General features: G+C 49.9%; 8 protein-coding genes and 1 long non-coding RNA gene across 20 annotated transcripts in view; 3 read left to right on the forward strand and 6 right to left on the reverse strand.

Moving 5' to 3' along the window:
• The window catches only part of LOC122391152 (solute carrier family 12 member 8-like), a 13,200-nt gene extending 4,779 nt beyond the window's left edge, over nucleotides 1-8,421 (reverse strand). Inside the window, exons 1-9 of the mRNA XM_043384827.1 lie at nucleotides 8,207-8,421; nucleotides 5,741-5,974; nucleotides 4,259-4,439; nucleotides 3,476-3,621; nucleotides 2,584-2,821; nucleotides 1,349-1,550; nucleotides 675-775; nucleotides 389-522; nucleotides 1-22 (exon numbers count right to left, since the gene is read on the reverse strand). The exon at nucleotides 1-22 is cut by the window's left edge and continues 178 nt beyond it. Coding sequence (XP_043240762.1) covers nucleotides 1-22; nucleotides 389-522; nucleotides 675-775; nucleotides 1,349-1,550; nucleotides 2,584-2,821; nucleotides 3,476-3,621; nucleotides 4,259-4,439; nucleotides 5,741-5,875 — 1,159 coding nt within the window. The 5' untranslated portion in view covers nucleotides 5,876-5,974; nucleotides 8,207-8,421. The remainder of the gene's footprint in view (nucleotides 23-388; nucleotides 523-674; nucleotides 776-1,348; nucleotides 1,551-2,583; nucleotides 2,822-3,475; nucleotides 3,622-4,258; nucleotides 4,440-5,740; nucleotides 5,975-8,206) is intronic.
• Nucleotides 8,422-14,588: 6,167 nt separating this feature from the next.
• Nucleotides 14,589-21,768, reverse strand: LOC122391153 (endoplasmic reticulum chaperone BiP-like). The gene is made up of 4 exons (XM_043384828.1): nucleotides 21,546-21,768; nucleotides 17,855-17,990; nucleotides 17,200-17,428; nucleotides 14,589-16,716 (listed from the first exon to the last, which is right to left on the reverse strand). The coding sequence occupies exons 2-4, from the start codon at nucleotides 17,968-17,970 to the stop codon at nucleotides 15,100-15,102; spliced, it is 1,962 nt and encodes a 653-aa protein (XP_043240763.1). The 5' UTR covers nucleotides 17,971-17,990; nucleotides 21,546-21,768; the 3' UTR covers nucleotides 14,589-15,099.
• A 12,792-nt stretch (nucleotides 21,769-34,560) lies between these two features.
• LOC122391154 (post-GPI attachment to proteins factor 2-like) lies at nucleotides 34,561-52,224 on the reverse strand. 2 transcript variants are annotated; one of them, XM_043384829.1, is made up of 5 exons: nucleotides 51,941-52,224; nucleotides 42,220-42,326; nucleotides 37,248-39,416; nucleotides 35,527-35,881; nucleotides 34,561-35,050 (listed from the first exon to the last, which is right to left on the reverse strand). In XM_043384829.1, the coding sequence occupies exons 2-3, from the start codon at nucleotides 42,235-42,237 to the stop codon at nucleotides 38,667-38,669; spliced, it is 768 nt and encodes a 255-aa protein (XP_043240764.1). In that variant the 5' UTR covers nucleotides 42,238-42,326; nucleotides 51,941-52,224; the 3' UTR covers nucleotides 34,561-35,050; nucleotides 35,527-35,881; nucleotides 37,248-38,666. The 2 variants fall into 2 exon arrangements, 1 of the variants encoding a protein (XP_043240764.1); XR_006258292.1 differs by lacking the exon at nucleotides 37,248-39,416 and having other exon boundaries at nucleotides 51,941-52,219.
• On the forward strand, nucleotides 42,630-47,858 carry LOC122391156 (acylpyruvase FAHD1, mitochondrial-like). Of its 5 annotated transcripts, none has more exons than XM_043384833.1 (6): nucleotides 42,630-42,842; nucleotides 44,479-44,560; nucleotides 45,247-45,340; nucleotides 46,269-46,415; nucleotides 47,010-47,215; nucleotides 47,393-47,858. In XM_043384833.1, the coding sequence occupies exons 2-6, from the start codon at nucleotides 44,496-44,498 to the stop codon at nucleotides 47,550-47,552; spliced, it is 672 nt and encodes a 223-aa protein (XP_043240768.1). In that variant the 5' UTR covers nucleotides 42,630-42,842; nucleotides 44,479-44,495; the 3' UTR covers nucleotides 47,553-47,858. The 5 variants fall into 5 exon arrangements, with proteins under 5 accessions (XP_043240768.1, XP_043240765.1, XP_043240767.1 ...); XM_043384830.1 differs by having other exon boundaries at nucleotides 42,637-42,681; XM_043384832.1 differs by having other exon boundaries at nucleotides 42,681-42,779.
• Nucleotides 52,225-52,527: 303 nt separating the features above from the next.
• LOC122391128 (peroxisomal membrane protein 11B-like) lies at nucleotides 52,528-63,662 on the forward strand. 5 transcript variants are annotated; one of them, XM_043384790.1, is made up of 5 exons: nucleotides 52,528-52,569; nucleotides 55,439-55,534; nucleotides 58,668-58,783; nucleotides 58,994-59,207; nucleotides 62,449-63,662. In XM_043384790.1, exons 2-5 carry the CDS (start codon nucleotides 55,479-55,481, stop codon nucleotides 62,762-62,764), a joined length of 702 nt encoding a protein of 233 aa, XP_043240725.1. In that variant the 5' UTR covers nucleotides 52,528-52,569; nucleotides 55,439-55,478; the 3' UTR covers nucleotides 62,765-63,662. The 5 variants fall into 5 exon arrangements, with proteins under 5 accessions (XP_043240725.1, XP_043240727.1, XP_043240729.1 ...); XM_043384792.1 differs by lacking the exon at nucleotides 52,528-52,569 and adding an exon at nucleotides 55,035-55,156 and having other exon boundaries at nucleotides 62,449-63,661; XM_043384794.1 differs by lacking the exon at nucleotides 52,528-52,569 and adding an exon at nucleotides 55,160-55,244.
• A 4,279-nt stretch (nucleotides 63,663-67,941) lies between these two features.
• Nucleotides 67,942-74,027, reverse strand: LOC122391129 (putative vacuolar protein sorting-associated protein TDA6). Its single transcript, XM_043384796.1, has 6 exons — nucleotides 73,357-74,027; nucleotides 71,522-71,649; nucleotides 70,656-70,865; nucleotides 69,916-70,157; nucleotides 69,447-69,587; nucleotides 67,942-69,063 (listed from the first exon to the last, which is right to left on the reverse strand). Exons 2-6 carry the CDS (start codon nucleotides 71,625-71,627, stop codon nucleotides 68,677-68,679), a joined length of 1,086 nt encoding a protein of 361 aa, XP_043240731.1. The 5' UTR covers nucleotides 71,628-71,649; nucleotides 73,357-74,027; the 3' UTR covers nucleotides 67,942-68,676.
• Nucleotides 74,028-81,218: 7,191 nt separating this feature from the next.
• Nucleotides 81,219-120,358, reverse strand: LOC122391130 (serine/arginine repetitive matrix protein 2-like). Its single transcript, XM_043384797.1, has 9 exons — nucleotides 120,288-120,358; nucleotides 113,878-115,903; nucleotides 113,430-113,533; nucleotides 94,010-97,071; nucleotides 90,410-90,568; nucleotides 87,623-87,751; nucleotides 86,178-86,334; nucleotides 84,139-84,282; nucleotides 81,219-82,061 (listed from the first exon to the last, which is right to left on the reverse strand). The coding sequence occupies exons 2-9, from the start codon at nucleotides 115,704-115,706 to the stop codon at nucleotides 81,670-81,672; spliced, it is 5,976 nt and encodes a 1,991-aa protein (XP_043240732.1). The 5' UTR covers nucleotides 115,707-115,903; nucleotides 120,288-120,358; the 3' UTR covers nucleotides 81,219-81,669.
• On the forward strand, nucleotides 108,166-111,794 carry LOC122391131. Of its 2 annotated transcripts, XR_006258282.1 has the most exons (3): nucleotides 108,166-108,460; nucleotides 108,893-109,024; nucleotides 111,364-111,794. It is a non-coding gene; the product is annotated as an uncharacterized LOC122391131 (long non-coding RNA). The 2 variants fall into 2 exon arrangements; XR_006258283.1 differs by lacking the exon at nucleotides 108,893-109,024.
• Nucleotides 120,359-132,111: 11,753 nt separating the features above from the next.
• Nucleotides 132,112-136,661, reverse strand: LOC122391157 (basigin-like). Of its 2 annotated transcripts, none has more exons than XM_043384837.1 (7): nucleotides 136,372-136,661; nucleotides 135,467-135,599; nucleotides 134,947-135,125; nucleotides 134,187-134,300; nucleotides 133,622-133,813; nucleotides 133,082-133,220; nucleotides 132,112-132,804 (listed from the first exon to the last, which is right to left on the reverse strand). In XM_043384837.1, exons 1-7 carry the CDS (start codon nucleotides 136,427-136,429, stop codon nucleotides 132,756-132,758), a joined length of 864 nt encoding a protein of 287 aa, XP_043240772.1. In that variant the 5' UTR covers nucleotides 136,430-136,661; the 3' UTR covers nucleotides 132,112-132,755. The 2 variants fall into 2 exon arrangements, with proteins under 2 accessions (XP_043240772.1, XP_043240771.1); XM_043384836.1 differs by having other exon boundaries at nucleotides 133,019-133,220; nucleotides 136,372-136,655.
• Nucleotides 136,662-137,176: the final 515 nt, after the last annotated feature.

Consider the following 137,176-nt stretch of genomic DNA (forward strand, 5'->3'; position numbering starts at 1 on the left):
CCGGCACCTGGTTCGCACCGCTCTGCGGAAACCGGACAGAGAGAGAGAGAGAGAGTGGTCAATGTGGATTCGGCTTTGGCTAATTATGCATGAGATGCTAAATGCAACGGCAATTTGGTGGCGTTCGCGTGTGGTATGAGGATTCCATGAAGATGAATGATGAACGAAAGTGGCGGCTAGAATACCTACAATGACATGGTAGCTAGATTGAAATGATAAAGGCTTCACTTGTAAAGCCTGAATTGGCCTGAAAATTATTTATATTAACCAAGGCCATATATAGATATTAACTGCATTCAGCCGGCGTGTGAACAAAATTGAAATTCGTAATCCTTCCATTATTCGCATCCGTTATATTTGAATGAAATGCCTGGTTAGCGCTCCTTACCACTTTGCTCAACGGCTTCAGGCAGCGAATGATGTTCTCGTTTGCAATGCTCTGGAGAACCCGTGGAGTGCCGTAAAGTGTTGAAAGACATGAAGAGGAAGACGAAATGTAGAGGCCCAACAACAGGAGCACACCTGTAACCAGCCAACCAGAGTGAGTAACTTTGGCAGAGATTACATGATACCTCAGCAAATGTACAAAAAAAACAACTAATTGTAAGGTCAAAAAGCAAAATCTTGCAAGTTATTCATGGCATTGATAAGGTATTTTATCAGCTAGTCCTCACCTGTGGCCGCTACGCGCTCAGCAATAATGTAGTCGGTTAGAAGGGCCTCCCTGGTACACGTAGCAGCCAACACAAAGGCAAATAGCATGTACAGCACGGTGCTGAAAAACGTTCAGGGTCGGTCAATACCTCACGGAAAGTCGTAATATTGATCGATTGCCATCGTGATCGGGTGAAACACGTTCCATTGTGATTCTACTTCTTCAAATTGGTTCTACTTGTATTAATATCGACCGATCAAGTCCTTTTGCGTAATGGCGAAGCTATTCAACGTCGTAGAATATGTCCGGCTAAAATATCTGTGCCTGTGTACCTTTTGTGTTTGTATGCATCTTTACCTATGTTTGAACTATGTATACGAATAACACGGAATAAATATTGGAGACTTTTATTTCTCTGAAAGTCAAGTAGACTAGGCAGTCAGTTGGTTGCCACCTGTAGAGGAATATATTATTTGGACATTGTGACCAATAAATGATAGAAAAACATCTAATGACGTTCCTTTATTGACTATCTCACAAGGCTGGCTTGATCGTCATTCTACAAACGCGTTCGTAGAACATACGTCGCGAACATGCGTCGTGACGCATGTTCCTTATTCACACATATCTATGTAGGTGAGTAAGTTAAAGAAGGACTATACGGACCGTTCATTTTCCTTCCCCCTGACCGACCTTGCTCCCAGAGCAGCCAGCGTGCCGCGGGGGATGTCCTGGCGCGGGTTGCGCAGGTCACCCGACATGTTGATGCCGGCCATGATACCCGTCAGGCTGGGGAAGAAGACGCCGAACGCGCTGAACCAGTTGTTGCCCTCGGTGTAGCGCGGAGACGTGTTGTTCCGCAGGTTCTCCATGCTCCAGCCGACGTACCCCTCACCTGGAACGCACCCGAAGTGCTTGGTTAACTAGGGGCCGAAACATAGGTATGTACATGTAGTGTAGGTTCAGGCGTGGGATCGTGACAGCTTTCTCAAATCGTTGGGAAACTTGGTCAGGTATGGGGACAGATAACTTGCTCACGACCTCCCAAATTTTATCTGGTCATCCGAAAACCGAGGCGAAGTATAGAGCAGACATGGGTGCAGAGCAGCCCCTCATGGGATGGATCAGCTATGAGGTCACGCCGCACAGCCATAGAGCCGCCTGACACGCGAACCGCTGACATCTCGACAAACGGGATGGTCCGCTACACTTCGTGCTGGCATTTTGTCTGGTTAGAGACCGGCTCGGGCACGCCAAAGGGCTTGCGGTACGGGAAAAGGTCAACAGAGAGTGCATCAGCAGCAATGGTAGTTACCGCTCCACTTTGGAGATGTATTGGCGAGAAGCCCGAACTCTCCTTGACCTTTATGCATGTGTGTACTGAAATATTGATAGAGTTTGTCGGAAACGCGCGGCGGCCGTGGCATTTGCAGCAGTGTTAGGAAAGTGTGCCCAGTACTTCCGTCGGAACGGCTCAACTCGCACAAACGGTCTTCTAGGAATGTTGCAACTCTGGCGCCGCTTCAATGAGACAATATCAGTTCATAGAAACACGAATGGTATCGCCGTGCTATGAAGCAGAACAATGAGTTGATTTCAGACGAACGTTTGCTGAGGATCTTGGGACCCTGGCTTAGCAGAATACACAGTCCTCTGCCGCTATTTGACCAAGCCAAAATCATCTGGTTAATTAAAGCGTTGTTGAAATAGATCACAAATTGTATGAACTCCGAATGTGGTCCATTTCCGGAAACGAAATTTTTGAGTCATCTATATTACTTTCGTCAAGACTGTGATAACAAATGGGCCTACATTTGCATATTCTCATATTCACCCGCGTCTTTCAACCAATGACAATAATACACAACTACCACGTCACATAGCACAGCCAAACCTCCTCCCCCCCCCACCGGGCGAGGAAGTCTCACCTGCCAGGGGGTCGCCGACCAGCGAGCCAAACAGAAAGTCGAGCACGGCCAGCGCCAGCAGGGCCAGCAGCACAAACTGCACCTTGATGACCCACTTGACGCCGGCGATGTTGATGGCGGTCAACAGGGCGATCAGGGTGACGCCCACAGAACGCTCGACCCACGGGTTTTGCGGCGTGTTCACCAGCTCGGACATGGACTCACCGAAGGCTGCGGCGCATAACGCGCACCCCACCGCCTGCCGGATGGACACGGTACTGTGGGCAATTACAGATAATGCAGCCGCTAAAAGCAAATGGGGACGTGTAATGTTTCATTCCCGTAGTGGGATCGGAGCTGGTTGCAGGGTTAGCGTTTGGAAACAGTTTGCAACGGGCCATAGTCCGTTCCGTTCACCGACTTCGATGGGCTGGTTGGTATAATCTTGGCTTGGTCTAGAATTAGACAGTTGCCTACCACTCAGCCCCGGGCCATCCCCGTCGGGAGGCGGGAGCGTTTTGTAGCTGCTGGAAAGCTACAAACGTTTTTATGGTGCCTTCCCTGCGAGCCAATCTACTATTGACGCGGGGCATTCGGTAACATAGTTCCTAGCGCTGTCACTAGATGGCAGCAGTGGTAGACGCCTAAATGTAGACTGTGCCGCACAACGCGTTATCGGACGGAGGCTAGATCCGCGCGGTATCAAAGCGCTCCAGTCGTATCGATTCCGACCCCGCATTCAGCAGCGTCAAACATACGACTGTTTGGCACAGCATGCCAAACATTCGACTTCCATCAAATTGTGTCCTTTCAACAACTCCCATTCCAATAAGTATGGTACGACAACGGCACTACTAGCCAGAAGACGCACTACTGGAAAATACCTCTCCGAAGACGCCTCACTAAAACCCACCTGCCCGAAGCAGTAGACCAGGCCGATGGCGGTTCCGAGGTGGGATCCGAGCACCTGCGAGACGAGCGAGTACACCCCACCGGTGGCCATGGGGCACCTCTCACAGATGCCGATCGCAGAAAGTACGGACGTCAGTACCACGCACACTGTGGACATTGTGAGAGTGGCGCAATAATGACTGGAAGGTCAGATGCATCCTGTGCTATGGAAAGCCTAATGAATGTTATTCAGCGTATAGGAGCATGCTCGATGCTCTTGTGTAATATGAACGCATAACAATTAACCGGTGATAGGTAAAGTGACACCGTAAGTTTTGATGAACCTTTCGTGTTATGTGCATTTTGTATATGTATGCATATTTTGTTATGGGGCATTTTCAACTAAATGTTTTATAGGAAAAAAGAATAATTATCTTATCTAATGAACGTGATTACCTGCATACGTTACATGTGCATTGTGCAACGGACCCAAAGCAATATTGGCGTTTCTTTTTCTTATAATGCTGTTATGATCCACATTCAATCCACAAAATTACGACAACCACAATGGTAACCTGCCAATTATTTTCCTACTAATCCAGCTAATCTGATTTTGATCCTGGCACCATGGAATTGTAAAATGCCTAGATAAAAAGCAGATGTTGACAAAATCGGCGCTCCGTCATTGTCTCTCACAGCTTCTGTCAGAACCTGTCAGCTCACTCCGTCAGAGTCTGTCACACACTCTAGCATTGTCTGTCACAGTTCCGTCGGAGTCTGTCACCCCCACAGCCGGACCACTGACCGCAGGCGATGATGATGAGGAAGGTGAAGCCGATGCCGGCCTGCGCCACCATCCAGCCGGAGCGCAGCAGCACGATCACGCCGAAGATGTTGACGATGACGGTGGTGAACACGCCGTCCCAGGTGCCGAAGAGCACCGGCGACGACACGAAGAAGTTGGACCGCCACCACGGCTGGTGGCGCTGTGTGCGCGGAGGGAGGCGATCAGAGAGATGGGCTGACGATGGCGCCGCGCGGGGAACGAGGCAATGAAGGAAGTGGTTCAGTTAGAAACGTGGCGCACACTTACTTACATAGGATCAGGCTGTTCCTGGATAGATCAGACAGAAATCAGCCAGTCGATTATGATTATGTCGAGGCAAGAAAATGTCTTCTCTGGTGTAATGAATGGCGGGACCAAAGGACAGTGTCGTATTCCCATAAAGGTCTAACGAAGCATGTTTGTTACACCGAATAAAAAAGGCCGTGTCCCTTGGGGTACTCAACAACTTTTCTGACTGTCAGCAACTCCCGGACAATCTTTGTCTCCTCCCTTCCCAAAAAAGCTGCAAGTTCCGCCTGTTGATACAGCAAAGTTCTTTGAGGCTTTGACAGGGAAATGGATTTCGTGCAAGTCACACTGATATCGGGCTGGCTAGATTGCTATTTGATAGAGTCAGTGGCAATTTTCAGTTGGAATGGCGGTTTGTTTTTCATCATCATCCACTAGCTCACCGTCGCACCAATCACGTTTTTGTTGGAGCTAGATCAATGTTGACTTGTTTTCTCAGAAAATAGAGCGCTTTCTGAAACCCAGATGGCCCGGGGAATCAATTACGTTCGCATCAAGGAAAAGCAAATACGTGAGAGACATATGGTATCGTGTTCCCTAACAACGCATCAGTTATTAACATTGCATGGGAAAGAAGGCGGCATTCACGTCCTTTTCCTTGCGTGAAATAATTTTGAAGTTGACAAATCCTTTCAGGCTCCAAAATATAAATGGTAAAATGTCATATCATTTTTAAAACAAAGGCACCAAATCGCTCTGTCGGCTATGCTTGGCTCAAAAATATAAGCTTCATAGACACAGTGAAACAGTAGGCGTAATTACGAAACATAAAAAGCACACTCAGCACGAATGATATGAACAAAGTCTAATTACGTAAAACAGTGAAGCGTATATACTTGTTTGATTTGTAGGCTGATCAAATCAGTTTTAGCCTGGGCTAAATGTATACTCAGTTAACATAATAATAAAAAACTGGTCCTTGATGTATTTATGCTCTTGATGTTATGGTGTCAACTTGTTCGGCTCGGTGATTCCCTTGGCGATTTATTACGTATCCGTAGGTATATCCAGTTCGCCAAACTCGATAAGCAGAGACCACATAGGTAACGCACGGTTGTCGGCTAGTGCTTCCTAACGACTTACGAAACGATTTATGCATGCAATATGACACATCTCATCACATCTCATCAGAGTATCTGCAGTGTGCCTCACCTGTTCCTCAGCGAACAGCTCGTCATCTCGCTGGGCGGCGCCGGCCAGCGGGTCGCCGGCGGACGGCTCGGCAGCTGCCGGTCGGCCGGCCGGCTCCGAGCTCAGGCCGAACCGACTCCAGTCCACGCTCACCATGGCGGCGGCGCCGTGTCGCGGCCGTGACCGCGCCGGTCACGGAGCTCGTGACACTCGGAGAAACGTCACGGCACGGCTGGGCGGTGACCAGAGCTGCACCTGGGGTGACCCGACGGTCACGTAATACCTGAGTAGTGCTACTGTCTACACTCTATCCATGTTGTCATACAGCACACGACACATCAGGATAAAGATTATTCGTTCAGGACACCCATTGGAATGTAAATCTTTTTAATCCCTTGCAGGAATTCAGAAAGTGGAATGTCGTGTCATTTCATTTCACGCATTGATTGTCACGTGAAGATTGTATATTAACGTTGATTGTCACGTGAAGATTGTGCGTGACGTGTCGTATAACTCAGCTTTAGTTAGCGCTTTTGTACTAACGAGGATGTAATGACGTCTGTTACGATCCGTGATGCTGTCCATGAACGGTGAAGTGACCACGGGCACAGCAGGTTAGCTGTCGGGTCATTTGATGCGGCTAGTGTTCCACAAACTGCAGATTGAATGTAGTAGGTGTGGCTGTAATAACTGACGCCAGCGAGGCCCAATCAATGTTTGTAGCCGTGTACCCAATTCCAGGAGAAGTCACTTGAGGATCCATTCCGACTGTCTTCCCACACCAACCCATAAAAACCGTCCACAGCAGGAAAGAACGGTGAAGCTATTAGCTAGCACTTTCGCTAGTTTCTGGTATTTAATGGGATTACTTTAGAGCTCTTCCAGACCACTTTTTTTCAGGTTGCCGAGCGATGCTTCGAAAACATTGTGTATTACTCTGTCTGTTGACATGACTACGACAGAATTATAGGACTGATCGCGCAAGACGTTCACAGTTCATAAAATAAATAGCAAGTAGGGGAAGCCGGGGGAAGCCCGGGCGCGGGGGAAGCCCGGCCACCCCGTTTCCGGCTAAATTATTCACAATAAAATGCTCAACTGTTTGTCCTTTCAGCGTGGCAGCTAAGGTAACGCCAGCAAACAAGTTAAGGCTAACCAAAATTGCATATTGTTAAAGTTATAGCGCAAAAATGATATTTTAAGGGTTTTTAGCTAAAAAGTGAGATATGTTGCACTGTTAATGTTATACCATACAGTACTAATATTTATACGAATGTTATGTAAGGACCGTTTAAGTGTTTGTAGTGAGGGGTGACGAGGCAGGCTGGCTTAAGTATGACATTTTTTTCGAATATCGCTGTTCTAAAATAAAAATTAGCACATTGGGGTAACCCCGGGCGAGTGGCCAAGCTTACCCCCAACCGAGAGCAATGCCACTAAACCACTGTTTTCGATGAGATAATAGGTACTGAGCAGGTTTGGTTTACACCTAGATCAAAGATAAATTTCGAAAATAAACAAGTTGTCATAGACAAAGCCAGTCATGTCACTTAAGGTCAACTAGGGTCAAACTACGTTTTTGCAGATAACGCGACAGACAATGAAGCTAGAGCTTCAAAAATGGTGTCGTTGTGTTCTTCTTCATCAGCCGAGTCGAGTGATATGCAATATGATGCATTAAGGTAAAAAGAAAAATAAATTTTAAGGAATTTTGAAAAAACACATTTTTTGTCAATTTTGCATCACGATTTTCATCGACCTGTACTGTAGGATGTGGTAGACGCTAGCTAAAATACCAGTAGGGACATAAACTCTAAGATGTCCAGAGCTAATCAGTACCTTAATATTTCACTTTCCGTTAATATTTGGAAGACACATAATGGTTTCATCAACTCGTTGTAAAGCGCTGGGGAGGTGGCCGGCGTTACCCCTATGCCGGGCTTACCCCAGAAAAATCAACACTTTTTTAAAACTCGATTTTCTCAACCTTATACTTATTCCACGAAACCGAATTTTTGGGAAAACACGGCCAATGAACTTAGCTAGCTAATAGGATATCAACATTTTATGCAGCACGTATGGTATGTAATAAAAATGAAAAAGAGCTTACTATGCCGGGCTTCCCCCGGCTTCCCCTATTGTCCGCCTAGTTAATGTAAACAAAAGAAACTATAAGACCGACAAAGTAAAGCTAAAAAGCAGGGCGGAGCACCATTACTGGAGCATGAACTATACCAGGCTATTAGCCCAGTTCCAATAAATGACAGTTTTTGTGGCAACTCAGGCAAGCACATCACCCCGATAGCATGTGGGCCGCCCACCACCCCGCCCATTTCGCAGCATATGGTACCGTTTACGAGCGCGCCCACCAGCGGGTCACACGCACCCGCTGCCCCTCCCACCCCTCCCGTCCCCTCAGTGACCACCCCGACCCCCTCCGGTCCCCTTGGGTTCCACTGAGCCGGCCCCGGTGGGCGGGGGTCTCACCTGTGCTGGAGCGGGCGCGGGTGGTGCGGCCGGCGGCGGCAGCGGCGGCGGTGTGCCGACCGGCGGCCGGCCAGCACCGGCCCGTATCGACCAGAGCAACATCGACGGCGACGCCGGCCGACGAGCAGGCGCGTCGCTGCCGCGCCGTGTGATGTCCGCGCTGTTTGGAGAGACTGCCGACGGCAGGTGACGGGAAATTGGCCTTGGCAGAGAAGCTGGGAATAGGAGAGAAGTGTTCCCCAAATCATGTATACTGAAATTACTTATCTCAGGCATCTTTTGCAAAATTGTCAGGAACTTTGATTTGTTTTTCAATAGTGCACTATTCTAACGAATAGTGTTTTGACTATTGACAACAAACCTTCGGTTACCTAAATGTATCGTTTTGTGTTTTCGTGGGGCACGCTTGATACATTTGCCCCTGATCAGGCTAGAGCTTCGCAAAAAAAAAAACGAGCGTGTTGCTCGTGACGAGAGGAAGGCGACAATATCCAATTTTAATCCGCACCGGGCCGGTGCTCCGAGATTCCGCGCCGGGCCGGGGGGTGTCTGAACACCCCCCTCCCCCTTCTAACTCGGCTCCTGGGCCACGTAGCGACACGCGGTAAGCGACACTCGAAAGAGTAAGTGTTTTCATCCAAAATAAGGATGAAAACACTTCGGTCATTTTTTGGGTCAGGTCAAAGGTCAGGTCACCAGAGGTCACCAAAGGTAACATATTGACTATTTCAACATTTTGGAAACTGCCGACGGCTATCTCGGGAACCGATAGAGCTACAGCGCCGCGGAAAAGCACATTCGATAGCCCTTTTACAGAACTTTCTTAATAATGGTCTCAGATTTGACCTCAGGTCAACGGTCTAGCCTCCAGAGGGCAAAAAATCCAAAAATAGCCGTTTTTACGAAAAACGTTTTTTCGGCAATAACTTTTCACCCAAAAGAGTCATGACATTACTTTTGCCAGCATCGTGTTTCTCTCGTCGAGACGCGTCGAATGAACTATACTTTGACCTTGAAAGGTCAACTTTAAAATTTGACCTCAGGTCAAGGTCATGACCTGACCGGAAAAGGTCATCTTCCATATCAGTCGATCCGCAACGTCGAGCCGAACACATCTAAGGCATTTTCAGCGCTCTAGCACGCCTCTAGCAGAAGTTGTTAGCGAAAACTGTTAGATTCTGTTCGTGACCTGAGATGACGTCGGGGACATAACGAGGGGTCACAGATGCCATTTTCCGGTTGTGTGTCAATTTTACCTACATCTCGATGTTTTGAGAGTGTCAAGAATAGCGTTCGTGCAAAACAGACGCTGTTCAATTTTCTCCCATTCATTGACTTATACCTACTGGAGAGGCCGCAAAATTGACCTGACCTTAGGTCACCGATATCAAAATTTCGAGATAAACATTTTATAGATAATGTTACTCTTATCAATCGCTGAAGTTTCAACGGCAGTCATGCAGTCGGTGAAGCTATGACGAGCATTCTTATTTTTTTCTGAGGTGAGACGGTCTTTGAGCTCGTGTCGCAGACAGATGTCACAGATGTCACGCAAGTGACGGCAGAGCTCACTGATTCAAACGTTGAAGACGGTAGAGTGGAGCCCTCCCAGTCAGTGATTCTGCCCTTTAAGCGACTTTAGAGCATATTCTGAGAGACATTAATGATGAAAGCGGAACCGGAAGAAGGTGAATTGACCAAGCGGCGTCTTGAAAATATTGTGAAATAGAGAGCTGGGGCATTCCACGATAGATCGTACCAGGCCTGTCACCCTCATCTCTCAGATTTTAATGAAAATCGGTTCTAGGGGTAATCATAGGCCCCAAAGACGCCTGGCAAAATATCAGAATTCGAGTGATATTGCATTACATTTTTTTAACTTCGGTTTATAACGGTGAGTTTGATGGCCTTTAACTCAAGAACGGGTTACGCAACCAACAAACGGTGAACAGCACTAAGCTTGCGATGAATCAATGATAAATATTACTTTTTAAAAATTCCAAAGAAAAATTTTATTGGTTCAACAAAACTCTAAATCTTTTTTCATTTGCCTGTAATGACTTTTGGGACCAAAATTTTTCACATTTTTATTTTTTCAAAATAAACTTCATGTCATTGCAAATCGACATGCAAAAAAATAGAAAGGTGTTCTTTCTATAAGTTCCTCATTTTCCCGCAAACAAAATGGGTTTCGAGGGGGTTAATACGACCCCAGCACGCCGTTTCGCTTCTAATAGAGCTAGAGCCTCGCGGAAAAAACGAGCGTGTGTGCCGTTACAAGTCGCAGCGATTGGTACCCGATTTTAAGGTCGCAGGTTAACCGGTAGCGTCTGAGGTCAGGTCAAGTGACTGAAGTTACGGGTTCGGTTTTTAGTAAATAACTTCGCAAAAAATGGCCGCAGAGCCACGATTTTGGCATCATTGTGATCGCCTAGCTCAGGTGCGTCGAATGATATGCTTTTTGTTTGGGTGAGATTAACTTGAGTAGTTGACCTCGGGTCAAGGTCAGGTCAGAGCCCCTCAGGTCACGAAGCTGGGCAAAGGATGTCATATGACATATCATTCGATTCGGAAGGTCTTTCCGGGTCTATTGGTGGCTTTCCCGACTCTCTAGCTCAATTTGATCGGGAGTTATTGACGAAAAACTCGTACGACCCTAGTGACGTCATAAATGACGTCACGCAAGGCTAGCAATGCAAAAGTGAAGCCATGGACTTTGCAAGGAGTGCATGAAATCACGATACCATGTACGTGAGATAGTTTTAGATCATTCTTGGCGCCAAAATAACAGTTTTTATATTTCCCCATTGACTTATAACAGTGATGTCACGTGACCGACCTGACCTTATGTGACCTATGAAAATTCCCAGATATACAAGTTGTGAGACCTCTGGAGGACACCATATATGCGTCCTGTAACTTTTATCTCGGACAGCTATGGTCATTGGAGTCCAAAACAATGACAGAACCAAACAGCCTTTTTCACTCCCGCGCTTATAGGAAAGAGGGTTGGATGAACCCTCTTTTCATTTTTTTCAGATGAATCGGACCTCAATTGAAATATCAGTAACCCGTGATGTCACTAGGCACTAGGCAGCTTTACCACGCCATTTGTAAGCTCCCCTCCCGAAATCACTATTCGAGACCGTTATCGTGACGCAAAATAAATACATTTATAGAAAGAACACCTTCCTAATTTTTTGCATGCTTCTTAACAATGAGCCAAATATTTTTTAAAGGAAATAAAAATTCAAAAAAATTTGGTCCCAAAGTCCAAAAAATACAAATGAAGGAAAACTCGATATGTCATATAGGTATCAAAAATAGCGTATTTTTCAAAATTTCAAAAATACATATTAATCTCTGTTTCATTGCAAGTTCAATGCTATATAACATTTGGCATTCGAATAATCCGTCTTCGAGTTACAGCCCGCCATGAACTTAGCGTTGCAAAGCAAGATAAAAAAATGTTATGCACCATAACTCAACAAATACTTATCTGATAAGCCTGAAAGTGTTACAGGTGGATTCAGAGCGCCTGATTACCCCTGAGACCGATTCTCGTCAAAATCCGAGAGATGAGGGTGTCAAATTGAAAAAGTGGTACGATCTATCGTGGAATGCCCCAGCTGCCAAATTTGGCGTACCTGCACTGATCGCGAGTTTTAAAATAGAGAGACCTACCAGCAGTGGCTTAAAACTGTCGCGCTAACTACGAGTAGCATATACGAAGAGGTAGTGAGGCCTGGATGTGCTGGAACCCGTCTTTATGACGAGATAGTAAACGCACTGGTCGACGTACGGTTTTATTAATACCAATTGGGAATAAATGCTAATCAAATCGTAACGTTTCCTTCGCAAATTCAATCGGTTTTAATGCAAATGAACATGGTCTAAGGATGGCTTTTGGTTGTCACTTTGTTTGTGGTAAGCTAAAAGACGCAAAATATGTCAGTAGGAAATCATTCTAACGATAATGTTGGCAAGCGCTTTTTTGAGGCTCATTGTAAATAAAACCAGTATAACGCCTTTTGGGGCGACTAACGGAGCGAGCGAGAGGGTGAGCTTGCACGTGCGAAATTGCGAGGGGGTACCTCCAACTGACTTGTGCACGGCACCCTACTAACCGGTCTCTAGCGATGTGCCAAATTTGAGCACAATCGGCCCAGCCGTTCTCGAGATCTGGAAGCGGCACCCTGCACGTGCGCACGTGCAAAATGGGGCCCAACTGACTTTTGCACGGCACCCTACTAACCGGTCCCTAACCATGTGCCAAATTTGAGCGCCATCGGTCCAGCCGTTCTCGAGATCTGGAATCGACCCCTGCACGTGCGCACGTGCAGCAGCGCCCCAACTCTGGCACATGGATATGCAGTGCCTAGTGGGTGCCTACCTACATGCCAACTTTCAGCGCAATCGGCCAAGTAGTTACCGAGATATTGCAACAATTACAAAACGGACACCTCTTCGTTTTGCACGTGGCACGTGCATAAGGGGTCACCCACATGCATCGGGAATAGTCCAATACTTGGTAGAAGGAATGAAGCTATCCTACAAAAATTACCGCATGTAAATCGGTCAAGTGGTTGCTGAGATATAAGCCTCGCAAAAGCGTGACCACGGCCGGCCGCTCATACTCAGAAATTTCCGTTAATCTAAGGAAAGACTACGCTCGCTTCGCTCGCTCCGTAATGATAATAAGAAACCGTAGCCTCATAATAAGGTTCAATATATTGCCGAATATAATTATAACAAAGTGAGACGACAGTTTCGGGCGTAGCCCATTATCAAGTCTGACATATTTTTTTGAAATTTCAAAATGTCTAGCACACTCGCAAACACAAACATTCATTGAAGCGCATCTTCCTTTTTCTGGGATATCAAGCCTGATATATCTCTCAAACACAGCTACCATACATCAATGCATAAATACACGAAACATACAATGATGCACACATGCAAGATCAGATCGATTCGGGATATTCGTGCAGTTGTGTTACAATACACAGGTGCCAGGTGGTACTGAAATGATGAATGTGTCGGTGAATGAATAGGCAACTGAGTGAATGAGTGAATGAAACTTTATACAGTGTCTGTCTGACAGCCTATATATGGCCATATATAGGCTGTCAGACACTTTATACTTTACACAGAAACTTTATACAGTGTCTGTCTGACAGCCTATATATGGCCATATATAGGCTGTCAGACACTGTATAAAGTTTCATTCACTCATTCACTCAGTTGCCTATTCATTCACCGACACATTCATCATTTCAGTAGTCAGTACCACCTGGCACCTGTGTATTGTAACACAACTGCACGAATATCCCGAATCGATCTGATCTTGCATGTGTGCATCATTGTATGTTTCGTGTATTTATGCATTGATGTATGGTAGCTGTGTTTGAGAGATATATCAGGCTTGATATCCCAGAAAAAGGAAGCTGCGCTTCAATGAATGTTTGTGTTTGCGAGTGTGCTAGACATTTTGAAATTTCAAAAAATATGTCAGACTTGATAATGGGCTACGCCCGAAACTGTCGTCTCACTTTGTTATAATTATATTCGGCAATATATTGAACCTTATTATGAGGCTACGGTTTCTTATTATCATTTTATCATTCTAACGACCTTTAATGACAAGACCGGGATCCCGAAATAAAAACTTTCGGGATCCCGGGATTGGCAAAGCGTTCCGGGATTGTTATCTTGACCTGCAGCCCGACCAGAGCTACCCAGTAACGACGGCACCATAGGGCCTCACCCTGCAGTGCCCGCACACGTGCCCGACTGCCCTTGACTGACCCAGGCGGCGCGACTGCCAGCCGAGTGCACGCCCGGATCAAGGTCATTGCCCAGGAGCCAGAAGCGCAGCCCATCGCTGGCGAGAGGAAGCTGGTGATCATACGCTGCACCCTAACTCTGAGGATCATCGCCAGTATCAAACCCAAAATACATAGCCCACCAATGCACCAAACCTTCAGTGAAACGGTCACGGCGGGAGTTCGCCGACCGGAACACCCCTCACTGCGGCCGGGAGCCGAGCGGATCCCGCCGCGCCGTCCGGTCGTTGCCCCCGCCCCGCCGCCGCCGCTGGCACACGAGCATACCGAAACGTTGCGCAACGCCGCGACTGCCACGCTGGACGGACGCTGGAGACCGCTCCGCCTCCGGCTGTGCCGCGTGTCGTATAGCGAACGTGGTGGCGGGCTGGTGGCGAGCGCTGTAGAACTCCCGTGCTGGCTCCGTTTGAGCTTCAAAGAACTGGGTAGTCAGTAATATCGTCCGCTGAATAACTGATTGTACCCAAATGTCATAAGCTCGCTGCTTCGATTAGTCTATTCCTGTCTACTTGTGGATTGAAGTCGCAAACAGTTTCAACAATGTTCCATATTTTTTTATTAGAAACACCTTTTGAAACACCGCAGTTTCCACCAAGTGTACAACCGTGACGCAGCAACAGCCACCATTTCGGGCATTTTGTCCAGGGTTCATAACGATTAAATATAAACAAGTTGTCAAGCAACGAAATTAAACATGACACCGTAATCTGTGAACAGAACAAATGCCACTAGTCGACTCAACAAAAATCTGGTCTGTAAAGTCATGTCCTAGCCCCGTCCCCACATAACACATTCCCGTCCCTTACGAGGTCCAACCCAGGAATGATCACTCGCACCAGCTCATGCGTCGGCACTGGAGATTCTCACGCTCTCTCCCAAACGCACACAGTCACACGCACACACGCACGCTGGAGAAAACGCAATACCACGTCCAGTGCACGGCAAGCCAATTCACAGATGGAGAAGATGATGGCCTTCTACCAGACATGTGCGCACACAAAATAAATATCACCGGTTTTGCAGTGTCCCCCTGCCGGCGCCGCTAGTCTACAACTCGTCCTTGTCCGAGCTGGAGTCGTCGTCACCGGTCGGGGGTGGCGCACCGCCCGCGCCCTGGTACAGCTTGGAGATGATGGGCTGAATGATGTCCTCCATCTCCTTCTTCTGGGCCTTGAACTCGGCGGCGTCGGCCTCCTGGTTGGCATCGAGCCACTTAATCTTCTCCTCGATCACCTCCTCGATCTTGGACTTGTCGTCGTCGGACAGCTTGGCGCCCAGCTTCTCCTTATCGTTCAGCTGGTTCTTCAGGCTGTAGGCGTACGACTCGAGCTCGTTGCGCGCCTCCACGCGCTCCTTGAGCTTCTTGTCCTCGTCCGCGTACTTCTCAGAGTCCTGGATCATACGCTCGATGTCCTCCGGGGTTAGCCGGTTCTGGTCGTTGGTGATCACAATCTTCTCCTTGGATCCGGTGCCCTTGTCCTCGGCAGACACCTGCAGGATGCCGTTGGCGTCAATCTCGAACGTCACCTCGATCTGAGGCACGCCACGAGGCGCCGGCGGGATGCCAGTCAGATCGAACTTGCCCAGCTCGTGGTTGTCCTTGGTCATCGGCCGCTCGCCCTCGAACACGGAGATGGTGACCGTGTGCTGGTTGTCAGAGGCCGTGGAGAACACCTGGGACTTCTTGGTGGGGATGACAGTGTTGCGGGTGATCAGCTTGGTCATGACTCCACCCACGGTCTCAATACCGAGCGTAAGCGGGTTCACATCGAGCAGCACGATGTTGCTGGTGTCACTGTCGCCGCTCAGCACGCCAGCCTGCACGGCGGCACCGTAAGCCACAGCCTCGTCCGGGTTGATGCCACGGCTCGGCTCCTTGCCGTTGAAGAACTCCTTCACCAGCTGCTGAATCTTGGGGATACGGGTCGAGCCTCCGACCAGCACGATCTCGTCAACATCCTTCTTCTGCAGATCGGCGTCATCCAGCACCTTCTGCACTGGCTTCATGGTGCCACGGAACAGGTCCATGTTAAGCTCCTCGAACTTGGCACGGGTCAGCGTCTCAGAGAAGTCGTTGCCCTCGAAGAAGTTCTCGATCTCGATCTTGACCTGATGCTGGGAGCTGAGCGCACGCTTGGCCTTCTCGACCTCACGACGCAGCCGCTGGATGGCGCGGTTGTTGCCGCGGATGTCCTTGCCGTGCTTCTTCTTGTACATCTTGATGAAGTGTTCCATGACGCGCTGGTCGAAGTCCTCTCCGCCGAGATGAGTGTCTCCGTTGGTGGCCACCACCTCGAACACGCCGTTGTCGATGGTCAGCAGCGAGACGTCGAAGGTACCGCCGCCCAAATCGAACACCAGCACGTTCTTCTCGCCCTCCTTCTTGTCCATGCCGTAGGCGATGGCGGCCGCCGTCGGCTCGTTGATGATACGCATCACGGTCAGGCCGGCGATCGAGCCGGCGTCCTTGGTCGCCTGGCGCTGGGCGTCGTTGAAGTAGGCCGGCACCGTGACCACGGCGTGCGTCACCTTCTTGCCCAGGTAGGACTCGGCCGTCTCCTTCATCTTGGAGAGCACCATGGCCGAGATCTCCTCGGGCGTGAACACCTTGTCCTTGCCGTCCACCTCCACGCGCACGTGCGGCTTGCTGTTCTTCTCAATAAGCTGAGGAAGGAGAGAATACAATATAAGACTTTTCACAAGGAAATCTCAAATGCACGCGGAAGTCCGTGGCCGTGTACCTATCAGCAACGAGATAATTCAAATATTATCTAAACAGAAGATAGGCACCATTGAAATTACGGTACCTGTTCCTTCTAGAAAGACTATTGGTAAAGTACCAAAACTTGTATGCACGATTTATGAGCTTTAGTCACGCATATTTTCATTTTGCAAGATACTACGATGGTTAAATCAGGCAAAGGCAAATGGCCCATAAACGGGATAAAAACTGCCTTCATTACAGTCTTATTAGACCTTCACCCACTGAACTACATCCTTTGAGCCATCCTGCTCTTTTTGTTAGTACTTAGTCACATCACATCCTTTCATAGTTTAGCTAAATGCAGTGTTATTCCTCATCGACTACTGCGTTCACATTGCACTCATTATCTCCAGCCAGTTTCACCACCTCAGACATCAGCTCACCTTGAAGGGGAAGTACTTCAGGTCGCTCTGCACGCTCTTGTCGGTCCATTCGCGTCCGATGAGACGCTTCACGTCGAATACCGTGTTCTCGGGGTTCGACGTGAGCTGGTTCTTTGCGGCGTCACCGATCAGACGCTCGTCCTTGGTGAAGGCCACATACGAGGGGGTGATACGGTTTCCCTGGTCGTTGGCGATGATTTCCACGCGGCCATTCTTGAAAACGCCGACACTGAAAGAGAACATCTTTCAGAAAAAGTGCACTTCCCAATAGATTTTAGAATGGACTGCAAGCTGATGGCAAAACTGCATCAAAACACACTGCCACAAAAAAAATGGAACATGCAGTAAATGAAGTCAGTGACACAGCACTTCATTGTCACTGATCACAAGCGTTTGCAAGAAACACCAGAAAGGTCATGAGTTCACACTAAGTAAATGGTGCAGACCTGTGGCAATGATAGTGATTGTCACTACCTACATGCTAAGATTCCAATCTGAGCAAAAAAGAAAACAATGTGAGGTATAGTTATAAATTACAGGGATCAAGCGATTGTGAAAAAAAAACACTATGAAACTACAAAAAAAAACTATAATACACAATAGTCTACACAACAGAAACAGACAAGGGCCATGTGAACTAAGAGCCCAAACTTACCAGGAATATGTGGTACCAAGATCAATGCCAATGACTGTTCCCACATCAGGCTTGTCATCTTTTTCAGCAGCAAACACAGCAATGGCCAGAAGGCCCAGCAACAGTAGCCTGGTCATTTTGCTTTCTCAATTTAAACCTGCAAAGAAAGAAGGAACATTGAGTTGTCATCTGAAGAAAATTATTTTCAAAAACTGGTTCTGTTTAACAGCATGGGAACATTGATGTGGACAACTAATCAGAGCACACATGGTGGATAACTGTCTCTATTAACCCTCGCCCGTAAACGGCGATCTGCCACTTTCGCCCATGCAGGGGGGGGGGGTTGGTGCGACCCCCCCCCCCCTTGGCGTTTGAAAACGGAGCGTCGTAGAGCTTAGCGGAAAAGACCAACGGATTGCTCTCGCCGAGATCTCGCGATTGGTGGTATATTTTTTGGTCCTAGGTCAACATTTGACCTACTTTTGACCGGTCAAAGGTCAAATTTTCGGAAAAATAGACTTTTTTCCACTTTCGGCGGCGGTTGCGGCAAAACGGTGGGAGATATCGACTTGAAACCTTCACTATCGTGTTCCTTGATCAATTCTCTATCGTTTGGTATGTATTTCGTTTCCCTAGCTCTAAAAATGGCGCGTTGGGAGCGCCGGAAGTCGGCAAGGTCACAGTCGGCGGCAGAAATTCAAAAAATCAAAATTTAAATTTTTGAAATCTGATTGTATTTTTGGATTTGGGAGGTCCATTTGCTCCCTATAGAAGCTAATATTGCTGCATATTCCCATTGAGGTGACAACAATTAGCAAAATAGTGGTTCGGGCGCTTTTCAAAAATAGTACCGGACGCTGTTCCTCTTGTGACGTCATAGCTCCGTGACCTGACCTGACCCGGTCAAGTTTCTTACACCATATGATAACCAATACTTGCCCCAACATGCATGGGAAGTTTCATCACGATCCATCAACCGATCTCCGTACCACCGGCAGGAAACCTCGGGCGTTGGCACTCAGTTTGTGAAAATCCGGCCGCAGGCTGTTCCCTTTGTGACGTCATAACTCCGTGACCTGACATGACCCGGTCAAATTTTTTTATCAAAAGATGCGCAAGGTTTGCCCCATAAGGTACCCAAAATTTGGCGGCGCTGCGCGCCGCCGTTTTTGCACTATTTCCGAAAAGCCTCAGGGGGGGGGGGGTTGCACCAACCCCCCCTACATGGGCGAGGGTTAAATATAAATATAGCTTATATCCAAGCATCTCTGTCAATTCAAATGGACAATTTCTAATTAGGTAGCATTTTTGCTGTCAGTAATATGACTGTATTACCAATCAAGCAACATTGTGACCAGGATTTCCTTGAGCACCTGATCTAATGAAGAATTAGTGCAAATGAATGAACATATTGCACTTTCTCATTAGTGATACTTTTCATTGCAAATAGCACTGCTTGAGGCTGAGCATGAAATGGTACTGATATACAAGAGCAAACAGTTATGTTATAGCAAAACAAATGAAATAGTTAGCATAACTTTTAGGTATAGAAAGGACCTTCCAAAGGCAAAGGCCTATATATGAGGACACAAATTTGGGCAGCAAAAAAAAAACATGGAAATTTGACACATTTGCAGCAGAAATGTAGCATAGAAGTGAAGATAATACACACATAAAACAGTCAAACAACACAATATTTGGCAACAGCAGGTCAAGTAGTTTGGTGCATCTAGTCTGTCAAATGAACAAATCTTGGTGTGTTTTAGTGTGGCATAGGTTTGAAGGCAACAATTAGGCATGTAACTTGTTTCAACCCTTTATCCTTACACAAATATGCATCCTGCTAGATTGTCTTTTATTTAAGTCAATTGCCATCTTTGGAGCTACAGTTCTGCTCCTGGCATTAGGATATCTCCCATACAAGCCCTGGGAAGACACATTTGGAGCAGTCCCTTTTGAAACAAGGGAGCAAAACCAACTAACTTATCAATACAATTTTGCTTTCACTTCTTTTTAGAAGGTAAATATGCACACAGTATGTAGGTAGTTTGGTTGAACAGATCAACTAATAAAAAACCTTGCATCAATATTACTGAGCAATTCTAGCTCTCAGTTGAGCACCTCAGAGCTCAGTGGGGGAAACTGTGGTCAAATCTTCTATTTTTGGAAGCCTTCCATTTTTGGAAGGACCTTCCATAAATGGGTATGCATTTTCCAAAAATGGAAGGCTTCCAAAATTGGAAGGTCTAATCTCAGTGTTCCCAACTGTGATTCACATTCTTTGATTTAAGTTACGGCCTTTTTAAATGTGTAACATTAATAGTTGATTTTGCCATTTATGATCATTGATATAAGGAGAAGCAGCAGTGCTAGTGTTGGTAATACAGGCATGCTATGTCAATGTACATAGTGATATAATAGCATGGTGTCCTGGCGCACTGCTCTCTTTTTCTACTTCTAGAGGACACATAGAAATTCAGAAGAGAAAACAGCTGGTCAATAACCAACCAGGAGGAACACAGCTATAGCCCTGACAAAAAATGGTTTAAATTAAACTTACTATTCCTCATATAAATTGAAGATTCATGCTCCTTCGATAGAAAGTAACACGAAAAACGGCGCAGCAACGCCTATTTAATTCGTCCCATATTCCGGAAAAAAACATTGAAAAATGACGAGACCTCCACCCAAATGTTTGGCAAAAGCCTTAAAAAATTGAAATCAACCACACAATATGCTAATAAATGCAGAAAACGGCAACAAATACAAGTTTTACTCGCCACTACACTCCCGAAACCGCCGCACTCTGTCCAGACAATTCCGCACTGTAAATAAAGTCGGCGGTATTGAACAAGCATGGCCCGTCACTAAAGTACTTTTAAGGATATTTACTTTTCGTTTTTGATGCTTTTTGCTTACAAAATGTTTGATAAAGTCTTATAAAACCATCGTTTGTCGGTAAATTTTTGTCAATTTTCCACGACTCATTACTTTGAAAAATTACCTAAAATACATCCACGCTAGGATTTAGGCATCCACGCTAGATTATGGACACTTCACTGTGGCGAATAGAAAGCGACCAGAGGCGATAGTCGCATTTGCCTCATGTTCGGCGGAAATCGGTAAGTTCCAACATATGCGCAACATTTTCTATATTTGGGTACGATGACGTCGTCAGCGTACCCATTTTTGGAAGGTGCGTACCCATATATAGAAAATCCTTCCAAAAATGGAAGGCTTTCTAAAAATGGAAGATTTGACCACAGTTTCCCCGACTGAGCTAGAACAGCTCAACCTCAAACTTGAACAGCTGGCAGAATTGGCAGTCTTTAGAATTATAATACCTTCATTCTATCCCATAGAAAAATATATTTGATAAATAGGTACCTACCTACCAACTAAAATGGCATTCCAATTCAATCTGAAATAAACATCATCTACACTGCGGAAACAAACCAGATAAATATATCATACATAATGTAGGAATAGAAATTTGTACAGGTTTATATTACAACAAAACCTGGCAAAATGATGAGCCCCTAGCATATGCATGCCGGACGTCCACGCCGACAAGCATAAGCCCATAAAAAAAGAGAAAATGAAAAAGGAAATCAATAATTGAGCGTGGACGATTGTGTCGACGTCGTACTCCCTGGCCTCCTAGACCTTAGTCCCTAAATGATGGCAATCCATTTTCATTTCAGTATCTCACCTTGGTGTAGTCCGAGGAAGAAAGAAACCGAGCCCTCACACACAACCAAACCGGAGACAAGTCTGAGAGAAACGCCGGCCCGCTACACGAACGTCGGCCGCCACACAATCAGCAGCTGACGGGGAACTCGGTCGACGATCTTGGCGTGGCCTCACGCTATTGGCCAACAGCGGTGACGTCGAGTCCCTTCCGGCATTCCTATTGGTCCGAGTACGCCAATTTGGTAACAAAACTCTTACCATATGGCCACGTAGCCTTCAATGAGTGAAGGGATCCCACCAACCTGTAAAGGTATTCACGAAAATTCTACTGTGTTCTGGCAATTGCTGGCAATGGCTTATACTCGGCTATGCCAGGAGCAGAACTGTAGCTCCAAAGATGGCCATCAGGGCCTGGCCCCCCCCCAAAGGCAAATCAGGGGGGGCCATCATATCATTTGCCCCCCCCCCAAACAACCGATGGGCCCCCATGGCCGTATGGGGCCCTGGCCCGTATTCGATTGTCACGAGGCTCGAGAAACCCACGCCAGCTATTAACAGCTCCCATACCAGTCTTTGAGGGTCCTACACTGACCTCTGAGGGCCCTTCAGTGGCGGTCAAGCGTCCACATTGACCGCTGAGGACCCGTATTGACCTCTGAGGGCCCTCCCCTCCACTGGCCTTTGGGGGTCCCTAAACCGGCCTCAGGGGCCCAACTGGCGTCTGAGAGCCTCACACCGGCCTCTGGTGGCCTCATTTCTGTCTCTCGAGTCCCAAGACTAGCCTCTGAGTGTCTCTGAGGGCCCCGCACTGGATTCTGAAGACCCGATGTCGAGCCAGCATCGGCCTCTGGGGCCCATCTTGGCCTTTGAGGGCCCTCCGCTGGTCTCTGGGGTCCAACGCCGGCCCATGCCGGCCTTTTAGGGCCCGGGCCCTGACCTCTTAGGGCCCATGCTGGCCTGTAAGGACCCACATTAGCCTCTAAGGGCCCCCCGCACTGGATTCTGATGACCCAATGCCGGCCGCTCAGGGCCCGCATCGGCGTCTGAGGGCCCATCTTGGCCTTTGAGGGCCCTCTGCTGGCCTCTGGGGTCCAACGCCGGCGCATGCCGGTCTTTTAGGGCCCCACACTGACCTCTGAGGGCCCATGCTGGCCTGTAAGGATACACATTACCCTCAATGGGCCCCACACTGGATTCTGAAGACCCGATGCCGGCCTCTAAGGGTCCGCATCGGCCTCTGAAGGCCCATCTTGGCCTTTGAGGGCCCTCTGCTGGCCTCTGGGGTCCAACGCCGGCCAATGCTAGTCTTTTAGGGTCCCATTCTGATCTTTGAGGGCCCCATGCTGGCCTGTAAGGGCCCATATTAGGTTCCGAGAGCCCCCCGCACTGGATTCTGAAGACCCGATGCCGGCCTCTAAGGGTCAGCATCGGCTTCTGCGGGCCCATCTTGGCCTTTGAGGGCCTTCTGTTGGCCTCTGGGGTCCAACGCCGGCCCATGCTGGTCTTTAGGGCCCCACACTGACCTCTGAGGGCCCGTGCTGGCCTGTAAGGACCCACCTTAGCCTCTGAGGGCCCCGCACGGGCTTCTGAAGACCTGATGCCGGCCTCTAGGGGCCCGCATCGGCCTAGTCTGAGGGCCCATCTTGGCCTTTGAGGGCCCTCCTCTGGCCTCTGGGGTCCAACGCCGGCCCATGTCGGTCTTTTAGGGCCCCACCCTTACATCTGAGGGCTCCATGCTGGCCTGTTGCAAGGACCCATATTAGCCTCTGAGTGCCCTATTCGGTCTCTGATGGTCTCAAACTGCCCTTTGCAGGCCCTGTACTGGTCTCTGAGGGCTCTAAACTGGCCCCTAAGAGCCCAAACCAGCCTCTAAAGGTCCCACGACCCACACCGGCCTCTGATGGTCCCATTTCTGTCTCTGGGACCGAAACTGCCCTTATGTGCCTCTGAGTGCCCCGTACTGGCTTCTGAAGGCCATCGATGCCGGCTTCTGAGGACCCATACCGGTCTTTAAGTGCCTCATAGCGACACCTGAGGCCCCACACTAGCCTCTGAGGGGCCCGCAAACTGGCCTATGAGGTCTCTACACCGGCCACTGATGGCCCTATTATGTTCTCTGGGGGGCTCAAACCTTACCTTTGGGCGTCACGCACTTGCTTATGAAGGCTCACATCAGCCTCTGGGGCCCTACCTGGGGCCTTTGAGGCCCTTCGCTGACCCTTGGGTCCAACGCCGGCCTCTGGGGGTCTGACACCGTACTCTAAGGGCCCCATTGCAGCCTCTAGGCGATAGGTATCGCCGAAGCGCTATCGATGGGCCCATAAGTGTAGGAACCATGGGTGCAGTGGGCGCAGTTGCACCAACAATAATTCTGCAGTGAGTGCAGACAATGTATTCTGCATCCACAATAATCTGGAAAAAACCCCTTTCCTCAGCAACACTACTTTCCATGCAGCACGACAAATTTAGGATATTTTGCCCACTATCCGTCTTTCGAAGCATTTGCTACTGTACCTAATCGTCTTCAAAATTTGCATTTGTGCTCAAGTGAAAAAAGATTAAACGGAAGTCGGAACACATGTGTGAACAGATACCGATGAGCCACTGTTAAAAGTTTTAGCACGATGATCTTAAAAAACGGCAAGGTTTTTTTTTGCAAAGAAAATTGCAAAGTTAGCCGCCTTTACTTTTGCGGTAGTCCATTCACAGTTGCGTGAATTATTGACATAATCAATGCTTCAAAATGCACTTTTCGGTACCTTTTCGACATGGTGCACCCTCAAAGCTCTCAATGAGCCTCCGCTCGGGTGCCGCTCCCTAACCCCCCCCCCCCCGCTTCACCGGCCATGGCCTAGATTTCTGCACCCGTACACTACGCCCGTGGGCCCCTTTAAGCTAGCACCGGGCCCCCCGGGTCAGCGCAGGGGCCCCTTTGCCAAGTTGGCCCCCCCAAACTCCAAGTCTGCGACCGCCCCTGTATATCAGCGCTTTAGTAAGCGAGAAATGCCTCTGGCACATCAAAAATTTGGCACCGGTAACCACTTTTGAACCATTTGGCAGGCTTAGAAAGTTAAAAGCGTTCATGGATACGCTCTTGCATGAACGGTACGGCTGTATGACTTACCTACTGAGCGGCCTGATCCTATGGGCTATGGAATAGATCGTGGGTCATCGACTCATGAGTCATACTCATGACAATAATTAAAATCCTGATACTGCCATGCCTTTTTCAAGCCATACACAGAAACCACAGACTGCTCTAGACACCAAAGGTTTAAAACTGAGGCATTATACGTAGTTCGTGGGGCTGCTCTTTTCGGTGGGACTCTTTGTGTGCGAGGCCGAGTTTCAAAACGAGTCAAGGCCTCAATCTTGGCTGAATCTATAGGCTAGGGTCTAGTAGGACTAGGAACGCTGATTTTTTTACATTTCATGCTGCTCAGGCCAAGAGAAGGTGCGCCACATATTTTCACTGGCGGTTTGCTGGGAAAGTTATTAGGTGACACGCCATATATGGGTGTTCAAATGTTGTGCTTTGGATAGCAATTACAACTATTCATGTATTCAAGAACTGTTGTGCAGTGCTTTTTTCGAGCCGACCCGTAAATGACCTAAGGCTATCGCGTGACCTCTAGAAGTAAAATTCATGGCGGGAAAAAGTTTCAGGTCATGGACCATGGTGAGCTATTTTAGCCACTTTAAAGGGACCCTCCCACCTTCAAAAAAGTTAATGAATTGGCATGAAAGTGATGTCGCTCGGTTCAGAAAGAGCAAAAACGAATATCTACCAAATTTCATCGAAAAATATTCACCGGTTTTCAAGATATTAGACTTTTACTTTTGTTTACTTTTTGGGATCTCCGCTGTTCCTAGCGACTTTATTTGAAAGTGCGGCATTGGTTGCGCGCAAAGCACCATATACCACCGCGTGCTACAAAACGTTTTAGTCAAACATTTAACGGACGTTCGAAAGCCTGATGACGTCATCAGATTCCCGTAATGGTTAAGAGATAGGGACCACGCTGGTCCCACCCTGCAAGTAAAGGGAAGAAATTTATTGAACACCATAAAGCTGCGGGGCTTGCGACCAGGATAAATGATGGTTTCTGAGCCTGGCCGCAAACTTGGCTATCTCAACTCAAAACTAATGTTAAGGTGGGAGGGTCCCTTTAAAGGGACCCTCCCACCTTCAAAAAAGTTTATGAATTGGCATGAAAGTGATGTCGCTCGGTTCAGAAAGAGCGAAAACGAATATCTACCAAATTTCACCGAAAAATATTCACCGGTTTTCAAGATATTAGACTTTTACTTTTGTTTACTTTTTTGGGATCTCCGCTGTTTCTAGCGACTTTATTTTAGAAGTGCGGCGTTTGCGGCAGATGTTGCGCGCAAATAGCATATACCACCGCGTGCTACAAAACGTTTTAGTCAAACTTAATGACGGACGTTCGAAAGCCTGATGACGTCATCAGATTCCCGTAATGGTTAAGAGATAGGGACCACGCTGGTCCCACCCTGCAAGTAAAGGGAAGAAATTTCTTGAACACCATAAAGCTGCGGGGGTTGCGACCAGGATAAATAGTGGTTTCTGAGCCTGGCCGCAAACTTGGCTATCTCAACTCAAAACTAATGTTAAGGTGGGAGGGTCCCTTTAACGCTCTAACTCCACTTGGTGGGCTACAATCTGCTGTGGGAATTTTGAGACCGCGACCACGGCGACCTGCATCCTTATCTATATTGTACCAAAAGTTATTTGTCAAACAGCCGGAAGTGCTACCGAATAATTTGAGCCGCAAATTCCCTTCCACAAGGATTCCGGTGTCTGCACTTTCAAATCGATCCGCGAAGCGACCCGACTCTGGCTGAATCTGGTCTGAATCTGGGCTGAATAAATACGGGCCCAGATTCAAACATTTCTTTCCTTTGATCCGTCCCCTTACGCAACTCTCCGGCTACCAGCTCCATCGCTTATCCGCACTCCAGTTAAGACGCTGTCAAAGGTGATGGTGGCACGATTTAGTTTTTAATCATCTGCTAGAAACATTTACCCATACACGAGATTGTTGTGTAACACTGCTTACAAGCTGAAGCTAGCCGAATTATTGACCTTGACGTCATTTCTTCCGGAGGGAAAGGCTTGGCATCATATGCAGTGACTGGACACGGCATGGTTCGTGTAGGACTGACCCCGTTAGGTACATGTTATACCCGCCGCCTGGTATGCGCCAATGCATCAGCCGTTGAAGTGGTCTCACCTTGAAAGAGAGGGGAGGTAAGATCAATTTGTTTGGACCAAAGTAGCGGAACGCCACGTCGCCCTTTGCCGTTTTCAAGTGAATTCAAGAAAAGTGCTAAATTTCCCCTTCCGTCCCATGCAGCCCACGCTCTCTCTACGCGCGCTACCGTTTTGCAACACGCCCTAGCCAGGACCACCCTACCTAGCATGCATCATTTTTGCATATATGTGAAAAATCCGACCCAGATCATTTAACCCTCGCCGGACCTATTGGTTTTCTACATACGCCTCCGCCGAGGGGAGTAGGACACCCGGCGCCGTTACACCACTAAGGGAGCTAGAACCTCGCGGGAAAACGAGCGTGTGCACCGTTACGAGACACAGCGATTGGTACCCGCTTTTAAGGTTTCAGTCAAACGGTGACCTCTGAGGTCAGGTCAAATGGCCCAAGCCACGGGTTCGGTTTTTGGTAAATAACTTCGCAAAAATAGCCGCAGAGCCACAATTTTGGCATCATCGTGCTCGTCTAGCTCAGGCGCGTCGAGTGGTATACTTTTTGTTCGGGTGAAGTCAACTTATTGTCTTGACCTCGGGTCAAAGTCAAATCAGAGCCCCTCAGGTCACGAAGATGGTCGAAATAGGTCATGTCGCATATCATTCAATTCGGCAGGCCTACCCGAGTCCAGTGGTGGCTTTTCCCAATCGTTAGCTCAATTTGATCGGGGGTTATTGGCAAAAAAACTACTATGACCCTAGTGACATCATAAATGACGTCACGCCATGCAAAAGTAAAGCATCGGATCTTACAAGGAGCGCATGAAGTAACTTGCTTGTGCTTGAGATAGTTTAACCCGCGCATGACTAGGGGGCTCTACAGAGCCCCCCCTCCCGTTTTTCGGCAATATCTTCTCAACCGTTTCACGGATCAACACGAAACTTGCAGTGCCCTCAGCGGTATCAATTTGACACCTTGTGTTGAAATTTCAACTTTCTAGCTACCATAGTTTGGCCGTAAATGACGTCAGAGTGACGTCATGTCGGCCGATTTTGATGCAAAATATTGAACTACGGCAAACGCTCTCAAGAGCTCAGTTTTAAAGCTAGATCCAATTTCTTTGCATCAGTGGACTACAAATACAAGTAGCTATCAAACTGCTATCTCGAATTTTCGAAAGTTGGATTTTTTTGAAAAATATATTTTTATAATAACAAAAAATATATTTTTTGATTTTTTCAAGAAGTTTTTTTGTTTTTCGAAAAAAACAGATTATATATGTGATAGAACACACACTGATAAACTGCTCTAGCAAGTTTTAGCCCAATGCCTTCAAAAATAGCCAAGTTATTTCATATTTACATTATTGTCAAAATTTACAATTATATATTTTTCAAAATCATTTTCAGTGCGTTTTTGACATCATACAGCAATATAAATGACATCATCGTGTTTCTGAGCTCAAACTGCATCTGATAGGCACTTTTTTTTGTTAAAAGATTTCATTTTCAAAATTTGACCTTTTCTGACCTGAAATTGACCTGACCCCCGGTAAATTCAGCTGAAAATGACCTCAAATAACCCTGACGACATTATTTTTTAAATCTCCGTGTAAAATGAGCCATAAAACATGCGTCACTTGACCGATACATGATATACAATTTTCGTGACCTAGGATGAACTAACCTTGACCTGAAAAATTCGAAGTAAAAGTTCGGTACCCTCAGGGTATCTAAGTCATATACCAAGAAGCTCGTAAACCAAAAATGAGCCTGATCGGACTTGTCAGTCGGCGGTCAGAGCCTAAATTGTAAACAAGCAAAAAATGCCGATATTTTTACTTTGACCTGACCTGTGACGTCATCGGTGACCTCGAGGTCAATGAAAATAGGATCCGCTCGACAGTTTTTCCGGGGCTATCAGACGCCGTATGAGTTTTGTCGATCGGCCTAGTAGTTTCGGAGATAGGAGGGGGGGGGGCTCTGGAGAGCCCCCCTCAGTCACTCGCGTTATGGAAAATAAAAAAGAAAAAAAAGTAGGTACCTTATGCGCGAGTTAACCCGCGCCCCGCTGGGGGGGGGGGGCAGATTAATCCGCCCCCTCCCGTTTTTCGTCAATTACTTCCAAACGCGTTACGCCAGCGACGTTAACTCTCAGTACCTTATCATACATCAATTTAACCCTCGCCCTGGCAGGGCATTTTTCATAACACGGCCTGGCAGGGGGGGTCGATGCGACCCCCCCCCCCCTCGCGATTGGCTCCTATGGCACCTAGAAACACCAAATTTGGTAGGTAGGTGGGCCCCCTGGAGTTCTCGCCCCTGTGCAAATTTAATTGCTCTAGGTCAATATTTAGGGGGGTTTGGGGGGGTATAAATGTAAAAATTTCGCTAAAAACAGGTCAAAAGTTTTTCGCTTATAACTTTTGATCTAATTAAAATAGAGCAAAAAGAAAAGCACCAGTGAACTCAGCACGTCAAGGCGCGTCGAATGATATACTTTTTAGCTTGCTGAAGTGTACTTAAAGTTTTTCTTAAATTTTAAGTAAACTTAAATTAATAAATTAAGTTAAAGTTAACCAAATTGCATCATATGGCATATCATTCGATTCGGCTGATCACCAGGAACACAATGATACCATTTTTGAAGCTGTAGCGTCATTATGTGCCAAGTTATTGGCAAAAACGTCATTTGACCTCAGTTGACCTCATTTGACCTGACCCATGGATAAGTACACCAAACAAAGAAGCACCAAGTGACCTGCTGTTAAGTACTGTGGTTTCAAAGCACAAAAGTGATAGAACGAAGGGGATATCTCCAGTATTTTCCGAATTTAGTATTTTCCCATAGGCTTAACATTACGACGTAATGACCTCTAACTGACCTCAGGTCAGTGACCTCAAAAAATCCGAACTATATGTTATACAACTCGGTGAACTTAGCACATCCTGAAAGTTTGAAGGAAATCAGTGCAAAACTGTGAGTTGGACAGGTGCAAAAAGAAAATTGAAATTTGACCATGACCTTGTACCGGTTTTTCTGACCTGGTGACCTGACCCAAGGTCACCCGGACCTGAAATTTTCAGGTCATATGTAAAAAGGTTGCCCCATAGGCTGTGCCAAATTTGGCGGCGCTGCACGCCGCCGTTTTTACGCTATCTTCGAAAAACCTTAGGGGGGGGTCGCATCGACCCCCCCCCCCTGCCAGGGCGAGGGTTAAGACGTTTCCTGAAAACTTGAGCGAAATCTGTTGGAAAATTTTGAGGAAATGACGTTTAAGTGACGTCATGTCCGCCATTTTCGCCTAAAAAACGGAAAAATTTCAAACGTCGCTAACATATTCATTTTTAAAGGAATTAAGACGCAATAAAAAGCTTAAGCATGATTTTACTTTGTCTATCAAATAGCTATCACGTTTTTTGAAAATCCTGGATTTTGGCCCATTTTTTTTTCAAAAAACTGACTTTTTTGGAAAAATAATTATAAAATCAAAAATTTTGAGTGTATCGAAAAACCGGAATACATGTCAGAGAAGTGGTCTATGTGCACCTTCATACCAATTTTTAGACGAACCGGTTGAAAAATGTGGGAGTTATTCAAAATGTTATGACGTCACGAGTACGACACACAAAATTTTTGAAAAAAAAAATGAATTTTTGGAAGTTCTAGACCTCGTAGGAAACAAAATAGCACCATTCGATTCACCGTGAAAAACTGCATCAGATAAACACCTTTTTAGGCCTTAACAACCAACTTCAAAGTTGACCTCACTTGACCTGACCTTGACCTGACCTCGACCTGAAATTCATCCAGATGTGGTACATATCGCTTATTGAGTGTGTCTATTGAATTCTATGAATAAAATGACCCATAAAACATGTGTCGCACATGCCCTTTTCTATATTTCGTTTTTGGTGACCTGACCTGACCTTGACCTTGACCTTTGCATGACATTGTATGCAACGAATATTGTCTTGGTAGCCTTTTTGGTAGCCTAAGAACACGTTTTGGGCAATCAGTCTCAGTCCATTCTTCGGCAACTACGGTGCAAGGCCGATACTGTAGAAACTTGCATTTTGTACCCTTGACCTGACCTTGACCTGACCTCTAACCTACTTAAGCAAAAAAATGGCTCTTTAGATCCGCCTTGTTGAGAGCTTTCGATGGCCGTTTTCCCTGTCTTTCTACGACCATCGGTTCGGAAGTTAGACAGGGGGCAGAATCTGCCCCCTCCCCCCCCCCCAGCAGGGCACGTATGGCTGAAAAGCCCAGCGGGGCGCGGGCTAATATAGGTATAGCATGGATGAGATAATGAGATAGTGTTATCTCATCCATGGGTATAGTATATTTCGCTCAATCTGACTAGCAATAGGTCATAGTGCGACTATTTTAAGCGTACTATAACATTGTCGAAAGTCTCTTGAATAAATATACCAGTAAAACGCCTTTTGGGCGAAGAACGAGCGAGCGAGATAGTGAGCCCTGCACGTGCAGAAGGGCGAGAGGGTACTTCCAACGGGCTTGTGCAAAGCACCCTTTTAACCGGTCGCTAGCGGTGTACCAAATTTGAACGCAATCGGCCCAGCCGTTCCTGAGATCTGGAAGCGGCACTCTGCACGTGCGCACGTGCAAACGGGGTCCAAAATGACTCTTGCACGGCACCCTACTAACCGGTCCCCAACCGTGTACCAAATTTGAGCGCAATCGGCCCAGCCGTTCTCGAGATCTGGAAACGCCCCCTGCACGTGCGCACGTGCAGTAGCACCCTAACCGCAACACATGGGAATGCATTGCCTGGTGGGTGCCTACCTGTATGCCAAGTTTCAGCGAAATCGCCCCAGTAATTACCGAGTTACTGAAATGGGAACAAATTTGGCACCTCTTATTGTTGTATTTTGCACGTGCAGTGGGGGTCACTCACATAGATGAAGAGTATCCGACCTTTGGTAGAAGGGATGCAGCTACCCTATAAAAATGACCGCAAGACAATCACTCAAGCCGCTGCTGAGATATGGGCCTCTCAAAATCATTACTTTTGCAAAACTGCTTGAACACCCTTGACTTTTCACGTGGCACGTGCCACGGCGGTCACTGAGATGTATCAAAAGTAGTCAATTACGGGGTAGAAGGGATGGGGCTACCCAGCAAAAAAGACCGCAGGCCATTCGGTCCAGCGGTTGCTGAGATATAAGCCTCTCAAAAGCGTTACAGGCCGGGCCGGGCCGGGCCGGGCCGGGCCGGGCCGGGCCGGGCCGGGCCGCTCATACTGAGATTTTTCCGTTATATTGAAAAGACTTCGCTTCGCTCGCTGCGCTCGCTCGCTCGTAATCACCTTCCATCTCCAGCCTATATTTTTTTTTAAGATCGATGACGATTTAGATTTTTTTTGCGTTTTAGTGAAAACTGAAAAGTGCATGTGGAAACCATGTTGGATATAGCCTAGCTTGCTCCACTTCAAATGGCCATCGTAATGTTTGCATTGCTATAATAGTTATTGTTTCTGTTCGTCTCATGCACTATTTTCATTTGAACTTGAAGTGATCCACCATTCCTATTAGTTAATAAAAACAACAACAACAACAAGGAAACAACAGATTCAATGTAGTTTTGCATGCATTCTGATATTTATGGTTACATTGCTACTATATCATGACGAACTTTTCGAAGCATTATTTCACGAAACATTCGAACACTTTTGATGTTCACTCGTTTGATTTAGTTATCACGAATAATTCAACAACAGCATTAATAATAAAATTACAATTACCGTGCAACCAACAACTTAACGTGTTCCATAATAATAAAATTACAATGACCGTGCAACCAACAGCTTAACGTGTTCCAATCTATCGTCATTAAAATAAAGTAACCGAAGGTTTGTTGTCAATAGTTAAAACACTATTCTTTAGAATTGTGTTTTTCTATTGAAAAACAAATCTGAGTTCCCTGACAATTTGGCAAAAGCTGCCTGAGATCAGTACAACTTGATGCTCTTGAAAACGGCTGGTCCAAATATTCTGATTTTTTCAGGATTTCTAGTGGGCCAGGTGATCTACGTTCTGGTATGGGTCTCCCCTCCGCGGACCATCTGGTGCACGTGCCACGTGACTTTAAAAATTCCCGTGTTAAAGGAAATAGTTCACTTTCCTGAAATTAGTATTTTGCTATTGATTTATGATTTTTTATGCTCAAAATGATCATGAAAGAAAGTAAAACCTTTTCGTAAAAACAATTATTTTCTATATTTTAATATAGGACGAACTATATTCTATGTAAAATAATGTTTGAGGCGGAAGCTTATTACGCGTTGACCAATCATATCGCGTAATTCAAACCTACGCATACTGCATTGGCTGTAAGCAGCATGCTGATTGGCTGACGATGACGTGGCTGCATTCCTGTGCAAGGCACGCATTCCTCTGCAAGGCACTCTTTTCGGAACGAGAAATGGAATATCTTCGTCTAGGGTGATCGTTGAGCCGTAAAAGCTCCTGATTTGTGCTAGTCTCAGCTCAAGCTACGAAACTGCTATTCCAGTTCAAAACCCCATGTTAAAAGTGAACTATTTCCTTTAAGCCAATGGGGAAAATGAAAAAATGCGTTCCACGGCAGATTGCTCGAAAACGATCCAAACGACCCCCCATTTTCTTACATGCAGATCAACCACCATTCGGTGCACTACCCATGGGTATGTCGCAAAGTGGCCGGAAAAGTCCAGAACCACGTGCCACGTGCCGTTGAAAATGACCCTGCACACCGGAAATTGGGACTTTTGGTCATTTCGGCGCACCCATGATGCATACCTACTATGGCGTGGGTGACCAAACAATGGGTGTCATCCGGTCGGCAACTGTTTAAGGTGTCGTCCAGTGGGCCAAAGTGGTAGTTTCAAACTTTTGGGATCCACCACTCTGGGGATTCTTTTTGACAATATACTTACGTTTCTTGGCGCAATGTTCATTCCACCCAGCCGGTCGTCAATGCGTTAGATGACCCAAATGACGATTGACCTGAAGGAAGTTGGGGGCGAGGAACACGCACGTGCCATCCGTTTTTTACTCGGGCGCTTTCATCTAGGAGATTTTTGCAGATACGTCAATGCGTTAGATGACCCAAATGACGATTGACCTGAAGGAAGTTGGGGGCGAGGAACACGCACGTGCCATCCGTTTTTTAATCGGGCGCTTTCATCTAGGAGATTTTTGCAGATATCTTTTTGATTTGTGAAAATGACCAGCCTAGCGGTATGCCAGCCGCTGATAAATTATTATCTTGCTGCGGCCGGGCGCTTATTTGCGGTGTTTGCGTTTGGCGGCTGGCGGGCGACTTTTAGTCGTTTTCGGTTAGCAGTTAGCGTCGGTGCGGTGCGGGCGGTTTTATTTTTTTCGGCGTTTCGGCGTTTTTTTCTGTGTGGTTTGCGGCAGTCGGGTGATTTTTTGCCGTTTGCGTTGGCTTTTCGGGCGTGCGTTTTACACGTTTTGCGGTGTTTACGTTTTGCGGCGGGCGGGCGTTTTGTGTTTTTTGCGGTGTTTGTCTTTGGCGGCGGGCGGGCGGGCGGGCGGGCGATGCGGGCGGTTTTCTTCTTTTTTTTGCGTCGTTTGCGGTGTTAAATTTGTTTGCGGTTGGCGGGCGGTTTTATTGTTTTGCGGCGTTTTTGCGTTTTTTATTTGCGGTTTGCGGCGGGCGGGCGTTTGTTTATTTTTTGCGACGTTTGCGTTGGCGTTTCGGGCGTGCGTTTTGCGCGTTTTGCGGTGTTTGCGTTTTCCGGCGGGCGGGCGTTTTTCACAATTCAAAGTCCAAACCTTCGGGCCACAGCGCTCCTCGAAAAGCGCTGCCCTCGAGTAGCAACTGCTATATATCAAGAAGCGAAAACAAACTTTCGTTGATGATAACATCACTGCAACAGTGACCAGTGTATAAGCAAGGAAATATTTAATAAAAGCAAATTCAATCAATCGTCGCACAGCCGCCAGTCGCAGCTTGAGCTGAGCCGTCACACAAGCCACGTGCGTGACGTGGTGGTCGGCGTGACGCGACCCGTCACAGAGCGCGTCACGTCACTGTGACGCCTGTCTCTGTTACGACCGGCGCTGGCCCCACGTGGTCATCTGACAGCGGCCCGGGTCAGCAGTTTTCAGCCGACTTTCCATTGACGTGGCACTTCTGGGCCGCGGGTAGAAGGCACATGACACGTGGATGACCTCACGTGACCTCAGGTGACCTGTGCAGGTGGAACAGGCACTTTCTCTCGGCGCTCCCCGGGCGTGGCGAGTTAAACTGGCTCGCCAGACATCTGAAATGACGGCGGATAATTTGGTCATCTGGCTATAACATCAGCCAGTGCAGGGCCGATCGGCCACACCTAACTCGGGTCAGCATAACAAAGAAATGATACGTATTTGCTTGGAAGACCCCTGTAAGGCCGAATAAACTAGATTGTTGAACATATTACCACTCTACATTGATTGTTGTTATTATATTGTTGTTAGCTGTTTGTTGTTAACTATATACTATTTGTTTTGAACCACGTGACAAGCCGTAAGTAGTCAGGTGTAAATTACTCACATAGTTATATAATTTATCCGCCAGCTTTGCCTCCAGATCTTTCGCAACTCGTGATGCCTACCTATTGGACGCCCCCTCTCGTCATACACCACCCAGCTGCGCCATACAGCTGCGCCATGCGTCAGATTACGAGCCCACTGGGGCCCACGCACACATCGGTGCCTACACTTCCCATCCCCAAACACACACGCAGTCCACACACACCTACGGCTCATAGTCCGGCGTCGCCAGAGATCGCCACGTGTCACTCCGGCTCTGGGCGGGGGCGGCCGGCGGCGGCGGCGTGTCTCACGGCCGGCTGGAGGCACTCAGACGTCCCCCGGGGCCGACATGCGTCACCGCTTCCCACCGGAGCCAGGTGCCAGTGGAACGGTGTGTGTGTGCACCGTTAGGAGAGGTACCGGTTTTCCGGGCGTCAAATGCCGCAGCTCTGCCGGCCCCATTGGGTGAAAATGCTGCGGCCATGGATGAAGTATTCCTGCGGCTCTGTCCACAGCATCGTTCCAACGTGGCTGGTCTGACCTTCGAAGAACGGTTCTAGGTGAACCCGGCTGGTGACCTATAACACACCGGACAGAGCGGATTAGAAAGGGAAACTGATAATTTGATCGGAAACAGAACCTCGTCTCGACCAGAGCGGGTGAGAAGGTTTTAGGTACATCAAACTTGTTTACGGCGGAGTCTAATGAACGGTACCGGGGGACCAACTCATGGAATAAGGGACATCGGAACACCGCGGGGCTGTATAGGGAATTAAGCATCTTTCAGGTTGAAAGGATGAAAGTCAAAATAGTTAATACCTACATATATTGCAAACGCTTGGGATTTCTTTGACTTGCGATAACCCTTAGAATTTTTAAAGTTTGACAGCAGATTCTGATCGTGGAGGCAACAATAGGTAGGTAAATAAAGTAGGTACGTAGGCATAAACAGGAAGTTACATGAAGCGATAAATTTATTTTCATTCAAGTAGTAGGTAACCCAGTTAGTCTGACATACCTATCTCCCAATTGACTGATTTCTGATGAACCGGCAGAAAGAAAAATATGAGGTCAGTCAGCACAGCCGGTTGCACGGTGACGTCACTGACTGGTGACGTCACAGCTCGGTGGCCGGCGGCGGAACGGCATTGACCCGCCGCTGGCTGACCCGCTCGGAAGCCGTGGAAGCGCCGCAGTGATCCAGTTAGCTGACCGGTCCTTACCCGGTAGTAGGGGAAAGGGAGGGGTGCAGTGCGGGCCTCGCGGGGTGGTAAGATGTGACCAGGGCTAGGTGGGAAAGGCGTGGGCGTAAGACAGATCGAAGTGCTAGTTACTACAGCAAACGTGCTCAAAGACCAAAGTTTTATTACAGAACGGAGGGAGTGCTAAGGTCGGATAGCGTGCATTCATAAAAAACACCAATGCAACTTAACGAAAAGAAATCAAGGCAATAATACCGTTTAACTCGGCTGACTGAAGGTTATTTTCAGTCTGGTTTTGAAAAAGGGACCCTTTCAACTTACCGTACGAACTGCATACCTATGCATAACGGTTAACCCAGCCAAAGGATCTCGAGAGAGATCATGGAAGGGGCTGTCGTGGCTTATAAATAACGTTTGCCATAAATAACATTAGAACACTGAACATGTTCTCAATTTACCATACGAACCAACGGCCAAAGAGCATTCGGAGGTCCTGAGAGACCATCTGAATCTGACCCTCTGATAGCTCAGTAGGTAGGAAAGTGCCTATAGCAAGAAGGCAATATTTTCTACGGCATAAAAATCATTCGCAAATGATGACGGCATATAAGGTGTCGTTCTAAATGGCTGTTCAGTGACTATGTATGTACATTGTACAGAATATGACAGAAAAATCAAATCGGCACACAGAAACCGAGAAAATCATGCTGAAGGACTATGGAAAGTATGTTGAAAGTATTACCTTTGGCCGGTCCGAGCAAGCCAGCGATTGACAGAAACAAGAGAAAAGAGCGAAAGACAGAGACAAGAAGATGATAACGATACGAAACAAGTAGGTACCTACACAGATGTCGATGAACTAAACAGCGAGTATAATCACACAGTACAGGCGATACAACAAATAGTTAATTATCATCCACATTTTCACTGTAGGATATAGGTTACACCATGGGTAAATGTAAGTAACAGCAACTCGCAGACTATTTAAATGACCTCAGGATGAGACGATCTGTCTCTCCTTATTCAGCACTGCAAGAATGGTCAAAAAGCATAAGCAATCAGCACTCAGCAGGCCTCGGATATGCAAGGTATACGGACTGGCTACCGACTACAAGAATAAAGACTATGCATACAGGAACCATATCTCGATGATAAGCAGCGCAGCATGCATTTATACCTTTTGACATATCCAAGCAAAGCTAACTGGTGCGGTTGGGTGAAACGTATGTAGTAGCATACTGCAGGAACCAGGAACATTAAAAGATAATGGCATACTTTTTGTATGAATCGCCCTTTTTGAACAAGAGAAAGCGGGTAACTAAATCACTTTTGTTGTTTTCGTTACGAAGCCTTTTGCAGTTGTATTATTAGGCGTAATTACGTATGCCTAGAGGGAAGTGAACTTGAGTGAATAATATGCATGGTTCACTTCGTATGAATATACAATTGGTACTTGTCAAGTTAATTAACTTTAACTTTAACAATTAAATTAACTTTAATTTAACTTTAACTCTAACTTTAACTTAACTTTAACTCTAACTTTAACTTTAAATTAATCTAACTTTAAATTATATTAAAGTTAGATTAACTTTTTATCAACTTATTGAAGTTAATTAACTTTAATTGAATTAACTTAAAAGTTAATTAACTTTTAATTAACTTTAATTATTTAACTTTTAATTAGATAGATTTAAAAACCTATCTAACTTTAAATTAAACTTTAAAATTAACTTTAACTTTAAATATATAAGAACAGGCAAAAGGAGGATAAATAAGTACAACGATAATATCTAAATCACGGCGATTTCACTTATATCAGGTAGGTACCCTATTTCATACAAATGCCACCAATGTCCAACAGTGCATACCTACTCAAGAACCAATAAAAAAGCAAAGCAACATAAATAACAATGAAGAACTACAATGAAGCTTTTGCAAATGCATCCACAACACAAACATCGACTGGAACGTTTCAATGAGGTCATCAACGATTTTCAACAGCTTATTGCATGCCGGAAGAGCCGTAACTGGTGACTAGACCTCGATATCACAGCGCTGGGTGCATTTACTAACTAGCATCATGCAGCCCAGCTGAGGTAAGAAGGTGCCGGATAGGTGCAGGACGGTGTCCGGCGAACATGCTGCCCTCCTTCAGGGTCCTCTAGTCCTGCGCCACCCTGGCGATGCACAGCTGCAGGTCGTGGAAGTCCCAGTAGGAAGTGAAGTGGAAGGCCATGTTGGAGAGCACCATGCACGTCTCGAAGATGGCGAACAGCGAGTACACGCCCGGCTCGCAGTAGGTGTTGTGCCGCACAAACAGGTACATGGCCACTACCAGGCTGAACACGTTCAGGGTGAGGAGGCGCTGCTTCCAGCGCAGCGAGGTCTGCTCGTGCGGCGGGGGTGGCGCGGCGCGGCACCGCGACAACAGCGCCGTCACTAGCACCATGTACGCCTCGGAGGCGGCCACGAACACGATGAACGACACCTTGTGCAGTGTGTAGTGTTCCATCGAGCCGACAAACGACACCCCAGAGAGGCCGGCCTGCTCGAGGGCGTACAGCAGCAGGCAGGCGGCCGTCAGGCGGCGGCAGCGCGGCGACTGGCGCAGCACGCGCGCCAGGTGCGCGTGCGTCAGATAACCGAGCAGCACGCGCGGCGCCAGGTGCAGCGCCAGCAGCGCGCGCCAGATGAACTTTTGCGGCGAGAACTTGCCGGCAGCAGACGAGATGGAGGGGAAGAAGTTGAAGACCAGACAGTGCGTCCGGTTGGCGAGGTCGAAGTGCATGTAGAGCGACAGGGCGTAGCAGAGGGTGAGCGCCAGCAGCGGCAGCAGCACGGTGACGGCGGCCAGGTGACGCACCAGCACCACCCGGGCTGCCCCGCCGGCGACCCGGCCCGCCGGCTGGCCCTGCCGCCAGAGGCCAGACCCGACCCGACCTCAGACCGGCGCACATCAACAACAGAACGCATTGGCATTGGTACCTTCTTGGAAGCTTAGGCTCAAAGTAGAGTCCGACGTGGTGAATGGTGATTGATACTTTTTTCAAAAGTGCCAGGTGCCTAACGATTGATGTTTCTTAAAAGATATTTGACATATTCCAATGCCTTTTTTGGTAGTTAGAGTTAGGGAATCCTCCAAAATTGGTACCTACATATCCAAAATAATGCCAGTGTCATTTACGCATTTCTTAAACAGCAAACGTCGAGGAAGTGTAATGCTTATAAACGATCGTTTGAAAACGCACGCTTTTTAGCATCGACTGTCTATGACCCGGACCCCAAAGCTACCCCTCCTTTTTTGCAGATTATAAGAGAGGATTCAGGAACAAATCCGCTACGAATCGCCGCATTGATTTTGCCTAGACTATTCTCGTAGTAGAGAAAATCGGGAACAATCCTTTGGCATGTAACTGTCTCGTGATGCCTTCTAATTGGCCGTTGATAGGGTAGTGTGGGGTAATTTGAACATATTTTTACGTCTTCTCCGTTGTACCAAATTCCAGCTCAACCCTGGATGAAGAAAAACTGTTTCAGTAGCGCATGTGTCACTTGCTTTCACCATGCAAGCCTCATTTTTGGACGAGCCGAGCATACCTTGAATAGCATAGCATCACTTCTCCACCAAGTCACGGTGTGTTCAAATTGCCCCACCGTGGGGTAATTTGAACATACTGTCTTTACCTGCCATTAAAAAGATAGTCTCGCCAGCACCGATGTTGTTTGACCCATAAACAAATAGGCAGAGCAATTCTAAAAATACCATCATTTGAAAAATCAACACAACAACAAAAATAAGAATTGCAGAGTATCAATATCTGCACGCTGCACACTGGTCAGTTGACAGAATTCGCCTCTCTTCAATTAACAGAGCGTCTATCATCTCCATTCGATAAAAACTCTACCAAACCTTACTTCATCTGTTATAGTGGTGCCAATCGGAACCTGGACATTCGGAGTTCCGATTCTTTATAATGTCCAATTCAGAATTGATTGCACAAAGGTATAGAAGTCTGGACAACGTTGGACGATGGCCTGCCACACTTAAGCATTTTTATCAAGTAATTGTGCGTAGCATTGATTGGCGAATGGAAAGCTTGTTAAGCTCTCAATATAATGAACACTTTTCGGCTGGTAAAATTACATGATAAGCAATATAAATGACGGTTTTGAGTGTTGATAGCTGCATAATTTTCGGACATATTTGGACAAATAGTTGACTTTAACATTTTTGGACGGAAAATCAACGAAAATGCCAGACATTAGACGGATATTAGACGTAAATTTTCTAAAACTGGCATCACTTATCTGCTACTGCTTTGGGTCAAAAATATTGGCAAAAAAAAAAACTGGGAGCGTTGCTTTTTCGGAGCTATCCCTGTCTTCATTGAAATTCTCACACTATGTTCAAATTACCCCACGCTAAAAGTTATTTTGCAATTTTTAAAAACAGGGTTCAAAAGCAAATTTCTTGGATTGAAGGCACTGTTAAGGTCATTGTACAACAAAAGCCGTTGCGTATTAGGCGCTAGCAATGCAAGATTTTGCGCTGCAATGAAGTTGCAATGACGTGTTGTTAGGCGTTTATCCTTGCAAAATTGATTTTTTACACTGTGCGTCAACATCTTCATTCCCTGAAACTTTAAACCCCGTTCATATGATAGCCCTTTTAGTTACGATAATTTCTCTCATTGGTCTTATTGTCATGCCACTTATGGATTTTCCGTAATTTTGTGTTATTCACACTATGTTCAAATTGCCCCACATGTTCAAATTACCCCACCCTACCCTATTAAACGGTCAGTCAATCCTCTCCTAGTCCTCTGGACTGGTGGCGCAAAATTGGACAGAAGCCTCAGGCGTGACGTCTCACAATACATATAACGTTTACCTTCTACAGACGGCGGCAGGTTTTAGGTGCCCGTCAGAACTCATACTCAAATAGGGAGCACCGCCGCCGCTCGAAACGGGCTCTCGTAACCGGTCGGTTCAAATTGCGGGAAACGGATACTTAGGTAGGTAACTTCTTTTTTTCTAAAAGCGCTTAACTTTGCATTATATTCCATAGAAGGCGGAAGGGGGGGGGGGCACCGGGGCACCGTGCCCCCTTAATTTTGAGGTTTTTACATTAGCCCTATGGGCGTCGCATGGAAAGAATGGGAGGTGTTCCACCGCTACTGTTATATTCGTTTATATGACAAATACGTTAAATTAACTTTTGAGTTTTGTGTGCATAAGACGGAAATGAGTAAGTTCACTCATGTTATGCCCAGATTACGTCGTACAGATTGTCGCTGTCGGCTGTGGACTGCAGCCGAGGGCTTTTTGCACCACGAGCTGGGGGGGTGGGAGAGAGAGAGAGAGAGAGAGAGAGAGAGAGAGAGAGAGAGAGAGAGAGAGAGAGAGAGAGGCAGAGAGAGAGAGAGAGAGGCAGAGAGAGAGAGAGAGAGAGAGAGAGAGAGAGAGAGAGAGGGAGAGAGAGAGAGAGAGAGAGAGAGAGAGAGAGAGAGAGAGAGAGAGAGAGAGAGAGAGACAGAGAGAGAGACAGAGAGAGAGAGAGAGAGAGAGAGAGAGAGAGAGAGAGAGAGAGAGAGAGAGAGAGAGAGAGAGAGAGAGAGAGAGAGAGAGAGAGAGAGAGAGAGAGAGAGAGAGAGAGAGAGAGAGAGAGAGAGACCTAAAGTGTTAACTCCTCCAACAAATTACAATAAACTCACGTTTTGTTCCGGCTTCATCCGCAACTAGCGGGGAGACCCGGCGGGACCGTGACTCGGCGCCGCATTGCTGCAGAAATTTCCGCTCCCGGACCGAGGCGACGACAGCCCTATAAATCGATAAAGAGGTCAGTACGAAGCCACAATCCTACTAAATTGAAAGAAGTGCTAAATTTACCACTGAAAACTTTAAAAAAAAAGTTTAAAAAAAAATTTCAATGTTCTTCTTTACAAATTAGGCCAAATTGAAAGGACATCAAATTGCTTGCATGATGTAATAAATGCCGTGAAATAAAAATGAAAGGGACTAACAATGACATTGGTTTCTAGCAGGAAGAATCTAGTGGCTTAATTTGGTAACAACATCTTGTACTGCTACAAGGACGGCGCGTAAGTTACAAAACAAAACTGAAGCATATACAAATATACGATGAAGCATAAATAGAATAAATTGAGATAGGATAGGCAAGGAAAGGGCTTTGATGAATAATTAAATTTGATTGAATTCTCCTCTCATTAGTACCTATTCATATTCAGTTCCATCCTTCTCGGTCATATTGCTGGTATTCTGATGGAATGTTAAATGTGAATTTGAATTGTGATTGAACTTAGGTGTATCAATATAGGTACCTACAAAGAATTGAAATTGTGAAATATGCTCAATCTATAAGTGAATCGTTTCACGTATAATGTGAGCAAAATCAGGTTTGATAATGCCTTAGTCCAGAAGAGCTCTTACAAAATCTGCAAAAGTACTAGACAGATAGTAGGGTAAGGTGCCTAATTAGCGACCCTTTCCGATTTGCGACCTACCTCCCTACAGAAAAACTGGGAGGAGAAAACGGGGTAAAAATATCGTTAAAAGGTCAGCCATACTTTGGTTATCAAATTTAATTATTTTCCGGTCGTCGATGTTTCTGGTGGGACGTTACAAGCGAGTTTAAATAAAAATGACTAGTTTCTTATCCAAAACGTGTGTGTTTGGGCCCTCTCTGATGATAAGCGATGCACATTTGGATGATGCACCTTTTTTATTCTGAATCGACATTCCTTTTTCAATTGATGCCGTTTTCCCATAGTGAATCGCCTCAACTGTGCACAGCATGGCGGTTAAAAATGTGTCGCAACTCATATTTCCTATTTGCGCCTGACATGGTCGCAAATAGCTCAAGAAGGGAAAGAAAGGGGAAAAGAGAGAAATGAAAATGAGGTGTTGCTGAAGCTTGCAATGTGTGGCAGGGGATGCCAAATGTCGTCACCGACTGCAGGGGTGCCGAATTCAGCGCGGACCTCGAATATCATACGAGATAGCCCGCAAAATTTGGGTTTCCGCCTTCTTTTCGCCTTCGGTGCATCACGTGAACAGTTTTTACTTACGTAAATGTGTTGGATAAACGTTCCTGTTCGAGTGATTGAGTGCTTTGCGTATAGGTTACCTTTTTGTGATCATATTTCATCTTTTCAGGCGTCGCATGTTTTGCCATTTTTAATATGGGGAAACCCATAGACTTATTAGCGACCCTCCCCGGTCGCTAATCGGGAAGAGTTCCCTATTAGCGTTTTTTGCAATGGTTTGCCAAAATGCTCACTACAAATACGCTAGTGAATATTGGGGCAGAAAATGACTATATTTTAATAGAAAAATGAGCGACCTATGCGAAAATCAAGCCAGTAATACAGTGGCACCCACAGAGCGTGAGCAATGACGGTTCAAATTAAGGGGGTCGCTAATTAGGCACCTTACCCTACTAGACAGATATGGCTTTATAATATGCATTATGCATATATAATCTATTTTTGCACTAGTAGAAATAGAGCTAGCGAGCATCATTGCTAAAACTGAACAAGCTATCAATGATGTTGTTTCCAATTCAGTCCAGACTCCAGTCAATCTCCCACAGCTGTTCTGTATTATATGGTTGCTCGCTTTTCTTCTTGGGATCTTACTTCACTCAGCATAGGACTGGTCAGCATGAAGCTCAAATGCTCTCCAATTCCATAGCTTAGTTGCAGATGTTGCAGAGGGATCAAAACTCAATAAATATATCAGTTTTCCAAATAAGTATGTATTTTTTCAGATACTGTGGTCTTGTACACTGTCTTGCAAGTTGCATGCACCACTTACTACAGTATCTGAGTGACAGTGATGCTCTATAAGACCACCTTAGCTTCTTTTAGTGAATTGCTGCACATGTTAACAGGTACCTATGTTTCCATAATGAATGTTTGACCTGACCCTTGACCCCTGGTCTCTTATTTCAGATAATAATTGAGGAATCATGTCCAGTTTTTCTCGCTTCACAGAGCTTGGTAGGAAAATTGTTGCAGTTGGAAGAAATTATAGGTGAGTTGGTTGTTATGATTTTGATAGCAGAATATGTCTATGATGCAAATTTTGATTACATACACCATTTTCCTATGCCTGCATCAAACCACCTACTCATTCATTAATCATTAGGTAGTCTTTCTTTAGTTGGAAATAATCAATATTCTACTTACAGCATGCAGTCATATTCTGCATGTAGGATATCATCTATATCAGGGCCGCTTCATTCAAATATGGATTTCCTATGTGATATATACTCGTACATATTTGTATACAGAGATTTTCTGTGGTAGATGTTTTCTGAGCTTCTAGAAAAGCATTTTTTTCACAACCAATATATCTTGTGTTTCCAAGTGCATCAGACATAAGCATGAAACAATCAAAGTTTTGTGCAGTCACTGTAGAGCTATGTTCCCTTAAAATATATTATTTTGATAAGTATTTGTTGATATTTGGTGTATTTTGTTAATGTTTTGAAAATCACTTATCAGAGTCATTTCCTTTGAGTTTAACATTTTCTTTTTGCCAAAGTGGGCTCTCAAAGTGTACTGTATGTTCCCAATTTTGTTATAATGCATTTGGTAAATACTTGATTTCCTCTCCATAATTATGCAACTACAAGTATGTAGGAATTTCAAAATATTGCATAGTAACAGAAAATGGTTATGCTAAATTTATTTATGCTAAGTTTCCATTGTTTTCAGGGAACATGCTGCTGAACTGGGCAACAAAATGCCAGACAAACCCATGCTCTTCTTAAAGCCAACCTCATCATATTTGACAGCAGGCAACATCAAGGCAAGTAAACCCTGATATTTATCGGGGTCGGATGAATGCCATCGGACTTTCCGAGATACCCGCGTACACCCCCGCGAAAAAAGGAACGGCGGATAGCGATGGAACTTTCAGTACCCTCGAGCAAACCAATTTTACACCTATCGTGCAAATTGCATGACCTTCACCACTGATGTTTCCAATGCTGAATTTTCCAAACACGAAGTGTATAACTGAAAGCGCCTGAGCGGCGAGCACATTAGCGTAAAGGTCGTGGCCAGAAACTGTTTTTGTTTCTTTTTTTTTTTTTGCTTATTTATCAAAAACTGGATACTAGTCATAGGAGGTCTTTAAACTGACTTCAGGCCATCATTTGAATATCTGAGATCTTGAAAGTGCCTACCAGTCGCTTTGTCACTGCATCATGTAAGGGCGTAGACGCTCGTTTTCTTCCTGCAAAACTCTAGCTCAATAAGGGCGCCTGAGCGAAACGGTGAAAAAGTTCCTTCAATTCCCCCATCGACTGGAGCGTACGAGTATGTGCAAATTCGATAGTTCCAGCGATGGCCAATCGTGAAAATTAAGCGGTTTCATTGGTCTGATTAGGTAATAGCTTTATGAAATGGATTTATTAGTTGGTTAATGGTTGGTTCTATTTCTGAAAGTTATTATCTTGTCCTTAGATTCCCTCATATTCGAAAAAAACGTTTGATTAAATTTTATTAACAAAATACGTGAGCAGACACCCTCCCCCCTTCTCGTGGAGCGTGAACGTATTGGAGCCCTAGTCAAGGCCGTATAAGAGAGGTACAGATAGCCCTAGAAAGGCAGCCCTGGTAAGGCAGCCCCAGTAAGGCAGCCCTAGTAAGGTAGTGGTGTAACGATCAACTGGCGAGTGCGTAGCAGCAGTGAATATGAGCTATTAGTCTCAATGCGTCCGTGTTCTTTTCAGATTCCCAAGGGATGTTCCGAGCTGCACCACGAGGTGGAACTGGGAGTTGTCATCTCGGAGAAGTGCAGCGCTGTACCAGAGGGCGCTGCCATGCAGCATGTGGCGGGCTATGCTCTTGCCCTGGACATGACCGCACGTGATTTCCAGGTAGGTACACCGGACTCCGGAGAGTGGGTCAGATTATATTGTGCGAGGCTGGAAGTGGAAAGGGTAGGGCAAATGCTCTGTGTGACCTGTTGGATAAGGTGTGCTTGTTTATACTGTTGGCAGGGCTGGGTTGGATGCTGGTAAAGAGTACGCTAACCTTCAATGTTACGGTTATTTTGCCTTCGTAGTTAAAACCGTAGAAGTTAAAATGCCTTATTTTCTTGTTCTTATTTTAAATACATTTATTAGCATGAGGCTTAGATTTTCCATGACATATCTGATCTGATCATGAGCCTCAAAGCCGCGCTTTCACTTATCAAGTTCTCGTAGAACTGGCCAACAGTGGAGGAACATGCTGCAAATACCTCCGGTAGGTGCTTGTTACTTTCGGTTTGAATAGGTTCTTTGAAGCATTTCATGATTAGATGCCTGCATTAACACATCGTAACAAAATCGTATTGCGATCCGTAAATACCGATATAGGCAAGGCAAAATCCTGTGATGTATATCAGTATTCCTGTGATGTAGCGACCTTTGAGGGCATATAATTTAGTGTCCCATAACGCCAAGTCTCGCTATCCCGTTTTCTTTCAGAACGAAGCGAAGGCGAAGGGCCATCCGTGGACGATGGCCAAGTGTTTCGACACGGCGTGTCCGGTGTCGGCGTTCGTGCCGCGTGACCGGATACCGGACACTTCCGGTGTGCGTCTGCACTGTTCGGTGAACGGCCAGACGCGGCAGGACGGCGCCACGGCCGATATGCACTTCAGCGTGCCCTTCCTCATCAGCTACATCAGCAGGTCGGTGACAGGAACGGCGGGACGGTGCTGGCGGGTCGGAGGCTCTGAGAGATAGTGTGTATTAACGGTTTATAGTCCTCTTGTAGAGTCCTCCTCTTGGTTTAGAGTCCTCGGTTTGTAGCCCGGTTGACCTATCTGATGATGCCTATCACATGCGTCTGTCCCCTCCCGCGGCAGGTATATCACGCTGGAGCCGGGAGACCTGGTGCTGACCGGCACTCCAGCCGGCGTCGGGCCCGTTCGGGCCGGTGACGTCATCGAGGCCACCATGGCCGACCAATCCGGGGGCCAGCTGACCAAAATCACCTTCGGTGTCGAGAAGAGTAGCCAATCGTAAAACCTGGGGTATGTAGCGCGGTTATGTAGTGGCTCGATCTTGATGCCCGTATATTCTGGTGATGTTGTTACATCCTGTAGGGGACTACTTGAATTGTTACACGGAAAAGTTTGGTAGTGTAAGAATGCTAGTAGAGTGATTTGTGGGAATTGGCCTATGCTAGTGATTGGGCGCAATACTTACGCATCCATTCACTTTGTTGTTACGCGGATGATGAAAAATGTCATATTTTGTGTACCTATGGAATGGTAACATTGGGGTCATCTTTCAGCTTCATGTGCAAGCAATACAATGCGGGAGTGCCAACTCAGTGTTAGATGGTTCGAGTCCGGAGAGCAACACGTTAGTCAACCCCGCATTTTCCTAAATCTCGTTGAGCCTATTGAGGAAATGTCGAGCTAAAGCCGCCATTAACCCGCGCGGGGCTGGGGGGGGGTAAATTTTACCCCCCCCTCGCGAATTTTTGCGATATCTCAAAAACGGCGGCGCGCAGCGCCGCCAAACTTTCAGTACCTTTTCTTACATCAATTTGACACCTTTCCTGAAAATTTGAGCGAAATCCGTCGGAAATTTTTGAGAAATTGACGTTTTAGTGACGTCATGTTCGTCATTTTCGCTTCAAAAACGGCAAAAGTTCAAACGCCGCACAGTGGGCCAGGCGCTTCAAAAAAGCGGAATTAAATCAATGAGCACAGCTGCGGTGCCAAAAATGATTCGTTACAGGGTAAAATATCATGCTAAGCTAAAGCCGAATCCGATATCCATTTTCAATTTGATTGGTTACGCTAGGTCACTGACCTATGACGTCATTATTTAATTTCTGCGCTGCACATATGCCTGGGACAGGCGGGCACTATGCCGCATTGGCCGCGCGTTTGCAGTCTTTTCGTGGTTTCAAGCGCTCAAACATGTGATATGATGTTGGTCCCATGCTTTAGGGTGGGTGTAAAGGTCACCTGAAGGTCAGGTCAGGTCAGGTCATTGACCTTCGATGACCTCGGTTCACTTTTTCGAGTTTTACATGTTTCTGGGCTAGTTTTTTGAGCTGAATTCGAATTTAGGAACCATTTGAACATTTACGAAGTAGTTTTGGTGCCTTCATAACATGTTACGAAGCTGTCAGAGGCGGGTTGACACCTACTACGAATACCCGGCAGGACCCATACTGGTTGACCTGACCTGAGCTGACCCGACCTGGCCTAAATGCATGAAGACATCATCTGTGATCAAAACTAACATGATATTCGTGATCAGCATCCCGAAAAACCCCTTAGCAGCCACACTATACGACGTTCTAACAGGTCCCGACTTTCGGCCATTGACCTGACCTCAGAGGTCACCATTTGACCTATGACCTTAAAACCGGGTACCGTTGGCTTCGTCTCGTGACGACCTACACGATGTTTTTTTCCGCGAGGCTCTAGCTCAATTAGGGGCCAAACGCGAGGAGGGTCGCATCCCCCTGTGCCGTCGAGGGATGCAAAACGGCCTATGCCGGCGAGGGTTAAACCCTTATTTGTCCATTTCGCGCAAAAATGCGCAAAATATTTGCATTGGGCAGCAAGCTATACACCTTGAGGAAAGTCAGGCAGCAAATATCTTCGTGTTGTTCGGTGACGTTTTCTTTATATCCTTATATAAATTCATTGCGTCGTTGCACTACCACGGTTCCGAACAGGCACTGTAAACCCCACCGCTACTAGTAAGCATGAAATAGTTCCCGGGAACTTGAGTACGAGAAACATGCGCAGAAATACCGGCTGTTTTTTTAAAGCTATTTTGTACGGAATAACTTTAATGATTTTACGCTGAGAGCTTTTGAATCGGGGGAACGGAAAATGGTACACAGCAGTCATTTCCATCTTCAGTCGGTAAGTCCTACTTTGCGACGTTATAGCATTATCTGCCTTGACATTGGGGAAAGGAAACTTGCTTATTCGGAAACTTTGGACATTTTTACAATACTCTATCCCATAATTACAGGAATTTCACCGAAGTTGATTTTCGACTTAATTCCGCTTTTTTTGATGCGCCTGGCCCACTGTGCGCCGCTAACATCTTCATTTTTAAAGGAATCAAGACGTAACAAAAAAGGTTATACGTAATTTTACTTTGTCTATCAAATGGCTATCTCGGTTTTTTGAAAATTTTGGATTTTAGCCTAAATTTTTTCAAAAAACTGACTTTTTTGGGAAAATCATTATAAAATCCAAAATTTTGAGTCTATCAAAAAAACCGGAATATATGTCAGAGAAGTGGTCTATGTGCACCTACATACCAAATTTTAGAAGAATCGGTTCAAAAATGTGGGAGTTATTCAAAAGTTTATGACGTCACGACACACAAAATTTTTGAAAAATGACTTTTTTGGAAGTTCTAGACCTCGTACGGAAACAAAAATAGCACCATTCGATTCGCCGTGAAAAACTGCATCAGAAAGACACCTTTTTAGGCCTTAACAACCAACTTCAAAATTTGACCTCACTTGACCTGACCTTGACCTGACCTCGACCTGAAATTCATCCAGAGGTGGTCCATATCACTTATTGAGTGTGCCTATTGAATTCTATGAGTAAAATGACCCATAAGACATGTGTCGGACATGCCCTTTTCTATATTTTGTTTTTGGTGACCTGACCTGACCTGACCTGACCTTGACCTTGACCTCTGAATGATATTGTATGCAACGAATATTGTCTTGGTAGCCTAAGAACACGTTTTGGGCGATCAGTCTCAGTCCATGACTCCATTCTTCGGCAACTACGGTGCAAGGCCGATACTGTAGAAACTTGCAATTTGTACCCTTGACCTGACCTTGACCTTGACCTCAAACTTTAAATTAAGTACATGTTTTTAGTAGTTCGTGATGAGAGCTTTCGATTGGCGTTTGAATTTTCCAAATCGGACCGTTAGTTCGGGAGATAACAGGGGGGGTAAAATTTACCCCCCCCCCCCCCCCCAGCCCCGCGCGTTCGGCTGGAGACCCCAGCCCCGCGCGGGTTAAAGTACACCTCACAGGGTTGACTGTTTGAGTGTCAGGGCCGGTTGTTCCATCGGGACACTTCTGTTGCTCCAGGACGGTCTAGTCCACTGTGATGTATCAGTCGGCCCCTTGCCAGATGGTGGCCCTCTCAGTGCAATGTTCCCCACACTCCTATGATCAACTATTTCTGCGACGGCCGTATTTTACCGGAAGAGTTTGCTTACGCTATGCGAAGCCATCACGAAGTAGATGGCCGACGAATTCTCAATGGAAATATACCAACTGTTTAAAAATTAGCTCGAGCTAGCGCCGACTTCTCAAATTAAGTGCTGAAATCGGGAAACTTTGATAGGCATTCGATGACCGGTGTTCGATGCACGCTAACCGAGTAATCTTTTCAAAAAATGATTGAAGTACAGTCCACAGCAGAAGTAATGTGGGGTTTCAGTCCAGGGTGGCCAAATTGGTGATGTTGCGGGGAAAGTCACCCCCAACCCAATGAAAAGTATAATGACATCCTCAGAAATTTTAAAATTACATCATCACGACGTTTTTGTCGTGAAAGCATACCTACCTAGTGTAGGAATAAATACTGAAAATGTTCCAATGTACGATTCCCACCGTCATACTCGTACTGTCGCGCTTGCAATGTCGTTTTTTACATCTTTAATGACAATTTTTGTTTTTTGTTTTTTTTCTTTTCACCAGAACTTGACGTCAGGTATAGTTTTTTCCACATTATCTGTAAAAACTGCACCTAAAATGAGGCTGAAGACGAGTTTTTTTTTAATAGTGACATCCCTCGTACGACTTTTTTATACATCCTCCCCCTAACGCTAAACCAATTTGGTCACACTGTTTCAGTCATGGGTATGTTCTGCTTCTGAAGCTTAGGAACGATTAGCCAGACTACAATGAAACTTTGAATGTAGCCACAGATAACAGTAGTTCTGTTAGTAGTACTGTAGTTAGTAGTAGTGTAGTTAGTAGTACTGTACTACTGTTATCTGTGATGTAGCTTATATGTATCGTCACCCTTGCAGCTGCAACTTTAGCTATTGACATCTTCTTTTCGATCACCCTGGGGACAGTATCATCGAAAAAAAAATCAATGTATGGAGCTGATTTTTTTTTTACTAGCATTTCTTGTTTTTCTGAATCAGAAAAACATAGTTTGAGGACCGAACTCGGTGAAAAATATTGCAACCACATTTCATTTTCATGATTCATTTTCATGAGCGAACCACCACTATACAAGCATGGCCGCCAGTTTGGAAGCATGCAAAATTACTACAGAACTGGCGCAGATAATACATTATTGACGCTACGCTTACGCGGTCGTTCTTCTGATTGAGTTGTCCTTACGGAGAGGTAGCCTTAGGTATTTGTAGCGTGTCGCACTCACTTGTATTTGCTTCCCGATCAAGATAACACTTCAGTACAGGTGCCGCACTCTCTGCGCTCGGCTCCGATCACACACTGCCCTGCGACCGGTCAGCGACCTCCGCCGGCAGGCAGATAGGCCCGCCCTCTACGATCGAACACCGAAAGTTGCAGTTCTTACTCTTAACACTAGTTGAACGCCTACATATTGCCTATAAAAATATCACGTGACAATTGGAGGGAGTGACAATTGGACGTGACAATTGACAATGGGAGAAAATATCACGTGACAATCACGTGATAAACGTCATACATTGGAGGGAGATTGTGATTCAAGCTGGAGGAATTCCTTTGTTGAGCCGCTAGAATCCGAAGGAAACAGCGGAAATTGCCTACGACTATTTAATGAATTTAACGGTGATGAATAAGTGCGAAAAACGTTTTGGCTTTATAAAATTTGATGAAATGACCAGGGTAAAAGTTTTATTACTGGCGGTCAATTCAAAACGGCGCAAACATTTAAAAAGTGAAGATAGTGAAGCACGATTCAGCACGATTCAAAGTGTGGTACACCTTTCGTACTTTGAGCGGCGATAGCGGGATAACGGTGTGGAGCTTCGAGGATCGGTCTTCAGTTCCCGGACCAGAAAGGTGGGGCCTATGCAATGTCAAATTTCATCAAAATGGTGATACTGTCCCTTTAAACAATCGCCAGTCAAAGCCAACCGTTGAGATTGGTAAAACCAGCTGCCGGACATTGGTCACGTGACCACATTTTCCGTTTGACCTTGAGTTGGCACCAGATTTTGTCGACAGACGTGGCGCAGCTTATTTTACTGCATTATTTTGGATACTAAATATTTAGCCGTGTGGTGGTAAATGATACCGTGCAAATAATATTGAATCATCGGTGACATAGTTACCACTGAAACTTGAATAGGTATCATCAATAAAATACAATTAATCTATTATTACTCTTCCATTGATTTTATTGTGCTTGCAGGCATAGGTAGAAACTGAAGAGCTGAGCCTGCAGCTTACAGTTGTTCTATACAGTAGCGGCGGAACACCTTCAATTAAGGGGGGGGCACTGCCGACTTTCGGTCCGATTCTTTCCATGCAACGCCCATAGGGCTAATGTTAAAATGTCAAAATTAAAGGGGGCACGGTGCCCCGGTGCCCTCCCCGTTCCGCCGCATATGGTTCTATAACTCTTAATGCATAAATCAAGGCTACTGAGGGCGCAAATTTGTTTCATTTATCTTTAATAACTTATGCCCTACCTTCATCTACTATTATCTGTAAGAATCTTGCTTCAATCATCACCAGACTTCTTAGTTTTTTTACTACGCCCCGGCCGCGAGAGCGAGCGGGTACGACTCCCTCGCCCTAATTGAGCTAGCCTCGCGGGAAAAACAAGCATGTGTGCCGTTACGGGACCGGGGACGCAGCGATTGATGCACGGTTCAAAAGTCTCAGGTCAACTGGTGGCCTCTGAGGGTCAGGTCAAGTGCCCCGAGGGCCAAAATACGATTTCGGGTTTTGAGAAATAACTTTGCCAAAAACGGCGCAGAGTCGCGATTTTAGTACCATCATGTTTGTCATGCTCCGGTGCGTCAAAATGGTACACAGTTGTTTGGGTGGGGTCAACATAAGGTGTTCACATCGGGTCAAAGCCAGGTCAGAGGCACTCAGGTCACGAAGTTGGTCGGAGGAGGTTAATATCGTATATCATTCGATTCGGTAAGTCTTCCCGAGTATATTGGCGACTTTTCCGACTTGCCAATTCAATTTTATCAGGAGTTATTGACGAAAAAACTTGTGACCTTTGTGACGTCATAAATGACGTCACGCTAGGATAAAGATGCAAAAGTGAAGCATTAGACATTGCAAGAATTGCATGAAATTGCGATTCCATGTGCTTGAGCTAGGTTTAGATCATTCTCGGCGTCAAAATTACAGTTTCTATATTTTCCCCATTGACTTGTAATGGTGACGTCACGCGATCGGCCTGACCTCATGTGACCTCTAGGAGAAATCCGAGATATACAAGTTTTGAGACTTCTAGAGGATACTAGGTCCTGTATATATCATCTCGCTGTGACAGCTCCTCTGGCACCGAGGGCATTGCGAAGTTTCGGTATTTTGGGACTATTGCAGAGGTTCACGTGTGACGTCATAAGTCAGTGATCTGACCTGAGACGGAAATGCAATTGGTTTCCAAAGATGCGTATGGAAGCAAGGATAAGGTGTGCCAAATAGCAGCCCTCTAGCTGTAAGGTGTTCTGAGCTATCGCCAAAAGTCGTGAGTGGAGCGCTACCGACTCCTCCGGTCGGCCGCCGGGGGTTAGGAGGCGTGCAGGGTATCGAAAAACCACCTGGTACTTTGCGAATTTTGCCGATAAAAATACGTTTCTTATGCCGATTTATAGCCAAAAGACTACTGAATCTCAAACCAGTCGTATCCTTGCACTAAATGGCTTGGTTTAGACACGATAGGTCTGAAAAGAAAAGGTCCCATGTATTCTCTATGGGCGCCGCGAGGCCGTTGGCACCAGAGTTTCGGGAAGTGCCCTCGCCACAACCGCACGTGCAGATTTGGTCACGTGACCAAGCGCATTTGCCGCCACTGTATTTATATACACTGTGGGTAAAACCCTACATTACTTTAGCGGTGGGCTGTACATTTCATCTCTGATGAAGACCTTTCATGCCATCGTCTCTGATGGCGTACGAATCGAACAACGTATAATGCTTGTTGCCGCATGCCTACGAGCTGAGTCGGGATGGGGTCGGGGTGTAGGTGTTAAAATAATGGTTTGAATCCGGGTTTACATCAGGACACTAAAGAGCCGTTCGAATGAAGCCGCCTTTAGTTGCTACAGCCGGACTATTGCATCTATGAAACCCCTATAAGTGCTGTGAACTAGCCACATAAGCTCTAACTCATCCACCTCTCTTCTACTGGATTCTTATGGTAAAAAGTTTTTACATCGTTAATGTGGCATACAGATTATACCGTGGCCTCGTTTTAGTTGAAAAAGTACATTTAGTGCGCAGCTGTTTCAAAACATTTATCGACACCACCTCAGTTCCCTGTTCAATTTTGGCAAGCGTGAGGTCCTTGTGGCTTTGTTTCCATGACGACTGGAGTTTTAGCCAATGAAAACACTGAATAGTGCCTCAACTAATGGGTCTTTGCTGCAAGCAGCATGATTTCGAATAGAAACTTTGAAACGTTAGTGTCAGTGTAGTTTTGATGGTTTCGTTGTTTGATCTGGTTTGATCAAAGACATTTTATGAGATATTGGAAGGTGCAACGTGAAGTCCGTTTTCAACAGGAGAATAAGCTCAATTTGAGATACTAGGAACAGGTTTATGTTTTGTTGAAGTGAAGCATGTAGGGCATGTCAATGTAGATTGCGAATGGAATCAGATTGTGCAACCAGATCAAGATCTGAAGATGAGGTCAGAGACTGCCGGCTATGGCTTTTTTTATCATAGCTATTTTCTGTTTCAGGTACAGAGATCAAAAAGTATATGCAAATTTAATTGGCACTATGGATACTTGGGTGAAACTCAATGCCAGCTCAGCCGGGAAGGATAAACTTATCAGGTAAGGATGAAATGGTATTAGTAGAGCAGACGTCACACGAAGGCTTTCCAACCAAGGAGAGGCGCTAATCCTAGAGGTGCTTCTATCTAACAAAACCTAAACTAACTTAACCTGTCCTAACCTAACCTACAACCTACAAACCTACATCCTAAAAACCTACAAACCTACCCTACAACCTACAAACCTACAGCACCATTCCTCAGTTAGAAAACCTTTCAGTAATGTCTGCTCTACTAATGCTGATTAAACAAGCAGAGGAATATTCAGATGTTTGAGGAACTTAACTAGATAGGCTACATACTAAATGCCTCTGTAGGTACTTAACAAGAAGGCAAGGAAGCAAGGCAAGTGTTTTTCATCTGGTTATTTTGTTAACTAGACTGTTGAGTGTTGACTGCCTGCTGATTCTGTAGGAATCCTGCTGAAATTGAAGCTGAGGTGCAAACATTTTTATCATTTAATCTTGTTAATGTCTACTGTGCTATGGATTTAATGGTTTTCATGTGACTCAATTCTGACTTCCAAAAATCAGCTCAGACTCATGGCTGAACTATTGACTGACTGACTGGCCTTGCAGCTCTCACAGAATTGTGGAGCTAATAGATTTTTTGGTGAATCCAACTCAAGCCTTCAAACTGATTTTCTCTTAATTCAGTTAGGGCTATTGACTCTAACCAACTCCACCTCTTACTCTGCGGCCCTGAATTTCTATGTTTTTCATGTTCTGAATGTGACAATGATGCCTTTTGTGCAGTAAATAATTCATTAATAAATTATGGTGAGGTTGAGATCACCTGAACTAATTCAATTTAAATTATCAAATTGCCTATCCTCGCCCAACCAAACCGTATCTAACGTAATCAAGCCTAATTTGCAGTACCTGTTGATGTATCATTTCTTCAATTTGTACCAAAATTTCAGGCTCAGGCCGCATCATGTCAGGTCAGGTCACTAGATCATTTTGTGACCCAGCCTCACCATTACTTTGTGGTCTCACTGTGCAGCCAAAGTTGAGAATATATCATCAAAGCTTTTAGGATTCTGTTAGCTCTCACTGTTATCTACATGTTGTTTATGTCATTTTTTTGTGTTGGTGACATAAGCTCAGGTCAGTTTTGTGACCTCTCCATTACAAGTCAACTGGAGGAAGTTCAACTGCTCTCATTTTGGACGAAAGTCATACAAAGCACTCTCAAACATCAGGTAACAAGTAAACATGACACATTGAATTGAAAATTGCACCTGTGACCCCTCTTTATGCCCCTGATATCATCTCAGGCCATGAAAGGTTTCTGGCAGTTTTTAGACAATGATTTCTGATAGAGACGTGCCAGAGCGATGAAATCGCCTTCGATGTGCTCAGCTCAATGATATAAATTGACTAGCATGCAACGTGATAGTTTTGGTCAAGTTCTACTTACATCCTTAGTCAATTTTCAAGTAGACCTTTTTAGCAGGGATGCGGAGCGATGGAAGTTTCAGACGGCTCCGGCTCCGGCTCCGAGTAAAATGGTCCGGCTCTGGCTCCGGCTCCGGCTCCGACTCAGTACATCCCCTACGCGATCAATTAAATACGGGTGGACAAAACAATGGCCGTCGCCTGATGACCGGTCCTCGGGTTCTGGGGATGCAGTTTGCGTGCTGTGGGGAACTAGGTCAATTATTTTTTCCTCTTAAAAAAGAAAAATCAGAACTGCCCCCTGCTTTGACTTGGCTTTGACGGCTCCGGCTCCGGCTCCGGGCTATAATGTTTCACGACTCCGGCTCCGGCTCCCGCTGCAGATCCGGCTTTGGCTCCGCATCCCTGCTTTTTAGGTCAAATTTGGACACGTTTCGACAAGAGGAACACGATTCCGGCAAAATCATTGTGCGAGTTCTGAGTCAGAAGTCATCACTCATCAGAGAAAAAAAAACTTTGCTTTCTGCGAAGGCATCTTTTTTGACATTTGCTTTCAGGAGGCTACACCATTGACCTTAGGTCGAATCTGAGAACATTACTTAGAAAGAGCGTCAAAAGACCTATGGAATGCGATTTTCCGCGGCGCTATAGCTATATTCGTTCCCGAGTAATGCGCCGATTCGTAGAAAATTGTCGAAAAGGCAAAATGTGACCTTTGATGACATCTGATTACCTGACAGTTGACTTGACCTAAAAATTAACTGAAGTGCTTTCTTCCTTATTTTATGACCGTCTTATCGGCCGCCGCCGATAAGACCCGTTGAGGGCTCCAGCCGCGACCACGGCGGCCTGGGCCGGGGACGGGCACGCGAAAACAGGACGGGCGGGCAATAACATGGGGAGCTCAGTCGGGGAGCGGCCGCGACCGCGAGAGGAGAGGAGTGACCCTGCGACACAGGGACCTACTCCACTTTTTTTTCTTTTCTCCCCTCCTTTTTTTCCTACCTATTCGTCGTGAACTCGGTGGCGGCACCGTGTGTACTGTGTGTGCCTTATCTCGCCTCGGCCGCGGCCCGGTCCCCTCCCCGTCCCTGGACCCGGGCCGTCAACCGCGCGCCACGACTCGGGTCTCCTCCCACCCCTCTGCCCCTCCCTCCCTCCTCGTGTTGGCCATCCTCCGTTCGCTCTATTCGAGCCCCAAATCAAGCTAATAGGTGGACCCTATTACTGATTTGGGTGTCTCATACCGTTCGCTCCCCAAATCTGTTGTCCAGTATTGGCTGTTAATGGCCGCCTGCACCCAAATCGTGTTATCGTTCATATCACGATCGATAACAAGACGCCAAACTCGCCAACGGAGCAGCGAACGCCGCCTGCTGCGTGTCTACATGGCCCAGAAGACGACTTAGATGGGGAGGCCCGGAGGGGAGGGTACCCCCCCCCCCCCTCCAGCACTCTGAAAAATTCAGACCACCAGCATGGCGAATGTTAAAATTCACCTGCACACGTGTGTGCGGTGAATTTAACATGTGTGCTGTCTCGTGCAGGTTCACTGAAATCGTTAAAGAAAAAACTAAACAATGAAGTATCAATAGCACCTGCATGTTCTACTTGCCCACTCTATTCATCCAGCGCTCCATCAGTTACCATTTTTTTTATCAGCATGCTGCCGCCTGCCAGATATAAAAAGGCATGCCGCTTATGTGGGATATTGATCCAGTGTCTTGTTTCCAGAGTGCTGCAGTATACGCTGAAGGTGGTGAATCACTACCACCAGCAAAGGCAAACAAATGCTGGTACACTTCAATCATGGAAGCAGCTTGAAGGATCTCTAAGCTCATTCAGAAAGCGTGAGTCTTATTGGTTCATGTTTTCCATTTTGATGTTTGTCTGGCATAAGCCATTCACTAACATAACCTGAAACACTTGCAAAGATCTGCAATATGCACATTTCTACTCTCCTATTTTTCATTCTTTTCCCTGTCTCTACATTCCTTTTCTCATGTTTCTTCGATCTATTTCCCTCTGCTTACCTCCCCCTCTCGCCCTCCCTTTCGCAGTGCTGCGGATGGGTAAGAGTGTCGAGGTGCTGCGCGGCACTTCACGCACCATCCGCCTCTCGGACCCCGTCTACCGGGTGACGCTGACCATTGGGAGGATCGCCCAGTCCATGTTCCTGTTCGCCGACCACCTGCTCTGGCTGTCCCGAGCCGGAGTGATCAGCATTGACGTGAAGAAGTGGGAGCAAATCTTCTATCGCTGCTGGCTCTACAGGTAGGTGAGCAAAGGCCGGCTCTGGCAGGTACGGTCTAAAGGGGAGTTGTCAGAACTCAGAACTGCCTCACGTATCGTTGCATACAGGGCTGCGGAGTCGATGGATTTTCGGCGACTCCGACTCCGACTCCGACTCCGGCTTTCAAAAACCAGCTCCGACTCCGACTCCGACTCCGGGCAGAATTGTCGACTCCGACCGACTCCAACTCCTGACTCCGACTCCGCAGACCTAGCAGGGCTGCGGAGTCGACAGATTTTCGGTGACTCCGACTCCGACTCCGGCTCGGGTTTCTAAAATCGACTCCGACTCCGACTCCGACTCCGGTCACAACTGTCGACTCCGACCGACTCCGACTCCGACTCCGACTCCGACTCCGCAGCCCTGGTTGCATATGTCAAAGTGGATGGCTTTCAGTCTTAATTGACCCATGAACCACGTAGATCACAGGGGCCCAATCTTATAAAGGTTGTGCTACCAAATGGCGTACTATCATTCCACCCCACTCTATTTACGGCACCCTATTCACGCAATCTTATAAAGAGAATAGTATGGTAATTCTATTCACGCCATTTTGCCCACAGTACAAATCAACGCCAGCAGGAAACACGCAACGTGATTGGTCAATGTCTTGTCGCCATCGCTATTGGAAATTATGCGTACTGTTTACGAACAGCAAAAGTTATGTGTTTTAATTTTTATGGGGCATTTACTTCTTTTAGAGACACACATATGTGTAATGAATAAGTTATTTATGGAAAACGTGATAGCAAACTATGGAAAACACAAACATGCTTGAAGAATTCTCCTGAAAAGTGGATTGCCGACCAAATAAATTTCAGCGAGGGCATTCTCGCGCTCAGAAATTCGAGTGAATAAAGTGTTTCTTCTACTTATCATTTGCATTTATTTGCTGTTAAGGCATTGCAATAAATTTGTTAAAGAATTATTTAAATAGTCATTTAATTATAGCTCGGCTACTGTTTCAGTAATTTAAGTAATGTCGTTGACAATGAAGCTCCTACAATTTGAGCATCAGGATACGTACATTAACTGGATCAATTCAAGATATAGCTTATTTTCCTTCTTGTCATAAGCTCTTGACATTTTCCTTCTTGAAGATAAACTACTAAAATTCGAAGACTACGTACATGAACTGAATTAGGTCAAGTTACAGCTTATTTTCCTTCTTATTCAAGCATAGGTACCTGTTACCTAACCTAAAGCTAAAAAGCAATTCCTCAAAAGATTGAAGAACCCAGTCTACATATCAAAGCATATCAAGAAAAATACTCGGCTCAGAAGTCAGATCGAGATGCAGGAAGAGAAGAAACAACACATTGATCCGTAACTGTGCCAGACAGAAAGTGAGGAGATACGAATAGTGAGTAGGAATTAACAATTTTTTGACAAACTAAGGTATATCATCATTAATTTAAATATCTAATCAGAAGCCATGAAGTGCCCGTTATTTGTGTCATACGTGAGACGTGAGAATAGGCTAAAGACCCATACCGATTCTATAATGCAGTGGCTGCCGAAAATCTATGATGGTTACTGGTGCTACAATCCTCTTAAAAACCCCCTTTTAATTTGAAAAAATAAATCCATATAACGATGAACACTCGTTTTTATGTGTTTTAGTGTGCATTTAGTTCCTGAAAATACGTATTTTGAAATTGATCGTTGTCTGTATAATAAGCATCATTATAATGAACCTGAGTTAATATGTGGAGGATGTTTTAATCTTAAAAATATCATAACGTAAAATATTGCATACTTATATCATAAAAACATTGAATTTATCTTAAATGAATTAAACTGTCTGAGAAGCTCGTCAAAGTACGCCACAAATTCTGGCGTGGAATAGGTGCCGACGATGCCGCAATCAGCTGATTATTGTTTGTGTTTTGAGATGTGCACAGCTGCTCACGGCTGAAATCATTCTACGGCACATCCAAAACTGGCGGTTACCAAAACTGTAAAGAGCGTGCCGTGTTTTCGATTTCACAGAGCTTTATAAGATTGCGTACTATATATCCAGCCTTAGAGTGCTGCCATATCCATTTCACGGCGTTTATAAGATTGGGCCAGGGTGTCCCAAAATTAATGTCACACCCTCCCACAACCTTTGTTTTGCCTTCTACTGCGCAATATCAATATCATTTCACCGGTACTGGCTCCCAGACCATATTGGCTACATTCTAGTCACGTGACCTTCGAATTTTTGTGACCATGACCGGTCAAGGGGTGTACGGAGGTCATTTCCGGGGCAGTACCCAGCGCGCGCGGACCAGGTGTCCAGGGTGGCGAAACTGCAGAGCAAATCGTCCCTTAACGGGGCAGTCGGCATGGTTGCCGGTGGCATGACTCACGTCCAGGTCGCCGAGGTACTGGGCATGAGTTGTCGCACGATTTGGCGCTGGTTATCACGCGACAGAAGCGGATAGACGCCTGGGAACAAGCTAGGTCGCGGCAGGAAGACTTCCGCCAGCCGGGTATAGCGCAGATCGTCATCGCGAAGTGCGGAGCTAAAGACGGGCTTATCCACAAGGAAACTGGCAAGGAGGCTGATTGCCAACAGTCATCCAGTCTTCAAATTGATAATCCATCGGTACCGGAGGATGTCTCTAAAGCTGAAGTCCAACAAGCCACGTTTCCAGCCGAAAACTTCTGCTGAACATGTCCAGGGCCATCTTTCAACAAGTCGGCGCCCCGGCTCATCGAGCTAGAACGACGAAGGACTGGTACAGATCGAACTTCCCAGCATTCTGGGAGAAGGGCAAATGACCGGTGACTAGCCCCGACCTGTCGCCGATAGAAAATCTTTGGGCGATCGTCCTGTAAGAGGTGAGCAAAACGGCGCCAGGATAATCTGAAGGCACGTTGACCAGGAACGTTCGATCTGTCTGGTCAAAGATCAGTCCACAGAAGCTAGACATGTTGATGTCTGTTGTCCCGGACCGTATGCTTGCCCGCATCAGGGAGAAGGTGGGATGCATATGTAAGAAAAGCGCGCCTCTCATGTTTGTTATTTTCATGAAATTGACGCTGGAAAGGTGTGACATTATTTTTGGGACACTCTGTACAATGTTTTTGTATGTTACAAGCCGGTTGACTTTCAATCGCCGCTAAGTTTTGCATTTGTTTGCTTTGTTTTACCGTTTATGTCAATGGTCGTTCGGACACCAGCATTCACGTCGCGTGTACACGCATTTTGACCATCACTCGTCCTCTCCGCAGCATCACGATGAACCTGTGCCGTGACGTGTACGACCTGTGGCGGGCGGCCGAGCTGTACGCCGAACACGGCATGCCTCCGGCGCCGCGCCGCCGCCTTCTGCCCGAGCTGCGCGCCCGGCCGCTGGCGCTCATCCTCGACCGGCACAGAGACCTGGCGGTGGACTTTGTCAAGAACGCGTTCGACCTGATGCTGCCGCTGGCGGCTCTCGGCCACGTGCCGCTGTCGAGCGGCGCCGTGGGCGTCTGCGGCGTCGTCTCCAGCGCGCTGGCGCTCTGGACCGTGGTGGACCCGAGCCTGACGCTGCGGCCGAGCTGAGCGGACCGGCCGAGGGAGAAGGGGAAGAGGGCGTATCGCGGAGAGTGGCGGAAGGTTCGCCGAGCAGGTCAGTCCAGGGATGACGGAGGGACTAGAGGGTTCATAAGTGAGCTTGCGGGGTAGATATGGTAGTGGGTCCAACCTGTTCCAGTGTGCTAACGTTTATAGCTCCCTAGGTTTGATGGGATTTATTTTAGTCATTTGTTGTTTGAATCGAATTATGAATGTGCCCCGAGACGCCGCTTACCCTTGCCAGCAGAGTGCAGAGGAGAGGGTCCTTCCGTGATCCTCGTATGCATGTCGATTATGTTGTGATCGAGGGTGGTCTATTGTTCTGTGCTGGTAGCTGGACAAACAGTCGAACTGTGAATAGTGCATCGTTAGCGTTACGGGCATCGATAGACCTAATGCCAGTCATGTAGCGATTTGTTTGAAGTCCTTTGAAGAGCTGTGAATGAATGTGTGCACATTTAACGGCCCATCTTGTATTCGAGCCGATCTATTCAGTGGGAGCCTAGCGTTTATGAGTCCATGCGTATATTTTGGTACTTGCTAGTTGTTACTTTGTACAGAGTAGGTATTTGAGTGCTGGGCATTTAAGGTCAGATGTTTGCAGCTGTAGACGCCTGGGAAAGGTGAATGGTGACTTGTCCGCGATAGCACAAGCATTGCTATAGCCGCGTCACTTGGGGAATGGCGATTTTTTAGGGTTGTTCGCAAGTGACGACTGCTGTTGAGCAATTACAATGTCTTTTGCGACGTAAGTCATTTCTGCGATCTTGTATGCCTATCAGAACGATACGGGACTGATAAGTGATATACTGGCGTCATTTCCGCTTTTAGAGTGGACTATGATAAAACAACTGATTCATACTTGCAATACATATATTTTGTCAAAAAAAGGTTTTGTGTTTTTGATTGTAAAACTAATCTTTCAGCGTCATTGCATCCCCAAGCTGACAAAGAAACTTCCCAACCTGGGCCCCGAATATCACAACTGCGAATAAACTCATTATGCGAGGCGAGCACGTTTCGCCCTTAGAATACGATATGGGCAGCTCACCTTTGAGTATCGCGCGCGGTAAGGTATTCAACAATTCATAGCGGGACGCTGACGCCTTGTCGTGCATGTAAGAATGAGATAGCAGGGCACATCGACTCTATCTTCTACCCCGCATGTGCACTGGGGGAGTCATGGGTGCGTCCTCGTCCTCATCATCTTCGCGCTCGTCGCCCTCCTCGCTGGCTTTCTGGAGGAGCTCAGCCAGCATCTGAGCGTCCTCCGCTCCCTGGGTGTCCACGTTAGGGCCCGGCGCTGTCTCGGCCTTCTGCTCCTGCTCCTCCCTGTCGGCCAGTTTGCCCTCGGCGTTGGCCAGTTTCAGCTCTGTCACGTGCAGCCGGTGCGTCAGCTCACTGATGTCGTCATTGGCTTCTGCCAGCTGGCTGTGCAGCTCCTGCACGGTGAGCTCGCGCTCGCTGAGCCGCTGTTCCAGTTGCTGAAGCTGCTGCACGTGCAGTTGAAGCGCAGTGGTACGCTCGCGCTCCAGGTCGGTGGAGATCACCAGCTGACCAGTGTCCGATGCGAGCATCTCGCGCGCGAACAGCTCGATCATGAAGTCTGGAAAAGTGATTTTGTGAAGGTGACCGCTGTAGTCTGTCTGTGAGCCGCGCTCGGCGGTGGGCTCCTCCATGGGATTCGTGGCGGCGTCAGCGGTGGTAACCGCCGGCGCCTCTTCCTCCTGTTCGGGCACGGCCTTCACCGCGATGTGCTGCGTCCGCCGTCGTGGAGAGCCCCGTTTGCGGGAGCCAGACCTGCCGGATAACGGCGGTGAGGGCGTGATGCTGTTGCGGTGTCTAGGCGTGGCTCCGGGCGCGGCTGTTCCCTGGCGTTTGAACGAGATGCTGCTAGTGCTGTCACCCAGTCCCGACTTAGATTCTCCGCCGCGAGAAGTGATGCGGGAACGGGAACGTTTTCCTCCGCTGGTCAAACTGATGTTGCTTCCGGTGGACTTCTTTTTGGACCCTGTAGATATGTTGGAGGCTTTCCTGCGAACTGACTTTTTTCCTTCGGAGTCCGTGACATCAAGTTTGCTTGGTGTTTCGTCCTGCTCGGAGGCTTTTTCGGATGCTGCCGCTTCCTCTTCCGAGGCTATGGGTACCAACAGACTCGGCCTGCCACTGCCGGCTGCTGTTTTTCGCTCGCCCCAATCTCCGGGGAACTTGGGTGCGATGGTCACCTCCGAGTCCTCAATCACCGAGGATTGTCTTCTGCTGCCCGCTGTTTGTGGTTGCGCCACTCCGATGGCCTGGGGACCCACCGCCTCGCTGGTCCGCCTGCTCCTCCACGAGCTCCAGGAGGGCTCATCCGTGCTGACGGCCCGGTCCACCATCAGCTGCACGTTCTCTGTGTTGACGCCGCGCGACCGCGCCGTCACGTCCGGCTGAAACATCTCGCCGTTGCGCAGCTTTGTCATGCAAGTGTCTGACAGCTCGGCCCACGTCTGCGCCTCAGTGCGGAACATGTCCGAGAGGGTGGCTGGATCGATGCCGACGTCGCCGTACGTCCTGCCGCCTTGCTCCTGCACCAGCTGCCACGACTGGTCCAGCGTCTCGGTGGCCAGCGCCAGTCGGCCCTTGATCTTCTGTTGGGTGGATCCGAGGTCGGCCACGCTGGTCGCCGTTGACTCGATGAGGCTGCGTGCCGGGCCCGGGATGCTGGGGTGATAGGGCGCCGCCAGCAGCAGACACTCGGCCGTCCACTGAGTGATGCAGTCCTGCATGTCAGTCAGGTCCAGCTTGGTGTCGTTCATGGTGCTGGCCAAACAGTCGACCACCGTGTTGCGGTACTGGTCCACCTTCTCGTTAAGCTTCTCCCGCACCACTGTGTAGTTGGTGCGGCGGCCGTTCCACATCAGTGAGCCGTTGACGTCGTTTGAGCGCTGCAGACTCATGGACCACTTGGCCAGCTCGGTCTGCAGTCGGCCGAGGTCACCTGTACGCAGGTTCCGCTTGGCCCACATGCGAACGTCCACCTCAACTTTGTGGATGGTGGGGTCAATACCGTGGTAAAAGGCCTCGTCCAGCAGGGGCTGCGCGACCTTCATCATGTTGTTGAGCTCGTCGGAGGACTTGCCAACCTTTTTGCGGAAGTCATCGTCTCTGATCGGCAGCAGGATGTGGGATTCGGTCTGGAATAGCCACGACTGACGCACTATCTCCAGTCTGCCGAGGTTTTTCTCGACCTTGGAGCTGCCCTCCAAACCGTCCTCCACCTGGCCGAGCTCGACGGTGAACTGGGACGTCCACTGGACTAGTGCCTTGTGCAGCGTCACCGACTTTCCGCCCTCGAACGGCGTCACCAGAAACTCAGCGGGGTCAGGGCTCACCGCCGACTTCAGCTGACTGGCCACCGTCTCCAGACTACGCCACATCTTGTTCGCAAAGTTGAACACGCGCTGCTCACGATTGTTCATGAAGAAGATGATGTCCTCGACTTTGCCAAGCCAGTCCCTGAGGTAGGAGAAGTTCAGCTCGGTCTGTTCGTTGTCTTTGGTTTCCCGCTCCTCCATAATCTTGTGCGCCATTTGCACCCACGTATCCAGAGATGTTGCCAGGAACCGGAACAACCCTAGCTTATAAACATTGACCACCTTGGAGATCAACGAGCAGGCTGCGTTCTTCCAGAACTCGCGCTGCCGTGCGTACGAGCATGTTTCCTGCTCCTGGCGATGTTTCTGCATCTTGTAGAGCTCGTGGAGCTGGTCAGAGATGCGACTGGTGCTCTGAGCTTCGATGAGCGCGTGCTTGAGCTCCTCCTGTGCGGTGCACATGCGACCTTTGGTCTGCTGATACACATGATGCACATTGTCAAGCCCGAGCACCACCTGCACCAGTCGGATCTTGAAGTGGAGCAGTTCCTCCATTAGCCGCCGGTCTAGCGATCGTTGTACGATGTTCTCTTCGTGCAGCGACATCACGATGCGCGGTATGCGGCTCAATAGTCGGGCATAGAAGTCGCGCAGCTCCGAGAGGATCTCTCCACGCTCGCTGCAGTCGAGCGTCACCTGACGGATGATCTCGTGGAAGATGATATTGTACACATCCTGCTCGGCGCGCACCAGCTCTATAAGCCGCTCGATCTCTGAGTCTGTGCGCTTCTCCAGCACCACCTCGGACAAGCTCTCGCCCATGCCGGCCTCCTGCAGTAGCCGACGGAACACGTCGCGCAGCCGGAGAACCTCCTCGCGCGTCACTGGTGTTCGGCTCGGCACGCGGGTCCGGTGTGCTCCGTGATCCTGGCTCTGGACAGTGTACTCGTCCTGGATGAGAGACAGATCTCCCTTGTGCTGGTAGCGCTTTACATGCAGCTCCTCCGGGATCAGTGTGGCAATGTTCTTAGCCGGGTTTCTCGGCTTCTGTAGGTCAGGATGGAAGTCGCGCGACTCAATGCTGGCAGCGAACTCTTTGTTGTTGACGTTCTCCAGGAAGAAGGTGAAGCCGTCGCCCACGCCGCAGCGACATGTCGTCCGTTCGGTCTGGTGTTTTAGCTCGTCTCCCTTCGAGAAGCTCCAGACGTTTGGAACGCGCTGCTGGCATTTCGACTTGAGGGACTTTTTGTCCTTTGAGTAGGTCCGCACAAAGTCAGCTGGTAAACTCTGCCAGTCTTGCGCTCTTTTCAGAATCTCTTCCTTGTTTGGAATTGCATCCTCTGGAAATTCATCGTCAGACTCGTCACAGTCCAGCATGGCGCGCAAATCTTCTTCGATTGAACTCGATTTTCGGCTCAGTAGGGACATCGTGGTAGTTTCAGTACTCACAGTGCGGGACTCGGTGGATCACAGATGATAACAACCGGTATGTGTTAACTGATATGGCTTTACTGGTATAACCGGTGTGATTATAATGCAGCACCAGCCTTGACCCTTTGTTTGAAGCAAATTTGCGGTTGAGACTGTTTTGTAATGTTGCAAAAATGCTTCAAGATAGTATACGAAACCATTAGCGAGGTGTATCGGACGGAGTTCTGTTAGCCAACTAGCGTGTTCTTTTTCTCGCTGCATCAACGCAACGATGTGCAAAGACGTCATGCAAGATTACTAGAACATACATAGACGAACATAACATACATAGAACACCATACCCTATGTTCTATGAACCATAGAACATAGACGTCATGGTTCATAGCGATTTGATTTTTATTTATCAACACGTGACATAGTCATTGATGATTCTAGTCGCTTGCTCGACACCGTGATGATATGAGAAATGGCAGTTTTGCGATGCAAGTTAGCGATACCTATATGAGACTGAGATCGTTGCATAAACACTCCTATTTACAAAGATGCCAGCCATGCCGTGGTGCATTCGACAAGGCAAATTCGAGCAATCTGGGACCACCATGAAGCGAATAAATGTTTCATGGCCTCGAATACGCTGCCCGCGTGGGCTGTGTACGCGGCAATTAAAACAACGGACATTTCTTTTTTCTCGTAAAATTGCATGCTGGTGGCCCCATCTATCATCTATCTTTTTTCGTGTTTGGTATATCGACTACATGATAGACGATAGCCGCTGAAGTGACTTAACATAAAACGCTTATTGCATTGTTAGTGGTCATTCTTCGTTTGAATGGCAATATACTCCGCCTGCACAGAGTCATCCAGTCGACAAATTATTTCACTTAGATTCTGGTTACTGGTAAAACATGCCGAATATTTTTGTTTTTTTACCGACCAATGTGAAGCTCGTTGGATGCACTTGTTACAGAGGAATGTTAGAGCGTAGTATCCATTGCTAGACACGATATGCCTATCTGACCTGCCATGCACGATAGTGACTGTCGCACGACAGCGTACCCGTGGTCTATCCATTGTCCCAGGTGGCCCTCCCCTACCCGTTGGTACGCTCTCCGCTCAGCGCCGGCCGAGGAGCTGCACCCAGCGCGAGGGGTACCCGCGGCCCCTGCCGGTGCCCGGCTCCGGCGCGGCGCCGACCTCAGCCGGACACTGGAAGTCGGCCTCTTTGAGCGGGATGCCGGTGGGTCCGCCGCTGAGCGCGCACAGCGCGCCGAGCAGGTGCCAGCAGCCGGCCGGGTTGCCCCAGCGGCCGAGGAAGCTGAGCCACTGCGGCGGGCGGCGGTGCAGCAGCTCTAGCTGCTGCCACGTCTTCCACGGCGTGCCGGCGGCCGTGACGTCGGACAAGTGCGCCAGCCGGCTGTAGACGTGTGTCCCGGCCGAGGGCCACAGGCCGTGAGAGCCGCGGGCCACGTACAGCACCGGGTGCGTCCGAAACACCTGCAGCTGAGGGAGGGAACAGAGACTGTCAGCGGACTGCTCGTCACTGCAACACCGGCGAAACACCTGCAACTGAGGGAGGAAATAGAGACGGTCAGCGGACTGCTGGTCACTTGCAGCACCTGGCGGGTGCTGCAGCTGAGGAAGGGCAGAGATCCGAGCTGCCCGGCAGGACAGAGTAGCGTTGGCTTAACTCCGAAGTGTGACCAGACTGGACGGTCTGAAACTATTCAAATCATCAGGCACCAATACCATGCTGGTGGTACAGCTGTCTTAACTTCTTTTCATTTTGAAACACATGGACGTTACGCATCTGTTACTTTCCCGCGAATTTGCATGAATGAAGTAACATTGGGCAATGCAAAGCAAGCAAAACGTATGTAACTCACCGTGGGTGGGTACTGCGGACTGACTGGGAAGCCGCCCCTGTTGACCTGAGACGTAAACTGATACAGGTTGGTGGCCCTGTTGTAGCTGTAGTAGGCTCCGAACTCGTGAGCCGAGATGTAGAGCGAGACCGGCTCCCCGTACTGTTGGAGAGACGGGTGCGTTAGCGCACGGTCAGGTGGTCTGCGGTAACGCTGGACAAGCATATCAGTGATTAGTGATCAGTGAATCAGTGATCAACAAGACTGATCAGTGAACGCTGGCGATATTGGAAACAGTTCTTACATGAAAATCGCCCATCGATGGAATCTTACATCGTTCGAATTTTCATCAGCTCGAAATCGGTGGAATATTTGCATGTTTCTATTTTTTTCCAGAGGGTCTACGATTTCCTTCACCACCTTTACGTCGATCCCAACTTCCCGTCCTATCCTATCCCACTTCCCCCTCTACCTCTGGCGTATTCCTCACCTGCACCTGAAGACTGACATGTTCCCAGTCGCCAACATGGCTCCCTCGCAGCCGGCCGGCGGCCTTCTTTCCCTCGCTGAACGGATGGAACATCCAATAGGTGGCCGTGAACGAGGGCAGAAGATCGGCGGTCGGTTGACCGGTGTCACACCGTGACACCGTCACGTAGACGGGTACCGGGCGGGTGGCCGGACTGGTGCCGCGCAGGTGCGGCGGCGGACGCACCTGTTCCGTGCCCAGACCTGCCGGACGGGACAAAGAGGGGGAGGTGAGGGTCACTGGAGGGTGGAGGCGGACCTGCTCCGTGGCTAGACCTGCCGGACAGGACAAAGAAGGCGGGAGGTGAGAGTCACTGGAGGGTGGAGGCGGACCTGCTCCGTGGCCAGACCTGCCACGGACGGGACGGAGGATAAAGGTCTACCGTGGTGACTTACTGAAGAAGATAACTATCCGAACTTTAAGGGCTACGTTTTTATGAACTTTGGAATATAGGTACCTTTGTTTGAGGCCATTTTAAATCGCATGATTGGTGGCTATTCCTCGACGACTATTTACAAAGCTTGATGAAATGCTCCCATAGAAGCAAAAAAAAAAAAAATATGAGATACCTGGATGAGTTATATTCTACAGGGGGCTTTCCGACTTAATTATCCACGACTTGCTGGTCGCTGCGTGTGGGTGGGCTCCCCCAATCATCGAGGGCCAAAAGCCACGATGACGGCGCTGCCACATCCACTGACCTGGCGGCAGGCTGGTGACGAGATGTGTGTCCAGACTGCGGCTGCCCACCGGCAGGCTGGCGTCCACCACCGGCCGGCGCTGGCCGGAGCCGTCCTGCACGTGCACGTGAGAGATGAACTCGAGCACGTCTCCGGGAAACCACCGCTCGTCCGGGTGCAGGAACAGCAACGGCGCGTGCTTGGCGACCAGCTGGTCCACCAGCGCGTCGCCTGTCGAGTGAACAGAGGCTGTCATTCACAATAGGCGATGCGATGCGATGCGATGCGCCCGCGAGTTGGTTGAGACTAAAGGCAGAGATTGTAGGCGTTCTGCAGGTACTGGCGGGCTGTGACAATTGCCATTCGCAATTTGCAATGTGCAGACAATTGCCACTATGGCAAAGCAGTTACATGCATTGCACATAACTGCTCAGCTTGTAATTTTGTGTCTGTTACATGACTTGAAGCTGCTTCTGCCTAAGGGCATCGGTCGCTAACGAGCATTGTTTCACCTCTGCTAGAAAAGCCAGCCTATATCCTCCAAGCACTTCCACTTTGGGCCGATTTTTCATCACCTGCTAATCTAACGCCTTCGATACAGTGACCCCGGTTTTTGGTCCTCCGTCTCTCCCCTAATACGGCCACTATAACGAGCGGCGGAGAAAGGCTCGCCATCTCTTCATCTCTAGACACTTGGGTTGTTTGGTCGACGGGACCGGGCGAACCACAGACAGCTAGTGACCTGAGGCAAATGGCTGACCCACATACTCCCGGGAGCTGGACGCGCACAAACACTGATCCCTCTGAGAAGGATTGATGGCGAGGATACGCCCGTCTGGCGCCTGCAGGCTGGGACGATCGCTGCTAGCGATCAGTCAACACATTACCTGAAACCTGTTCCGCTCCACTGTGCACGGTCGTTAGCAGGTGCAATAGCGGCGTCAGCAGCAGCGGCGTGCGCGGCCCGGCCCGCTGCTGGCGTAACTCGGCCATGGCGTCGCGGTCGGCCCGGAGGCTGAAAGTAAGCGCACTCGGTGTTAGCTGCGCACGCGCCACGGCCCGGCCACATCGGCGAGCATCGGCTCCGTGACGCAATGTCGGACCTTGTGCGGCGCCGGCACCGTCTCGGCGGCCGGTCGGGTGTCGCCAGTCGGTCTGCCGCTACCCTCGGTAGTCAGCGGCGGCACCGACACAAAGGGGCCACCTCATGGCGGTGGTTTATTGGGTCACGGCTCAACAGAGGTCATCCATTCATCATGCGCCCCCCCCCCCAAAAAAAAACAGTTACAATAATAAGCCGTCAAAACGATCATATCTGTTCTTTGACGATAATATTTCCCTTTCGCATGCGATAGGACCCCCAAGCTCTTTCACAATACGCCCTTCTTACACCAGGTTCATAGTTCGCACAACACCAACGATTTCCGCGCCTGTGTTGCCAAATATGACAAACATTACAGACATGACAAGCATTAAAAGGAAGGCGATATGATTTAGCGTTCCCGTTGGCGGCGCAGAAGTTACGAATACGTAGCTTATCAGCCAGCAGTAGCAATCCCCGCGGCCATCACGGCCGCCGTTCCTCGAGCGTGTCCCTCCGTGACATAGTCACTACCGTAAATCACATTTCAACACTTCTTGATTATTGGTACCGAGATATGCAAATTGTGCTACCACGCAATTCGTGCATTTCATGAAATGCGTCCCGCTATAAATCTACACTAGAGTAGGTACATTTTTGCGCACTTCCAAAGTGTTCCAAACTGCCTTGAGCAAACCTCCGTGCTGTGCATACAGTTGGCATTTCGTGAAAGGGAAACGAATTTGACCGGTATCGTGACTTTGACGGTGCACTTTTTCCCTACCAGTGAGAGATATCATTGATCATTTGGATTTACCTGATTCCAGATGATACGTAGATCCCATATGTAGATGCGGATGTTGTTCATCAAAGGAATGCCTACACTACACGTAGGTATGTGAGGTCCGCGTCATTGGGCCCAAAGGAACGTGAGCGTGAACTCGAAAGGCTCAAAGGAACCCTCAGAAACCTACGTGGCACCCCTCAAAGGTCCACACTGACCCATCTGAGGCCGCGGCGTGAGCGGTTGGGCTCAGGTGCCGGTGTGGGGCCATCAAGGATAACGTAAGACCCTCAACATCGGCGTGTGGCGCTCAAGGATGTTAAAAAACCTTTGTGGGGCCCCTCGGAAGCCGACTTTGGTTTATCTGGTGTCAGCGTCGGGACCCTGAGATTCCAACGTAGGTCCGTCGGAAATGACGTGTGGCAGGTGACAGGTCCTGTATGGGATCCTCAGAAATCGGCATGGGCTCTCGGAGGTCAGCATGGTGCCCAGACGAGCCTCCGTATCTCTCTTCATCTCTTTCACGGGGGCCACTTATGCACTCGCATATTCATCGGCAGAAGGAATTCATACTTGTGTAGAAACGACTACAAGGGTTAGTTACTTGATACTTCATTCCGGGCATTCCTAATAAGGCACTGCAATATCAACACAGCACGCAATCATGTCTCTTGATTGCTTCTGCTAAACATAAATGATTTGCAGAGACTTAACTCTATACGACATATTCTCTGAACAAATAACGGATTTACGCTGCATGACATTATCGACCGCAATCGCTTGGTGCCGCAACTATACGCCTTGCCGCCACCCGTTCTCGCCGTTCATGCATTGATGCAAGGCGTTGCTCCACTCACCTGTGCCGGGGCGTTCCGAGCCCGCCGGTCGAGCGGACGGCCGATCAGCTGAGACTCGACGGCAAGGTCGTCTGGGGGCCGCGGCTGCCGCGTGCTATACTGGCCTGTCGGGTGGGACACGCGACTCGACACTCGACAAGCCCGCTCTGGCCCGAGGCGGCCTGCAGCCTCGTCTTTCACAGCCGTGATGACGGTGGTTATGACAGAGTCTATCCACAGTTCCCACCTCTGTTGGTTTTGCTTCACACCTCGAATCCGAGCTCACCGATTTTAGAGTTCACTATCGTCAGATCTGTCAGTCCGCCCGTGGCGCTCCTCGACGGCTCAGCCGCACCGCTTCGCCGTCCTAGAACGCGAATTGCTCAGTCCTCTCCACCGCCAGTAGCCTCTCCGTTACACTGTTGTCACTTCGCCTTCCCCTTCTTCTGCCGTCGTCCTTCGCCCTTGTACACGCCCGTCTCTCCTGGCTCCCTGCCGTCCGATCACCGACTGGCGGCCGTGTCCTCTCCGCGCCGGTCGTCACCACCGTCTGGAACGGGATCAGCCGCTCCAGTGGCCGCCGACCCAGCGCGGCGCGACCCTGGGCCCAGAGCGGCGCGACCCTGGGCCCGTGGCGACCGTCCCCGTCCGCCCCAGCTTACACGAGGTCACGGACTGACCGCCGCCGCCACCTCGGCAGCGGAGCCGACATCTCACCGCCGTGCCTTTCACAATGTGCCGTGGGGTTGTGCCGCGCGCCGCCGGGCCTCGCTCGCAGGGCTCCAGTGCACGTGCAAGGACTGTGGGGTCGGGAGGTACCGGTGTAGTCATTGGAGCAGCGCGCCGTGGTAACGTGCAACTAAAGTTGCGATATTGTGTTACAGTGAGTTGCATTCATCCATTTCGGACATTTTTTTGTAATTATGTTGTTAACATTCATGACATATTTTTCCAAAAAAAGCTCCTGATGAAATGATTTTTGACCCATGCACGGCTTCAAGAGACTTCAAGGTTTAAAAGACTCGAAGGCAAATCAAGTGTCAAATCGATGTGCATGTCAAAATCCAGAATAACCTGACCATTGGCGACCTGTGATGACCTGACTTTCCACTTAATTCAAATTGACTATTTGCAAGGGTGCGATTTATTTGGTTTAGTAAGCGTTTGATTGTTTCCTATTTTTCAGCTCGTCCCCTTGTGGGTTATGTACCTAACTGTTATGAACCGGTGGCTAAAGTATTTGACAGAAACAATCCGAGACAAAGGCACTTGAAGTTCACACAGAAGAGAAAATGCAATGAGGGAGGATGAAGCTATACTTGAAGTGTTGATGTTCCTAGTGGAAGGGAAAACATTTCACACTATGTCAGTGTTCAGTAAACCTGATCAAATTCGATCTTTTTACCAAGTATTAACCCGCGCCCCAGTGGCGGTCTCAGCCAACTTCGCCCTAGCCCTCGCCCGCACATGGGGGGGGGGTGGTTGCCACCCCCCCCAGGCAGTCTTTCTGCTCTGCACTCAACATTTTTAGAGCTAGAAGGCTGATTTTTCGTATAGCTGCTCGTCTATCCTTTCTTGATGTCCACTGAAAATTTCAAGTTTCTGTGATTTTTGGTTTCGGAGATATGACCTTGTTTTTCAGGTCATGTCATGACCCAAATGGCCAATTCTCAACATCTTGCGTTTGCCATGGGCCTTGTGAGCTTTTGACCCCCTGATTTCGGCCTTTTTTGCCAGTCTTACCTCCCACCTATCATGGAACATGTTGTTCGACGATGTACAGGGGTCAAGGTCAGGGTCAAGGTCAACCTAGGTCATCTAAGATAATTGCGTTTTAGGCAAGCTGAATTTACTTTTTGTGAAGTTTTTTGACTGCATTTTTGGTAAAAGCTTCTCAGATCATGATTTCATGTGATATGGACCCAAAAACAATCGGTGCACACATCAGTATACACACAGACACACACAGACATACAAACACATATAATTGACCTTGACCTAACTTGACCTGAAATGACCTCAGCAGCAAAATTCTGGTCGGATAGTGTGACAAAGAGGTTCTAGCTTGCTTGGCACCAGAAAACAGCATCGTCATCGGTATTTGATAAGCAGCGCACTTGATATCCAACGGTGACCCAAAACAGCAACATTTTTTAGTTTGACCTGACCTGGAAGGTCAATGACTGACCTGAGAAGGTAAAACTGGGTATCATTGGATTCGTCTCTTCCCAAAGAATCTTTTTGGTTTTTACTGCTAAGCTCTATCTCCAACAGGAACGAAATGGCGCGGGGGGGGGTGGCAACCACCCCCCCCATGTGCGTTCTAGGATGGGAAAATGGCATGTGCGGGCGAGGGCTAGTGGGGGGGGGGGGGGCATATGTTACCACCCACCTCTAACTCAAAAACCAAGAGGGCTAGAAAGACGCAGTAAAAAGCAGTCGATAGCTCTCAATGAGTACGTTTGAAAGTATTTAGTCATTTTTCACCTTAGAGCAATATTGGGGTCACCAGAGGTCATCAAAGGTCAAAATTTGCCAATTGTCATTATATTTTTCAGAAAGCATGCCGCTATCTCAGGAACTATGGTAGCTAGAAAAACGCATGGAAGAGCCATCGATAGCTTTTGAACTCTTCTTTTGAAAAGGTCATTATCAATATTGACCTCAGGTCAACGGTTTAGCCGCCAGAGGGCAAAAACTCCAAAAATAGCTGTTTTTACGAAAAGTGTTTTTCGACAATAACTTTCGACTGCAAACAGCCACGGCATTTCTATTGCCAGAATCGTGTTCCCCTCGCCGAGACGCGTCGAATGAACTATAATTTGACCTTGAAAGGTCAACTTGAAAATTTGACCTCAGGTCAAGGTCATGACCTGACCGGAAAAGGTCATGTTGCATATCAGTCGATGCGTCTCAACAAGACAAACACAATGAGACCATCCCCAGCGTTCTATCTCTTTCCATTCGCGAGTTATTGGCAAAAACTGTTTGTAGCCTCAAATGACCTCGGATGACCTTTCTAGAGGCTATCAGCAAAAATGACGCCTTGGTCATCACGAGTGGACTAAATCATTGTGATTCTGAAATATTTGGACTGTTCCTATGCGTACACATGGATCTAGAGGCATTTTCATTTTTCTCCATTGACTTGTAATGGAAAGGTCACGCCACTGACCTGACCTTAGGTCACGGATATAAAAAATCCGAGATATGCAAATTATAGGCGCTCATCACAGCATGCAATCCACCAAGTTCAAAACCTTTCTGACAAACACTGCAGGCTGGACATGATTGCAAACTTTTTTAGGCTTGGTCAGTTAACTTGACCTGGTGACCTGACCAGTGACCTGACATGACCTGGGGTCAAAAACTTCACACATTGTCAAAAATTGATGTACCAAAAGGTACCCCAACAGGGTGGTAACATATGCCCCCCCCCCCCCCCCCACTGGGGCGAAGGTTAAGAAAGTAATTGGCATCAAGCTCTTGACGATGCGTAAAGTATAGTCTTTTTTGCCGACCATATGACGTCGATTCGGCTTTTCTTTGGACGAGGACTCAAACAAAATGTCAAAGAAGTGCGCTGTCATTATGTGAGACTTGTAAGTTTGCCAACAAGTCCCGTGGAAGTTCAAACGCCTCCTTAACAAATACAAAATGCCCGATGCAGTTTACCTTGAAATTGCCCATTGTTTTGACGCTCTGTGTCCTTGTCGCTGTAGTTTGCAATAAAATGTTTGTCTTTCGCAAAGTTAACCGCGAATGACATGAAAACTCTGCATGATCATGTCTTATGTATATTGCAGATTTGCTTACCTTTACCTACACATAGCTATAAGCCTTTGCTCTTTACTAGCCGGTCGAAATGAGATCAAGGCTTTTCTTGCACCATAACATTGGATAATTTTTAACTAAGGTCGGTGAGTACTTTTTGTGATCACTTGTCCGACCTATTGAAGGTAGCTGAGCTCTCGGCCGTTGTGACATACAAATAGAAAAATAAAAAGAATTTCGTGAAATAAAGTTAATCCACCTGAGCACCGAGTGAAGTAACCCTAAATCAACTGGACCATCTTAATCTGACTGGTCAGAGATACCTCTGAGGCGCTCGGTGGACAGTGTCAGTCGGGCAAGGTCGCCGTGCGGTCTGACGAGTCTGTAAGTCGGCCGGTGACCAGCTGTTGTGACTGTCAGTCGCCTGCTTATGATGGTCGGCTGTAGAGCTGTTACTGCTGTGGCAAGTTCGTATTGTTTTTTGGTTATTTTGGTTTCGCTTAGAGTTCACGAACTTGCGGGGAAGACGAGACCAGACACCCGAAAATAAAGTTGCACTGAAAAATCGTCTATGTACACATTGATATTATTGTCGGTATCGCTTTTCATTAAAGTATAACCAAATATAAAGTTTATTTCATATTAGGGCGGTAACCTTCTGTCTTTTCATTTATCGGATCAATGTGTGATAGCCGGTACCCATGCCGATGCCTACCGCAATCATGCGCAGGCCCGGCGCCCAACGGTGCATTTTCCTGTAGTTCGTTGCAGTCTCCAAGCCTTTGGTGCTACTGTGGAGTGTACGATTGCAGTCTCCAAGCCTGTGGTGCTACTGCAGTGTGTACTAATGCAGTCTTCAGGTATGTGTGGTGTTACTTATTTGTGTACTGTTGCAGTATCCAAGCCTGTGGTGCTACTGCAGTGTGTACTATTGCAGTCTTCAGGTATGTGCGGTGTTACTTATTTGTGTACTGTTGCAGTCTCCAAGCTGTGATACAAGTGTAGTGTGTACTATTGCAGTCTCAAGCCTGTGGTGCTATTGTAGTGTGTACTTTTGAAGTCTCCAAGCCTGTGGTGCTACTGTAGTGTGTACTATTGCAGTCTCCAAGCCTTTGGTGCTACCGTAGTGTGTACTATTGCAGTCTCCAAGCCTGTGGTGTTATTCTAGTGTGTGCTATCGCAGTCTTCAAGCTTGAAGTGCTACTGCAGCTTGTGCATATGCAGTCTCCAAGCTTTTGGTGCTATTGTTGTGTGTATAATTGCAGTCTCCAAGCTTTTGGTGCTATTGTTGTGTACACTATTGCAGTCTCCATGCTTGTGCTACTGTTGTGTGTATAATTGCAGTCTCTAAGCTTGTGGTGCTACTGCAGTGTGAAGTGTTGCAGTCTCCAAGCTTGCCGTGCTATTGTTGTGTGCTGACATGCAGTCTCCATACTGTAGTGCGTAGTATGTACTTTTGCAGTCCCCGTCTTGCGGTGCTACTGTAGTGTGTGTACTTTTGCAGTCTCCAAGCCTGTGGTGCTTCTGTGGTATGTGCTATCGCAGCCTCCAAGCCTGTGTTGCTACTACTGTGCTGTGTACGATTGCAGTCTCTAAGCTTGTGCTACTGTGGTGTGTCCGTTGCAATCTCCAAGCCTATGGTGCTACTGTATTCATTGCAGTCTCCAAGCTGTGGTGCTACTGTAGTGTGTACTATTGCAGTCTCCAAGCCTGTGGTGCTTCTGTGGTATGTGCTATCGCAGCCTCCAAGCCTTTGGTGCTCCTGTATTGTGTACGATTGCAGTCTTTAAGCTTGTGGTGCTACTGTGGTGTGTAGGTACTATTGAAGTCTCCAAGCCTGTGGTGCCAGTCGTTTACTGACATGCACTCTCCAATAGAATTGGAGCTCCCGTTCCGATATGCGAGTGAATTGGCAGTTATCCGTTTGTGAAGACGCTTTGGTTGGGCTGTATCATAGAACAGCCGGCTCTACAGCCGGTTATGTATGATATCTTACGTTATGGTGCCCACTAAAATTACTTACAAACGCCAATGCCCAGTCTACTAGTACCAAGTACATTAATTGTCTCTTCTCGGCAGCATGAGTGCAAATATGGGTGCTCGATACCTTCTTGAGTTGCGATAAAGCACAGACCTGTTCTTGACAGTCGATTCGGAATGTGTTCGGCAATAATCGATGGTGTCCTAATCACTGTGCGTAATATCTGCGTCTAACGTAATCCGATGGAGTGATGTCAAGTTCGGCGATGACTGATCAGTTGGAGCTGCCCAGGGGGAGGGTGGCACGCACCGGATCATACCGCTGCACTATCATGTGTAACCAGCAATAGAGAGGTAGGTTTGTGGAAACTGAGGGACAGCTGAATGCCATTAGCCCGCTGCCATCTTCCTAACGTCAAGCGTCTTAACCCTCGCGGGCCCGGGGGGAGGGCGTTTTTCGCCCCCCCCCCCCCTGGCGAATATTTGCGATAACTCACGAACGCTTAGGGATAGGAAGGCGAAACTTTCAGTACCTTTTCTCCCATCAATTTCACATCTTCTGAAGTAAAAAATTTGGACCTAGCCCCCTTGATGACGTCACAAGGTCAATTTTTCTAGACCCCTGCACGGCAAACTTCGGCGTCACAGACGCAAACTTCAAATAGCTGCTAAAAATAGAGTTTTAGAGATAAAGACAAATTACGAGCACGGCTGTGTAGCGTTTGACCTAGAGAAAAATAGAAAAATAGTTTCGGTGACCTGAGGTCAGAGGTCAGGTCAACGACCCCGAAATGTGGTTTTAGTTTTTCGCAAATAACTTCGACAAAAATGGTCCTAGAGCTACGGCAGTGGTACCATCGCATTCGCCTTGTCAAGCCGCGTCGAATGATATATATTTTGATCGGAAAAGGTCAAGTTTCATGTTGACCTCATGTGACCTCGAATGACCTCTGGTTGACCTTGACACATGAAAGGTCGTTTATGATGGATTTGTACCCGCTGATCACGAATCTGGCATCTATTTTCCTCTAAGCCTTCATTTAGAGCTTCCGGATGGCAAAATTGTCTTATTTATTATTACTAACTTGAATCAGTGAAATAGCCTCTAGCAGGGATACTCTTCTGTGACCTTGACCTTTGAGCAGCCTTGTATCGTAAGATGAACCACAAATAGGGAACTGATAAGCCTCAAAACATTTCAAAACATCTTGGAAGTTAGCACGCAAGATGTGCGAAAAAGTGCCAAGTTTGAGGTCAATTTTGAGCGTGACATTGACCTTGACCTTTGATTTGGAGCACATTTTCAGAATCCTCAGATTCTCTTCTTTCGTTTGACACCCAATTTTGCCGGTTTGATGCAGCCTGCCGTCCTCTAGAATGCTTACTTTGAGATCACTACACATGTGCCGGTTTTGGCCTTTGACCTTGACCTCTGACCTTGAAAATTGACCTGAGGTCAAAAATTTTGGGTGCATTAGAATCGTCTCGTAAGGACCTTTCGTTTGGTATCGCTTTTGTTTCCGTAGCTCCCTTATTTACGGAGTTAGACAGGGGGGGGGGGGGCGAAAAACGCCCCCCGGGCTGCGGTGGTTGGGATTACCCCCCGGGCCCGGCCGGGTTAAGTGTCTGGTGAGCGTCGGTCCCTTTACAACCCATGGGTTATGTCCCTCTAAAATAGGCGATTCGTAAAAGCATATGGCAATGCATAAAATGGTTGGAAACCCATGATTGCTGATAGCGATGATCGGATGTCAGACGTTGCTTTTCGCGTCTAGTTCATTTTGAATTGAAGAGGTAACTTGAAATGCAATATCGGCAGTTAGTAAATGGCTAACGGTTAGGTGCTCTACACTGATCGGACATAGGTGTTGGGTCGGACTGCCAGTTTTGGCCGCCATATGGGAATAATGCTTGCCCGTTGGTACGACAAGCATTTTTTCAAACCTAGACCGTACACCGTAGGTTAGACCTAGACCTAGACCGTAGGTTAAATATGTTGCCAAAACATGAACACATAGAGGTGAAAGTCAGTGAGTGCTGCTTTAGTTGCAAGTCATGATGCATGTCTACCGTCACGCCAGGGTAGATGTCGCCCCAACCAGTCAAAGTCCCGCCCAAAACCACTCCGATTACTGGTCAAAGTGCATTACATTACAAACGCTGTATTAGTATAAATTATCAGTGGGGTAGAAGCGTGCTCCTCGCACGTGACACAGGCACACATACATTACACATTACACGGCACTAGCTAACATCAGCACACCCATTGCACGAAACATGAGCTGCGGTTCCGGGAAACGGGAACCTACTCACTGAGTCCAACTCACGGAACTCACGGCTAGGAAGACGGAACGAGACTCGTCTGAGCGTTTACAATCACGGTTCTGTCACGATCAAGGCACGAACGGACACAGACTGATGGAAGCGTCGGCACGGGAGCACGGATCACGGATCGTGCCGGCTGCACGACTAACCGATCGGCCTGTGAGACATCATTGGGTTACCGAGTTTCACGTTCCGGGTAGGTCACAATCGATCACGGTCGGAGCGCGGGCGGTCGCTCCGCGATCACAGATGGCGCTAGGCCTGTGGCAGGACCACGGCGGGCGTCCCCAGCGGCGCCGCCTTCGGTGTCACCCCGGCTATGACGGGCCGGGTATCGGCGCGGCCGGCCGCCGGCAGGGCCGTGGGCCGGGCCACGCCGGTCGCCGGCGCTGGCCGTGCTTCCTGCGTCGACTCTGGAGAGGTGGGAACGTCAGCCGCCGGCCCCGCGGGGGGCTGGGTGGCGGCGTCAGCCCCGGAGACGGGCCCGTTCGGCAGCCACTTGCGGATGGTGAGGCGCACCAGGCCGTCCGGCTGCTTCTTCAGCAGGTTCCAGGCCTCGATACGCGCCATGTGCGTGATGTCCTGATCGTTGATCGCCAGGATCTGGTCTCGCACGTGTAGAAGGCCGCTCTTGTCGGCAGCCCCGCCTGTCGAGAGGGGAGGGACACTGTCAGCGCCCTCTGTCGTGAGTGAATGTCAGCATCATCATGTCGTAGGACATAGACATAGACATATATTAAGGCGATCCACAGTGCTTGTGGCTATTACCACCTCTCGTCAAAGATACAAAGTCATAAAAAGTATGGGGTGGAACATACACGCACACAGGTGAATGGGTCAAATCGATAAAACGTCACAGTACGGTATAAAAGTAAACATTAGTCCGGTGGTTCAGATAGGTAACGTTTGAGGTGGTGAGGGAACACGGTCACAGGTAGCTCAGTCAGTATCGATGGTAGTGAGTTGAAGAGAGCAGGACCGCGACAACAGAAGCGCCTCTTCCCCATTTCGGTACGTGACCGGGGCACATAGAGGTCGCGGTCCTGGCGAGTCGTCCTGGTCAGTGTCCCCAAGGCTTCGCGCCTATTTGCCACAGTAACAAAGCCCTTGGCTAAAGCTTGGGGCTCGCCGTGATTGCGCACCTTGTGTACGAGACAGAGAGTGTGATAAGATGCCAGCTTCTCCGCGCTGAGCCAACCCAGCTCCTCAAGCAGGTGCGATACATGGTCATGCTTTTTGCTGCCGAAAATCATTTTTGCCCCATAATTTATAACTTTCTGAATTTTGGCAAGGTTCTTCTTTGAGCCGTTGCCATACACCGTGATACAGTAACGGACCTGCGAGATGACCAGAGCGTTGACCAGCACGGAGAGGACGGACGATGGCAGGCGGCTCCTTAGATGTGACAGACCACTGAGTATGCCGAAACAGCGTCGTATGACTGATGCAACATGAGTGTCCCAACTCAGCGTGCGATCAAACATGAGGCCGAGGTTCTTTGCTTCCGAAATAGGTGAAATGTTGTGATCGCGGAATTTTACCGTAAAACTTGGGGCATTGCGCAAATTTTGGCTGCTTCCCAGCAACATCAGTTGAGTTTTTCAGCGTTTACTTTCAAGCCGTTAGTACGAAACCATCTGTCAAATGAGGCCAATGTGTTTTCCATCTTCTGTATTACGTTAGAATTTAGATAACTCTGTACTTTTGCCACTAACCAAAATTTGGGTGTCATCAGCGTACTGTACTTGGATTGTCAATACCGCCGTCAAGGGATTATCAGCTCCGCCTGATGTAAGAGAGAAGAGACTTAGCGCTCCCCGTCGTGCTGGTCGCGGGGGATTTTCAGAGCCATCTGTAGTGCGACGGTGAAAGGAGAGGCTGCTGGTGCCATCTCAAAACTGCCAGCGCCCTCTGTCGCAGGAGACCATCAGCGCTAGGTGACGACCCGTGCCAGTCGAGGGGGATGGTCAGAGTGGGAGCGGGGCTGTGCTCTCAGTGCATCTCCAGTAGGGAGTTGTAAGCGCCCCCTGTGGTAAGTGGCGAATGCTGACGCAGTCTGAACAAAAGTGAAGCCAAGTGATCGCTAGGGCAGCCCCAACCGGACTGTTGTACATATAGTGTCTGTAACTTCACCGACAGTCACTCCTGGGCTGGCAGCCACTCCCGAAAGCAGCACACCCCTTCGGAGAGGGCCCCTTTGAGTAGCTGTGTGACCTGGTTCCACCGGAGCACTCCCTTCTCCACCAGATGGGTTAACGGTTGAACTACTGCTGCGCACCAGTCGGTGGTCAACTTGGCCTAGTGTTTCCCCCTCCTCTAATCCCACGGCCCAAAAATGGTCTCAATAGACTGAAAGAACCTAACCCAACAAAAACAACACAAACAAACGACAATATGAAATCATGGCCGAACGCCGCGTGTAAGCATTTGCCACGAACCACTTACTTTTGGCATTTACTAGACGTCGTACCCACTGCCCGGGACTACTACACACGAAATTTAGCGGATTATAGCTATAGCATTTTCCTCCTTTTGGTTCCCGGAGAAGCGAGTGATATCACGACGGGCAGGGAACGTAAACATAACAAAGCAGCTGGTGGTAAAGGAGCACTTTTACTAACAATTACAGTTGAAAGTCAGTACCTGCTCCAGGGGCTTTGATGTCGCCCCGTTTAGCAAAGCCTATGAAAACGTTCCAACATCGTTATGCATCTGCATGCGTACCTGTGAATATCTTTTTGGCCACCAGCGGTCGGTCTCCCAGAGGCGAGTCCTTGCCACCCTGAAGGCTGAAGCCAAGGCCGGCGCCCTCCTTCTTCAGCGAAATGGTCACCGGAGGACCCCGGAACTCGTCCTCCTGCGCCAGCTCTGCCAGAGGTCAGGCCGAGGTCAAGAACAGGCCAGACAGAGGTCAGAAGGACGTCAGATTATGGGTCACTTACAAGTCGAAATACAATGGTCAAACGAGTGTCCAATAATGGTGGCACCGGCATCAACACATGGAGGTCACACACACAGGGGCAAACGTTATGAAAAGAGGTCAAACGAAGGCATTACGAGTATATTTGGTTGGCATGGGGGAATTACGATCAATCTTAGTCAGTTGCAGGTCAGGTAATGGTCAGTTGTTTGTTGTTTTGTTGGGTTAGGCCCTTTCGGTCCAATGAGACCATTTCAGAGCCGGAAGGATGATAGGATATAGGGGGAGACATTGGTCTGGGAAGGCACCCTAGTGAGTCACCGGGGCTGAGCCCGTCCAGAGGACAGGCCACCCAGCCCCAAGGCACTCACTGCACCCGGCTACGGGGTGCGCTCCCTCAGGAGCAGCGGTGCCGCTCCAAGGGAGCAGCCCGCATGAGATAAAGTTGCCTGTCCAGCCCGGAGAGGGGTTGCGGCGTGGAGGAGAAGGATTTCAGTATCCTGAGGATGTAATGGTCAGAGGTAAAATTGCGAGACCAATAGCAGATTCAGAGGCGGGGGGGAGGGGGGTTGAGCATATGGAATCGTATACGGGAGAACACATGCGCCCCCTCCTCTCTCCGTTTCACTGGATGGTTCAGAGGGGAGGCTTTCATCGGAATTCATGAGACAATTATTTACACTCAATAGTCAGTAGCTAACGCGCTGAGCGATGATGGCCGCGGCTATATGTAAGAATCTTGACCGCGGCGGTGTGCGATTCCTTATCTCGAACTGGTCCTGTTGAGCCGGCTACAGCAAGATAGAGCAATGAGAGTACTCCACACAAAGCTAACCCCCATTGCAGAGGTTGTCCAAGCACCTCGCAGGTCGCTAGATCAGACCCATCACACGTCACCCCAGCACACCATCCACATAGAGTGTCACAGTCGAGTCCCTGGCTTATGGCTAGTGCTGGCCACCAGGAGGCGGGCCCGCTCGACGCACTACTGACGCTCCCATGACTGACAGATGTCGCTCGCGGTGCGTCCCAGCGCAGCAGCTGTACCGCTGAACCGGTCCGCGGAGATTGTGCCCGAATTAAGGCCAGCCGGGATGAAATCTCAGCTGAGACGACATGTCTCAGCGCTACGTGAGAGCGCATTACTAGCGCGGATGATGGTTGGTGGTCGGTTGTGTGCGGCGAATGAATGGTTTGTCAAACGCAGACCTTGACAGACTCTAATGTCGTCATCTCGATTTTGCGAGGTGAGATGAATCCAGAAAAACAATTTTGGGCTTCAATCTCAAACATTCGTCCATTGAAGTATTTCCGTATACCGCAGCGTGCAAAATATTAGCCGGACATCCATAACAAATCCCTTTAGGGTCATTCGCATGACAGATATCCACTAAATATAGATGGAACCCATGTTGAACCATGCTCCGAATTTAACCCTCGGCACGGCGCGCCATAACTCTGCAAATACGGCTGGTCCGCCGCATCTTATCCGTGCTAAGTCCAGCGCAACATGCTCCAGCACGGCCTGAGTCACCCGACATGGGCAGACACTCTCCGCACCGCTCATAAGGCGTAATTACATGGTCATGGCAGTGCCCAGCCAGCGTGGATACAAAGGGAGGCGCGTTTCGGGGTGCAGTGAGCGACTCCTTTTCGAGGCCCGCTGCTGCCGACCTGAAGCTTGTACCAAATCACCCAGGCAGGTACACTCGGCAAATTATATTCGTAGAAGCTTAATTATGGCAGCAAACCATTTGGTGCAAGGCAAAGAGAATTGCAGACTACCTAGGTAGATATTTTGGTTCAGGAGGCTTCTGATCCGAGTTTGTCACGTTGCACTTACCGGAGGCTAGGCTCTTGCTGTCCATGGGGCTCTCGAGGATCTTTGGCGGCCGGCTGTACATGGTGCTGATGGAGGGCCGCTGATCCTCTGAGTTCGGATCGTGCGGAGTCACCGAGCGTGACCTGGACAGTACCAGGACGACCTCTGCGCGCGGCGCCTGCGGGCGGGTCAAACAGAGCGCAGTCAGGGACGCTGAGAGGACGGGCGGCACTCCTGGGGTAGGTATTACGGCCGCGGCGAGATTAGGTGGAATACACATTACACAGGTGGTCGGCGGACCGGGGCACAGGTATACTGACCGGCAGCGCGCAGACAGACAGGCGCTGAGAAAGGCAAACAGGACAGCACCGAGGCACAAGAGGCGGTCAGTGCCGCTGTGAGTCGGCACAGTGAGGCAGCGCTGCGAGACAGAGGCAAACACACTGAGACACACAGCAGAATTGAAACAGCTGTGTCAGCCATCACTTGAGACATCCTCGGACCTCACAGTCGTGACAGGCACACAAACACTGCCCCCTCCCCCTCCGGTCCCCTCCGCCGCCCACGCCGGCGGGCGGCTCGTTAGAAGGCAGCTGGAGTCGGTTCACGACCTCCACCCACCGCCCACGACTGGGACGCACGGCGCCCCTCCCGGCCGCTGATAGTCAGACGGTGACTGGTCAGTTCCAGCACATCGGCCACGGGCGCGAGCGCGCACCTGAGGCAGAACACAGCCGCACCGAGTCGACCGGCCGACCTTGCGGCCCGCGCGGCACCTGTGCGGCGGCAGCCCAGGTCCGGCTCGACACGCCAGGGTATAGCCAAATGAAGCGGCCCAATTAACCCCAGCGCCAAACATGACCGTTGCTGGGTGACACGGAGTTCCACTTGGATTTTTAACAGATGAGCTATGCGGATACAGGAAAGGTTACTCAGCTGGCGGCGAATGAGTGCGATTGTGTTGTGATTGTGGCCTCTCAGAGCTGGACGTATGACGAATGTCGGTGCATCCCTCCAAACCGCTGGAGAGTGGTTAGAAAACAGCATGCTGCTGGGCAAAGTCCGTGGTCTGAAGAGTTCACTGAAGTACGGAAAGCAGTCGCAACGGAAGAAGTCAGACGTCTGTGTTTAAACAAAACCGAATCTTCATGTATTTACAAAGGCATTCATCTCATCTATGCAAAGGTCATGCACTTGCACTTCGTTAGTTGTGCAAGCTAAAACAGCATAAAACTATATATAATTCTGTCATAAAGTTAGGAAAATATGCGAACGTTCGTTAATAAAAACTTGCATGCAGCTAATAACGCTACCCCTAATAACATCTCCGAACCTCTGCCACACCATATCTGCGCATCAGTCTGTTGCTCCCTCTCACTTGTCCACTTATCCGGAGTACAGTGTTACTGTCCAGTGTTCACTATGTCCAGCGTGCTCAAACGAACACACACGAGTTTTGAACTGACCTTGAGCGTGTTGAGAGCTTCTCGGTGGGACATGCCCTTGGACGACCTGCCGTTGATGGAGATGACGCGGTCTCCCTTCTTGATCCGTCCATCGCGGTCAGCCACCGAGCCGGTGATCACCTTGTTCACCTGCAGCCGATCGAACGGGCAGCGGTCAGCCGTCGGAGGGAGAAAGGGGCATCGAACACGCATCTCGACTGAATCGGAAGACAACGGAATGCACATACATACGTACATTACGAATGTAATGTCATAGATCTGCTGAATATATACTGATGGATGCAGGTGTCTTGCAGCAAAAATGGATACATATAGCTAATAGCGGCATGTAGACATATCACTGCATTACTTTTGTAAATAGTTTTCATCGCATTGCATCGTACCACGATGAATAAAATCGTAAAAATTCATCCATACAATGACATGGTCTATTTGCAACACTGAAGAATAAAGTTTGATCCGCGATCGTATCTAGAAGCCGGTGAACTATAAATCGTCAGGATATATGTAATCCTGCTTAAATTGGACGGTTCTCGTGCAATACAAAAGGACCAAATTGCTAGCAATGTTTGTTGTCTTTTCGGAGACATCAAACAACTAAAACATCTCCATTCATGTCTGGTAATCGGTAGTTTTCCGGTGTTCGACAATTGCAGTGCCCTGCCGAGCCACTGTCCAATAATTCGGTACCATGGCTGAAACAGGCCACACAATGGGCTGTGGCAACTGCACAAACATTCCATTGTGAATTATCGTCGCACGGTGATGCTCGCACCGCGTGAAGGTAAGCCCAGGACATTCAACAACAGTGGACAATACGTGTTTACCGAAGTGCATGTTGCGTGAAAGCGATTCGTGCCATGTCGCACTAGCGACAAATTGGTGGTGGTTTAATCTCAGGCGAGGCAAGTTTTATAGGGCTGTTGGAGGTAAAATATGAGACGGTCGCGCGAGGCTATACCATTTATAGAAGACTGACTAGGCAGTTAGGCTGCTCCCTCTTGGCTTTTGCAGATGGGTTTATCGCAAACCAAGCACATCTGATCATCATAAAAGGTTCATTGCGCCCTCCTCTCACGTCGTTCTACTCGTTTCTGCAGAGAACTGAACGACCCGCAGAAAATCGCAGCACGTCGTGCATGCAAACTCCGAAAAATATATAATCCAATATTTTGTGGCTATTCAGCTTTGTAAGAGCATCAATGGCAAAAGGGCAACTGCATCTGCAATGATCAAATATTGAGGCGACGCGATAGCGGCATGCGACCTCGCGGATTTTGAAATAACGATAATGTTATAATTACGATGGACTATGGAGGAAACAACATTGATTTTAGCTACCAAGTGAGCTCATTACTAAAATACAGCTATTTAAGATGGAATGGGTACTGCCGTTGATTTTAACTACAAAGTGAGATGACGTTTTGATGTCACTTTAGCATAAATGATGATCCCAAGCAGATCACAAAAGGTAACGTTCACTAACTTCTCAAATACGTTGAACATCGACAAAATAGAGAGGGTAACAGATGCTCGAGCCCCACAGGGCCGACGTACCCAGAGACCAGCACCATTCTCCGTGAGAAGCCTGGGAAGCGGAAATGGTCGCGGGTAGTTCTATTTGCGGAAAAGACCGGTGGCAGGTGGTTTAAAAGAATTGACCGCTGTATCCATTCCTCACGCGTCGCTCTTAGGCTAGTGTTAACATGACTCAGAGCAGTAGTACAAAATCCGTTGGCGGAAAGCCTATCAGGAAGTCAATGTTGTTAGCAAGACTGCGTATCTCGGACCGAGCAAGTGTACAATCACAAATGCGACAGGTCACTTCCCTACAGTAAAATTGGTTTTAACCTTGAGTTACTACTTATCTACGCTTTTGGAATCTACGTAAGTTTCTGTGCGTGGCTGAGACTGTGGCACAGAGCACCTGTTCATGGGTGTCGAGCTACCAAACCTGTCAACCTGTATTTAAATCAGAACGATATGGTTACAGCGTTTTACGTGCACATTCTTTGGGACAAGTGCCAGCGATATTGGATCGTAAATAGGCAGTGATCCATTTTTGATAGATATGACTGTAAACAAATACATGTCAACAAAACGTACCATATTTAATGGTAAATCGATGTTACTAGTGTAAATCAGAACTTGCATCACAAGATACGATTTATGTGTATGCCACCATGATTGTGGCACAACTATACCAGTCTAGGGGAAGAAAATAATGCAACCCAATGGAGCAATCGCGCTGTACAGAATGGATTACCTATAAATTCACTTGACAGCTGATCCAGTGGACTGATAAATAGGTACCATAACCGGTTGCCGCTGCCCTCGACACCTATCAAACATGCCGACAACTCGCGCAGCAACGAGACATTACATAACAGGCCGATTGCATTTTTAATGGCAGAACAGGGATTAGGGAATCGGAGCGGGTCCAGGATGCATTGAGTTTAAAGTGTGTATCAATGTCATTGTTTCAGTAATTAGCGAAAATAAGAATAATTTCAAAATAATTTCAACGAAAATAACACAAAAATATTCCCTTCATTTTGTTCAATAAATAGACGACTTAAACGTCTCATAGACCACGCAGTGTGTAACAATTTAATTATGCGTAGTTAAAACAGATATCAGGATTTCTTCAAATTTCTTTTTCGCAAAAATTAAATAAATTAGACATGCGTGATATCTAGCTAGCGCATAGAAAACATTAAACGAAAGAGCATTTGCTTTTTATCTCGTAAAAGCACGCCAACTGTCAGATTCGAACCAGCGACCCACCGAAATTTCCTTGTTCTCGTAGTCGGCGCCTCCGGCCAGCGTGACGCCGATGCTGCCTCCCATCATCTCTCGGTGGATGACGGCCACGATAATCTCGTGAGAAGGCGTGCCGGACTCCTCCAGCGACTGGTTGGCCTCGTCAATCAGCTGCTGAAGCTCCTGTGGGCCACACAAAGTCAGTGTTCACTCGCAGTGTCATTGCCAAAAACTACAAGGAGATAAACAGCATACCTACATGTATGTAGCGACACATCATTTCAGCGGAACGAAACATTCATTATTCATTCAACGTGGCGATGATATGAAGTGATATGAAGTGTAGAGGTTAATAAGTCTGGACCAGCATAGTGAGGTGGCTATGTGCTGAACTTGAAACCACTACCGCAGCGTCACTGCGCTGCCGCCCGGTAGCCGTCTGTCCAGTGTCAGCTCGGTAAACGTCTTCCCGCGGTGTGGTGAACACCAGACCGGAAAAGGGGCGGTGCGTGCCTCACAACTGGTCGGAGAATGCCGCCGACCAGCTCCATGGCGCTCACGGGACAGACGACCGGTGGTGTGACAGGCGACGCGAGCCGGCCGCTCTGGAGTTATCGTGGATACGGGCACACAGTGTGTCTGCGCATAGTATGAGTACAGTTGAGTTTAAACGAATCCTGAATGAAAAGCATGCGTTTCAGCTCGCTCGGTGGTCTAAAAAAGAAACTGAAGAGTACTAACAATGAATTAGTTTACCGTATTACTGTGATATATTAGCGTCTCTGCGTAACTACAGTGTAATGCTACAGTAAGGACAAATCCGCTGTCTCGCTCCTCAAAGCGCATTCGTGGTGGGAATTCGCACGATTATTAGTGATGCTTCTACCTTACAGACTTCATTCGTTACTCGAGAGACTTAACCTATAATTTTGCTGTGTAATTATGTCAACCCTGAAAAGAAAGAAAAATGCTCACGAGGTCGACGCTTCGCTACGGATGGTAGCTTTCGCGGCGAAATGCACTACCATTAAAAGTTCCTTTCTCCGAGTCACTTCCCAAGTGCATTTGTCAATGTATGACCTCACATCCGGGCTGAGAAAGCAGTGGGAAGCGGCGTAGAGAGCAGAACCAATCGAGTGCTACTGCTCCGGGAGCAGCCTGACACGGCACCACGGACCACCGGGCACGCGGCAGCACGGAACTATCGGCTCTGCACACTGCAGTGGGCTCGCGGTATTCCGGCAGAGAACCGAAAACCAACGGACTTATTCCGCCCGAATTAGGCCTAAACCATTAGCCCCAAGGCCGCCGTGAACGTGCGCCCATTTCAGTACGCCAGGAGACTGTGTCGGTAACGGGAGAGATGATGCATGCTGTGTCCATATCACGAATGACGGTTTGAGTCATCGAATTTGGTATTCAATGCATTTGGCTCTGCTCATGCATTTGGCTTGCAATGCGTCACATTTGATATTCAAAACGTACCGGCTAGATTTATCTTATATTTTTTACTGCAAAAGGCATCGAGGCGCACGGAGCCAAGGTTTCGTGCCAGACTTTATAGCAAAAGTTTTGGTTCGACGCCATAACATTTTGTCGCTAAACACGCTGCTGGAAAGGTGCAGGTAAATACTCGTTTTGTTTATAGGTAAAAGCAAAGCTGATAAAAGGTCGCACTTGCACAAACAGCGCTTGTGTTCACAATGGGCTTTCTGTCCCATTCACAGCACGCATCACACACGGGCGCTGGGTGTCGTGTCCTGTCCTCTGGTATCCAGAGACCATCTGTTGCCGCCCACGGGCGCCGCGCCTGCTACCAGGGGAGTACCAGCAGCCCCGCCGCCCGAGTGGCGTGACCCACAGTACGGGGCGGGGACACGGGCCGCCCCTCGGTGAGGACACGCGCCGGGCGGTGCCGCTCGCCGCTCACACCGGCCGGATGGGCCCGGCCCAGTCGGGGACGGGGTGGGGAGCCGACAGCGGGCGTGGGCCGCCCGGATGGCACGGATGTGGGCCCCGCCCGGCGGAACAGCCGGCCCGCCCGCCCGTCCCGTCAGCTGCCCGGCCACCAGCCGACCCAGAGCGGTGAGATTCACGCAAAGACCAAGACATTGTTCAGCAGGCAAGTTGCAAATATAAAGTCAGACTAAAGAAGTGCGAAGTGCCACCCCTGACCGTCATTACCGACCCCGTGAAAATCCACTACTACAATATATCCAGCCAGAATGAGAAACCCAGCCTCCCTCTCATGTAAGGCGCGCTATTGTAACACAACGCGCAAGAACCGGTATATGGGATTCACAGGTATACAACTGGACATTGAATGGCTGTTTTACATGTCAGGAACGAGTGCAAATGAAACATAAATGGAAAACGGGTGCGACTGTTTCAGCATCGCCCGCTGATGTGCTATTGAAGAGCAGCCGATGGTGATGAAGGATCCTGCATACGAAGCGCGATATTACACAGCGCCCGGTTATTATCTCCCACGTGCGTCATCACGCCGGTACACATGGCCCACATCCAGTCCGCGATCCTCTCAGCACGGGATCAGAGGTCAGCGGCGACCTCCTGAGCCCACAGCTGGCTCACGCGAGCCCGATTAAGCGGTCGGCCGCGCGAGAGCCGGCGCCGCGGCGAAGACAGCGAGAGCGGGCCGCACAGCGCACGGCTCCGTGGAAAGCTACCTACCGACAGCGGCGGACGGAGCGGCCTGAGAGGTATGCCCGACAGCTGATCTGCAATGCAGAGAGGCCGGCGGCGTACAAAGCCCTCGAGAGTCGGCGGCCGGCCCGGTGGGAAGGCAGCGGACGATCGGGGAGCAGCCGGACGGAGGAGAGCGCGCGCGGCCAGTCTCGCGACAGATAATGTCGCCGCTGATGTGTGCAGCGCGCAGCCGCGGCCAGTCGGCATCTGCAGCCAGCCGTGCAGGCCAGAGATTGCCGGTCAGCTGACCGCCGGCCGCCTGGACCGCCGATATACGGTCGTCCTCGTCACGGCCCGACAGCAGACCGGTGCGCCACCAATGTCCGCCCGTGCGACACGCGCGGCGGCGCAACTGTGAGACTGGTTGCCATGGCTACTTGGTTTTGGCTTAGGGCGTGACTTGTTCGTCTGCGCTTGTGTGCTGTTTCTCGTGTAGTGTAGTGTGGTGGCTACACGGCACACGCTGCGCTGAGGAGGTAGCGCAATCAGCGGCGCAGAGAAACCTCGGTTAACGAAGCGGCACGGGAAGTTGTTCATTACCTACTGACTTTCGACTTGAAGATGGTATCTAAATGAGTTTCACTCTTACCGGCAGTGAAACTAGCGATAACTATGCATTACTGGGGTCCATAGCCACGCATTACAGATATCACCGTTTACCCTTTCCACTTGGAGATCACAATCACACTAAACTGCTTCACATTGTTGCATTCTCTCTTACATTGACTGCTGCGTAAAACGATCGGAAAATAACACAATAGCATCCTTTAGCCGCTATTAATAGAACGGCGACCGTAAGACGATCCATGCACATGTGTTTTGTTCATGACCATCTATCATGTCTGATGTAAGGGTGTATCTGGTCCACACATGAAATAAGGTGTTTGATGTAACTGAATGCCCCAGGTCTGTACTCACATGAGGCGAGATGAGGCTGGTGGATGAGGCCAGCGACGTGATGCTGCCGTAGTGATCCCTGGCCGTGGTCGGTGACGCCGTCGAGCCGCCGGTCAGGTGGCCGTCCTCGCTGGCGCTGGAATCCAGCGACGACATGCGCGTGTGTCCCGAGTTGCCAGAGTGCGGCCGGCCGTCCCAGCGCTCGAACGCTCGCCGCAGGTCACTGACACTGAGCGCGTGCCGCGAGCGGGCCGTGCTCTTCAGGTTGGCGGTCAGCATCTCCAGGAGGCTGCTGGTCGAGCCGCTGGGCGACTTGGCGCTCTCCAGCGAGTCCATGATGTTCTCCTGGCTGGAAGCCACGCTCGGCGAGCGTAGGTAGCCGCCCAGCTCCCGCTCGCTCTCCATCCAGCTGTGGGGACGAGAGGGCACCGAGTCTTTCTTTTCGCGCAGCTGCAGATCCGGCGAACTGTAGCTGGGCGTACTCAGCTTACGGTCCAGCCCGGAGCGGTCCTGGAGAGAGGGCCACTCGCTGTCTAGTGCCGGAGAGGATACGTCAGCTGGGGCGTCAGTGACGTCCAACGGGGAATCAGTGATGTCGTTCAGAGAGCTGGTGGTGACTTCGGCTGGAGAGTCGGTGACATCAACAGAAGAGCTACTGACCTCAGTGGTCTCGCTGGTGTCAACAGAGGATGGAATGCTGAGTGACGAAGGCAGGGGAGAGATTGAAGACGGAGGGGACCGCACAGAGGAAGCAGGCGACTCTGCCACATCTTCTGAGCGAGTAGATGCTGTCCTCGGTGAAGTCGTCTCCGTCCCCTGGCTGTCGGCGTTGAGCTGCTGCCACTTTTGCTTCAGCGACGTCACCTTGGTCACCTGTCGGAGCTTAGCCAGGTCGCGGGTCTCGCAACCGGGCGGCGGAGCGCTCGGCCGCCGCTCCCCGGCGAACTTCCTCCAGGCGTCGTCGTCGAGCAGTCGGGGCGGCGAGGGTGACCCGGCGGCGGCCGACAGCCGCGCCTGCTGCTCCGCGTCGCCGGAGCGGCTGTGGAACCTCTCTGCAGCGCGCAGCAGTTCCTCCTCCACATCCAGTTCCTTGACTGGCGATCCGTGCAGGGTGGACGTGCTGGCGCGGTGGTCGAACTCGAGGCTGCCGGCGCGGCCGCGGCCGGCCAGCTCCGGCTCCTCGCTGTCCGCCGGCTCGTTGACCAGCGTCAGCGTGGACCCGCCACAGTCCGAGTCGGCTGGCTCCAGACGACTGCGGAGGTCCGCCGCGTCGTCGTCGGAGATCTTGCGGCGCAGCTGTCCGAGGGCGCTCAGCGGGCGAGAGTTGAGCGAGCTGCTGCGCTGCAGCGGCTCCGAGCTGTCTGCCAGACGCGGCCGTGTGGTGCGCGGCTCACTGCGCCGGTCGGCGGAGCGAGGGTCGCGAGGGAGGGGCGAGGTCCGAGCCAGGTCCCGGCGAGAGGGGCGCGACAGTTCGACCGAGGAGCCACCCAGCTGCGAGGAAGTCGACACCAAATGGAACGCCGAGCCTGAAGAACCAGATGACGAAAGCACCGAGATGTTCTTCCGTTTGAAGGCTGGCGAGTATTTCTGCATGTTTGGAGACTCTGACTTCCAGGGCGGAGAGGAGAGCTGATGATCGACTTTCTCCGATCTCGGGGTCGCCGTCGGTCTTGGTGATACCGCAGCAGATGCAGTGCCCGAGACGCGGAAGCTAGACGAACTGAGCGAGGAGAGCGCCTTACTCTTGATGGTCGGTAGGTCGACCGGGCCCTTCTTCGCCAAGCCATCCACCTTGTCCGGAATCACCAGCCCGCGAAGCCGAGACAGACTCCGCTTTCGCTCTTCAGTGATCGAGTTCAGAGACACTTTTCTCGTGAGGCTGCTTGAGTGACCGGAGTAGCTGAACTCCCTCTCCTGTAGGCCGGCGAAGCTATGCCTCTTCTCCGGCTGTCCCAGGTCGAGCAGGCTCTGTGAGCGCTCGGAGAGGGGTCCGGGCGAAACCTCTCGGTACCGACTGGGTCGCTCTGAGAGGCTGGTCACAGAGTCCGAGTGTAACGAGCTCAGGGTGCCGCACTCAGAGGCTCCCCGCAGAGGTCTCTGGCCCAGCGGAGGCCGGCTGCGCTGGGGAGTCACCGGGCTCTCATCGTTTGGTTTAAATCGGTCACCGGGTTTGGTGTCTCCACTAGGTACTCGGCTGTCGCTTTCTCTTCGTTCACCGAGATGCATGTTGAGCATGCTGCCAAAACGGGGTCCGCGTCCCTCCGCGATTCGCTTCCTCCTCGCGAGGACATCTCCAGGGCGGCTTCTCGCAGACTCTGTCTCCGACAGTTTGAGGTCTGACTTCGATCGAGCCTGGGAACGAAGAGGACCGCGTGTTGGCAAGTCGTTTTCCAAGCTTTTGTGTTTAAGAAGCTTCGGATGTGGCTGGGAAAGCTGCTCCACAGACTGGCTCGAAAAGAGCGCAATTTTGTCTTTGACGCTCGTCTGGCCCCGAGGACTCCTTCCTCCGAGCAGGGATCTCCCCCCTGTCCTCTGCAGGTCGTCCATACTCTGCCGTTCCCGGGCCGTCGCCCGCCTGAGCAAACTGGAACTCAGCTCACTCTCACCAATCCTGGAGGTGGCCCCTCCGAGCGATCCCGACCGGTGGTTCCTGCCGCGGGTGGCAGTGCTCAGTCCTCGACTGTTCTCCGCGACCGACGGGCTGTCGGCCTTCTCAGCCGTCGGCGACGCGCCTCTATCGCTGTACCTGGACGGCGGCCGCAGCAGCGCCGGAGTCGTGGACGGCGTGGCACTGCTCGGCCGCCGCTCGGCAAAGTCGGGTGGGAACTCGTGTCCGTCGGGCGGCTGACGGGCGCCCGACGGCGGCGGCGGGCTCTCGGGACTGCTGTCCCGGCAGCGGCCGGCGCTCGGCGCCCCCCTGGGCCGCTCCCAGTCCGAGTCCTCGCTGCTGGCCGGCCGCTCTGGGTCCGTGTCGCCGCCGCCGCTCCAATGGCGACCTCCGAGCGGGCTGAGCTCGTCTTGGGCAGACGCCTTTCGCCGGCGCTCCACCGACGAGCTGACCTCGAACGACATCGAGCCCTGGTCTGCAACAGAAGGAAAGGTACCCGTCAGAGGGACGTGTTGGGTCAAACAGGTGTCGTCGACGTCGCTTTATGGCTAAAATAATAAACCGGGTAGAGTTAAAAACCAGTATAACGCCTTTTGTGGCGACTAACGGAGCGAGCGAGAGGGTGAGCCTTGCACGTGCGAAATTTCGAGGGGGTACCTCCAGCTAACTTGTGCACGGCACCCTACTAGCCGGTCTTTAGCGATGTGCCAAATTTGAGCACAATCGGCCCAGCCGTTCTCGAGATCTGGAAGCGGCACCCTGCACGTGCGCACGTGCAAAATGGGTCCCAACTGACTTGTGCACGGCACCCTACTAACCGGTCCCTAACCATGTACCAAATTTGAGCGCCATCGGTCCAGCCGTTCTCGAGATCTGGAATCGACCCCTGCACGTGCGCACGTGTAGCGGCACCTCAACTCTGGCACATGGATATGCATTGCATAGTGGGTGCCTACCTACATGCCAACTTTCAGCGCAATCGGCCAAGTAGTTACCGAGATATTGCAACAATTGCAAAAGTGACACCTCTTCGTTTTGCACGTTGCACGTGCATAAGGGGTCACCCACATGCATCGGGAATAGTCCAATACTTGGTAGAAGGAATGAAGCTACCCTACAAAAATTACCGCATGTAAATCGGTCAAGTGGTTGCTGAGATATAAGCCTCGCAAAAGCGTGACCACGGCCGGCCGGCCGGCCGGCCGGCCGGCCGCTCATACTCAGAAATTTCCGTTAATCTAAGGAAAGACTACGCTCGCTTCGCTCGCTCCGTAATTAAAATTGTAAGTGTACACGATTCATCCAGAACACAATGCAAAAATGCAAAGAATTTCAGTCATTTCTTGGAATCTGAAATTGTAGCAATACACATGGGCTCGTGAGCATATCGACGAAAAAATGCGACGCAGAACCTACCAGATAAAGAAATAACTGCGTTAACTCAGTTTCTGAAATAATCTAAGAAAACCAAAATCGATCAACCATCCCACGCATACTACGCCGTCCTCACGAGTATCATTCTCTACGCTTCAGCCACCTACACGGCCTGCCCATAGGCACATCTGGCGTCAGCCACAAATATCCCATTCCTGGCGCCAGGCATAACTCAAATCATCTACCCATTATGGAGATGAGCCACGGCCCACATGAACACAAACGAAGCCATTGTGCGTCCCTCCTCGGAGCGCCATGGCCTGGCCGGCGGAGACGGGGGCGGCGTGGGCACAGAATGCCGGCCGCCTCCCGGCCCGAATTCAGCTCGCTCCACAGAAAACCGTTTGCTCGGGCCTGGCGTGTCTCTGCGGCGTTCATCAGATACGCCCGGCGCCGCCCGGCTGCTGGAGCGCAGCTCTGAGAGACCGACACGCCCCGCCTGACAATGTAGCCGCCGCCGCGGGCTCTGCGGCCGGCGCGGCGCGCGGAGGCATGCCGAGCGCACAGAGACGCGCCGTCAGAGGCCAGTCATCGACTTCAAAGGCGTGTGCTGAACAGCGCTGCAGCGCCGGTCGGCCCGCCCGCGGCTCGCAGATCCAGATCTCAGCGGTCTTTCGGGGGTTATCGCGGACAACTATGGAGTGGCCGAGCCGCAGTAGGCGCGCTTACGAGGCCGTTCACAGGGGCTGCAGGACGGCCATCGTGATCGGCGACATAGGTCGTCAGCCGTGTTTTACAATCGGTCACGTGACGTTCATAATTCAGTCGCGGACACGTCACGTGATGTGTTCAGCGCGTTGGTCGTTCAGTGGCGGCGCGTGACAGCCATTGAGCCTCGAGTAGCAGTCGTGCTCAAGTGGAGAACATTGTCCGACACTCGACAGCAAAGTGGCACTTACCCAAACCGACGTCGGGCGCCTCTCAGGAAGCGAGGAGGGGCTCAGGGTCGGTCCGATGGCCGGCTGGGTGCGCCGCACACCATACCCGGCACGGATCTATCGGGGCCGGTCACAGTGGATCACCATCTGCGCCACAAGTGGCCATGACGGGCCATCAATGCCAATCGGACAGCGGCTGCCGCCCGCCCACACGGCACTACTTGGGTATACGCCACCCGGCGGGTCTCAGAAACGCCAGTTATGTTTGACTGATATCGTATCTACCGATGCGTCGTGACTGATCTGATACAGGTACTGTATCGGAGACCTATTCGAAACTTGTTGCAAATGCCAACGCGCGGCGTCACTGAGATTTGACAAAGCTTAGGCCTGAGTTTATCAGTAAGCAAACAACAGCTCAAAACGATCTCGTGACGCGAATCGTCAGGCTCGAGAAATCCCCATTAGAGCCCGGGCCCGCCACTGCATTGTCGTGAGCCACCTGTCGAAGCCGAGCCCCGGTTCGGGCCAGATTCGGGCTTCGAGGCCAGCAGTCAGTCGTCCCAATCTGCGGCTGCAGCCATCAACCCCACTCCCATCCATCCATCCATCTGCACTCTCCAATTCTCCACCAGCAATCAGTTGCGACCCGACTCCATTTGGCAGTCGGAGCCAGCCGTTGCGCCAGCCCTGCCTCTGGCCGTCCTCCACTAACCGTCCTCCCCTGCCCGTCCTCCGCCGCTCGCCACACTATCACCGGTGCTTATCTGGGCAGGTGCGCGCGCACGCAGATTTACCCGTCGTGCGTGCACGAGCAGGGCCCAACCAGGCCGGACAGCCATTCAGCTGGGGAGGACAGTTCATTCATCAACCTGATCGCCACCTTATTTGGGACGATTGTAGTGAGAACGACGGCCGGCTTACTACAGTTAAAGAAACATAAAGCTGCTTACGTCCGGAGCTCTGTGCAGAACAATCCTGACAAGTTACATTTCTTAGATTTATGCCCACACATGTCATATATTAGATTTATGAGTGACAGCAGCTTTGCAGAATGATGGCGTCACCGGTTGATCCTTCCGGGCCATGCGCGCCGTGTCCGGCTCGGCCGACAGCCAGCCTTCAGCGGATCTCTCTCTGGACAGGGCGGGGATGTCGTCCCTGAGCCACAGCTGGAGGCGGAGAACAGCTGAACATCCACAGCTGGACCTTCAGAGGCGAAACGCGGGCCACCCCGCCTGCACGGCTCCGCCCCTTTCCCACTGCCCCATTAACCACTCAGCCCCGCTGCACCTGTGTTTTCCTGCGGTGCCGCCCGGCCGATCTGCAGGCGGTGCCGTCCCGCCCTGCTGGCCGTCCCTGGCCGCTCTAACGGCCCCGTCTGTTGACGGCCCCGTGACGTGCGTGCGCGGACGGCGCGCCCTGCAGGCAGCCGGCACCGCCCGGCGCCTCGGCACGCCGTGAAAGGCGGCCGTCGGCGGGCTGGTTTTCGGCCCGCCCGCCCGCCTGGCCGGCCGGCTGACCGGCGCGGTGGGGCGGGAACAGACCGGTCTGAGCGGCCCAGCCGGTCAGCGAGCAGTCCCGACCACACCCGCACAGCTCGGCGCAGAGCCGGGTCAGCCGCGGCAAGCACATTCCAGCCGGCCATCCGTCTCCGGCGGCCATGAACGATGGAGCCCGGCGGCGGGCCCGGCCGGCCGGCCGGCCGCGCCGCGCCGCAGCTGGGCCGATGACCTCGGTCGGCGAGCGGCGCGCCGCACTGAGCCGCCGCTCACGGGCCCCGCCAGGTCGGATGGCTCGGCTGTGTCCATCCGACCCAACAGCCTGCAGCCATGGGAATCCGACAGTATTGTCAGCGGTCCGCAGAGCGTGGTCAGCAGCGGCCTCCTGAAAACGACCGCAAACCATCGCAGCACGGCTGAGAAACTCGTCACAGTTCAGGGATGCGTCCTGAGTTCAGGCATCTAAACTCCCGCGTCTCCTGACAGAATTATCCCAAGCCATAGAAAGCAAACGATAGCGGTCCGTTAGGGAAGACGGGAGGCTCGGCACATATCGCCAGTGACCCAGCTGATAGCGGACGGACGCTGCCGCCGTTACGGACGTCTCCCATGCAAACAGCCCGCTGTGGCCCAGGCAGCTAGCGGCTGGTCGGACGGCGGCGGGCGGAGCGGGCCCACGCGCGGCCTCGTGTGCCGTGATCGGCCTGCTGACGGCCCGACCAGCCGCTGACGTGGACCGCCCACTGACCGGACCGGCATACGGTGCCCAGCGGTACTGACCGGCCGACAGCGGTACTGATCAGACCGGCATACGGCCAGTGGCACTGACCGGACCGACAGACGGCCAGCAGTACTGACCGTCAAAACGGCAGTGGTGCTGGCCCACCGACAGACGACCAACGCTAACGAATACTAGTCAGGATTAGACGGGCGGTCTCCCAGGAACACACCAACAAATCGAGCCTGCCAGTCGTGTCACTGTCACCCATTGACATAACACCGTCCTCGATGATGTGCCCACATGCAAACGCACTGTTCTTTACATGCAGCATAACACTAATCCGTTCTTTGAGTGTAGTGAAATTTCGAATTTCCAGCTTTCAAGCCTACCGTTACACCAATGCCTGTTTACTGTTTTGTTTGCTGTGTGCGGTTTCGAATGACGTGTTTGTTGTTTGTGGTGTTGCTTGATAACTGTTTACCGCTAACGGCTATCCACAGTCACAGTCCGCTGACCAACGCCCACCGCTAACAGTCAGTCGCTGACATATGGCCAGAGTCTACGGACCACCGCCCACCACCCAACCGTTCAGAGATCGGCACACCGCGGCTTGTCGAACCTACCAATACCAACTGAGCTCCAGCTGTGATCCGGTAACCACCCCTGCCGCCCGTCAAAGCCCTCCACCAGCGCTGACAGGCTGAGAAAAACGGCTCCGAAAACATGGAACTCTCGACAGCCTGCGAACGACTGCCCCGGCGACAGACGGGGACTAACGACAGTCGGCGACTAAACGACAGTCGGCGACAGTTGGGTTGTCAGCTGAGCGTGACCCTCCGCGGCGCACCGCTCGCTGATTACGGACCGGCGTGGGTACGGGACGCACCAGCCGTATGTCACGCCGTTACAGACGAGCCCACGATGACAGGGGTGTCGTTACACGCCACTAGAGTTTCGACACGTGAGTGAGTGACGGTACTATCGACATGCTGGGACGCGGAGACAAGGGCTGCCTATAGGACTCCTCTAGGGAACGCAGGAGGGCTTAGAGACGGGGTGGCGGCGGGGCCGAATGATTTCGGGAAATGTTGGGAGCCGATAATGTGTTCCGAGTTATAACGGGTCTGCTGACGGCAAACTGCCAAGGTCGAGCGGTTTGTATCAACAGACTCGTCCGTGCTGACAGCTGAGACTGCCTGATCGGGGAATGTAGGGCTCGTTGGGATGTTTGGTCGGGTAAGAGGCAGACGTTCCAGCGATCAGATGGTATGATGTTCAATGTTTGTTTGTTTTAAGCTATAATGCAATGCTGAATGTTTCCACTGAAAGCTTAGTAAGTCGCTAATAAAATGTAGAGATAAAGGTGATTTTATTTAAGTTCAAATTGTTAATCAGACAAAATTTTGAATTGAATGGGATAAGCGCCGTGCGTTGAGTTATTTTCCGCCTTCGTTTAGCTAAGTGCGCTTCCCGTCTCCGTCCGTCAGCGCTTCCCAATGTAACTTCGCGAGGATTAGCTCTCCCAGGGTGCCACACCAGGCTTCGTGACCAATGGAGCGGATTAACTGCATGGTCACCGTGGGTTCCTCAACACACTGATCAAGGCGCGCGCACGACCTCAGCCGATCTGGTGAAATTCGCCAAAGCACCCCGCGCTGATTGCGCGATTAACGTGGAAATCTCTGCATGCCTGGCGTATTTGAAGCGGTGATCGGTCAGACAATGCGATACCTACAGCTCTAAGACATGTCTTTGGCTTGTAAAGCTCGCTCAGAACTGCACTCGGTGGTGTGAGCGCAGAATTATTCACGAGTCCCGGCACCCCACAGGTGGTGGGTCCCGGTCAGACGGACCGGTCCGGTCCCACTCCGGTCCAAGCCGGTCCGAGCGCGCTACATGGTGTGTTTTGTCCGCCCCGAGACCGGCCTACTTGTCAGTCGGTCGTCATATCGTGATCGGACACCCTCCACACATGGTGGCGCCCGCCTTATATGAACATAACTCATTTCATACGGACGGTAATCTACTTAAGTTGATGTAGCGAATCCAGTGCCGCCGATGTATTACTTTCAGAACACATGTCGAAATGTGCAGAGAATCGAGCGGTGTGGTAAACTTTCGGGATCACCATTGTGAACTGCTATCTTTGTACGAGTTTCATTGTTTTGGTGGACGATAAAGACCTGAACGAAACGACACACCCGCAATGAATGGCGGCACATTTTTCCTGGTGATTGAAGATCTAGAAGGCATGCCAGACAAGACACGTTATGTGCCATTGTCAAATTTGACGAATGATGATGGACAGCAGCATAGAAACATTCGAAAATGGCCTAGAAACAGCGGCACACACAGTGACTGGCCCTGTTTGCAGGCCCCAGAGGTCCCTGTGGGAGGCAGGCTGGGAGCAACGACAACAACATATACAGTTCTTCACAGGAGGCACGGGGAACACAGTGCCTGCCACTGCATTTCTCCCGAGACAGGTATTTTCTGTCTCGGTACTTTGACTGCGCCCAATAACGCGCCGAAGGGACGGCCTTAGCGCAAGACAAGCCAGTTTGGTCCCGGCAACTAACCAACGGCCACAATACACTCCTGTTTTCGTCTCACAATGAGGTGACCGTAAACAGCCGAATGCTGTGAATTAAATAGTTAGTAAGGAGGGCGAGAGGTGCTCGAGAGAGCTGAAGCGGTCAGTGAAAGGCAAATTGAGTGGGGAGGTGAGAGAGACGGTGAGAGGGACAGCAGTATAAAGAGTGGTGAGAGAAGCGGTGGGAGACTGAGAAGAACAGTGAGATGATGGGTGAGAGAGGCAGTGAGATGGGCCATTGGCAGGATCAGAGACGGTGAGAGAAGCGAAAAGGCAGTAGTATGAGGGCGGTGACATGAGCGCACTAAGGATTGTTTGGTGCGCTCTCCAACGGTTCCTACTTTATGTTCACCCTCTAATAACAAAAATACGAGCCCATTCTGGCTCTTGAATGGTAACCGCGGCCGAAGAAGCTCGTCTTATGCTAAGGCCGTCCCATACATAAGCAAACGATGATTAGATTAGCAGCCGCGGATACGGATTCTGAGCAGTAATCGCCACGCACTTTGTATGTGGATCGCTCTTAAATATAAATACAAATACAAATACAAGGAAGAGTATTTCAAGGCGCAACATTTGGCGCCGTCAACCTGATTTACCGGCACATAAAATAACTGCAGAGATATGGGCTATTTTGGCATAACTATGAAGTTCCCTTAGAGTTTTGAAGCAAATTTTTATGTTCACTATAAAGTAACGAAATAATGTTGGAGCTGCCAACTGGCGTGTTACCTGCACAAGGTACACATAGCATATATATCTGAAATTTACATTACTGGTGTCAATTAGGAATTTAAGGATATTGCAGGAGTCGCGATTTGATAGGCGGGACTGGGGATATACTCTCCGTTTTCTCGTCTCCGTCCCTGCTAGGGCGAAGAGCACTGGGCAGAGACTACTGGACCTGAATAGCCGAGAGTCTACCGCATGCATCTTAGCACATTCATAAATCTACTTCGTTGATTTAAATTGTGCAACGTGCATCTCTTCGTCAGCATATACATAGCTATAGGCAGCCGGTACCATAAAAAGCGACTTATAAAGTAGATGGAGGCAGCGAGGGTACGGTATTGTCTGATCATACCTACTATCAGAGAACATGCAAGATATACCATTGCTAGTTCTCATTTTAAAAGCTGGACGCCAGAGACCGGTCTTATTGTTTCCTTTCCAGTTTGAAGTCGGGGCAAATGCGCAGTAACAAACCGCCTGGGGGCTGGGTATGTGCACAATTACATGCAGTGACAGGAAACCAGTCCCCTACTCCACAGCCATCGAAATGCTGCATTGGAGCTGACAGCAATAACAAGTCAACTGCCGACCGACGAGCAAAACCAGTCTCCGGTTAAATAATTCCGTCTCACATCTTCTCCATCAAATGCTATAGGGAGCGAACTGAACACATTTTCAGGCCACTCCATTCTCTCTGTTCCGTAAACTGCGGTTCAAGTCTCATTTGAGAGTCTCGGACATCGTCCCGAGCCCGTACTGTTCCAGCACATCCGGCTGTTCGGTGCCATTTACCGTCTCAATTTTGTACCGCTGATATCACGGCAGGTGCAGGTGATGAAACGGCAGGTATCAGTACCTGCCGTACTGATACCTGCCAGTACCTATACAAGCAACTCTGACTGTCCCAGTACTGTCCCAGCACGCTGTCCCGGAACGCTGACGGCTCCGCGGCGCCCATACCCTCGGCGTGCCAGGGTGCCATCGGAGCCGGTCTGCCACGCTGGGCCGGCTCCCGACCGGTCGGCGGCGGGCAGCTGCCGCAGCCCGTTAGGAGCTGGGTCAGCCTGTCCCGTACCGCGACGGCACAGCCCGTTCGGCCGCGCGCCGGCGGGCACACGCGACCCGTCGGCGCATACCGCTCCGACGGAACAGACCGGCAGAGGGAGACGGCTGACGGACTAGACGGGAGGAGACCAAAGAATCGACAACTGCACGAACAGATGCAGTCGATACCAAACGATTAACTTAATAAGAGACAGCCGACAGATCGACAAACTAAACAGGATGGGTAAGCGACCCGACTAACTAGACAGGAGACGGCAGACGAGCCGACGAACCGACTAACTAAACGGGAAGCAGTCGACGAACCGACTTATGTACTAGTTAGACGGGAGATAGCCAGAGGTTGCGTATTGATGTCGTATGATTGACAATACTGCAGCACAAAGCTGGCATTTTAAGTCTGATAAACAATGTAAAATGGGGCAGCTGACGGTTTTCCAGAAAACGTTTACAAAAAAGAACGTGTATAAGCAGTTGACAAAACGCTCCCTGCAAAAACAGTTTGCGTCATCGCAGTAGTTTGGCACGGTATCCATAAATGTCGCAGCAGGCGGTCAGCTCCAAACATTTGGCGCCATATCGCGCTGAGGCGGCCCGCTACACGCTGTCGCCCCCCTGTCGTGACGTTTGAGGTGGTAATGCGACAGGCAGCGGACTACATAATTTGGCCAGTCAACACGTGCCTCCCGTCTGCGGCGGCACGATCGCCAGTCGGGGTAACGGTGGCAGTGAGACCCTTCCGGCAGCGGCTGGGTATCCACACATCGGACCGCGAGCCTCGGTGGAGAGCGGGCCGGAATCGGAGCTCCGGGCCGCACCTCTCCCTTCACAGCCGCCGCGTCCGGGCCCCGCTGAATATTGATCAAACTCCCCTCAGACACCGGCCAATTAGCATGAAAATGAAAACGCGACAAGCACGGCAACAGCAGCCCTCTTCACACTTCAGAATATCAACGTGCATAGGAATTATACCGACGACTCCTCGCCAGTACAAAGCACCCGCTAAGCGGCCTGTATTCACAGCGCGACACCGGCCGCCGGCGGCCGACCCCGGCCCGTCTGCCCCGTCATTGAGCGTATTAAGTGGACTGGCCTTGTCTGTGTGCCGGGGGCCGGTCGGCGCACGGACGGCGGACGGGGGCCATTCTGAACACGTACCCCAGTAGGCGGTGGCCTTCATGTCTGTGCTGGCGGCGGCGAGTGCTGCCCGCGCAGCTGCCGTCACTTGTCACCGGGTCACCGCGCGCGGTCACTGATCCGCCGTCACCGGTTGACACCGCGGGAACGTCACGTCACTGGCACGTCTCTCGAGCACGCCGCGGGCACGTCCGAGCACGGCCGGACCGGCGGCACGCCCCCTAACCGGTCCGAGCGCCAACACCGACTGGCCACGGCCGGCCGGACGGAGCGGAGGCTCGGCCGCCCCCGGCCGTGGCGCGAACGACGGCGCTGACATCTAGCGGCCGCGTGAGAGGCTCTAGTGTCGAGAGTTGGCGTGAAGGGAGACTGCGTTGCGGCACAAGACGGTATCACCACTCGCGCTCGACGTCGAGTTGCAAACCGCGAGCAGCTATTATTAGGCATAAACTCAGCAGGTGACCACCCACTCCTCCACCCATGCACACTTAAAGGACCCATACATCCACTCTCTATATACACAAAGCCAGCTCACACTCATTCAATAACCACATTTTCTAGTTGGAGTTGACGGTCACCCAACAAGGAGCGGTGAGGATCCGCTGACAGCTCAGTCCAATGTCTCCTTCTTATCCCATCATCTTCTGGCTCTGCAATGGTCCTCTGTTAGACCGCATGGGCGTGCTTTCCACGAAACAAACCATCAAACAAACAATTTGGCAGTCTGAATGACCTGTCCCATCAGAGCGCAGCCTCAACGTAATGAAATAAGCTGCAGTGGCGAGCCACTCCGTGGTCGATCAAACCCGATGTCTCCCCTTATCCACTCAGCCCAAGGCTCTGAAATGGTCTCCATTGAGTACCTTTACAATAGGAAAATAAATAAATAGTTATGCTAAATGATAAACCCTATGATCGCGCATTCGACAGCAGCGCTAAACACACCTTGTGACCTTCAAAATATGTATGAGTATGAGTATGAGTTTATTGTAGAGACCATCCACGCAGTGGCTATTCTGATCTCACGTCAGATGATACATTACTAAAACACAGGATTAAAACACATACCTAAAACACCAGGCCATTACATTTTAAAAGTAAAGTAAATTAAGCAGTAGGCAAACACTACACTGAAAAAAAAATTTTACTCAGGCCAGGCATTACTCAGTAATAACTCATGAAGAAACTCAGTGAATACGATAGTGGTGCTCACTTATTGGCTGATCTAACTCACATCACCAGGGTGACTCCGTTATGCGTGAGTTCTGAGTGCTTAGTTGCGTGAATTCGAACTGAGTCGGAAATGAGTTTTGCTTGGGCAAATCTAGTTTCCTGCGCAATGCATGAGTTCTCGCGAATTCACGTGCAGTTGTGCGTGAGGTACCCCTGGCTTGAAGATGCGCGCATGCGCGGCAGGGTGAGTTTCCTGCGTGATGCGTGAGTTCGCGTGATGAGTATTATAGCCGTTGCGTTCGAAAACCGCGGCGCGCGCTTCAGTCCGAATTGTGGCGCGGTGACTCGCGTAGTTCACGTTGAATTGTTGAGGCCGTATTGTGAAATTGTGCAGGAGAGTGCAGGAGCGGGGAAGGCGTGCAGCGAAGGATGGGTAAGTTATCTGTGAAGAACTCGGTGATTGTCGATGAAGCTTTTATCAATCGTATGCGCCACGGAGAACAGGGAGGTGAACTGATGGACCAGCAGACATTCCCCGCCGACGTCAGGAGGTCGGTGCCAACCGTGAACGGCGGAGCAGATCGATCGAGAAACTGAGGGATACCTACCCGGCATAGTTCGAGAAAGAAGAGGTGAGTTATGTTATATTTAAATTAAAAAAACATGTTTGTGGGATAATGTTGTCCTTATCCTAAAAGCACGTTCGTTTGACCCTTTTTACTTCTTTAAACAACAGCTCCGTCACGACCCGATGGTTTTTTTTTTTTGGGGGGGGGGGGGGGGCCAAGGTTGTTTGAAGTCGATTCTTTCCATGCAGCACCCATAGGCACAATGTTAAAAATGTAAAATATTGGGGGACACGTCCCCCGTACCCTTCCCCCCCCCCCCCGGTGGTGGGGCCCATGGTCTTAATTCCGCTCGCTGAACCGTTTAAGATTCTTCTGTCTCGTTTGTGCTTGTTATTTTTCCGACTGTTATTATTTTTACGACTGTTTTTTTAATGCCTACACACATAATTTCGTACACTATTCGATTTCAGCGAGCATTTTCAACCTTTCTTACAGTTCTGGCGCGAGTTCGACCGGGTGGTGGGTTGCTCAGCCGGCTCGAAGCCGGCACTGACCACTACGAGGCCTCGATGCAGCGGCTTAAATCATGGCTAAGCCGAGTTCAGGCGGCATGCTTCCGCACAAAAGGTTTGTGTTTCATTATCTGTTCATTTTTATACAATAAAATAAGGAAAAGCAACGTAACTAACAATTAACCCTCGCATGTGTGCGGCGTTTGCCAGCTTCTAATGTGTAGGGGGGGGAGGGTCGGTTGGACCCCCCCCCCTTGCCGTTTGGCCCCTGATTGAGCTAGAGCTTCGCGGAAAAAACGAGCGTGTTGCCCGTGACGAGAGGAAGCCGATGATACCCAATTTTAAGGTCCTAGGTCATTGATTGACCTTCCAGGTCAGGTCAATGACCCAAAGTCGGGAAAATCGGGACCTATTAGAAAGTCGTAAAGTGTGGCTGCTAAGGGGTTTTTTCGGGGTGCTGATCACGAATATCGTGTTAGTTTTGATCACAGATGATGTCTTTAAGCATTTAGACCAGGTCGGGTCAGGTCAGGTCAGGTCAACCAGTAGGGGTTGTAACGGGTATTCGTAGTACGTGTCAACCGCCTCTGACAGCTTCGTAACATGTTACAAAGGCACCAAAACTACTTCGTAAATGTTCAAATGGTTGCTAAATTCGAATTCAGCTCCAAAAACTAGCCTAGAAACATGTAAAACTCGAAAAAGTGAGCCGAGGTCACCCGAGGTCACCAAAGGTCAATGACCTGACCTGACCTTCAGGTGACCTTGACACCCACCCTAATGCATGGGAGCAGCATCAAATCACATGTTTGAACGTTTGAAACCACGAAAAGCTTGCAAACGCGCGGCTAATGCGAGCCGACATACGCGTAATCGCGATTCCGGCCAAACATGGTCTCGGAAAAGAGGTCACAGGTCAAAGGTCATTTGGGTCAGGGTCATGAAATTTTCAGGGTAGGTGTAAAATTGATCAATGCGAGGGTACTGAAAGTTTCGTCGCGATCGGCCGCTTTTTACGCGAGTTATTCGCGAAAAACCAAGGGGGGGTCCATCCGACCCCCCCCCCCTACACATGCGAGGGTTAATTAAGTATGTTAACGTGCTTCAATATCATACATGCATCAATATAAACATTAATATACTATATATATATATATATATATATATATATATATATATATATATATATATATATCCATTACTGTTAAGTTTAACACATTTTATGTGATTGTTTCAAGTTGATTTTAATATTGGACGCCCATGGAAGTGTTTTGCGAGACTAAAACCCGTCTGTTAAGGTGACCATCCCACCTTGACCCGCGCTGTGCTGGGTGGCGTTTTACACCCCCCCCCCCGCCCCCTCAGGTTTTTCGCGAATATCTAAGAACGGCGGCGCGCAGCGCCACCATTTTCGGCACACCTGCTCATACATTTTTTTTCTGCATATGGAAGAAATTTTAGACCCAGGTCGTTCAAGGTCAGGTCACGTCAAATGACTTTACATGAGAAAAATTTTCAATGGTCGCTGACGATCGTGCACCGTGCCATGGAAACCGTTCGATATTTTTGTCATTTTTGCTCAGGGAATTCACCGCTCGATTTCACACCAGTTTGAGGTAAAATGTTAAAAAATTATCGAACGGATTTTATTTAATAGAGTTTTTGATACTGTCCCATGTCTCAAGTATCAACCTTACGGCATGTATAAAATATATTTGCTAGTGCAATAAAACACCTCATATGTGTTCAGCTTGACGGTTTGGATCGACTGATATGCAACATGACCTGGTCAGGTCAACCTGAGATCAAGTTTTAAAAATGGCCTTTCAAGGTCTAATTATAGTTCATTCGTCCCGACGAGAGGAACACTATGCTAACGGCAAAATAAATATCGTGACTCTTGAGTGGAAAGTATTACAGAAAACATTTTCGTAAAAACGGCTTTTTTAGAGTTTTTGCTCTCTGGAGGCTTAATTGTTGAACTGAGGTCAAATCTGAGATCAAGCGCCAGCAAAAAAAAAAAAAACGTCGAAAGGGCTTTTGACTGCATTTTTCCGCGGGCAGCTCTTTTGGTTCCGAGTTAAGCACCAGTTTTTCGAAAATATTGAAATAAGCAAAATTTGGCTTATCCTGACCTCTGGTGACCTGGCACTTGACTTGACCTTAAAAATTACCCAAGTATTTCCTTAAATATCTTTTATGCTTTTCGAATGCCGCTTACTGCGTGTCGCTACGTGGCCCAACAGCCGAGTTAGAAGAGGGGACGTGAAGACGACCCCCCCCCCCCCCCCAGTACATTACGGTAAACTCAGAGCACCAGCACGGCGCGGTTTAACATTAATTTTGTGCTGAAGTAACTTGATAACTTTTGATATTTCAATCAACTTGCATGCCCATATAACTTCCGTTTCTCTTACTGGCAAAAGAAAATCTGACTTTTTATTGTGTTTTCAGGGAACGGCCCATTGAGCCTCCTCTGCATCTTGGCGGAGAAGGCGTCAGTGGTGGCGTACACGGGTGACGAAAATTTGGATCACCCCCATCATAACAAGTCCGAAGGAAACGAACGGTGCCGCCTCAGCGTAGTTCGAACGGAAGTCTTGTGGGGATCCATGGTTTGGAAGGGAGTCTTGCTGTGGGCGACGGCGCACTTTGTGCTCAATCAACAAACGGCGCATTAAGTGCGAAACACGCTGTGGTTTGTGTGTATCCATGTGCTCCAAACACCATTCAATGCTGAGCGCCAGCCACCTGTAGCCGCGAAGACTGAGGTCGAGAAGCTGGCAAAAGAGTGAAGCTGAGCTGACGTGGAGTCGATCCCTCCCCCGACGCAGTTTGGCGTGTGTCAGAATTGAAATACAGCGCAATGCGACCGTTTCTACAAACATATATTTCTTGGTAAGGGCTGGGGCGAATAGTGCAAGACTAGACGTTGGTCGGGCATGGTATACCTAATACAGATATGTATGCTGGTTTTGGGCAATGATTCGTTATATATTGGCCAATCCCAATATATAGACTAGCTGCCTGGTAGTGGCTGTTGTATGTATCAGCATCATGCATGCATACCTATTGCATAATGCTGATGCGGCAGCTGTTATCATGGGCGGCGAGCCTATATATTGGCTTGAGCCAATATGAAACGAATCAGATCAGCCGTTTCAGGCGGCGCCTGAGTAACACCCGAGTATCGTATGAGTTATCGATGTGAGTACGTCCTGAGTACAGCCCTAGTTTCCACTGAATAACCGATGAGTTCCACCTGAGTTATGGCCGTACTACCACCTGAGTTATACATTAGTACCAGCTGAGTTACATATGAGTTACTTCCTAGTTTTTCATGAGTAATGACTTACTATTACCTGAGTTTGGCCTGAGTTGTCTGAGTAGGACATGAGTTACGCATGAGTACTTAATGAGTTTTATCTGAGTTTTACCATCGGACAAAATGGCAACTCACTTTGTTACTCACATGCTACTCACTTGCAATGAGTTTTGCCCGAGTTTTACCTGCGTTCCGCCCTGAGTTTTACCTGAGTACGCGGATTTAGAGTGAGTTTTACCATTGGACAAAATGGCAACTCAGTCATTACTCAGAAAAGTGAGTAAAAATTTTTTTCAGTGTATAAACACGATTAAACACCAGATAAAAGAAGGTGAGGCCTATGAGCGAGTGAGTAAAATGAGTGGAGCACTAGGTGTTGTCACATTTTCTGACCGCTGCCTTGAAGGCGCGGAGGGTGGGCATGCCACGGACAGACTGTGGAAGTCCATTCCAGGTTACCGCCCCGCGGTATGAGAAGGCTCTCTGGCTCGATGACAGTCTGCAGCGCTGCACATGCAGGTCGCCGCCATCGGAGCCGCGCGTCTCCCGGGTCGACACCACGCTCCGGGGCACCAGGAGCTCTCGCACATTGGAGGGTGCGCCGTCCGTCCGCAGCAGCCCCCACACCTTGGTGACGTCCCGGCGCGCCACCAGGGCCGCGATCCTCGGCCAATCAAGGGAATTTAGAGATGATGTGATGTGCTCGTGTTTTTTAACCCCTGTTACAACTCTGGCCGAAAAATTGATTAGCTTCTGAATTTTTTGCATCTGAATTTTTTGCATCTACTTTTTCTAAAATAAGCACCCAATACCCATTTACCTTTATAGAGCCTAACATAATCTTCGAAATCTTACTTCATGACCTTAATTTTCCATGAAACTCACCATACCTATTCTTTTTTACACCTAGGACCTCAGCACACGGCCCGTTCCTGGATCACGCCTCTCTTTCCCTGGCTGACGGTCACCTCACCATAAAGGTCACCTCACGTATCGGTCACGTCCTCCTCAGACAACCGTTAGGAGTAGTCCCGTCTTCCGTGGGGATATTTAGGTAACTCCGGGGTGACCTTTTGAGTGACTGGGAGACTTGCCACGCCTCCTACCGGCAGAGACCCCGACCCAACGGAAGGGCTCAGCTACTCCGACACACCCTGTCAATGGCTCTGCTTGCTGCAGATAGAACTGTACTCACCGTATTTGGGGCCCGGCTGGTTGTGTTTCGGCTCGACAGGTGTCGCTGCGGGCGTCTCGGTGTCAGCGGTGGCGCCGCTGTCGCCCTCCACAGAGTCGTCGTCACTGAGGACGCAGGGGGCAGGTGTCCGTCAGCAGCGGGCAGGACTAGTATGGTGATTGGATGCTCGTTGCTGCAGCTCTTCTCGTAACATGGAGCAATAAATCATAAAAGGACACAAATTTAGGAGCTACCTGAAAAGTGTTTGACTGCAAAGGGGTACCATTGGTGGCACTTGCAAAATGCTCGCAAGAATGCATTACCAACCCTTAAGGCCTTAAAATTTGACTGAACTGACCGTATAGAAACACAGGATTGTAAAGACGACTTTCCTATTCCTATAAACCAGGCACGCACATGCACTGCCACTAAATCATACACTCGCTTACAAATATAACTTTAAACTCACCTTTCGGCCGGGACCAGCACCATAGCGCGTTTCCTGGGCATCGGCGTCGGCACGTAGTTGGCCAGAACTCCCTCCGAGGGGCCCTCGTCCGACAGGGCCGCGTCCGTGGCGCTTTCATCGGTGCTTTCCGCCGTCTCCGGCGAGACGGCCGTCTCCGGGCTGGACTGGTCAGATTGCACAGGGGATTCTGTCTCTTTCAAAACGATGGCTGAGGAATCGGGTGAGTCTGTCGCCACTTCAACAGCTGTGTCCGTTTGTTCAGCCGCCTCAGTCTCATCGGTGCAGATTTCATCTGCTTTCTCTGTTGTCTCTTGATTGGATTCATCATCTTCATCAGAAACATCACACGCGGATGTTGATAACCTTTCAACACGTGCTCCTGATTCTTCCTCAGAGCCCTCTCTGTCTGGCTCAGTCATTATCGACATCTTCGACAGAGTAACCCTCTCCCCTGGCGGTGACTCCTGCTCCTCATCAGACTGCGTTATTTCCTCAGTCTCCAGCGTCCCGTCCTCCAGAGGACAGTCGTCAGTCTGAGCCTCTCCCTCCTCTCCAGACCCATCGCTGAGCCGGCGGTGACTAGCCGGAGGACTGGCTCCGCCACTCCCGCCTGAGTCATGGAAACCCTCGTCCTCCTCAGCTGGCGAGGACGGCTCTCGGCTGATCGTCCTCGTCTCGTTCCTCTCCTCCTCGTCCTCGATCTCAGAGTCCTCTGCGAGCTTCGGTCTGTCCTGAAACACCTCTGGAGGCGGCAGGGGGCTCACGCTGCCCTCCTCGTCGCCACCACCCGTCGCGAACACACTATCCATGCTCAGCTCACGTTCCAGTCGCTCGAACTGGCGCAGCGCCGAGGCCAGGTCGAGCTGCGGCGCCGGCGGAGGGGGCAGCCGGCCGGCCCCCCGCTCCACCACCGTGGAGGTGCTGCTCCGGCTGCTGCATGAGCTGCCGTCAGACTCCAGCGCCGTCTGCAGCCACGCCTCCTGCGCCGACAGCGCGTCAGTGGCGACGAGCGGCGCGGCCGGCGCGGCGGCGGCCCGTCTCTCCCTCCTCCCCGTCGGGGATTTATCCCGAGCGCCGACCTCCCTCGCCGGAGACACGCGCAGGGTGTCCCCTCCGAGCGAGATGCCGCTGTCCTGGCTGACCAGCGTCTCCCGCCTGCCCAGGTGTCTGACGCGCAGCTCCACGGCTAGAGGGGTGTCCTGCAGCAGCTGCACGCACTGCAGCCGGGTGAGAGCCGTCACCGGCCGGCCGGCAATCGCCGTGATCCGGTCCCCCGGCTGCAGCCTACCCCAGCTGCACGAGGCGCGTGCTGACGGACTGCCTTCGGCACAGGACTGAACCGACACACCCTGCACGGCCTCTTCGGCACTCTCACCGCCGCGGAACTTGAGACCGAGCCCCAGCCGCTCGCCGGGCAGCCGGTACAGCGTCACCAGCTCGGTGGTGTGGGACGACACCACAGCAGACGGTGTCTCATCAGCGGCCAGTTTGGTGTGTTTCACATCCATCCCTGCAGCCTTATCTGAGACCGGACTCACCGCCAGGTCTGTGAAGCTGTCAGTAGTCACCGCGACTCTCTCCGTACCGGGCGCTGAAGGAGAGCCCTCCTCACCACCATCCCTCACGTCCAGCACGGTGACAAAGGTGACGCCCTCCTCGCTGCTCTCATTGGGCACCTGGACGCTCAGTTTGCGGCCCTCCAGCACGCTGTGGTACTGCGGGTTCTGGTAGAACGCCTGCGGCGCCGGCGCCAGCTGACTTTGACTTATATTCACCACTGTGACGAATGGGTCGGGCTGTGAGCGGCCGGACGGCGCCGCCGAATCCATGGCAGGAGGCGGCGGAAGGGGTTCGCACGCCGGCCGGGCGGCCAGCAGTCGTCGGACGCGGGGCCGCCGCAGACGCTCACACCGGAAGCCACCACTTCCGGCGGTGGTGTGACGTCACCAGTGGGCCCCACGTGACCGGGTGTCTGCTCAGACGGTCACGTGACCGGGCGACGGCCGGCGTCGGACTCAGAGCGGCCCTGTGAACGAAATAATGAGCACTGTCAGTTCAGTTGGTTATGGCTTGTTTTGCTATTGCTGCACAGCATGGCTGTAATCATTGACAAAATTCAATGTTCCTGTCTGCAACGATGCAAAACACTGCCGGGATGTCTCTGAAGTAATAGAAAACCCGGGGGAAATCGAAAACAAATTGCGACACTTATAGGCAATATTTTCCAACCAAACACGCCTCAGCGTGCCTGTTGATATGCCGAACGGCGATGTCAAACCTTCACCGTATCAGCCCTGGCCCAGAGACGGTATACCGGACTACAATGGACAATTTCCAAAGGTATCAAGCGTCGCTAGCTTTCTTCTCGATCACGTGTATGTACTCGCTCAGTGAACACGTGTCGGTACAGGGGAACGTGGTGGGTCGTCATTGGTCACCGTCAGTGACGCAGCGGGGCCGGGCGTCACTGACGGTGAGGGTGTCATGGGACTTCACTGATGGCGGAGCGGCGGAAGGAGTGGTGTATGGAAGAAAAACGAGGACGAGAAGGCGAGAGAGAGAGCCGCTCTATGCGCCTCAGAATATAGGCGGAGTAAGAGTAAGGAGGAGAGAGGGGGAAAGAAAAGATAGAGACGAGGAGAATGGAATTTTGTTCTGATCTCTGGTGGTGCAATTGATTCGCTGGACAGTTGTCAGCAAAGCCTGAAGATGAGAGTATGGCCCAAACACATCAGCTATCGTTATACGAGTATCACGATGCGTGCCGTAATTGAGGCGATATAAGGTTAAAACGAACAGACAGGTGGGCAGGAAATCAAATTTCACGAGCCGACCGCTGGCGGGGCCCGAGCCCGAGGTCGGGGGTCCAGGAAGGGCCGGCCGGCCGGTCTGTCGGACCGCCACTGCCGACAGCCACCCCCCCCCCCGTGCCCCGGGGCGTCATCGGGACGTGCTTCAGACTTCAGAGGGCCCGTCGCCGGAACCACCGGGCCACCTTCGGGGGCGACCGACTAACCTGATTTCCCTTATTTGGCGACTGCCGGACGCGGAACCTTGAGAGCTCGGCGGCGGCTCGACGGGCAGAGGCCGCATACTAATGGCAATGGCTGCGTGCTGACGGCTCCGACAGCTCAGGGCGACGAGGGGAGGGGCGAGAGGGGGAGGGGCGAGAAGACCCCTGAGCGCCGCCGGCCGCTGCTTCCTTACCTACAGCCTACAGGTGCAGGCAGGAGCGTGTCTTATGAGTGAGAATGACAGCAGCCACAGGTTTCCTCACATCTCCCGAATCCCAGGAAGCGGTTACGGCTCTCCATATAATGGTTCGATAAAAATGCTAGGGTTAACTTTCTCAGTCTGGCAAGGTCGAACTTCGGAGACAGCGTGCATGTTTATGATTCAGGAGACATCAGGAATTTTCAGGTGCACAACTACACACCAGGCGTAATGCTAACAGCCTGTCGATTGAACGGATATCGCCTCGCCAAGAAGTAGCGAGGCGTCATCTGATGTGCCGCTGAGCTCTAACAACATCTAACAGCGTCAGCGTCCTGATGACAGAACCAGGGTGTCTACAAGCACAATTTTCCACAGAGCTACGAAAATGGAGCACCTCCGTCGACCAGGCGGTGTTCGCGAATTACACTGTGACGCCATTACGTTAGATCGTCACGTCATCGCGTTAGACCGTCACGTCAATGGCCCACATAGTCGGCTCCCATTAGACCAACACCATCAACACGGTTAGCACAGTCCTCCGCCTCCTGTGGTGAATCGCCACACTGACCTATGACGCCCTGGGGAATATCGACAGCGCTGTACCAGCAAAATGCATCGGACGGGCGACCGAGATGACACAGTTTGTCCGCCAGACATCCGACAAGGAATGACTGGATCGTTTTACTGAGTGTGTCAGCACGGGTGACGGGCGTGACACGACGATGTCTTCAGCATCTCGAATGGAGATGACACGACTCGCTTAATCCATGATTTTCTAAAACGACCCCCACGGGGTCAGGTCAGCATGTCACGACTTAGCACGACTCTGAATATCATCGGAGCTGACCGAAGCTTTTACGATACATGATTTGATTCCTATGTCTGCCATGTAACCCTTGAGGCATATCTCATAGCTTCAGAAACACGACTCTCCCAACTTTTTTTATTACTAATAACGACTCGAGGCCAATAGGTGTTATTATATCAATCAACCAAGACTGAGGAATGTTGTCATTGAGTCAATACATTTTGTAAAGGAGCCTAACCCCAGGATCGGACTGGCCAGCTGCACGCGCAACATGTATACCTACCTACCGGACGGCGGCGGCCGCAACGGTACAGCAACGACGTGACCTGGGTAGGGTATGCATAAAGTATGGGTCTGGGTCTGGGTAGGGTATGGGTCGCCGCCCATGGGCGCGGTCACATGTGGGCCTGATAACGGTTGACGCGCACTAACGAGCTACGCATAGTTAAGTGGGCTTACCGGAGCAACCCAACGAGTCTCCTGTCCTGTTTTCAGTCAAAACATGGGCGTCAATCTTGTAAATAAAAATTGATGGGGAAAAGATTAGGTACACCTACCTATTTTATTGACTTTCCACTCTCAACCAGGCAGATCAAACGATGGAATGGTGCGGTAAAATCGCTCCTTCCTTTTCCCGAGAAACACCAGCTGTGCCCACAGCGCCCTCCTCCTGGCCCCTCCCCCCCCCCCAAAAAAAAACGCAAATCGACTATGACTTAAACGTAAGGCAGAACGCCAAACGCAGTCAAGTACCCATTGGCATTCACCTGCGTCGGAGGCAGTCAGTTTCTATATGAATAATAGATTATATTTTGGCCTCTAGGCCACTACACACCTTGATTTTTTAGGGAAATCCTACAAATTTAAATGCAGTTTATGCAGCGCCGCCCGCGTGGCTTCAAATCACGACGCCATTCATATTCACAGGTCAAGCCGGGTCATTGGAAGACGCTGATGTGAAACTGAGCTCACAGCTCGAGCCCCGCCGCGCTGGTTACCGAACATCGACCGCTAGTGACCGGCACGGCTCTTCCACCGGCTCACGGCTCTATGCTAATGCCCGCTGACATGTGAGCACGTTGATAATGGTCATTACATACCGCACGTGGCCCACAGTGGACCCAGACAGGAAGTGGCTAAAGAGGAGGCCGACAGGCCAGTTCCGTTCGACTGAATAATCACCCCGACACCGCAGCGAACGCACACGAATCCATGCCGCACCGCCAGTTTAGTGATTGTTAGGGTGACCCGCTGACCCGCGAGAACCCGGTTCATGTCGGCCGAGCAGAAATGAATAGTTCATGAGACATCTGATAGACGTACAATGGAATTCTCCGCCTGTCTGAACAGAGTCTAATAACGCTCATTACATATGCGATCAGCGAAGATGAACGGCGTTGTCGATGACTTTTTCGCTCGCTGGGACTGTTTTCGTGTAACGTAGCTTTCCGTTCCTTTTGTTCGGACACACGGTTTCAGGACTGGACCGGGGTGTGACCGTTCCGCTCCACATGCACCGTCTATGGACGATGTCACACCATTACAAAATTACATATGGTCCCGTTTTGTGTGCACCAAAATATAGGTCGCTTTATTTAGCTACCGGGTGTAGATAGTAGGAACACAAGAACTGAAGCGTGTTCACGGTCTGACGCTTCATTTGCAGTGCAACAGACCCGTTGGCTGACCCCATCTAGCCAAGACAAAACAATAAGCAGTGCTACAGCGCATCTGAAATAAACTCAGCCTGATTACAGCCTGAAAAGAGTTGTCGACTATCGGAGGAAACCAAGCCTGGAATAGCCCGCCATCAACATGCCGCGCGTCGCTTTTCACTCAATGAACGGAGGTGGCGCGTTTTAAAGCTGTGCGGCTGTCGACCATGAAACACCTCCCACTTCCGGCGCCCGGCTCTCAGGCTGGTGCCGGCGTGGGAGCCACCGGAAGGGGACTGACACTGCATACAAGCAGACAGTCGGAAGGATGGACGGGAGGGGAATGACACTGCAGACAGACAGACGGACGGGACGGCAGGGGTCTGCCACTACCGACGAACCATCCGCGGGTGTCCGATTGGGCGGTCCGTGGTGCAGAGAGGCGTTGGGATGTGCGGGGACGCGGTGGACGCAGGTAATCACTGCAGACGGGTCAACGAAGGGAAACAGAGGGGGGGGGGGGGTGGTCGAGACGGGCGGACGGCAGAAGGTGGAGGAATGAAACAGAGTAGGTCCCACAGACTGATGGCGGGAGGGGTTCCGTAGGACGCGTCGCACACAATTATCAGTCGGACAAACCCAAGACTGATGCAAAAGACTGGGAAGAAGTCTCTGAACCTCGCCCGAACGCAATGATCTGGTTGATCCCAATGGCTTTTTTTTTTACTTACCAAATTTTCGAATACAGGCGCCCCTCAATGGCTGTGTCTCCACGCTCATGTAAATTTATTGCAATGAAGACCTTCCAGGGGTATCCTGAAACAGAACAACTAAGATGAAGCATGCCGATGTGATACAGTCATATATCCACCGTAAATACATACAACCACTGGTACAGACTACAGACCATCAAACAGCGACGGAAGAAGGATAGGCATAATAAAAGGGAAGGATTTGGACAGAAATCAGGTGGCCTTGCCATTTCAAAAATGACCCGCCCTAGCCCGACGCACTGAAACCAATGCTTTGCTGAGCCTTTCACGAGGCTCAGCATGAGCAAAGCATGAGAAGACCTGGCGTGGTTTATGTTCGGTGATGTAGCCGGAGTGTATAGGGTTTATCATTGCCACCGGTTGTCGATTCGCCACGCAGTAAGGACTGACCTGGAAAGTGGAAACATCAATCAGTCCGGAATCCGTATGTCTGCCCGTCTGCAGTCTAGATGAATCACTCAGCACGGACGGCAATATTGACCACCTCGGCGTGGAATTGGGATGTCCTAAGGACCTACTCCGGCCCTGCAAGCCACCCCAAAAGTATCACTTATACAGGCCCTATATGTAAACCATCCCGACGGTATGATCCAAACCGGCCCTTTGACTCAGCCCTGGCGCCTTGAATCAGAACGGGTGCTTTAAACCAACAGGCGTTTTGAACCATCGCGACGCTTTCAACCACCCCGGGCGCTGTGAAGCATTTCGGGCTCTTTAACTCGTCCCGAGCGCTTTAACCCATCCCGGCGCTTTGAACCATATCCCGGCGCTTTGAACCGTCTCGGGCGTGGGAGAGCCGCGGCTGCGGTGGGCGGCGCTCCGTGGCGCGATCCACCACTGATGGAGATGAGTGGTGGGATGCTAAGCGACTCTGAGCGGGAACGTTCACAGTCCGGACACACGGGCGATGGTGAGAGGGTTCGGCCACCGAACGGATAATGGGTTGGGTGTGGCGCTAATGCAGCGGGGCCGAGGACTTCGTGGTGGGTCGAGCTTCCACTCCGCCGCCGAGATGAGTGTTATATGGCGCGAGAGAGGCCAATATTTCAACATTATTTTTTAAAAATCATGAAAGTAAAATGCATGAACTGGTGCATGAACTTAGAACGCTTCTATGATGCCAGTAAATTTGTCAAAAAAAAAGAAACACATGACAGGGCATTTGTCGAAAGCCCTAGCGACTCAACTGGATCCGTTTGAGCTTTGAAACCTGATAACTTGTCCAAAAATGAACCACGCCAGCAAATATCGATTGTCACATGCCCGTGCCGATCACCGCTGTATCAACTACCCTCCCCCATGGCCGTTCCTCCGCCTTTCGCCTTCATCTCTGATCTCCCAACCACATCTGACATCACCATCGCTCTCCGTCCTCATACATCACCCACCCGAGCCAGTGAAGCGCGACCGTTCCACCTCCCACCTCCTCGCAGGGAGGGCCAGGGACTACCGAGAGCTCCTCCGCCCTCCGGGAGAGAGCCTGCGGTCGTCCGGTGGACCCTGACGTCAAAAGAGCGTCAGGGTCCACCGGAGGCCTTCACGGGTGGCCGGACAGGAACGTATTGTCAGGTTGGGCTCGGTGGGTGCGCCTCAACGCTGTGATGTAACCGACAGATGAAGGCACTGGACGCCGCGACAGATCTTCACTGTGTGACGCAGTATGTGATCGGGGATGTGCTAGTGGGTGATGAGCTAATGTGATGGCAAAGGTTGCCGTAGCTAGCTGCATCGCACGGTTACATCTCGCTGCAGAGCTGCCAATTAACCATCAATCGCCAATCTATTGATAAGCGATCATCTGATCCTCTTCATTAAAAGCAAAAGTGATTTATTTGACTATTGCTTCATTAATCTCATCAACGCCTATCAAATGCTATTTATAGACTTGTGTGCTAGGTAAAAATCCATAGGTATATTAGCTGAGATGAACCAAAGCTATAGGTAACTGCGTAACACAGCAGTCACGTTTAAAATGACATAGACGTTAATCGATGTCCTTTATACATCTGCCAATCGACGAAGCTCGGTCACCTTAACATACCTTTGCAGGTAATTAAGAATGCTAATGTCTGAATCACAGTTCCAGTAGGTGCCATACGCACAGGGCATTCATTCATCAGTCTTTTTGGCTCTGTCTCCCCATGGGCATCGAATGGTGTTAAAGGGCTTCCTGTCTTTCTTTCCGATGCCTTGAAGGTGGTGCGATGATAACGCGTCCCAGGCACTGTTAACACTGCACTTTCATCCCAGCACACAAAATCCACATTATACCGAGACTCGTTCTCAGCACACTGACAACTTTCGAAGGCGCAGATTTAGAAAACCCACCACCCTGCCAATATTTCCCATCATTGTCCCAACGAGTTCGACACCTCCATTTCTCCAACACCTACAGAGACACAACCCGTGGTTACTCAACTATCCAGCCATGACGCCGTTGCCACAGGCCACAGGCCTCGGACGACTCGTCTCTCGCTGTTCAGAGACAGCCGCTCTGAAAACTGTTCCACCGAAGACACCGGTTACCTCAGACTTACGCCACCGATGTGTCGCTGGGCTGTCCGGTGGCAATTGGGACGCTGCCCGCGCGTCCACACACGCCATACGGGCTCCGAGGTGGTCCACCACTAAAATACACCGCAATACTTCCATTGCACCTACCACCGGTGTCTTCACTGCCACCGCCACTACTGACCAGCGGCCGCCGCCGCAATCTCCACCACCGTTTCTAACCGCCTAAAAAGCAGCTTTCCCCATTGTTAAAGGGACCCTCCCACCTTAACATTAGTTTTGAGTTGAGATAGCCAAGTTTGCGGCCAGGCTCAGAAACCACCATTTATCCTGGTCGCAACCCCCGCAGCTTTATGGTGTTCAAGAAATTTCTTCCCTTTACTTGCAGGGTGGGACCAGCGTGGTCCCTATCTCTTAACCATTACGGGAGTCTGATGACGTCATCAGGCTTTCGAACGTCCGTTAAATGTTTGACTAAAACGTTTTGTAGCACGCGGTGGTATACTTTGCGCGCAACAAATGCCGCACTTTCAAATAAAGTCGCTAGGAACAGCGGAGATCCCAAAAAGTAAACAAAGGTAAAAGTCTAATATCTTGAAAACCGGTGAATATTTTTCGATGAAATTTGGTAGATATTCGTTTTTGCTCTTTCTGAACCGAGCGACATCACTTTCATGCCAATTCATTAACTTTTTTGAAGGTGGGAGGGTCCCTTTAAGCATCGCTTGCCGTCCGATCGGAAAAAGGCGCCCGGCCCCGTGAAGTGTGGACGTCTCGAAAGATTCAGCGACCGCACGACTTCGACCAGAGCACTGGACAACACAACAGCCACGGCAGAGTCGGCGCACGGTCAAAGTGAGGCGTGCATGGACAAAATGAAAAGTGCACAGATAATGCTTGTCGATATGCGCATGACAAGGGAAAGGTATCGGCGAAAGGGCAGATGGATGCATTGAAAGTGGGAAGAGCCGCCCTACTTCGCGACTGTTCCCTGTTCTTAGGGTTCAACTCGGCGGCAGTGTGGGTCTCTGTCCCACGTCTGTCCCCTGTTCTCAGCGTTTCAGCCCAGCTCCGGCGGCGGCTCCCTGTCCTACGCCAACACTGCCGTTCCCAGTTCTCAGCGTTCAGTCGGCTCGGGCGGCGGCTCTCTGCCCTGAGGCAGTGTCCGTCCGTCTTGGCGGCGGTGTCCGTGCCGAAAATCGGCTCATTTTCCGCCCACTGGTCAGGCGGACAATGACCTTGGACGGCGGTCAGCGGGTCTCCCACGGCTCCCTCCCGGTCCAAATGGGCCCGTCGGGAACTGATGGAAGACCCGCCGGCGGCAAAAATATTGGTGATGTATCATGCGAAACGGAAAATAGGTGCACTTTAAATATCCTCCGTCATCCCAAAGGGCATTGGTTTATGGAGGACGCACATGGGCGTCGATGCCAAAACACCTACACAACAAAACACCTAAAAACACCTACAAAACAAAAACTGCATACAATGTTCTGCGAGATCAAAGATGAAGTCGAGAAACACGTTTTAAAATCGAACTAGTGACTTGCAACCTAGTTTCAGGTTTCGTCTTTGACAATTCTCCATCCACCTTTTTCTCTGCTGCTGCTGTCCTCTTCTAAGAATCTCTGCCTTCGTACCGTTCTAGCCCCTCTATCCCAGTATGGGCCGTCCCGGTACGCCGTCACGCCCCTGAGCACAGAATGGCCGGAGCTGTTCCTTATTGTGGCACCGCCGCGCCGCACGGAATAATTACGTTACGCGTCCCGTGACGGCAGACTGTGACGTTACGGTCACGCAGACGTCAGGTGGGAATGGGCCGCCAGTCTCGCTCTCACTGCCAGACGCTGTGCACCATGGGACCAATATTTCTTGGCTGGAACCGGCGACTGGTAACTGAGCTTTGGGTTTCCACTGACAGCGATGAGCGAATTGGTCGTCCGGCGTAACCATCTCGATCAATGTCACACATAAATGCCGGGATAATTGTCGCAGGTAATAACAATGAAATGCGCTCGCCCTGCCACTCGTGCTCTTTTTGGTACATGTGATCATAACCAATTCATGGATAAATATTTCAACAACCCAACCAATCCCATCCAGTGGTATGCATTTGTGCAGTGAAACTAAAAGCAGCGGCTTTGGCTTAACTAATGGATGTCTGCCCGTCAGTAGGTAACCTCATAAAGCTGAGGTCGGGCTAGTCATGGCTCAGAGATGCGGGAATAAAACAACACTACAGACTACAGACACTGTAGACTTAGCTGTGCTGCCCTGTCACGTTATTTATCGGCCGGCTACAGTGTCATAAACTTCCATCGGTAGACGCATGGCGGCTTCGGCAGTGTGCGGAAGGGTTGTAATATGATAACAGGGTGAAAAAGAAAACTCAGATACTTCGATACCGTTCCAAACTCAAATCGCCCGCAGCTAAAATTAGTCCGTTCTTATCGAACACCGTTCGGGTTGACTTCACATGACCAGGCGCGGTCCGGCATCGCCTGAATTTACCAGATCCACACATTAAGCCGCCTCCAGTCTCATCTTATCTCTTTCCCGCTCAGTTCGGGTGGGTTTAATTGGTCGGGGCAGGTCCGGCGCCGTTCAGTTCAGCGCTCTGTTCGGTCGGGCGTGCTCCTAATGAGTCTCTGATCAGGTGGAACCGCCGTGGTCGGCGACCTCTGGCCACTGAGTTCACTGAGGCGAGAATAGGAGTAGCGGACTGCCGGTAGGCACCCGAGGGACAGAGAGGTCCAATCGGAGGCCGGAGTCTGTTAGAGAGACAGCGGAGACTGCTTATGCCTGTCAAATTGCTGACCAGTGAACACTGATCGGGTCAACGTAGGGCGGTAACTTTCGGAAAAGGTAACTAACTAGCATGTGGCAATTGATACCGGGGGCCAACCTCAGTCGCTACTGACTGAAACCGGACACATCCCCTGACAACGTATACCTTATGATTTGGTGTCATATTTCAGTGCTGTCAATTGACACCCATCGCCAATCCACGCCACTGACAACTGACACCAAAAGTGAGCTGTCACTGGCAACCGACATCAGGTGACACTGGCAACCAACACCTCGGCTGACAACTGACACCGGTACTAGACAACTGACAGCGGGTGCGATCAACAACTAACAACGTGTATCATTGACAACTGGCAACTGGCACCTGCAACCAACACCAAATGGACCTGACAGCTGACGCCGGGTTTCACTGACCTGACACCAAGTGGAACTGACAACTGGTACCGTGTGTCAGACAACTGACACCAAGTGTCTGACTTCTTGACAACGAGTGAAACTGACACCAAGTGTCTGACTTCTTGACAACGAGTGAAACTGACACCAAGTGTCTGACTTCTTGATAACGAGTGAAACTGACACACCGGGTCACCGTCCATCAGCTCCGGAAAACAGCGTCCTTGCTGCAGTCGGTGTCGGTGTCGGCGCTCCGTTTTTACCGACCGCCCGTGCCGCTTCTCATCGCCTGCCGTTCACCGCAGCTGTCGGCGCCCCGTCGAGACAAACTCACACACTCCGCCTCCCGACCGGGTCAAGGCGAGCAATTCATCTTCCTGCATCGATAACAATAAAACCGCCGCCCGTCTCACCAGTCATGTTCCAAACACAACTGCCACTGGCGTGTCGGGCGCCCGCGCGGCCCGGGGCGCCCGGTCACCGGCGCACAAAGGGCGCCGGCGCCGGGGCTCGGGCGTCGCGGCAGTCCTCACATCTCGCCGCCGCTGCGTCTTGTCCGGCGTCTCTGTCGGCTGTGTGGTGCCGCCGCCGCCGGCAGCCCGCCGGCCTCGGCTCGGCCCCGGCTGGGCGGCCGGCGCCGCGGGCCTCCATTACCGTGAGAGAGCCGGGTCAGCCGGCCGGCCCGCCGCCGCGCCGGGCCGTTCCACTTCCGCGCCCGCCGCGCCGTGAGGAGAGCAGCGATTGAGGTTGCGTGGCCGCCGCGCCGCCAGTCCGGTCGCATTTCGGTCAACCGGCGCGGGCGGACGGGCTGCCGGACACCGCGGAGCGCTGCACAGTCAGCTGCAGTCTCGCACCTTACATGTACTTGTCCCAGAATGGTGTCCCGACAGCCATCCGGATGTCATTCTGCAGTCAGCGGCCGGTAGCGCGACAGGCTGACCGAGCGTCACTGTAGAGGGAGTGCCCGCTCTCCATCAATGCACAGGTCAGAGAAACTCCCGAAGAATGTCGCCAGAGGTCCGCGGAATGTGACGACAGGTAGCGGTTATGTCACTGTCGCTCCGAGGAATGTCGCCATGATCAGAGGAATGGTGCCCCATTTAGAGGGCATGTCGCCAGGCTAACGTAAAATCGTCAAATATGGAAGGGAATGCATTGATAGCGCATGTTAGCGAGCACGTCGATAAGATACATCACTTTACAGCTCCCAATCCCGCTACCACGTGCCGGAAGCATGTCAAACCTCCGCAGAGGGTCCTCCCAAGCGTCTCCAGCCATCTCACATTACAGTCCGCCATACCACTGCCCGCCAATCTGTCAAAGTGCTGTCAGCGCCGGCAGCCGGGTGTGATGGGCGCCGCCCACCGCTACTCCAGGCGGGGCACAAACAAATAACCATTCCCTGCAAACTGACCAAACAGCGGAGATCCTGAGGGAACACGCTGCTCACGTCAGACAGTCGCGGCAGAATGTGCAAATTAACTGCAGAATAGCAGAGACGGGAGCATACCCGTTGCTACTGAACTTCATGGTTCCTGTTTGTGTTCTGTGAAATAAGTTCGCCAGTCATGCTTGTTGCAAGAAAGTGGAAGAGCGCAACGGGGTGATTCGTTAGTTAGGCGACTGGGCGATTCGTCAGTCGGACAGTTGGCGTCCTGGCCAACCGGTCGGTTCGGGTGGCTAAGCCCCGCAGGCCGCAGTGGCTGGACGGTACATAACACCAATTACCTAACGGACCGGTGCGACGCGACGGTTGACTCGTCCTACGACCTGTGTGCGTCGTGCGATACGGTAGAGATCGGAATAGGCTGGAGAAACCGGACGGGATGGGATGCCTACAGCAGACAGCACTGTCAACGTTACCGGCAATGGAACCAACACCGTCACAGACACCGTCACACGCACTGAGCGGTACCGTGACGGGGCCGCACGCGCGGAGGACGCCACCACACGCACAGCGAATCAACACGCGGACAGCGAAACGCATCCTCACGCGGAACCCAGACGCGTACAGACAGACGGTGAATGGGTGGGTACTAAGAAGGTCCATGCCCCGTGATATGAACCACAACAATTAAAGATTTCACTTTTATAAGCGGTAGCCCCCCTCCCTGGAATTAGAAATCCTGCAATTTGCACCCTTGGACGGTAGGACGGGAGGACGTTGGCGTGACCCCTCATATTTGCCCCCTAGTTGCCTTAATTATTTATTTTATTTATTTATTAGCCATTTATTAACCCGCGCCCTGGTGGGGTCTGTTTATAACGCGACCTGGTGGGGGGGGGGCTATTTTTTGCCCCCCCCCCTCGTATCTCCGAAACTACTGGACGGATCCGCAAACGGCGTTCGAAAGGCCTGTCAAATTTGTCCAAGGAAACCAATTTTTATTGACTTCGGGGTCACCGATGACGTCACAGGTCAGGTCAAAGATGAAATGTTTCACCGTTCACGGGTCTTCTAGGGAATGCGCTATAACACCGAGGAAAACGCATTTTGTCGAGAATCAGCGATAGGGCGTCAGTTGCCTAGTAGATATGTTGCTGTAAGAGGTCACTGGTCATACCAGGTCAGGTCACAGGTCAGGTCACCAAAGGTCACCAAGGGTCACCACATGAACCCAACTTTACTAAGGTTGTGCGATGCATGTTTTATGGCCAGTTTTTCATTTCCAACTCCATGGTGTTAGTTATAAGACCATCAGGTACGGTTTAGGTCACTTTCTGGTGGAGGTCAGGTCAAGGTCAGGTCAAAAAAGGTCAAATTTCAAAGTTGATATTTTTGCATAAAATGGGTATTGATTCGATGCAGCTCGTCACGGGGAGTCTAATGGTGGTCTTTGTTTTGCGCTACGAGGTCCAGAATTGCTGAAAATTGAGTTTGAAAATTTGACGTCATCAATTTTGAACAGTTTTTTCGCTATAACTTGGCCAAAAAAAGAGGTATCGATCTCAAATTTGGTATGTAGATAGAAGGCGGTAGGGACTATCACATATATTCCGTTTTTTTCGAAATTCAAAAAACTTTTTGGATTTTTTGGCTATTATATTCAAAAAATCTATTTTTGGATTTTTGGGGGTCAAAATCCAAAAAAATTCAAAAATCCGAGATAGCAGTTTTGTAGTCCTTCCATTCTACAGCTTTTATGTCTGCATCATTTTTCTGTATTTGCAAAGCCATAGGCCTGACAGCTCTTCCCGCGAAACCCTTTTTTGGGTCGAAAACGGCAGAACATGACGTCACTCTGACGTCATTTCCGGCCAACCTATCATAGCCTTTGGAAAAATTTTTGGTCACAATGTGTAAAATTGATGTCCGGGAGGGTACTGAAAGTTTGGTGACGATCGGCGCAGTGGTTCTGGAGATATATCGAAAAGTCTGGAGGGGGGGGGGGGGCAAAAAATAGCCCCCCCCCCACCAGGTCGCGGGTTAAGCCATGCAGGAGGCTAATGGTATCCGATTTCCAGGGTTCATGGGAATCCATGATCTTACAGACCAGGACATAGGCCAAAATTTCGCTTTTTTTGCGAATAACTTCCGAAAAAAGTGAGAGCGAAAGCCCAACAACGCGTTCGACGTGACAAACGATGCATCTACCTTTTGTAGGAAAATGTTGAGGTCAAGGTTATCCCTGGGACATGCTAGGTCATATAATATAAGATAATTATCTGATACCTACCAGATAATTTAGATTCCTGACCGGAAAACTGTAAGGGATCAGGCGTTTCCTTCGTCATAGAGACGAAAGGCCGTTCGCAATTTACATAGATTAAAGGTTTGCTGAGCACTGAAATACTCACTGCGAGCTCACCTAAATGAGTGGCAAAAGATGCAAAGCAAACTTAGCTAGAAGTGGCGAAAATGCATGTAAAAATACAACCAGACATGTGCATGGATCCAAGTGACGGATCTATGATCTCAGTGGATCTCTAAGCAAATTGCAGGTTCGGATCTATGATCCCATCGAATCCGGCGTGAAAAATTTATCCTGGTTCTATGATCTCACAGGATCTGACGATAAACCAAGGACATGGATCTATGATCTGAGTGGATCCCACCATGCAAAACATTTGAAACCAGGTTTCCAAGTGTTTCTATGTCAATAAGTGCCTTAAAACGATGGATTATGACGTGTTATCACATAAAATCACTAAATAAGAACGTTTGTGAGTTGCAACGAGTGATCTTTTGAGATTTTTGTGTTGATCAAAAATAAATGAGGATCTATGATCCCACTGGATCTCAAGCAAAAATACTAGAATCGGATCTATGATCCCTACGGATCTCTAGATAAATTAAAGAGCTGGATCTATGATCCCGACGGATCCGAGATCAGGATCCGTGGGATCAGATCCCAGATCCATTTTCTCGGATCCATGCACATATCTGAATGCAACGACTCTTTCATGACCAATAAATTCCCATTCTGCTCATCACAGTTGTGTCTATCACGCTACATTACAGGTTCCGGAGCTGTAGGCACCCACAGCAGAGACTCGCTTGTTGTGCCCAGCCGGAGCGACTAGACTCGGCTCGACACGACGCGAGAGACCGGGTCGGGTCGACCCCTTGACCCCGTGACCCGCACCGCGCTCAGAGGCCGCAGCATCAGTCGACCCAGCGGCCACGAGGGAGGGGAGCGGGGCCACGGTGACGGGATGGGGCACCGTCACCCCGGCGCAGAGGGACAGCGATAGGAGAAACTGGGCCGGGAGGGGTGTTAGATGCCAGATGGAAACTGAGAAAGAGGCACTAAACCTAACAATACTGATCACATGGCAGGATATATGACAAATCAGACCTACCTCTCGCTTTCCGCTAGCGTTGCTGGTACTGCTCACACGTCACGATGGTCTTGGCACACCCACTGGCATCCTCAGGTGCCATACACCAGTCACAAGTCAGTCCATCTACTCTCCCCACGTTCGGTCCATACCGGTTTCAGCGCCCCACCTCGTCGTTTCACAGGGCCTCTCTTCGTGCCCCGCCCGCCACGGCAACAGCGGGCCGACTGGTGACTGCCGGGCGCCGCCTGGTGCCGCCGGCCCCGTCCCACATACGGCTCATCCTCCCGGCCGCCACAGCCGCCGCCCAGAGAGACGGGCGAGAGAGCAGACGGAGAGAAAGGCAGAGGGCGAGGGACTGGCGAGGGAGAAGGAAGGGTGCGGTACGGGGAATAATGGATTTTCGAGAAATGCAAAAATGCGACGGATGAGTTTCTCTGTTGTCCCCTTCCTCTGATGTTTCCCATAGTTTTACGTTTACACTGTCTTTTTTTTAGAGTAGGTGGGCATTAAGTATTACTGGGTAGTGTCCCCATCGCAGCGTTCAATATCCTCCCTCTGGATGCGTCGCCAATGAGCTTAAACATTAAACAATTGCTGTCAAATACCCGTGTCTTGGTGAGGGAACAAATGACTGGCAATATCCACGGGCCCCGGATATTTCCGTTATCCGCCGAGGAACAGAGGCTCCTGTCGACAGCCTTGCTCCTGTCTATGTAGAGCCTGTCCAGATTAACAACAGCGGTGTAGTGTCGTAAACTAACGGTTAGTTAGGAGCCACGGCGGCATTGTTACAGCCCGACGCATAGAAGAGGCCTAGTTCGGAACAGGGAGGCCTCGGCTTTGCCCAGCTGTTTAACCTAACCAAAGTCAAAAACATCCTTTGGAAAACAAGGTCCAAGGCACACGGAAGTAACTTCCTAACAGAAGCATCATAACATGCAGTTATACAGTGGTTTCAAGAGCTAGTTCGGTCATCAAATGTGAAAAAGTTTGTTTTCTAAGGAAATGCATATGTCCGACCATACACTACTGTATCAAGACAAATAAGATAGGTACGTAGAAGTCTATGGTCCGACTAATTTTATGCTCCTAAAGGGGTTGCATGCAGGTCTATTGGTACCATGCCGATAAAGATAAAGACGTGCGTGAAAATAATGCTAATGAAAGCTAAGGTAATGTCATGGAATGGGCTTCAGATAATATAACAAATACTCAGATACCACAACGAAATATTGATAGAGGAAAGGCATCGGTAAAGTGTAAAGCGCGCTCAAAGAAAGTGAAAACGATGTGCTCATGCATTTAAATGTCCACTGCACAACATAAATGTAACGACGAATTCAAATCACATTGAGAAAAAAAATGCACAGCGCACAGAAATCGTTAATAATCCCTTACTCATGGATGGACTTTTGAAAAGGCTCAAAGAACTCGGAGTGTCATGCGCCAAACCTGCTTTTAACCACGCCCATATTTGCAAATGTCAGTTAACCCCAAATATTGAGCAGGTAACATTTACACAAGTGTTATTGCACTGGGACACGTGTGAATAAGGCAGATAGTGATGGGCCTGAGAACCTTCAGCAGTCACATAACAGCAAACCATTCACACCACGAGCAAGACCGATCTCGGTTCCAACCGTCGTTCCTCAGCAAAGAGGATCCACTAGTCAGACTGATAAATGTTCAGTTAAGCTTGGCCACCCAGTTACAGAGTTTAACGTATGCGCAGGTCGGTCTCCATTTTTTGGTCCACCATCCCGAACTGAACAGGGGACACGAAACACAATACACACTTGACGAAACTGTACAAAGTAAGCCCCTGGGCACTGTATAGCGTACGGTCCTGCCGCCTGTTGGGATTCCCACGGACCCGTCCTTTTGCGAGGGTCGATGAAACGACAGGTTCCGAGTTTGGCCGCCAGGTGTCTATTTGCGCTGTCGCACGTCCCCTGCAGTCTGTCCCGGTGGAGGAGGTCTAAGGAAAGGAGAGAGGAAAAGGCATGGAATTATCAGGATAATCTGCGCAAGAAGCTGAAAAGACGTATTTTCAAGAGAAAGTATGAAATGCTGCTGAGGACTGATACTTCAGTTTGCACACTATGAAATTGAAATGGCAAGTGCATGATCGATATGACCCGGGTCTTATCAGTCTCGTGTAGTTGCCCCAAGTGTTAGAATTTCCAACCTACGCCAAGTAGCTATCACAGCTGACGACTCGCGCCGGGGGGACGGCCGGAGCCGCGGTCACTGACTTGTCTGCGGAGCTCTCCTGGTCGGGATCCTCCACCACGGCCGGCTTGGGCTTCCTGGACTCGCAGAAGGAGATGATGGCAGCGAGCAGCAGCAGCTCGGCCACGATACCAATCACCGGCCACAGCGCGGCGTACTTGTCTGACCGCGGGAGTAAACAGATCAGCTGGGAGCTGGGGACTGATTTGACGGGGGTGTCACGAAATGTATACTGGACTGTCCAAGCCAGGGGAGGGGGGCGTCAGCTAGGAGCTGGAGACCGATTCGACGGGGAGCATCACAAGAGACGTGCTTGTCTGTCCCGACTCCCGGGCCGGAAATACGTCAGCCGGAACCCGGAGGTAAATTTTACGAGAAAAGGGCAGCGTGCATACTGCATAGTACATTATTGGTAAGGGTAACGTCTCCCAAGAGGCAATCGCACCCTTTCACGACAGGGTACGCATTGCGCTCTTTCGATGCTCTCATACCCTCCCCTCACCCGCTCTCCCACTCTCCACACGTGTCGTATCCCCCTCCCTCCATCCCCCTCTGTTGCTGACCTTTAACCCTGACGATGGTGCACCCCACGGCCGCGTTGGCGACGCTCTGGGCGTGGCAGCAGTAGTCGCCGACGTCGTCGGGCCGTCGCAGCGTCGACAGCGACAGCAGCGCCGACGGGAAGCCGAGCTCGTCCTGCTCCAACTGTAGACGGGTGGAGGCGTTCCCGATGGCCTCGGCGATCGGGTGGGCGTCTGACGGCGGCGAGTGGGATGTGGGGGGCTCGGCGGGGGGACAGGCTGGTCGGAGGTGGGTGGGGCTCGACAGAAAGGATACATATTGGAGGCATGTGTATCAGAAGCTATTGGTGAATTAGCCGTTTTCAGACGGTTATCTGGTAAACGTTTGGTTCACATTTGGTGCAGATTTGGTAAAGTTAGGCTCATAGTTGTTTTTAGTAGGTCCCCAGCTTGAGGAAGCAATTGTTGATCATTTGAATCAAATAAAGAAAACCAGACTCAATCACAACGGCCTTTCAGTCAGCTAGGACGGAAAATCGGGTGCCCTTGAGACGATCTGGATAATTCATGCCGGTACTACGAGCCGAGCGGATGGTCCCATCCTTACCTTTGGTCCAATGGACGACTGGCCAGGGTTTTCCGCGCATTTTGCAGTGAATGACCAGATCCTCTCCCTCCATCTTATTTATGGAAACTCCTGGCATCCTCACGGTGACGTTTGCTGCCGGCGGACGTAGCCAGGAACAGGGAGGTGAACTCAAAATGAAATCATCGATAGCACGCACACAATATGCATGGTGTAATGTGTCGTCTCTTCTTACGGATATCGAGAGAGATGAGATAGGTTGGCACAGTGGCACAGTGATCGACATATTTTACTTGGGTGTCAGAGGGGAAAATTGCTGACCAAAAAAAGGATGAGAGCCAAATTGTCGGTCAGGTTAGGCCCAAAAAGAGTGGGAAAATGATCAAAAATATTAATCTATCTAAAATTGTGACAGATGCAAAACAACCATTCACGCAATTGCTCCTTCTCGGTGGAATTGGGAGTGGAAAATTGGGTTTGAAAACTGGAGGTTAGAGTGGAAAATGATTTTCATTTGGATGTCGTTTCCCACCCACATTTACAAATTTTTGAACACTGGGTTGGCACACGCACACATAACTGCCAGATGATGATCTCACAATGCAGTTGGGCCTAATTAACGCACACCATCTCCATTCTCCATGCACTGCATTAGATTTATGGTTAGCAGTTAGTTAACACCGGACACCTCCACAGCGCCGCTCGCCAGGAGCTCCATCGTTGTGCTGCCCTACAGGTCGCTCCGCTCCCGTCCAAGCCGTGGACCCCCGACCTGACTCACCAATAACCTGGACAGTAGCCTCGGGCCGGCCTTCGGCAGTTTTCACGTCGAACACACAAGTGTAGTTGCCCGGGTCGTCCATGGGCGACGGCTCCAGAATGACCAGCGAGTCTCCGGCCGTCTTCACCCGGTCCGTGGAGTTGATCTTCTGACGCTCACTGCCTTCCGACGATTTATACCTGCGGACGAGGAGTGGAAAATAAAATGCCAAATAACTGAAAATGAAAATAGCCGATCGAAATTCCGAGCCGGGGCGATTTCCCTTTGCAAGTTTCACGGCATGACTATGAACGAAACTTTTAATTGTTCAAAGGAACCTGGTTCCTTTGTGTGCCTGGAACCATCGGTACTGCCTCTTTATGAAGACGGGTTGGTTGGCAGCACAGAGCTGTAACTTCTAATCAAATTTACGGTGAGAATGACTGAGTTCTCGTTGCGACGTGGGACGCCCCTCCCTCCCCCAAAGTGACCCCTCTGTGTGTCCCAGACTCCCAGGTCATGCGGCAGAACCAGAACCCACCAGGAGACGACCAGTACGTTGGGTGCGTCGCTGTTCTCCAGCGAGCAGTTGATGATGAACGGATGCCGGGGCATCACCAGCAGACGATCCGTGTCGTCAGCGCTGGTGCGCACAGACATTGCCGGAGCGACGGCTGGAACAGAGTAACAGCCCAGGAGCGCTGTTGTAAGCACGGGAAGGGCTGGGTGGTTTGAGAATGCACGGAAAATGATTGGGCATCTCGCATCCAGACCAAGGCAGGGCTATGATCCAGACGACATATCGTAAACGGAAACGCCAAACGGTCATCCCCAAACAAATATGTCGTGAAAGCCAAGACCCTATGTGAAAGATCAGGATCAGGGGTCGTATTCACGTCGATGATTTTCGTAAGAACTTTCTTACGCATGACCTACTTCTTAAGATTTTTTTTTAACGTGGACTCCGTCGATAAAAAATTTAGACAAGTGTTGACGTCAAAACCAAATTATGCTTACGAAAGAAAATCGACTTACGAAGTCCACGTGGTCGTGAATACGACCCCAGGGCAGGGATTTGAGCGGAATCACCACAGAGCAATCAGTTTGTAAAATGTGCAGCGAAAGGCTCGGCAAGGCATATCAATATTGATATAGCCTTAGCCAGGGCTGCAGAGTTGATGAATGTTCGGTGACTCCGACTCCAACTTCCAAAAACCAACTCCGACTCCGGGCAGAACTGTCGACTGCGATTCCGACTCCGACTCCGACTCCGGTCTCCGCTGCCCTGCCCTGCCAAGTCTGCGGAGTCGATGGCTTTTCTGTTTCTGTGACGGAGGCGGAGTGACTCCGACTCCGCCGCCGGCTTCGGTTTCCAAAATCGACTCTAACTCCGACTCCGGTCAGAACTGTCGATTCTAAAGTAACACCCATTGCTCCCCAACTCACCATTGCAGGCGGAAATGAAAAGGACATGTAGCGCAACAGCGACAATAACTTTCTCCATGGCCCTTCTTGGAACGTGCGCTCAATCTATCCAATAAATCCAATACAGGCAGCACTCAATGATAAAAACAAGGATAAAAACACCTTACGCAAACATTACGATTACGGGCAAGATTACTCATTACTTGCTCCAGGGCACTAAAGAGTCACTTGCTCATTACGGCTCAAATTACGGCTGTCGGCTAGCACTTTGTTTATATTGATTTCAAATTTGAGCATCTCCAAGGTCAGTCAAGTGCTGCAAAATGCCATCGAAAGGCGGATAGGGTGAATTGGGATGAGTATACAGTGGACTAGTCCCATAGCTGCATTCTATGAAAATATCAATGCGATTTTTATATTACGTAAAAAATATGACTATTATTGAGCAGTTGAGTTATTTGAAATAATGGTTGGATTTTAAAAGCACTTGTGATAGAGCTGCAGGTTTTCGTGGCAAATTAGTGCCAATGCCTTGGCGATACTAGCCGGCACCTTGGCCGGCACATTCGCTACGCGCAAAATGCCAAATGACAGGCGAAACCATGGGCTTAAGAACCTCACGAAAAGTGAGGGGGGCAGCGAAACTTCAATGTCACTTTATGGGAGCCCCAATACCCCCTATGAAGAAATTATTTGCAGTTTTGTGCTCATATCATCTTGCTGAACGATTTCCTTCTCTGAGTTTTGTACTTGAATCAAAATAAAGATTTTGCTTTTAAAAATGGCTGAAAAGTGGGGGGCCATGCCCCCGGCCCCCCTGTTCCTA

This window comes from Amphibalanus amphitrite, unplaced genomic scaffold (genome assembly GCF_019059575.1).
Source record: "Amphibalanus amphitrite isolate SeventyFive unplaced genomic scaffold, NRLGWU_Aamphi_draft 000423F_arrow, whole genome shotgun sequence".
Taxonomy (NCBI): Eukaryota; Metazoa; Arthropoda; class Thecostraca; order Balanomorpha; family Balanidae; genus Amphibalanus; species Amphibalanus amphitrite.

Excerpts from the sequence above, each read along its gene's own strand:
- LOC122391153 (XM_043384828.1), bottom strand. The coding sequence starts at position 17,970 with ATGACCAGGCTACTGTTGCTGGGCCTTCTGGCCATTGCTGTGTTTGCT. Across the intron at positions 17,429-17,854 it reads CTTGGTACCACATATTCCTG|TGTCGGCGTTTTCAAGAATG; the intron begins GTAAGTTTGGGC and ends GTTCTCTTTCAG. Across the intron at positions 16,717-17,199 it reads TGAAGTACTTCCCCTTCAAG|CTTATTGAGAAGAACAGCAA; the intron begins GTGAGCTGATGT and ends CTCCTTCCTCAG.
- LOC122391156 (XM_043384833.1), top strand. The coding sequence starts at position 44,496 with ATGTCCAGTTTTTCTCGCTTCACAGAGCTTGGTAGGAAAATTGTTGCA. Across the intron at positions 46,416-47,009 it reads TGACCGCACGTGATTTCCAG|AACGAAGCGAAGGCGAAGGG; the intron begins GTAGGTACACCG and ends GTTTTCTTTCAG. Across the intron at positions 47,216-47,392 it reads CTCATCAGCTACATCAGCAG|GTATATCACGCTGGAGCCGG; the intron begins GTCGGTGACAGG and ends CTCCCGCGGCAG.
- LOC122391128 (XM_043384792.1), top strand. The coding sequence starts at position 55,131 with ATGATTTCGAATAGAAACTTTGAAAC. Across the intron at positions 55,157-55,438 it reads TCGAATAGAAACTTTGAAAC|GTACAGAGATCAAAAAGTAT; the intron begins GTTAGTGTCAGT and ends TTTCTGTTTCAG. Across the intron at positions 55,535-58,667 it reads GGGAAGGATAAACTTATCAG|AGTGCTGCAGTATACGCTGA; the intron begins GTAAGGATGAAA and ends TCTTGTTTCCAG.
- LOC122391129 (XM_043384796.1), bottom strand. The coding sequence starts at position 71,627 with ATGGCCGAGTTACGCCAGCAGCGGGCCGGGCCGCGCACGCCGCTGCTG. Across the intron at positions 70,866-71,521 it reads TGGAGCGGAACAGGTTTCAG|GCGACGCGCTGGTGGACCAG; the intron begins GTAATGTGTTGA and ends TTCACTCGACAG. Across the intron at positions 69,064-69,446 it reads GTCCGCAGTACCCACCCACG|CTGCAGGTGTTTCGGACGCA; the intron begins GTGAGTTACATA and ends TCCCTCCCTCAG.
- LOC122391130 (XM_043384797.1), bottom strand. The coding sequence starts at position 115,706 with ATGGATTCGGCGGCGCCGTCCGGCCGCTCACAGCCCGACCCATTCGTC. Across the intron at positions 97,072-113,429 it reads CCAGCCGGGCCCCAAATACG|ACCAGGGCTCGATGTCGTTC; the intron begins GTGAGTACAGTT and ends CTTCTGTTGCAG. Across the intron at positions 86,335-87,622 it reads AAGCTCTCAACACGCTCAAG|GCGCCGCGCGCAGAGGTCGT; the intron begins GTCAGTTCAAAA and ends ACCCGCCCGCAG.
- LOC122391157 (XM_043384836.1), bottom strand. The coding sequence starts at position 136,429 with ATGGAGAAAGTTATTGTCGCTGTTGCGCTACATGTCCTTTTCATTTCC. Across the intron at positions 133,814-134,186 it reads AGTCGTCCATTGGACCAAAG|ACGCCCACCCGATCGCCGAG; the intron begins GTAAGGATGGGA and ends CGCCGCCGTCAG. Across the intron at positions 132,805-133,018 it reads AGCTGTGATAGCTACTTGGC|ACCTCCTCCACCGGGACAGA; the intron begins GTAGGTTGGAAA and ends TCCTTTCCTTAG.